At 41.2% G+C, this 144,179-nt stretch overlaps 5 protein-coding genes across 6 annotated transcripts in view; 2 read left to right on the top strand and 3 right to left on the bottom strand.

The window, feature by feature from the left end:
* The first annotated feature begins 2,716 nt into the window (after nucleotides 1-2,716).
* capn5a (calpain 5a) lies at nucleotides 2,717-17,654 on the top strand. Its single transcript, XM_030766195.1, has 12 exons — nucleotides 2,717-2,881; nucleotides 5,988-6,119; nucleotides 11,623-11,831; nucleotides 13,116-13,308; nucleotides 13,728-13,921; nucleotides 15,204-15,281; nucleotides 15,390-15,585; nucleotides 15,837-15,959; nucleotides 16,316-16,512; nucleotides 16,910-17,031; nucleotides 17,200-17,330; nucleotides 17,472-17,654. The coding sequence occupies exons 1-12, from the start codon at nucleotides 2,717-2,719 to the stop codon at nucleotides 17,652-17,654; spliced, it is 1,923 nt and encodes a 640-aa protein (XP_030622055.1).
* On the bottom strand, nucleotides 10,351-14,086 carry ompa (olfactory marker protein a). Its single transcript, XM_030792924.1, has 2 exons — nucleotides 14,063-14,086; nucleotides 10,351-10,842 (listed from the first exon to the last, which is right to left on the bottom strand). The coding sequence occupies exon 2, from the start codon at nucleotides 10,834-10,836 to the stop codon at nucleotides 10,351-10,353; it is 486 nt and encodes a 161-aa protein (XP_030648784.1). The 5' UTR covers nucleotides 10,837-10,842; nucleotides 14,063-14,086.
* Nucleotides 17,655-32,164: 14,510 nt separating the features above from the next.
* On the top strand, nucleotides 32,165-68,946 carry myo7aa (myosin VIIAa). The gene is made up of 48 exons (XM_030764614.1): nucleotides 32,165-32,269; nucleotides 32,529-32,642; nucleotides 33,163-33,315; nucleotides 34,744-34,761; nucleotides 36,919-37,103; nucleotides 37,357-37,478; nucleotides 37,805-37,947; nucleotides 38,349-38,462; nucleotides 38,625-38,778; nucleotides 39,047-39,123; nucleotides 40,040-40,159; nucleotides 41,290-41,432; nucleotides 41,523-41,733; nucleotides 42,210-42,345; nucleotides 42,496-42,602; nucleotides 44,595-44,732; nucleotides 44,904-45,062; nucleotides 45,639-45,731; nucleotides 46,797-46,891; nucleotides 47,036-47,120; nucleotides 47,343-47,561; nucleotides 48,151-48,468; nucleotides 48,890-49,093; nucleotides 49,463-49,639; nucleotides 50,549-50,638; nucleotides 51,937-52,064; nucleotides 52,371-52,497; nucleotides 52,810-52,929; nucleotides 53,329-53,502; nucleotides 54,229-54,456; nucleotides 55,048-55,215; nucleotides 55,792-55,909; nucleotides 56,547-56,673; nucleotides 58,863-59,032; nucleotides 59,264-59,454; nucleotides 59,904-60,028; nucleotides 61,912-62,069; nucleotides 62,829-62,982; nucleotides 63,301-63,456; nucleotides 64,264-64,369; nucleotides 65,413-65,526; nucleotides 66,451-66,538; nucleotides 66,785-66,891; nucleotides 67,162-67,347; nucleotides 67,596-67,712; nucleotides 68,163-68,246; nucleotides 68,408-68,527; nucleotides 68,848-68,946. The coding sequence occupies exons 1-48, from the start codon at nucleotides 32,165-32,167 to the stop codon at nucleotides 68,944-68,946; spliced, it is 6,645 nt and encodes a 2,214-aa protein (XP_030620474.1).
* A 5,041-nt stretch (nucleotides 68,947-73,987) lies between these two features.
* Nucleotides 73,988-87,474, bottom strand: gdpd4a (glycerophosphodiester phosphodiesterase domain containing 4a). Its single transcript, XM_030764693.1, has 15 exons — nucleotides 87,292-87,474; nucleotides 86,346-86,449; nucleotides 85,590-85,683; nucleotides 85,411-85,470; nucleotides 84,746-84,844; nucleotides 84,404-84,497; nucleotides 82,104-82,249; nucleotides 81,616-81,698; nucleotides 79,795-79,945; nucleotides 78,662-78,886; nucleotides 78,107-78,264; nucleotides 76,364-76,511; nucleotides 75,420-75,502; nucleotides 75,124-75,203; nucleotides 73,988-74,560 (listed from the first exon to the last, which is right to left on the bottom strand). Exons 1-15 carry the CDS (start codon nucleotides 87,472-87,474, stop codon nucleotides 74,454-74,456), a joined length of 1,815 nt encoding a protein of 604 aa, XP_030620553.1. The 3' UTR covers nucleotides 73,988-74,453.
* A 49,956-nt stretch (nucleotides 87,475-137,430) lies between these two features.
* veph1 (ventricular zone expressed PH domain-containing 1) overlaps nucleotides 137,431-144,179 on the bottom strand; it is a 59,522-nt gene continuing 52,773 nt past the window's right edge. For both annotated transcript variants that reach the window (XM_030766519.1, XM_030766517.1), the window contains 2 exons: nucleotides 139,520-139,656; nucleotides 137,431-137,667 (listed from right to left, as the gene is read on the bottom strand). In XM_030766519.1, the coding sequence (XP_030622379.1) occupies nucleotides 137,431-137,667; nucleotides 139,520-139,656 (374 nt within the window). The remainder of the gene's footprint in view (nucleotides 137,668-139,519; nucleotides 139,657-144,179) is intronic.

Raw genomic sequence — 144,179 nt, forward strand, 5'->3', positions numbered from 1 at the left:
AATTTGACTTTTCTTTAAGTGTATCGGCGTTGCTCGGTATGTAAATAATAGAGCACCGAGGATGATTCGTTTTGCCGACGTGTTTCTGATGTTTTCGTTCTCGAGTGTACTCTCATTCTCTGAGCAAGAAATATGCGTTGCCTGTGTCCATGTGTGTCAACAATATGTTTAAATGGCACACCCTTTTTCCTGGTATATAGGTGGGGCTTTCTTAATTAAAGCTCTCTTGCAGCAAGTATTTTTCAGAAAATTATGCTTTCTCTCATATGGTATGACGAAGTCATGATTATAAATTGTCAGCGAAGCAGGACAATTTAGCAGCTCAATTCTCCCTTATTTATAATGAATTTTTAATCCAATCCACAAAGGAGACACATGTAGACATCTGACAAACAGACATGGATGTATCGTCGCTAAACTAGATTTGGGAAATCCTGCATGACTTATTATAACTCAATATCACTGTGACAACTAAAATAGACCACTTGTTTGTTAATACAATATTCAATGTGGTACTCTCCTCCTCGAAAGACTCCGAGGCTCCAGAGTTCCGCTTCTCCACACTCAGCCTTAAAAAGAGTTTGAAGTTTGCTTGATCTGCAGCTTAGATCCGACCACCGACCCACAACTAAGGCTGACTTTGTTCTCATGCTAGTTTACCCTGAGAGAAACACGCCGTCAGTGAATCCATGATGCAAATCGCCTGATGCTTTTTTTTCCTGTACTGCTTGGTTTTCCTTAATCCCAGCGGTGTAGTCTTCTTCCATGACTGATCACTGTCTCTTTCATTATGTTCACTCACACCATTGCTCAGCTAAAAAAAGAATGCCGTACTGCAGGGACACCCAGTGGAATAAATACAGCAAAAGAGAACGGGGAACCTGTGCTTTTGTGTCTGATTGTTCTCATTTAATTGTCACCAAAGTTTCCGATCACTGTAAGAAGAAAGGTCACGTAGCAAGACGCAAAACAATGCAACAGAATCCATTGTCCTGCTTCTCACAGGAAACAAGCCTTAGGCAGAAAAAAAGAAGAAAAAACTCTCTGAGGTGGCTTTAAGGGGAACCCTGCCCTGAGAGAAAACCTTAATAACACACACTTAGTTTGAGAAATGTCAGTATAAGGGGTGGAGTCCCACTCATTGGTCAAATATAAATATATAGACAGAATAAAGAGTAGGACATTCAGAGTCAAGAACCTGTGTAGTAACTGTAAGTACATGCCTGCCATAACATGCTTTTTACCCAGTTTACACTGAAGAGTCACATCTGTTATGTCTCTCTGGGCCTACTGCTGATCAAACCAGCTCTCTTAGAAAAGGGAGTTAACCTGCTACCTGACTCGTTCAAGTGTATGTAGGCTTTTGGCATGATCCCTGGTCAGACACACCTGTTTCTTTGAATCAAAGCCATGAGGAGGGCTTGAATAGTAGAGTCAAGTATGCACGATTAGGGCTGAAGTGAATGCCTACATACATACACTTCAGCTGTGCATGAGGGAGTTAAAACACACACACAGCGCATCCCTGTTCCTGACTTTGTCCTGATGGTCTGAGTCTGTTTTATCCATGACAACGTTTCTTATTGTGTCATCTGTCTCAGTCAGCATTGCTGTGTGTTTTCTAATGAGATTACTGAGTTTGTTGTTTTCATGCAGCCAGTCCTTAAGGAGGTCTCCCTGACAACAGCACACACGTTAGCCTCAGGTTAAGTGGGAACAGACAGTCCTGTCTCTTTTGCCCCTGTGGCCACCCCTTTCTTCCACAGGCTTTATCTTCATCCTGTCCTGACATTGTTTCAAAATAATATTAAAAAAAACAAAACAAAAAAAGCAGAACTTTTGATCACACTTGGGTCACTGAACTTGTGGATGGCTGTCTGAGAACCGTCAAGAGAAGAAGGATATTTTGGTTCCCAGTAAAGAGGAAACGGCTGTGTGAGTGTGGGTCATGTGATTGTGAACTCCTCTCTCTGTGTGGAAACAAACTGATCAATGGATTTGAAATAGAGTCCATGCAAACCTATATATAACATATTGCAATTACAGATAAGCCTCAGACACACAGGGCCTGTTTGGTTCCTGAATATGTTTTTTTTTTCTCTAAAATGTGTCATCAGTAGGATTCATAATTGCTACATCTGGTTTGTGTTTACATCACGTTAACATAGTAAAGCATCCCATTCATGTTAAAGTAACAAAGCAAGTTGTTTACATTTAAAACAGTTCAGACAGAACTTAATATGGAAAATGTACTTTCTCCTGTTTTATTAATCACTCTGGCCTGTTTGGCAGTGTCAGCATCACAGTGCCTAAGAAATGTCTCCATGTTGTTGTTTAATATCTTTGTTCTACGGTTTTTTCTTACATTTGATATATTCCCAGATAGTTTTTTTCCATGTGGAGAATTTACTAGAACTGGAACACATTTGGAGAAAGAATGTTTATTAGTATTAATTTACGGTTAAAATCTGGAAGCAACAAGTTACAGTACTACCAAACTGGCCAGAGGACAGCTCGGACAAAGAGGTGAAAAGTGCCCAGTGGCCTACAGAAAAAAAACATACTAACCATTGAAAATCAGCTATTCACAACTGTATGTTTTCCAAGCCCATCAGCGGGCCAGAGAAACAGTGTTATGCTAAGCATGGGCCAATTTTCCTGCTGACACCTACGTTCTCCTGTCTGTAAAGTGAACCCTGTTGTTCCAGACTCAGAGATGTTTTCCTCTGTGACGGCTCATGAGGGCCAGAACTACTCAGCCCTGAAGAAGAAATGCCGGCAGAGTGGCTCTCTGTTCGAGGACCCTGTCTTCCCTGCCACTGACAAGTCTATGTTCTACCAGAACAACAACATTGGCAGAGTCCAGTGGAAGAGACCAAAGGTAAGGACATATAGTTTTTCTGTCTCTGGGCAAATGGTTATGATTAAGTCACAAAGTGGTGTCGTTTTTGTATTTACTGTGAGAAGTGTTGATTTGTAATAACACTCTATAATAACACTGTGTTAATTGTAGTAGCGTTAACCTACACTCACCTCCACACTGCTCAGAGTTAATTTTACACTGGGGGATAGGCGATGTTGGATAGGACGATGAGTTATGCTTCGGCCCTAACCTTCACCCCAAAACAAACCCCAAAACAAACCCCAAAACCATAAACATCTATTTTTGGCATGACCCCCAGTATTCATATCTGTTACTGACAGATGTTTATGACAGGGTGTAGATTTGGTTTGTTCACTGATAGCCTGAGTGTTTAATATCTGTAGATTAGATAAGATAAAAGCGGACACACACCATAATCACAGTGCGGGAACACCGGATTCTAATCAGCTTTGATACTGCTTATCACAGGCCATTCTCCCATCTGCTGCATTGCTTTATGAGAGAAATTCACGAGATTCATGAGTCTCATGTAGCATTCTGAACTGTCCCTGCAGGTTTCACACATGCACATAGCCCTGCAGTCAGGTAGAGTGTGTTTGCAGTGTTTATTGATCAAGCATGGTGCAAGATCTTTGTGAGTGTGTGTGTGTGTGTCTGTGTGTATGTGTCTCGGTGTGTATGTGTGTGAGTTTGGGTGTGTGTGTATGTGTGTTTGGGTGTGTGTCTGTGTGTTCCTGTGTGTGTGAGGAGATTGGAACCTGTTTGATATCAGTGTGACATAAAGGACCAGGATCCCTCTGCAACAACACTAAATACAAAATAATGACCTGGTAATATCCACATGTTGCATGTTAATGACAGAAAAATATTTTCTGTTATAACAGGAAGGAATATCTATGCTGCATTTAGCAAACCATGGTGGACCACATCAGTTCTCTGTGTCTGAATGTGTCTGATGTGTGAGCACATACTGTATGTGGTCAGATGTCAGTCTGGAATGGACCCTTCTGTGATACACACACACACTGTGCCGTTCCAGTCTTCTCTTAGTGAAACTAATTTGTTGCTCCTTGGAAAAACAAGTTTGAAAATTCTGGATCCAATGGTGCTCCAGCACGGCCCTGCCTGTCTAAGAAGGCAGGGAACGTGGTGATTTTTCTGGCTCTTTTTGGGCTTGTGGTCTCCATAAAGCCGAAGCTACAGCTCAGATTCAAGGGACCAGCGGCTGATTGTTTCTTCTCTCCTCCCATTATACTCAGAATGAGTTTACACAGTCATTAAAAAAAGTGCCAGTAAGTGCTTATGGGAAGTAAGACGTTTGAAAGACAATCTCTGAGCCGTGATGTGCTTTGAGAACTCCAATGGAAACAGTTATGCACAGAAAGTGCTTGTCATCTTTTTGAGTTCAGATTACTACAGACTATGAAATATTCATGACATCTGTCCACACATTGCCAGCTTTAATTTCTATACCATCTACACCTTTACAGTTAGAATCACTGCACCATTTTACCATTAGACAGAGTATAGCTAAGCACTGCTTTGGTTACTGTTGAAGTTGGTTACTGTTGAAATCAAAAATGAATGCACTTTTTGCCTCAGGTGTGTAGCAGACTGCTGTACACAGTTAGCTATTGTTCTGTGGTTTTTGTATAGTTATGTAGAGAGAGCTTGTTTATCAGAACCTGATTTAATCAACAAAATTCCAACAGCTATTGACATAGTTGGTCTGAAGTCTGTTCTGCTGAAAGTGTCAGTAACAGTCTTTTTGTTTACATATGAGCCTGCAGATTGTGTTAATGAAAATAAAATTGAATTGAATTGAATTATGGTACTCTTTCAGTTCTCTCAGGTTACGCCTCTGTAGTGTGTGAAGTCAATGAGTAGTTCAGGCCATAACACTGTTTGCACCACAGAACTTTGACACCCAAATAGCAAGGCCGTCGTACTAACAGTTTACAGAGTCACTGAAAAGGCAGCTGAGCCAGTCAGAGACAACAAGTTAAGTAGGTGTGAGTGTGTGTTTGGGTTGGTGAGAAGACAGTGTGTGCTGGTTGGTCTTAATGGTGCTGCTCTGCAGTAGGGGTTTTGTCTCAGGCTGAGGTCATTGGCCCGTACTGCTGACTCTCAGCTTACGGATGTCCACAGGCAATGCCGTGTGTGTGTGTGTGTGTGTGTGTGTGTGTGCTTTTCCATGACATGTATCAGTGAACTGATAGTAACAAAAAGAACAGGTATATTAAGTGAGAGAGAGAGAGGGAGAGAGAGAGAAGGAGTGAGTGTGTTTGTGTTTGTGTGTGTGTGTGTGTGTGTGTGAGTGTGTGTGTGCATGCGTGTTTGTGAGAGAGCGAGAGAGAGAATATAAGAGTGAGAGAGAGCAAAGGCGTGTATCAGAGAGTGGAGGGCTGATGTGTTGATGGGAGTGAAAAGGTTTCATTTTAGTCATATTGACATTTTCTGACACGATTCAGCCAGCGCTCATGGAGAAAGACACAGGAACACAGGGGCATCCAGTGAGGAGAGACAGACACAACAAACAACGACAAATTTTTCCATCTGCCTTGTTGGACACAGTAAAAGTCTTGGTGGTTGGGAGGATCCTCTGAATTGTTCCATTCATATGTAATTGACAGTGGAGTGTGTGGACCTTGTGCTGTGTGTAGTGATATGGAATGGCTCAGTAAGACTGGAGTGGATCATGGCACATCATCTGAGGATTAGATTAGACAGAGGAAGGGTGTGTGTGCTGCTCAGGGAGTGGTATTGTGCAGGGTTCTTAGAAGAAACTAGTGTTTGTGTGGCCAATGACCCGCTGTGTCCATAGGAGTTGTTTGGAATCGGGAACCTGTTTCCTTGTGTATGTACGTGTGTGTGTGTGTGTGTTTTTGTGTGTGTGTGTGTGCGCGCGCGCGCGTGTGTGAGAGCGAGAGAGAGAGAGAGAGAGAGAGAGAGAGAGAGAGAAAGATATTTATCCAAGAAAATCAAAATGACAAGGTTTCCAAACTTTAAGGTTTTCACTCCACTTTTAGGGTTGTGTAAGTCCACCAGGTTCTAGAGTACACATTCACCCTTCTCCCTCCTCTCTCTCTATGTCCTGTAACAGGAACTGTGTAGTGACCCTCACCTGTTTGTCCATGGAATCAGTGCCCACGACCTGCGACAGGGGCAGCTGGGAAACTGTTGGTTTGTGGCAGCATGCTCCAGTCTGGCCTCCAGGGAATCTCTGTGGCAGAAAGTAAGTTTGTGTGTGTTTATGTAAGTGTGTGTGTGTGTGTGTGTGTGTGTGTGTGAGAGAGAGAGAGAGAGACGGAGAATTTACAAAAATCATTAAATGTGGATGTGAGGGGTGCGGTTGTGATTCCCTCCTCTGGCCCCAAGAGGGCGACATACCTGAGGTACAGTGTGTCTGAGATGAGTATAAGATACTGAACCTGCTACAGTACAACCATAGACTACTTTTCACTGGTCTAGTTTGTTAGACCGCTCACAAAAGGCTGCTGGTTTACAAGTATCACTGTTAACTTATTTAGCATCCTGTCCAAGATATTAGGCCATACTTTTGATGTCAGATTAGAATTTATTGAACATTTGTTGAGAAGTTTCTTGAGTCTAAACACGCTTGAGAAAGTTACGTAATTTACTGATAACACATATCATATTTTTCCATCCTCAGTCATATTAGCTAATGTGTTTGTGTTTGGATTGTGAGTATAGGTCGAAGGGAACGCCTGGGTGGCCTCACCCCTGTCAGATATCTCTCATTTGCGTTGGCAAAGAAGAATGAGATACACAAATGTCAATAAAAGTTAATATTAGTCCAAGGGGAACAGAGCACACACCACATCAGGATCTCCAAGTTAGAGGATCTGTGAGTCTGTGTGTGTGTCAGAAAGACAGAGAGAGAGTGAGGGAGAGGTGTCCTGGAGAGGGGTTGAATTAACCGGAATGCAAAAAGCAAGAAGCAAATGAAATTACAGGATAGGAGAGAGAGAAAGAGAGAAGCAGAGAAAGGCTAAAATTAAAGGAGGAAACGGAAGAGGGAGAGATAGAAGGATGGGGAGATATCAGTGGTCCAAGGGTGGATGAGTAATGCTGTGGAAAATCTCTTTGCCATCACTATCTCTCCCAGTATTCCCTGTACATCCTTAGCTCTGTTTCTGCTCACACCCTGGGAGACACTGTTTCCCATTGCAGGATGGTCTATTCTGAGAGCTGTGTACGTTAAGTGTGGTTATCTTAGCTGCACACACTAGTTGCCCCAGTCTCACAGTTGCCCTTCCAGGGAAAAAAAGCCTTGTTAAAATTAATGTAGACAAGATGCTTCCATGAAGTTCTTAAAAACATGTACCTGGTAACACTGTTTTATTATGTGAGCCAAAGACATGACTAGTATTTGGTGCATTACTAATATAAAGGCAAGTCAGTGACTTACTGGTTTTGCAGAAACTAGAAAAAAAAGATATATGCAAAAAGATTTGCATAAAAACAGACAGTGAATCAGTGATCACATGGTATTAGATCTTGTGGACGTGGATTTTAATTGGTCTGTCAGTTGATGCAGAGCTCTTGGTGTGTCCTCATTGTCCAGATGTCTGACGGTTAATTTGCATTCCACTTTTTTTTTTTGCCTTTTTTACATTAGATAAATGGAATTGGTCAAAAAGGAAAAAAAAGCTCACTGCTTGTGTTCTGAAATTATTGTCAGTGTGGAGCTATTTGTAGAGAACAGGGCCAGTGACCTGTGCAGTTCCATTTCCTGCTGTACAAGAGGAAAAATTTTAAAGAGGAGGCAGGTTTTACCCTTAGCTTGCATGGATTTAGTATATGAGGGGGTCTGAAACCAGGGCTACGGTAGAACAGGGATTTTAGGATGTGAAGGGGACTGAAGCCAGGCCTGCACTAGAACAGATCTCCCTGGTTTTCATGTTTCTTGTTGTGCTATTGTGTCTCTTCATGTGTCATTGTAAAGTGGTTTCGGGAAGTGCGCAAGCTGGTGAAGAGTTAAAGGACTCAAAGCAGTGTGAGATGGCACCAGGTGACCTGTTTTTGTTTTCTTGTTATGATCGGTGTGTTCTCATTGCGTTGTGTGTTCCAGTAAAGCCAAGGGATGTGTCTGCAATGAGTTTACTGATGAGGTACAGGGTCGTGTCTCTGGACACACACGCATAGAAATGAGAGGGAGGGGGGGGCGGTGTTTGTGGCTAATTAAACGCTCTGGTCTGAACACTGTGGACCTGCCTCACCTGTACCTGTGGACACAGTCACTGGTGAACATGACTGGGTTCATTAAACACAGTGGGCGGAGTTCTGAAGCTTGTTTAAGCTGATTGCTCTTTGTTACTGAGCAGTGCAGCAGTGGGTGGGTGGTTTGAGTGACAGCTGAGGGTGAGACTTTCTTGAACTTGAATGAACTGTGTGTTCTGACGTCATCTCTGTGACAGGCACGGAGCTCACCGGAACTGCTCTCATTAAAGGCTCCCCTATGACTTCTCATTACCTTAATTTATGACTCCTTCCCTCTCTCTCTCTCTCTCCCTCTCCATCCCTGTCTGTCTCTCTCTCCTCTCTCTCTCTCTCCCTCTTTATCTCTCCTGAGGTATCATTAGCATGCCTCTCTTTCGGACACGTCTGTATGCTTTCATCCCCCCCCCCCCCCCCCCCCCAAAGACTCTCTGTCTTCAGAGTGTTCACACCGTGCTCATTAGTGTGAACACGTCCAAATCATTACAAAACGAGTGCGTTAGTTTCTCAGAAAGGCAAGCAATGTCATTTTAAACTTATTTACATTAAATTTGTCAGAAATCTGGCCTTTGATATTCAGACATTTGCAAGTTAATTAATTGATGTTCCTGCAGAGGCGAGGAGAAAGGATTGTTGTGGTATAGTTGGGTAATTTTTCATTGGCTTAACCAACCAAAGTCATACTATAAATAGTCCATCAGGGACCACTGGAACGTGAGAAAATACTCATTTGTTAACATTTTCAGGACAGTCATATCACACCGTTATATACGTAACATGCCAGTATATTGTAATAACATGTCAGTATATTCTAAAAACATGGCAGTGTTTTCTAATAACATGCCAATATATTTTAATAACATGCCAATATATTCTAATAACATGTCAGTATATTCTAATAACATGCCAATATATTATAATAACATGTCAGTATATTCTAATAACGTTACAGTGTACTCTAATCACATGTCAGTATATTCTAATATGTGCCAGTATATTTTATTAACATGTCAGTGTATTCTAACAATACACTGGTGGAGTCGCAGTGGCTTGCAGGAAGTGCCCATAGAATGGTAATGTATGCTTGCCTGTTGTATATTTTGTTATAGGAAAATAAGGGATAGGAAAAACATACATACTATGCATCACTGTTGAATACAGTGTCCACCCAAAGCATTCATTTCTCTTCTTTGGCTTTATGAATGTGTGTCACGCAGACAGACACATTTGCTGTGCTGTGGTGTTCTGCCTTGGGCTCTGTCAATACAACAAGCGTTGGTATTGATCTGAGTCTTCATTGGCTGGACCAGGCACTGCCATCCTGTGATTGGCTGTCTGTCAAAGACTGATATGGACCAAAGCACCCCCCCCCCACAGCCTGTCTACTACCTCAGTGCAAAATGCACATACACACACACACACACACACATATAAAGAATACACTGGACCCTGGTGGCTTATTGACAGCATATTTTAATTACTTATGTGCATTATTTTACGATTTTTTTTTCACATAGACTTTTCAGAGTTTTCAGAGGCCTCACTGACCTTTAAACAGGAGAGTAGTTTTGCTAGTGTCTTCCGTGCATAAGGATGTATCAACAGTCATGAAATATGAAAATGGCATATGTTGTTACTTCTATTACATATTTTTACAAATTATATTTAAATATTACTTTTCTCCTGCTACAAAATATTTTATACTCTTATCTGTGTCACATTCTTTGTATCATGTTACCCCCCCAACCCACCCACCCCCAAAAAACAAACAAACAAACAAAAAAACAGAGACAGAAAATCCAAGTTAAACTTCAGACACATGAGTAAAACTATTCCTCTACTGCACATTTTGTAATGCTAAGTAATATTACATTTGACATAACTAAGGTGGGTGCAAAAATATCTCTCCTAAAACTGTATACACTTAAATTTCTTTTGGCAACCAGATTAACCATTTTAAGCAAGTGTGGTTGATGTAACAATTTTTAGCTAAACTGGAAATCATGGAAACTATATTCATGTGAAATCATTGGTCCAACCTGCTGACAGATGAAGAGGAGGGGAGACAGAGACTTTTCTAGATCTTCTGAAGTGAGATGAGGAAAGAAGCGAAGCTTATTCTTCTAGCTGAGCAGAGCAGTGGGTAAATGTTGTGGTCGTGGAAGAGTTTCTAGGCTGGACTGTGCGCCTGTGGTGGGTTTTGGTAAACAGCCTCTTTGTTGTGGCTAACCTGAGTTGTTCTTGAAGACCACAGAGCAAGTGATGTTGTCTTTCTCCGCACCCTCCTTGAACGCAAACAAGAAGTACATCACTTTGCGCACCTTGGCCAGTTCGGCTATCCTCTCCCCAAACTCCTGGATGTCCGCCTCCAGGCACTTGATGGGGGCATCTTCAGGGTCTCCGGCTGTCCTCCAGAACTGGCCCGTGGGCTCCAGAAGTTGCCTGGTCATCAGGTTGGTGAGGTCTGGTGTCCAGAGCTGGGAGATGCCAGTGACGGAGAGTCGACCGGGTCCTTTGATGGTGACTTTCCAGTTGCAGAAGGCAAGGTCTTGCTGGGTGAAGTTGAGTCTGTAGACGGCTTCATGTGGTAGGAGTAGGCGTTCGCCGTCCTGCCTCTTCTGGCCTTTCTGTTGGAGTGACTGTACCCGCAGGCGCATCACCTCTGTCAGCTGGACGTCCTCGATGAAAGGCAGTTCCATTTCCTCACCCATTGCTGTCTCAAGTTCCCTCTCTTCTCTACTCAGCCTGACTGTGGTTGGTGTACTTGGCGAGTCTGAATCTGCTACTGGTCTGACTGGTCTCTCTTTTCACTCTCCTCTCTCTCTCTCTCTCTCTCTCTCTCTCTCGCCCTCTCCCCTGTCTCTTTCCAGCCCCCAGAGGGTAAAAAGCCGCATTTTGTTTGGGACTGTATTGATTCTGTTGCTCCAGCTCTGTGAGGAGGGGTGGTATGGGAGAGGAGCAGTGAACAGGGAGGTGGAAGAAGGGGGGATTTACGGTTGGTGTGTGATGTGTTTCAGCACTAGGCAACCAATACTAATGACGTACAAAAGCAGCATCTTGGGGATTTTCCTTCAAGTATTTCTGGTGCCTGTCAGTTTGATTTTTCTGTAGAAGTTTATGTCTGCAGTTGTGTGTGTGTCTGTATGTGTGAGTGTGGGTATATGTGTGTGTCTGATCGGGATCCTATGTAATATCTCAGCTCATTTCTGTGTCATGTCTTTCTGTCTGTCCTAAAAAGATGGCATGAGGTTTTACTTGTTTTTTTGTCTTCATATCTGTTAAGTGTACTATGTTCTGGATACAGTGTTGCCTTTATAACATCTCCACTCAAAAGCTTTTGTCATGTGCTTTACGGTTGATTATGTCTGACATCATCAGTCTGGTATTGACCAGAGTCAATAGAGTAAAAGAGGCAAACAGGACAGTGGCCCGCCCAAAATACTCATCTCATGGCCTTCTCTCTCTCTCTCTCTCTCTCTCTCTCTCTCTGCTCTCAGGTCATTCCTGATTGGAAGGAACAGGAGTGGAACCCGGAAAAGCCAGAATCCTACGCTGGGATCTTCCATTTTCGTTTCTGGCGTTTCGGGGAGTGGGCTGACATCGTCATAGATGACAGGTTGCCAACAGTGAATGGTCAGCTCGTGTACTGCCACTCTAATGACAGCAATGAGTTCTGGAGTGCTCTGGTGGAGAAAGCCTATGCCAAGCAAGTACACCCGCCTATAGCTGACAGTGGTGGTAGCCAATCAGAACACTTGCTCTCTGCATTACATTAATGTATTTCTTATGTTCATGCATTAATTGAGTGTCCGTATATGAGAAGTAAAGTGAAGTTTATATATATCAGGGTTTCCGTTAGCCAGTAATTACCGGTTTTTGCCCGGTAAAACTGATAAAAAAATGCTGAATTAAAAACTTGCTGGTCAAAATGTCCGGTAATAATGTTCATACAAACGTAGCTACAAGGAAGGCTATCCCTAAACAGGACATTGGACACATTGTATGTGTTTGATTTCAAGTTAGCAGACTTTGCCACAATGAAAAAAGGAGAAAACAAAATGTTACCTGGTAGTCTATAAGCTACATTTGATGCCATATAGGCCTAGCCTTTTTTTCTACACAGGTTAAAGGTATTTCGTAATAGCCAACATTTTAGCAGCTAATGTTGACGTTTTGCTCAATCGTTGCTGATCATTTTGCTTAATCGTTACTGTTCATTAAATAGTCAAACTGATTTTAGGTCGTTATCATTCCTTATAATATAATATAATAATATAATAATATATCCAATATATTTACATTTGTAACACAGACTGTTACTGAAACATGACCGGTAAGTTTCAAATTTGTCCGATAAAATAAATTCTGTCCAGACACCGCAAGAAAAAACCCTAGCGGATTTACAGCAGATATACAATACAGTATATATATATATATATGTGTGTGTGTGTGTGTGTTTGTATATATATGTATGTATATATGTATGTGTGTGTGTGTATATACATACACACACACACACACACACATATATAAACTGTATACACACAGTGCATCACATTGCACTTGTATATTTTATCACATTGCACTTGTGTAACATTTTCTAGCTATTGCATTGTATTCACACAATGCATAGTATAATTCCTTCACGATCAGCAAAGTATAAGCATTGCAGCATAAAAGTTTACACCGAAAGTTTTTCTTTCATTAAACGGAACACAGATTTTAAGGCTACTAAATTCTTCTACACAGGAATTAAAAGACAGATATTTGACACTTGTTTCATTTCATTTGCTCAAACACATCGTTATGGTTTAATCTGTGTCTGGATTCTCATTTAAAACTGATTTGGATACAGGTTAAGCTGCAGATAAAGCAAAGTTGTACTGAACAAGCCCTTCCCCAGACCCGCCTCCTAACACTGACTCTGCCCTCATCTTAACATTGACTCCGCCCCAATCCCAACACTGATCCCCGCCCTCTATCTCTTCAGGCTGAACGGCTGTTATGAGGCCCTGGATGGAGGCAACACGGCTGATGCTCTGATGGACTTCACCGGGGGAGTGTCTGAGCCCATGGACCTCCTGGAGGGAGGTTACGCCCAGGATGAGGAGGCTCGGAACCAGCTCTTTGAGCGGGTACTCAAGGTCCACAACCGAGACGGGCTCATCAGCTGCTCCATCAGGGTAAATGTGGAGAGGAGAAGAGATGAGGTCAGGTCAGGACATGTTCAGGATCAGACAGACATGGATTTGGTCCTGTCTACACTGTTGATTATTTCACAGATGTATCAAAGCTAGAAAAGATGCATATGGTTGACAAAATATGTGACCAAAGATTCATGGAATCCTTTTTACGTGTAGATGCTAATCCAGTCATTGAGTTTCAAGCACAGAATGTGTGCCAAAACATTTCAGAGGAAATTCAGATCTGTAGACCAGTAGGTCTGGTGAAATCATCAAATTAAATCATAAATATCCCAAAGCATGTAGATATGAAAGTATAGCAGGTGTATTGTTTATTCATTCTTGAGTGTGCTCTCTGTGAATTCAAGTGTCTTTGTGAAGCAGGCTGTTTTAAGGCATGTCATACTCCTGTTTCCCAGGCAAACTCCCAGGCAGAGATGGAGGCCAAACTGGACTGCGGCCTGGTTAAAGGTCACGCATATGCAGTGACTGATGTGAGGAGGGTCCGTCTCGGCCATGGGCTGCTGGCATATTTCAAATCAGAGAAACTCACAATGATCCGCATGAGGAACCCATGGGGGGAGAAAGAATGGACTGGCCCCTGGAGTGACAGGTAACACTGCCCCCTGTAGGCTTGGTGGTGCTGTGTCTTTCCTCTTTCAAAATACAAAAGGCCATGTCTCTGTTTTTTGTTTTTAATGGGATGTGGAGTGTTTCATGTGTGAATCAGTAGAAGCAGGATTAATGATAAGACTGGGGATGAGGTCAGGGATTTGTACATTTGCTAATCTTGGTTTCATAGGAAGTTGTTTTCAAGGCTGAAAAATCCTTTGAGTCTGGTATACACCAGACTGAATACAGGACTCCCTCTCTTTTTAGTCCCACATTGCCACCTAGTGGTGGACACACAAAGTACATATTATCTAAAGTCAGCAGTAACATATTTATTTGGTGGGAATGATAGCGCATTGGCTATGGCAGGTTTTCATAGAGATTTTATTTTACCAACTCAGTGTAGGAGAGTGTGTTCCACTTCTCCTTTTGACATGGTATTCCATAGAATGGATTGGTGTATCTTAGAAGAGGATCCGTACACAGTGTCTACATGCAGTTGCAATAGATCGTGAATCAAGAGCCGCTGCTTTTGGTACTGATTCTGAGCGTTCAGTCAGTTGGTCGGTCACCCAGCTCAAGTCAAGTCAATACGGAGTGGGGAGTAGCAAACCTCACAGATATGACGTTTCGTACATAGACACACTCCAAACGTGAAGGGAGATGAATGTGTAGCTGTGCTTTTCACTATTCTCCTCTCTCTCATCATCACCAGCTCATATTCTCTGTGGAGCGTGATATAGAAATGATGAGTCGGCCTTTTTCACAGATGTTTAGACACAGTGACTCCCTCCATCTCTCCCTCTGCTCTGAAGATTTAAACTTCAATAACAAAGTGAAGCTGCTATTCACAGCAGACACAGTACATAATTTATTACTCATTTAACTGAATTATTCATTTATGCTTTCACAAATGTTACTAGTTGCTCAGTGAATCAGCTGGTATGTTTTTTTGGCATGGCAAAATAGCCTGTTCTTCTTTTTTTGTCTTAGCTTGCAGAATTAGTGAAAACATTTTTACAGGTATTCTTGCATTTCTGTGTGCAGTTTGATATTATATGACTAAGTTGTAACAATGAATTTTCCTAAATGGTCTCTGTAACATACACTGGGGTGATTCACTCTGTTATTTAAGCATAGACTGAATGACCTCTGCCTCTCTCTCTGCCCCCCTCCCTCTGTCCCACTCTCTCTCTCTCTCTCTCTCTCTCTCTTTCTCTCTCTCTCTCTCTCTCTCTACCTCTCTCCCTCTCTCTCCCTTTCTCTCTCTTTCTCTGTCACAGTTCAGAGGAGTGGAAGAAGGTCAGTAAGAGTGAGAGAGAGAGGCTGGGTGTGACAGTGCAGGATGATGGAGAATTCTGGTGAGTTACACTTACGCACAGGGAGCTGTTTGTGCTCATTGTCTTCAGACCAGAGCTCCATCTCTCTGTCTCTCATGCTGTTCTCTCCTGCTGGTTCTGTCTATGCAGGATGACGTTTGAGGATTTCTGTAAGTACTTTACTGACCTGATTCTGTGTCGACTGATAAACACGTCCTATCTGAGCATCCATAAGACGTGGGAGGAGGCCGTGATGAAGGGCTCCTGGTCCCAGCATGATGACCCTCTAAAGAACCGCTCTGGAGGATGCATCAACCACAAAGCCACATTCATACAGAACCCACAGGTATGGAAATGTAAACATGTATGTGTGTGTCAGCAGGGTTCATGTGTGGGTATGTTCATGAGAGAGAAAGTGTGCACTTGTATGTGTGTGTGTGTCTGCATGCATGTGTGCGTGTGTGTGTGAATGTGCTTGTGTGTGAGTGTGTGTGTGTGTGCGCGTGTGTGCTGGTACACACATGATTATGCATATGTGGTTTTGTGTGCTCTTTTTTTTAAAAGCAGCTGTGTGTGTTTGTGTGTGTGTGTTTTCAGTATGTGTTTGATGTGAAGAAGGTGGAGGACGAGGTTCTGATCTGTCTGCAGCAGGAGGATAAGAGATCTCAGTCTAAAGAGGGCAGAGGAGAGAACCTGGCCATTGGCTTTGACATCCAGAGAGTATGAGAAACACATAATACTTTCATTATGACATACACACCTGTTTACACACACACTCATATGCACATAAACACACACACACACACACACATGCACTTACACACAGACGCAGACACAGACACACACACACACACACAAAGAGAAACTTTGCTCTGCTTAATGGTATGTTAGGGCATTAGAGGAACACATGAACACAAGTCAGCAGGTGTAACAGACCACACACACAAACTGAATATATGTGACAGACATACATATGTGGCAGTTCACTGCTCATGACACTTTTCTCATAAATAAAAAGATTTGTTGGACTGACCTTAACCCATATGTAAGCGTGTAAATCATTTTTCCACCACTAGGTGGAGCTGAACAGGAGCTTCCGTATGCATACCACCCAGGACAAAGTGGCCAGTTCCATTTATATCAACTCCCGCTGTGTTTTCCTGCGTAAGGACCTTAAAGAGGGCCGTTACGTCATCGTCCCCACCACCTTTGACCCCGGCCTGCAGGGAAAGTTCCTGCTGAGAATCTTCACCGATGTGCCATCTGACTGCAAGTAAATAACAGCAGACATACAGTGTGTGTGTGTGTGTTTGTGTGTGTGTGTGCGTGTGCGTATGTGCGTGCGTGCGTGCATGCTTGCGTTCGTGCATGCGTGTGTGTGTGTGTGTGTGTGTGTGTGTGGTGTCTGTGAGTGGTCAGAGAACTTGTGAATTTACCAGTCCCTTAGAAGCTCATGTTGATGTCTAATTACTGTTCAGGGTTACATTGTGGGAATTCATTAAAATTGTATATATGAAAAAAAAATTGTAAACAATTTCTTGGTGTCCTTTGTGCATAAACTGTTGTGTGTGTGTTTCTCTCTCTCTCTGTGTGTGTGTGCGCGCGCGTTTGTCTGTCTGTCTGTTTGTGTGTCTCTGTGTATCTGTGTGTGTATGTGTGTGTGTTCTCAGGGAGCTGACCCAGGATGAGCCTCCACACACATGTTGGTCAAATATGTGTGGTTATGCACAGCTGGTCTCTCAGGTGCACGTTCTCCAGGCTCGGGGTCTGCAGGCCCAGGACTCAGATGGAGGTACGACTCTCATGCCTGTTTTATTCCCTGCCTCATGTATAATTTGAGGTTGAGAAGGCACAATATGAAACTGTGGATATTTGAGTGGCTGTCAGACAGAGGAGACATGTCTGTGTGGTGTCAGCACACCATGATGATTGACAGATATCTGTCTGATTTCAGCGTCAGACCCGTATGTCATAATCAGCTGTGAGGGAGAAAAGGTGCGCTCTCCGGTGCATAAGGACACACGGGACCCAGAGTTTGACATCAAGGGACTTTTCTACAGAAAGAAACCCAAGGAGAGAATCCATATTGAGGTAGATGAGAGGATCCAGAATGCCTCTTTTCACTGTGCCTTTTATTACCTATTTAGTAACAAAAGTATTCTTCCACATTTTTTTTTCATTTCTCTCTTTCTTTCACTCTCCCTGTCTCTGTCTTTCTTCCTCGCCAATCAGATCTACAATAAGAATGTGTTGATGGACAGCTTCCTGGGTCAGGTGACCCTAAACGGTGACCCCAACGACCTACAGGAGCAGCACACTCTCCAGCTGCGTGATAAAGGCAGTCGCCAGAGCAACGACCTCCCGGGCACGCTTGTTGTACGACTTACCACCAGCAGCGTCCTCACCAAGATCTGAAACATGCTGGCACAGCTCCCTCGTTACCTGGCTGAGGCCAACCTCCAGCAGTTGGCCTCAGTCACACCCATAGTAGCCCAGCACGCTATCAACAGGAAAAGCTTTGTATCACTAATTTACTTTGAAATATTCGTGAAGTGCCTATTTTTTTTTTTTTTTTTAGTTTCTTTTTTAATTCAGTCTGATGTTGAAAGACATCATGTTGATGTCTTTCAGCTTTTTTATATATATTTTGTGTTTGCCAAAGATCTGAAAACTTTATCCTGAAAGATTTGTTTACAGGTTCTCTGGGACCAAATTTGATCTGTAAAATACTTGTTCATGGCCATAACTTCATCTCTCTGTCTTTTACCAAAGGCAGAAAACTATCATTATACCACTCAGACTGTTCCCAGTGCTTTGTCACATGGTGTGGCTTTGACATTGTTTATAGACAGTAAGAAACTGCTCACAACTATGAAGATAATTATAGCTGGTGTCATGTGAGGGACATGTCGACACACGTAACAGATGTATTTCTTTGACCATAATTTCTCTGCCTTCAGAGAGTTTTCATTATTATGGGTATAAGACCACTCCAGTGTTAGGGGCTTTTATTCTGAAGTGACACTGTTTTCATCAGTGTAAACCCAGGTACAATCACATGAGGGTTAGGAAACCAAATTTAGACTGAGTAACAGGAAGCAAAATTAGCGAATCAGTCAGTCCTCAGGAAAGATGTCAATGCCACATTTAATTTACCTCTATTTATTTATCCAATGTAAGCTGTCCTGAGTGTTCAAAAGTGCCACACAAAATACTCGCATTTTTCTGTATTTTATTCTTATTGTCCTAGTGCCACAAGTTGAACTGTCTGAAGTACTGACATACAGATTAGCCTTGATACTACTTGTTTTTCATGCTAGAAGTCCTGTATTAGCAGATCCTGTAAACTCCAGCTCAGATCATGAGTCTATGAATGATGAAGTTTTTTTTTAACCTACAGGACTGAAATTGTTTTGCACTTTTTTTTTTTTTTACCCCAAATAACATCTGTCCAAGTTTTATCACTGTTTACCTGTTTTGTTTACTTAAACTCGTAATGTGGCTGCAGTATTTAGTGGTGACAGATTTGTCAGAGTGCTGAGACATATTCAGAACCCTTAGAGGGAAATGTTTAATTAAAATTTTTTTTTACATCATTTTAGTACTTTACTGTTTTAACAGCGCATTATACTCCTGTTGGTTTTAAATGTTGAACAGAAGACTATGCCTACTTGTGCTTTAGATACATACTTTTAAAAGTGAATTTTTTTGCTTTAGATACATGCTTTTAAAAGTGAAATCTTTTGCTTTAGATACATGCTTTTAAAAGTGAAATCTTGCACTGAAATTCTACATTGTGGTTTGAGGATGTGGATGAGAAAACTGTCTTCCTTTGGCAGACAGACACAAAATATCTCCATTCAAACTCACTGAAGGGTGATCACCTTAAGCTGTCAGTTTGTTTACTTTTTAACCTTGTGAAATGAGTGAAGTGCCTTGTTTTACTTTTGTCTTTTCTCTCTCCTTACGCTTCTCTCTTCACTCTGACAGGATGTTTATGCCACTGCATGCCACTGTGTTTGATCAAATTCTTTAAAATTTCACTGCAGTACCTTTACATAGATGTACATTCATCCAGCTACAACAACATGTATAAGCATTATGCTCTGATTATTCCTGTTAATCTTTTTTAAATGAAGAAACTCTGTACAGGGAATACCATGGAAACACGGTGCCATGGTAACAGACTCTTTGTGAATGCTTGTTCCCTTGGATGCATGTATGACCTTTATCTATGTAACAGTGGGGGGGGGGGGGGGGTGTTGTAATGTCTCTTAGTAATATTGTAACAGGAGCAAATGAAATCCTAACTGTTTTTTTTTTCATATTAATGGAACCATCTGCTTCCAGGAAAACAGAAATTTGTGGAGTGTTCATATAACACTTATATAGCAATGAGCTTGACAGATATTATGTGTTTATTGAAAATATGACAAATGTATTACAGACGATTTGTTCATTTGCTGCAGGTTTATAATATGCATTTTGGGTAATACAGCATTCCTGGCATTTGGAAATATTGTGGTCATTTTACGCACTGCCTTAGTCTTCTGTTCCACACCAAACTCGAGCCCAGTGTCTGGGTGGAACCCAATTACTGGGTGTTTACATAACTTTTTGTATTGTGAGGTGCCTTTCTTCCTCACAGTTTGTATTTCTCTCTTTTCCACTTTTCTCTGTCTTCCATCGCAAGAGTTAATTATGAAACCACTGCCATAAATAAAGATAATTTCAGTGAAGCTTCTCTGTTTGCGTTTCTCTTTTTTCCCCTCCTCTCAGCTAATACTCATGACACAAGTGAGATATTTAATCAAATATTTCTTTCAGAAGAGGATTTTATCCATTTTGGCATATGTTTTCATCCAGTGACTTGCAGATTTTAGGAGGCATTTTGAATCACTGTCACTTCTAAATGCTGGGATATATTTTGTACAACATCTACTGTATCACTGTGATACAAAATGTATCAAAAATCTACAAGTCACTGTGATACAAAATGTATCAAAAATCTACAAGTAACCTCTTGATACATTTTGTATCACAGTGGCTCATAGATATTTGATACAGTTTGTATCACAGTGACTTGTAGATTTTTGATACATTCTGTATTACAGTAACATGTAGATTTGTATCATAGTGATTTTTAGATTTTAGAATATATTTGTGTAACAGTGACTTGTGGATTTTAGGATATATTTATATCACAATGGCTTGTAGATTTTTGAGTATATCAGCATATGTCAAGATATGTTTTGGATATGTTTTGGGTAGTGAGGGATAGGGTATAACATACTGCACTCATGCAGTAAAAAAACGTCGCCAAGACAAGAAACTTGCATGCTCTCTGTTTATTATTCTCCTGGCCCCCTTTTTACAACTCAAACCAGTATCTCTCTGGTTATTAAACATACATCAACATTCTCTGAATCATCTGCTAAACTACAAATATTGTACATTATTTAGCATAACCTGTCACCATAAGGCACAATTTCAACCCATCCAAGACAATGAAGTTCCTTAATCAAATGCATCTCAGAAATGCATTAGCACAAACTTAAGTTATACAGAAATTATGTCATAGGACTTTAGACAGTGTCCAGCTTTAAGACAGGGAGACAGACTACATTTGAAGCATTTGAACTTCATATCCCTTTTTTTTGTGTGTGTGTGTGTGGATATGCGGGTTTATCACAGTACTTGGCTTTGTGTTTCTTAAACCCTGACATGAATCTACATTATGTGAGAGCTGGGCTCCTGCTATGGGGTGTAGTGATAGTGAGGCTCTTTAACAGAAACAGAAACGAGAGACTCAATCAGCTTGAATGGTATAAACTGCTCTAAGAGTTAGTCAGGCATGAACAAGTCTTAATTCTCACACTATCCGCTGCAGAACAGAAGGCATGACCTTTTCCATAACAGCTTCGTCAGAACTGAAAAATGATCTCTTTAGAGGTGCGTGCTTGTGTATATGCATGTGTGAGTTTGTGTGTGTCTGACAGGGAGCTGGTGAAGGGGGGGGTGTTAATGTGGCTGACCTCCTGTACAGCTTTAGCACCCCCCACTGAGATACCATCCTCCCTCCCCTCTGTGCTTGTCCTGACCCCTCCCTCTCTTAAGAGGGATCAGTGGCAATGAATGAGAAGAGTGGTGTGGCAGTCCTAATACATCTACACAGAGAGAGCAGCAGGTGCCTCAGGGAAACAGGGGGAGTCTCCTCTATGATTACTGGGAATATATTCCTCTGTCCTTAAACACTCCCAATACCAAACTCAGCTGAGTGGAGGTCTACCTTCTCCAGGACACACCTGTGGACCAGGCAGGAAGGGAGGGAAAAAACACAGTCTGTGCATCTCTGAGAGGTAAGCAGCCAGAGCAGTCAGATGGCCTAGCTTAACAGCAGTGCTTTCTTAAGGTTGAAATCTCCTTACTGACGGGAACACCCTCACACCCATCCACCCCCCACTTCACACTCTTGTAGAGATAAGACCTTTCACTCAGGCTGTGTCTTGAATACAGATTATTTTGATACATAAACTAGATGGACAGTTGTGCTTCAAGCTCATTCTGGGAAAGTTTGTTGAAACTGCTTTGGTGGTATATCTGACCACGTTTGCTTGTCACTACCTATGCGCATGTACTTGTGTATGTTTACGTGTGAAGAGTACGTGTAGGATATGTGGCTTTTGTCCTGCTCTGTAGAAGCTTCCAGAAAGTTCCAGTGGTGGTTGTGCTGTATGTGTTAGCCTGTCAGTTTCAGTTGTTTTATATTGGTCTCATTCTGTACTGACTTGGTCTCAATAATGAGAATGACTGGAGATATAAAACATGCTGTGATCTCTGGCTTGTTAAGCTGTAGGGATGGGATTCTCCGCTTAACACACCATCACACAGCCACACAGCAGTACAGTCATCTTCCACACAGACTAGTTCTACTCCAGCTTTACTCAAACGCCGTCCATGTGGTTCACAAATGCCTCAGCATGCATGTTTGAATCCAAAACTCTATTCCCTGTGCCCTTAGAGGTCAGATTTTTCTCACCGTCAGTGTGATCAGGCTCATCCCAAATGTCACGCCAAGTTCGCAGCACAGCAGTGAGCAGGATTATGATGATGGAAAGACTTTGTTTTCATTAATGATTAATAATAGTCATTAGGTATTAAATATGAAGGAGCAGGTTAAGTGATAATGCTCTCTCACACGCTGAGCCAACAATGTAAGGTAGCTTTTTGTGTCAAGGAAAAAAAACATTTAATTTCTTTAAAAGTATGCATTCGCTGTATTGGAATAAGGATACATACATGTGAAAAACAGTTTGGCTAGTTATGCTACTTAATGATGTTACCTCAGAGCAAACATCACAATAATTTCATGGTAAATGTGAGGCAGAGCAGTATAATTTATGCTTTTATAATTCAGGCATTTTCATAGTGAACACTTGTTTGGTATGCTGTATGTAATAAGCTGATGAACAAAAAAAAAAGCAGGAAATTGCTACACCAACATTCTGAAGCTATACCGCCTTCTGAGACATGTTTATACTGAATTTTCTTTGTAAAACCAATTTAGAGTTTGTTTTTTGATAGACTCTAAAGTTCATCATTTCAGTATGATTCACATGCGTGAATATATTAATGTTCACATGCATGGTTATGATGTGGTGTAGTGGTGTCCATTTTAGCTGAATTTCCACTGTAAAACATTAGACTGATCTGTGACCCTCTGACAGGCAGTCAGCAGTACAGGGGAGAGTAGAGTCAAAGCTTCGCATATTCTGCTCAGTAAGGTCTATTCGTGGAGTGGTCATAATCATTAACCAGTGGGAAAAATGGACCTTACAGTTTTGGTCAGTAAAAGGACTTACCGCTTACAGTCTGGTTTCACCTCATCTCATACGGTTGGTCTGAATTGCTCTTTTTTTTGTCCAGAGATTTCATGGTCATCCTTTCTACTCATATTACAATAAGCACGCGTCTTTTCCAGTGATCAAACTCTGTGCTCTCATGGTAAACTCTGTTATATCCCTGAAACGATGAACTTACTGCATGTTCTGCACTGCAGAAGGCTTTCACTGCGTTCAAACACAGGTTGTTCTTCTCTCACGCTTTTAAAATTGTGCATTAAGTGAAAGCTAAGCAGGTATGTGACCAGAGACAGAATTAAAAGTGAATCATAATGGCACTGAAAACTAAGTCTTTAAGGAAGGAAAGGAAACTTTAAGGAAACTTAACTCTCTCTTCTCATTCTCTGTGCTGATATCAATATGTTGAGCTAAGTGCTGTATGGTGCCACAATGAACTCCCAGCCTTCTCTTCAGGAACCGCTGGGGTTTAGTATTTAAGTGTCTGGACTGGTTTTGGGCCAGTGATGGTCCCTTATTACAGTAAGGGTCAAAACTGGGTCTAATCATTTCTGAGTATCCACACAATGCATTTAGAGATACTTGGGTTTTGGCTGGAGAACTCCCCCTATGACTGATTGGCTCTGGGAGCTGACTGTACCCTTTGTGGGATAACAGACGCTGCCGGATCCATGGAGATTCACACACATTTTAGCCTTTTGTCTCACATTTCTGTCAGTTATTGTCGAAACAAGAGCATAATGATGTTGTGACATTTTTGGAGCAGAAATGAGCGAGCGGCTGAATGGGGTAGATTTGTTTTCTGTGGACTAACAGCTAAAAACTGAATAAGCCAGTGCGTACTTTTAATTCAAAAGAGCTTTGATAATAATATGAGTGTTCGCATGATTTTTTTTTTGTTTTGTTTTGATTTTTTTAAACAGAGCTGCATCTCATAAACTGGCAGGCTGAACATGTTTATGTAATGGTTTAAATGACCCCATCTGACCAATGAGACGGCACCCAGCCTGAGGTCCCTATGGGTGATGGAATTACAGTCGACAGACTCTCAAATGATCCGAAACAATGATGGGGGAAGTGAGGGTGAAATTAAGAACTGGGAGGTTTACCGACCCCCCGTCCCTTCTTCCACCCAAGAACTAAAATGTTGTCTGCATGTGTACATCCAAGCAAACAAAAATACTGAGTGACAAGAGAGGAATATTGTGCCCTGTTCTTACAGGAGGATATGTTTTATGCACCTGAGTGCACTGCAGATAGACTAAGATCCTGCCTGTCCCATGCTCCTCACAATGACAGCACTCAGAGGGTTACCATGGCAGCAACCTGTTCATTCTATTTACTAACATTAACATCTGTACTCAAACCTGTTGAAAACTCATGCCGTTTAAAGTGCGTGCATATCTTTGAATACAGTTTGAATACAGTTTGTTATGTTTCCATTTGGCTTGCAATGTGGGGCCCAGCCTTTCCAGCCTCCCCTGTTTGAACTTAAGCCTTCTGTATGGACTGCCGAATCTCTTACCATCTTCCGCAGGAAACTGAAAACCCACCTCTTTAGAATCTACCTGTCCCCTACTGTCCCTTTCCTTACATAAAAAAAACAAAAAAAAAACAAAAAAAAAACCCTTGTCTTGTATCTGTGTTTGTCAAAGTATTCCAGGGGCGCAATACGAAGGGGTAAATTGACGCTCAGTCTTATTGTGATCTCTGCTCATGAGGTATTAGAAATCCGACTGATGCACTGATTGTAAGTCGCTTTGGCTAAAAGCATCTGCCAAATAACAAATTGTAAATTGTATGTGATCATGTTTGGGGATCTAAGGTGTCTAGAACATGTTTAGTATCTGATGTTTCATTTAGAACATGTCTGAGTGTCTGAAGTTGTGTCTAGAACATGTTTTGGTATCTGATAATGTATCTAAAGCATGTTTGGGCATCTGAGGCAATGTCTAGAACATGATTGGGTATCTGATGTTGTGTCTAGAACATGTTTTGGTATCTGATGTTGTGTCTAGAACATGTTTTGGTATCTGATGCTATGTCTAGAACATGTTTTGGTATCTGATGTTTCGTCTAGAGCATGTTTTGGTATCTGATGTTGTGTCTAGAACATGCTCTGGAATATGTAAAAAATGTCTCTGAAAGACTTACTTAAATCTCACAGCTGAGCAAATGTATAAACGCTATTTCAGCTCAAAAATTTAGATACATTTGATCTTGGATTCAATATTGCCAGCATGTGGAAATACTCTGTTGTTACCAGCACCTGTCCACAAATTCTCAACCCCATCTTCAGACACTCTCTCACTCCAGGAGTAGTTCATCTGGACTCCTGGTCTCTGGCAGCCCTTTTATGCCCAGGTCTGTGCCTGGTTTAATTAGCTGCTGAAATATTGATGGCGTTGTGTGTGGCAGTCAGTGGCGTGTGGTTATCTCATTCAGTCTGGCTGCCGCTGCGTGTCCTGGAGAGATTAACTGTCAGGACTTTACCTGGAAAGAAAGGAAGAAGGCAGGTCGTTTTCTGGCGTTACAGTAGTGACTCTTTGTTTAAATCCCCAGAGGGAGTGAGAAAGACAGAGAGAGAGAAAGGACAGGATTGTTGGACGATCAATTTTGGGTTATATTTATGTCTGTATGGTGAAAGTAGATCATACACTCTGTTTATAATTATAGCAGAACAAACAAAGCAATAAAAAATTAACAGAGGCTATAGGTGGTATGTAGTCTGGGAGTGAATGATTCGGAATGAGGGTAGAGTTCACAGGCAAATGAACAATTTAGTACTCCTGTTATCATAACATTTTGCCTTTTCCCACACCCCCAGTAATGAAATGAAGTGCATGAGAACAGTGAAGGCTAATTAGATTCTGCCGTTTGCTGAAGTCACTGTGGGACCCTGTGTCATGGGCTTGACTATATCATGGAGGATTAATGTGGCAGACCTCAGGGCCAGTGTGTGTGTGTGTGTGTGTGTGTGTGTGTGTGTATGTGTCTCTCTCTCTCTCTCTCTTTCTCTCTCTCTCTCTCTCTCTCTCTCTCTGTGTAAGTGTGAGTATGAGTCAAATGGAAATACAAGCAAAATTTGTTTTGAACTTGGCAATACTTGACTGCAGACATAGCTTGGCCATTAATGTAGAACACTGTTTCTCAAACTATGGGGGACGAGGAAACTGCCAGGTTCCCGCTCCCTTGACTGAACTTCTTGCTTTGAAAATAGACATTTTTTTTCAAGATTGTAGAATGCTAAGCGTTCCTGCCTGCGAAAACTTGCTTAACATTCTAGGGTCTTGAATAAAATGTCACTATTTTCACCTGGTGAGTGACAGAAGCACTGAGCATAATTTGACTGCCGCAGCGGCTGGGCCCATAGTTTGAGAAACGCTGATGTAGAATACATGTGGAAGATGAAAAGGCCCTTCTTCTTCACTGATACGCCCAAAACATCTTCAATTTGTGATTGATGGGTTGTGTTGTTTTGTAGAACTTGGTGTGTGTGATTTCAAAGCTAAACTCAGTAATGTAATCATTTATTCAGCATTTTCTCTGCCAATGCCATTGTGTCCACCGCTACTGTGTCACTCAGTCTCTCTCTTTCCCTCTCCTATCTATCTATCTATCTATCTATCTATCTATCTATCTATCTATCTATCTATCTATCTATCTATCTATCTATCTATCTATCTATCTATCTATCTATCTATCTATCTATCTATCTATTTTATTTTCTGTCACTCCTACACAACCAGTAATCTCCCTTTCTGTCTTTCTCTCTCTCTCTCTTTCTCTTTCTTTTCCAGTGGCCTCACATGTTGACATCTGATGTCCAGGATTGAACTCAAACGCCTGAGCCATGGTCATTCTACAGCAGGTAACACAACTCAGTGCAAGATCTTATATCATTTCTGTGTATTTTCAGATGGGAGCGAGGTTGAGACCTATTCATGTGGACATAATTGATCTGTAAGGCCTATGTGATGATGATGATGCACGCATAAGACAGAGATACAGAATACATGCCGGTCTGCCTTTACTGTATCTCTGACTGTGCCCTGGCACTTACACCATACAGTATATTTGTAGCAGCTACGTTGACACCTAGAGATGACAGAAGAGAAAAACGCATGGGGTGTAACAGCAGGTTAGAAGGTCAAGGTGACTGAAAGGACACAAGTAATACACTGTCACAATATACATTCAGATGGCTTGAATGCATTTGTCTGTGTCTGTGTGTGTTTGTGCGTGTGTGTGAAAGAGTTTGTTTTGTCTCTAGTTATGTTAGTTAGCAAAGACATTTCCTGTATTGGCAGTGTGACTCTGTTCCCTCCACACAGAAACACGCTGATCCAGAAATAGAACAGCCTCTGCACAGAAGCAGAACCTAAACACAGTTAAGCAATTATCACTAAGCTGATCAGAGTCTTCCTAGTCGCATCAAGTCACACTCATGGGTTCACCTCACTTCTGCTCTCTCTGTCTCTCTCTTCTTCTGTCAGTCTTTCTTTTTTTTCTTTTCCTCTCTCTCTCTCCAACTCTGTCTGTCTCTCTATTTTCCTTGTAATGTTTCTTTTCACGTATCTTGTGCATTCATTTAAATAAAACAACTGAATTTTGTACACAGTGGGATAAAGTCCCCCTCTTTTCTGTAAAGCTTCAAGTACCATACTCATCTGTACACTGTAAGACAGTTTGTACATGTCCCTACCTAATTCTGCCATGACAGTTCCTGTTTTCACTATGACCAGATGACTCAAGCAGATCTTTATGTTTTTGGAGGTACATTTGTATTGCATGCTTGTATCATACAGAGTAGGTCCCAGTCACCGTGGGCAGTGCCCGTATGTGTAGGGGCAGTGCCACGGTCCACTGGTGAGAACTCACAGGCACCTTCGCAGAATGGGCTTCATACTCTCACCCATTAAAAACATGGAGTGTAACCTGCTTCATGGGCCAATCAGTCTCATCTTTTCTGTTTCTCTGGCTCCCATTTATGTCACATCTCAGACTGGAAGTGTGTTTCATCACATTACTCATTACGCTTTGTCATTGACTACATGACTACTGTATCAGTTGTCAGTAACACTAATAGGTTTCATGGGGAGTTTTCTACTGTATTTACACGTTGGCATAGGATGCATCTCTTTTAAGCCCACACACAAAATAAGCCCCCCCCCTCACTTTGCACACACACCTGCAAAGAGGCATGAAGTGAATCTTTGACTCACAGCCATAGTTTGTTTTTGCGGCTGAAACAAACAGACAACGTTTTTCCAGGCTGCTAGCCCCTGTACTGCCTTGCTCATCTCCACAGAATGCGGAGTTCGGCTGATCACCCTTTCACTGGGTCTAATTGTCTTTGACAACAGCCTCTGTTTCAGAGCGGGGGGCACAAGACGGCCAAAAGCAGGCACTTTTTTGGGATGTCCGCATTTACACAGACAGATGGCTGTGTGAACTATCCGTTCCTCCCCCATCCTAATGAACTTCATGTTCTCTGCCAGGGACCAGGCAGACAGGAGAACCCAGTCTAAGGCTGTGTGTAGGGGATAAGACACTGGGAGAAGGAGTCAAATGCTAACAGGCGTTAAGGAAAAAAAGGAGATTGGTCTCAGACTTGTAAGGTCACGCAGAGTGCTCTTGTGAACTTGGCATGTGGTTGTTATGGCGATGAGCAGACCTATGAGAGACCGTAGGATTCTGGAGGGCGGGGACAGAGACAAACGCAGACTAAGCTACAGGTGTCCCTCTCTCATACAGGTAAGCAAAACCTGTTGGTATAGGACGACATCTACTGCATAAATATCATCATATATTGCACCATGCATGATTTTCCTGGTATGAAGTTTGGTCTATATGTGAAATAGGAGGAAGTGGAAAGCATCATACACTGCAAAGTATTTTTTCAGATGAGACACTGCCCCTTAGCCCTGTTGGTAGTGTTGCATAGTGTGACTGTGTGGTTTAAGGGTTCTGTTATACTAAAGTTAGCTTTGATTACTTATCATGTTGTGACTGAAGCTCGAACTGATCAGTATACAGAAAATCATCATTTTTTTTATGTCTGGCCGTATTATGCATTAAAGCTTTTTCTCCTGAACACTGTGGCCTGTTCACATCTCTGCGGGCTTAACTTTCTGTCCTTCCTCACAAACGTGGGATGTGGCGGGATGAAAACAGCCCTGCCCAGAATGAAGGCTAGTCACGCAAGGCAATGTGAGGCACAAGAACAAACTGACAACATAAACAAGCTCTTCATGGTCTATGGTCATTCTGTGGAAAGAATGATGGGGTGATGGGATTTCATCATTCTGTCCCCAACACAGTAGAGAGAGAGAGAGAGAGAGAGAGAGAGAGAGAGGGAGAGGGAGAGAGAGAACGAGAGTCTCCTGGAAGAAAGAACAACAAAGCCTGGAGGGAAAATAGCATTTAATTACTCATTTTGCAGGGGGAAACAGGAGGTTAGTTTGGTCTGTTTGGATTGTTGTCCAGCAGTGTTGTTTTGAAAACAGGTCTATTATAATTTTAGATTATATCATTGAGCTGCTTTGTTCTGGTGAGAAGCACAGAAGCTGAATTCACTGTCATTCATAGGTTTTTATAGGTTTACTTAAGAAGGAGTCAGCTGTCACCTTAATCAGACAAACTGGTCTCTTTTTCTGACTGACCTTCAAATGTATTCTCATCTAAATGCTAATCAGCTCCAGTGCAGTTAATGTAGACAAGATGTCTGAAATGTCACCTTCTCCTACAACAGTATTTCTTTTTTTGTAAAGAGAAAGTGTCCACCCATCCCCCATCCACCCCCTTCCATTCCTTTCCTGGCTGAATGTCAAGCCTTCGCCAACTGAATTGTTCATAAGAACGTCAGTGTAATTTATGAATGTAACAGCAACATAAAATTACTTTCTATTTGCAGCCACAAACAAGACTGATATGATGTGTGCTGCCTTACCACCAGGAGGGGGCAGTCTGTCACCTCGTACATACTACCTTTCCCCAAAGGTTTGCAGGCTGCCGACAAGACGTGTTAGGATGGAGGGGGCCAGTGTGCAGTCTTAAGGCAAATAACTGACCAGTTCTAACAATCTCTCTGTATTTGTGTGATGGTTGATAATATGGTAAAGTTGTACAGCACAGAACATCACAACTACAATTTATAATTTTCTTAGTTTCTCATAGACCCTTCAAAGGTAGCCTACCATGTGAAAGAGCAATATGTCACCAGAGTACATGACCGTTACGACAAAAGAGTCAACAATATTGACTAAAAAGAAGGCTACCCCCCTCCTTTTTTCAATTCAAGTGTTTTATACTTTGGGACAGAATTATTTTAAGACTAATGGCGTTTTGAGATCAGAGGCAATGTTATATTTATATAAGTATAATACGCCGTATATTAAAAATGGTTTAAAGAGTCACAACTGGTATTCCGTGTGCTTAAATTTGTAATTGGTTGTGAGAAAATGAAGTGATAAAACCAGCGAACTTTTGTGTTCACAGGTCAGCGCCTGTATGTAGTCAGTCAGGGCGTAACACTGATAACGCAGTTATATTATTTGCAACAGATCAGTGACAGGATTAAATGAATCAAAACAAATGCGTGAGATCCTGCGTTGAATAACTAAACAACTCAAAGGCCTTATTCGTTTTACTCCACCTTATCTGATGCTTAAAGGACAGGGTGTGGCTTCAGATGGTCTGAATAGACAGGAAGCATTTTAAAATGAAATTAAAATGAATAAAGAAAGTATCTGTGACAACAACTGTATTCTTTACTATAACCGTAAGCTGATCTCAAATCATTCCAAACCATTTCATTGTTTTTTCCCTGTTCTGTTTGTGTCAGCTTCATTTGAAAGGCTTTTCATTTGCTTGTAGTTAATGAGCAGATATAGAGTGAGGAGAGGGCGGAGAGGAAAGGAAAGCAAACCCACATGTTGCTGTGGGATAAATAATTTAGACTGGTTACTAGGGCAGTGTCCATAACGCTGCTTGGCCACACCGATATCGGATGCGACAGCTGTGGCTGAGCGGTGTAGGGTTCACTCTTACCCAGGATTGACTAGCCTATGAGGATGTCTAATTAATTGAAAAGCTCTATATTTTCATGGGATCCACCATCACCACACCCACACCTTTCTCCACCTTCCCTACTTCCAAGCCTCTCTCAGACCTGTGATAGGTAACTGGCCCTGACCCACGGCTGGTGAACACATGTGCTGAGGAATGATATGAGGACAGAGTGAGACAGAGAGAGAGAGAGACAGAGAGAAAGAGAGAGAGAGAGAGAGAGAGAGAGAGGGAGAGAGAGAGAGAGAGAGAGAGAGAGAGAGAGAGAGAGACTAGTATAACAATAAATTGAGGCAGACAAGTGCAAGGAGCTATGTACCTTGGATAAATAGGGATTAGTATTAGTAAGAGAAAGAGAAAAGATATTATAGAGAAAAAGAGTCACCTCAGGATAGGCAGATTCATACTAGCTTAGACATATTACAAACATATCAGGACCAGGAAACAGAAGATAAAAGGAAAATTGAAACAGAGATTAAGAGAAGACAGAGAAGGACAGTGCACAGATATGGATGGTTGGAGAAATACCCATAGAGAACTAAAGGAGACATTGTGGGATGATGAGGGGCCAGGAACCCAAGTCTAGACAGTGGGACAAGCCCTGAGTCTCAGATTCAGTTTCGTCAGAACATTAGTGGAGTGCTGGGCCACAGGTCTGATTACATCACGTAACAAGACGTGTGTCTAAGGAGCTCGGCCAGACAGACAGGGATAAAGCAAAGACTGGGGTCTGTTCGTTTTTTTGTTTGTCGTTTTTATTTTTAACTTTGCCGTTGGGACCCTGGGGAGAGTGACTGTGTTTTGATAATATCCTATGTCTTTTTTGTCTGCTGGAGGCAGAGCTTGTGTTTAAATGACCAGACACAGCTGCAACACAACACACACCTGCTGAGGAAGTGAGTGTGTGAGTGTGTACTGGTTACTGTGGGTGACAGGGCTCCTCTGGTTCCCAGTGTTTTTGGGTGAATGAATGGATGAGAGTTTGCTTTTTGGAGAATGTATAAGCGACGGGATTACGTTGAGCTGTATGAGAAAGACCAGGCAAAATGGGCACTGCTGCGCAACGTCAACACCGTGTTCAAACACACAACGCTTTTACCGGTACGTGTGTGTGTCTGAACTGTGCTAACACTTTATGTGAAAATGGGAACCTGTGAAGCTCAAGTTTTTGTTCACTTAAGATGTCATTTAAAATGATTCAAGCTTTTCCCAGCAGTCATGTGGTGTAGTCATTCGCCAATGATGCCACTTTTTTCTCTTTTGCCCTTCTTTCTTTCTTTCTTTCTTTCTTTCTTTCTTTCTTTCTTTCTTTCTTTCTCCCTAAAAGCATTCACCATCTCAAAATTCTTTTGTGTTACAGGGCGACTATGTCTGGTTGGACCTCAAGACTGGACGGGAGTTTGAGGTTCCGATCGGTGCCGTGGTCAAACTCTGCGATTCGGGTCAGATCCAGGTTGTGGATGATGAAGGCAATGTAAGTTACTTATCTGGACAATGCCTGAACGTGTCTATAATGTCTACAGTGTGGCTGAAGATTTGGTGTTCTGGTACTCTGTGGTTTAATTTGTAGAATATAATTCTTTGGGGTAAATCTGTTACCTCTTAGCAGCAGAGATTCTTAGACACTGGATGGAGCTGGATGGATAATGACCTCTCTATTTCCTTCAACAAAATTAAAAAGAACTTTTCAAAATGATGATGTGTCATCTGATGTCTGTGAGAAAGTAACGATTATTTAGGGTCAAATTTTAAACCCATACAATTCATGTGCAGTATGCTGAGAATAGGCACATAGGCACAACAGTGCTTTGTCCTAGAGTATATTCTGACACAATTTAACAATTTTTTAATTTCTCCTGATAAGAGTATGTAGATATGACTGTATTGCTTTCATTTTCTCCACCTCTTATGGTGCATAACATATCAAGCTCTTAATTTTTGCATCTGCTTTCCTTTCTCGTCGAACATCATATGATCTTGGTTCTCTCCACCAGGAACACTGGATCTCTCCCCAAAATGCCACTAACATTAAACCCATGCACCCCACCTCTATCCATGGGGTGGAGGACATGATTCGTCTGGGGGATCTGAACGAGGCGGGAATCCTCCGAAACCTGCTCATACGCTACAGGGAGCATCTTATCTATGTAAGTCTGCTTCCATTTTCACTTCCATCTATAGACAGAAAGTGACAGGCCTTATACCTGTGTGCAAGAGGGACATTACCTGGATTTCTGTTTTGTGTCTGTTTTAGAGAAGTGTTTTAGTTTGTGGTTTTGTGTTAAAAGAGCACTGAAACTTTTGATTGATACACAGACTGTAATATAGTTAATAACCATGGCCATAGCAATAGTTTTAAACACCAGTGTTGTGTGGCACCAATACCTTGCACCAGAGACCTATCTTTCATAAGCAGCCACTCAGCCTGTTCACTGCTGTTCTGTGTCACCCAAGAAGAAGTGTGTCGTCTTATGTTTGGTCGTCTAAGACTCGCTGGAATCTCACCCCATGCCTCTTTTCTGAGAACAAGACACCTGTAGTTTGTTTTAAGCACATTTGTCAAATCAGAGACAAATAATAGGCTTGTTATTCAGTATCTAATGATGTAATAAGGATGTTTGTTTGACAGTATTCATTTTCTGTCATTGCCAAGATCATATTTGAGTGCTTTGGCATTTTTGTCTAAGTAGCATGTTTTGAAAGTTTAAGTATGGTAATCAAATGCTGTAGCTTTTCACAAACTGTGTGTGTGGATTTTATCCAACATGCTTTGGAGCGTCACCCCTCCCTCCACACTCAATACAGTATCACCATAAAGGGACATGCTCTGGTCAGACTTTGATCACACTGTTTGACTGCTGTTCTTCCTTTATGGATGAGTCACATCAGGAGTTCTAATTCTGTTAACGTGAGTTTTCTGAGATGAACTGTGAAAATCATTACTTGGTATTTGTTGTAAATTTGCAACATGTGTTGCTGTTGCTTGACTTTTTCAAGAAAATAAGCTTTGGTTGCATTTTTTTTCTGATTGTGTGAAATATTTGGTTTATTTTATCTATACTTTGAGCAGGAGATACTGTTTCTGCTAGTTACTGGTTGAAATTGTATTTTTTTAAAGGCAATTTTTCAGAAATTTTGTTCTAATTGTCAAACTTCAGAGGAGTTGATATTCATGAAGTGATTTGTACTTTTTGATGAATCCATACCTTGATTGTGTTGATTCATATTTGAGAAGCCTGTGGAGTACTGTGTCACTGAGATTTTTGTACAGGCTAAAAAACTTCAGGTCAGGGGCTCAGTTCTTTGCAGTAGTATTAAATATGGCTAGTTCTAATGTTCTGTTTTGTTTTGATTGAATTTTTTTACTGATTCTGAGGATGTTCTCATAAACTATGGACCGCTAATTCTGAGTTTCCAACTTTTAGAAGGGACAACTGAGGGACCTATTAGCGTAGGATTGGTTTTCTGGGTTTTAGCTTATCTCTCTCCCAATCTGTCGCCCCTTATCTCCTGTCCTTGATCAACCCTTCTTGCTGTGTTCATTTCTCTCTGCCTCTGACTCTGGCTTTGTGAAGACTAACTGTGGAGGGAGGGTAAGTACGGAGACCTCACGCATGGTTGGTCACTGTACATACTCACCCTCATTGTATGAGAGCAAACACATTTACATCAGCCTCTTCATTTCAGCACCGCCCCATCACCCGCGGTAACAGGACACTGATGCCACTGCCGTTTGTCACACCGCCATCTGAAAGATGAGATGTGCATCCGCTCTTCTCCCATCTCCAACCACCCCCCCCCCGCCCCCTTCTACCTGCCTTATTATCCCCTGCCTCCCAGTTTCATTTCATCACTGATCAGCTCAACAGGCTGAACTTGGCTCACTGCATGAACATCATCTGTGACATCTGAATGATTTCAGCAAGAGTGTGCTCACTATTCACTTGGCTTCAGAAAGTTCTACATCTGCCACCCTTGGTGATGGATGCAATTACAGGTTAACAGAACGTGGTTTTGACAGAACGTGGTTTTGACAGAGTTGTGAACCCACATGTTTTTGCTGTTGCATGGCTAAATGGATGCATGCATGCTCAGATCCAGTTACCTAAACATTCATGTATGTAGTGAGTCCCCTCATATCTTTGTAAAAATAGACGATCCCATTTCACATCATACGTGTCTTGTTTCACAATAATGACACGTCTACATTAGTTACACTGGAGGGTGTAGCTGTGACATTGAACTCGCATTTGCATTTATAAGTCAAAGCAGAGTACCTTTTCTCTCACCATACAAAGCAGTTCTAGTGTTACTTTTGGAATCTAAGATTAAATTCACACAGAAAAATGAGAAATGTCTACTTTTTTGTGAGCCTAATTATCGAAATGAGAACAGCTTGATATTTTTCATCTTCTTGACAGCCTCTTCTACATTATTTTATGAAAACTGCACACTTCGGATGACTTTTCGACTTTCGTTAGCTTTGCCACACGAGCCACATATTGGAACTCCAGCATTAACCTCTTAACAATGCTTAGCCTTCCTCACTTAGCTATGCCAGTGCATAAGTGTGTCTGTGGTAGCTAAGACGTGTAATTTTGTATCTTTGTGCTTCTAGTTCTCTTGTCCAGTTTCGCTTGTAGTTGATAGGACTTGTCGCACACAATAGCATACATTTTTAAATTCACATTGAGAGAGTGAGAAGCACAGACGGCAGATGGGAAAGCATATGTGGACACCACCTTAACTGCTCCGTGTGATCAGAGGAAGGTACACATCAAGCAAGTTGTACTTTGTGAACTTTAAAAGCCATAAAGTTGTAAAGTTTGAAACGATGCAGCCAAGGAACTGAAAGTGGACAATATGGGTGAGAACATTGTCCCACCTGTATTCTGATATCCTCCTGAGTATACCGAGATAAAACATTCACTAACAGTTCGCTGAGTTACCAAGAAAAGAAAAAAACACAGGCAGAATGTCCTCTGCAGTTAAAACATATGACCTCCTAACAACCTCCCCGTTACTCTGACAATTTAAAAGTTTAGTAGTCCCTCTAAGACTTATGGGAAATTGCTGTGTGTAACAAATTGGTACCTTTATCATGATGTCTTCGTGCATGTAATATACAAACAGCTTTTGCAGAGCTAAACTCATCTGGATTTTCTGCTAGATATTTTACTGCAATAAGGAAACATGAGAAAGTGGCTGTGACAGCAGGGGTTTCTCTCATGTCAATCTCTATCAAACAGACAATCACACATGTACACATGTACACATGTACACATGTCTGTCGATGACCAGTACATACTGTATGTGAGGTAAGAGGACCTGCCTTTGCAGGTCAGGTTGGGGCTTTTCAGTATTTAGGATTCATACAAAGACATTCTCTATGAGACTGAAACAACTCATTCAACCGTGGGAATGCACGGAAACAGTGATTATTTCCACAGACTCACACTGTAACATCATTAGATAATTACACAGGCAATGGAGACAAATGAGCCTAAACTGGGACTTGATCATTTTCATTGTAAATTTCATTGAATGAATATTCGGACAGATCCTGCCACAGAATTAATGCACAACTGGATCCAGCTTTTCAAACAATATTAAATACAAACAAGTATTAGATGAGATGTGTTTTTAATTGCATGAGTATGTGGGGTCACTGTGAAACTCTACATATAAAAAGCATTTTGTGTTCATCACACTCTGTCTGTGTTTAACCTTTGAGCTCTGACTTTTTGTAGACATACACGGGGTCGATCTTGGTGGCAGTGAACCCTTACCAGCTTCTGCCCATCTACACCGCAGACCAGATCCGCCTCTACACCAACAAGAAGATCGGAGAAATGCCCCCGCATATTTTTGCCATCGCAGACAACTGTTACTTCAACATGCAGCGCAATAACAAGGACCAGTGCTGTATTATTAGGTGCACAGACTGTGTTTGTTGTTGTTGTTTCTTTGTTTGTTGTTGTTTCTTTGTTTGTTGTTGTTTGTTGAATTATTCTGTTACAGAACATACTGATTTCCTTGACATGCATTAAGAGCAGGTTGTGTATTTATATGTGTCTTTATGAATGTAAGAGTGTGAGTCTCTGTAACTGAGAGAAAAAAACATTGCTGTGTGGTTGTTATATCTGCACCTTTACGCTTTACCTGTGTTCATGTCTGTGTGTCCTCAGTGGTGAATCTGGAGCGGGGAAGACAGAGAGCACAAAGCTCATCCTGCAGTTCCTGGCTGCTATCAGTGGGCAGCACTCCTGGATAGAGCAGCAGGTGCTGGAAGCCAACCCCATCCTGGAGGGTATGTGCTCTGCGGTTGACTAATTCCTCTGGTTATGTTTGTCCGTAACAGCGAGACCTTTAAAGGCATCTGATCTATTATACTGGATGTGTTTGTGCCACATATGAGAACAAACTGGAGGTACTGTAACATGAATGCAAAAACACCTTTTACTCATAGAAAGTCTTTATAAGCACTGTGCGTGTTGTGGATGCTGTGGATGCTTTCCTACATGTGTATAAAAATAAGAAGTCTCATAATTGCCTCTTTGGCTAAGGGATATGATGTCCTGGCAGGACTGTGAGGAAACACTGAAATGTAACAACACAAGCATTTTTGTCCAACAGCTTTTGGGAATGCCAAGACCATCCGGAATGACAATTCCAGTCGGTTTGGGAAGTATATTGACATTCACTTTAACAAGAGAGGAGCTATTGAGGGGGCCAAGATTGAACAGTACTTGCTGGAAAAGTCCAGGGTGTGTCGGCAGGTATACGGAATTCTCTGATTGTGAAAATTTGTCCAGAATTTCATTGAATCCAAATATCTCTATAACTGACCTTATGAAATAATTTGTGTTATCTCTCACACAACTTAATCATTTTGTCTTACTACCTTAAATTTGAATAAACATCTTAATTGAAACAAACAAAGAAAAAAGAAATGATGGAGCCTTCAGGTGATGTGATAAAGAGAGGGAGCCATGTGACATGATGACCTAACTCTCAGTCACATGCTCATCTGGACTAGATCTGATGATTTGATCTGTGTTCAGTAAGGTAGCGGGACTTCAGTGTTGTACAAGAAAAAAAAAATCTTTAGACTCTTTCTCTTTCTCTGTGCCTCAGTCTCTCTCACTCTCTCTCTCCCCCTTCCTGTCTCTGTCTGGAGGCTCGAGATGAGCGGAATTACCACATATTCTACTGTATGCTGGAGGGCATGACCACAGAACAGAAGAAAAAACTGGGCCTTGGCAAAGCCAAAGACTACACCTACCTCACTATCGTAAGTGACAGTTTCAGTCTAACACATTAGCAAGTATGACACTGTGTCATTCGTGAAGAAAAAAAAAATGTAACTGTCATTGCAGTGAACTCATTTGGCGTTATGATTGTGTCCTGGCCTTATCTTTTTTTTTCCCAATTGTTTTCCTGTTTGTTTTCCCAGGGTGAGTGTACGGAGTGTGAGGGCAGGAATGATCAGAAGGAATATTCAAACATCTGCTCTGCCATGAAGGTTCTGATGTTCACAGACAAAGAGAACTGGGAGATCTCTAAGCTCCTGGCCTCCATTCTGCACATGGGAAACCTACGCTACGAAAGTGAGAGAGACTGCAGAAATACAGACAGTCTGTTTCAGTGTTTCCACACTCCAGTTCTCAGCATCCACATGCTAGATCCACAGAGTCCATACATCATTAACAACACTGATTCAACTAAACCATCAAGCCTGTACTGGAATAGATAAAATGTCTTGTTGATTCTCTGAACTGGATCTGGAAAACTGATATATCATAAATATATAGCCATGTATTTGTTTTATTAGTATTTTTTTAAAATATTTTTTGCAATGTCATCTTTGTCTCCCAGCTCGTACTTATGACAATTTGGATGCATGTGAGATTGTGCGATGCCCAGATCTGACAATGGCTGCTACACTGTTAGAGGTATGAAACTGGGTTCTTTGAAATTTTGGTTGTTCTGTGATTGTTGTAAAATTTGTTGCTATGGTTACTGAAGAGTTCTACACCACCAGGTTAAGGCTCATTGCAAACACCAGTGCAATAATGTTTGTCAGCCTGCATTATCAAGGAAGATGTCATCATTGTAATTGGCTATTTTCACTGATCAAATACATATGACTAAATAATCAGTTGGGCCACATGTGTAACTCCAATACCTCTTCTTTATGAAATATGGATGCACACTATCACCCAGAGTAATATGATTACAAAAACACACCACATAATATTTATCTTAGAATAGCATTAATATCTTTTACATCTGTTGACATTAACTTCTTGCATGTCATCATCCAGTTTGCTGCTGTAGAGTATAAGCTCCGTCCGGCTGGTGATCACTGGTACTGCTGTTGTGCGTTGGGGCTCAGGGTGGGTTACGTAATCTTGACCGGCTCCTTTAGGTGAAGCGTAGGTCACTGACATGACACAGTGGCATGTGAGGGAAGATTAGCTGTTGCATGAGGGTCTTACAGGAAATCTGATGCTAGGAAGGAGCCAGCTGTGAAGGCAGGGTGGATGTGAGCGCCCCCTAGTGACAGCACAAATCGTGAGATATCATCATGATCACTGGCCTGCATGCAGGACATAGACTCTCTAATTCATGGAAAAACATGGTGTGCATACAAAGTGTTGAATCATGTGAATCATGAGTTAAATTACAACATTCATGAAATGAATGTGTAATTTTAAATGTTACTTACAACAGTTCTAAACAGTTTGTGTTGGCATTGCTTGTTTTTTATTTCACTTGGAGGTCAGTCATTTGTAATTGTTGGCTGAGGTATGTTGGCAGTTGGCATAAGGTGTGTGTAACGGTGTGGGGCGTGTTTTCTCCGTGCAGGTCGATCCAAAGGATTTAATGAACTGTCTGACCAGTCGGACCATCATCACTCGTGGCGAGACGGTCTCCACGCCGCTCAGCATGGAGCAGGCCCTGGACGTGCGAGACGCCTTCGTTAAGGTGAAACTCTGACTTGGTCTCTTTTCCTTCCCTCCACTTACTCACTGTACACTTCCTCGGCCCACTCTCTCATTTCCCGTCTCCTGTCAGATAGCTCTCTCACTCCACATTCAACATGTGGCGCTTTAGGCTCAGCCTCGAGGGTGAGAGAGGGCTCTGCAAGGTTCTACACATCTGTCCTAACAAGGTCTCCGCAGCAGAGCTCTGATGGTGTGGGCTGAGCAGGAGAGATGCAGCTCAGCCACTAACTGTTTCACTTTGTTTTTTATTTCTCATCTGTGAGCAAAGCTGTTGCTGTAAAATCTCAACAGGTCAAACAACAGCGATTACTGTAGAGCCTGGAAACTGCAACAGGCCTCAGATCTGGTAATCTTACATAAACAGGCACAAAACACAATAAAACACAAAGCCAGCTGTGCCACCTGAAAGCACTGCATGAACCTCTGTTTTAGCTCAAGTTTTTTTTAAAAACGCATGTTCATCAAAATATCCAAAAGGAGAAGAGCTAATGGAGTTTCTTGTGTGATATACTTGACTTTTGGCTCAAGTTGTCTGCTTTGTAGAATATCTCCCCTCTGATGGCTGTCTCATCAGCGTTTGTCTGTGGTGCTCTCTTAACGCATGAAAGAAAATGATCAACACATACATATCCTGCAAAGGAGAATGTTGTCATACATGAAACACAGTGGCCTTTTTCATATAGTGAACAATACTAATGCAGAACCTCCAGTTAGAGATCAATAGAGTTATTGTTCTCTATCACATCTAATCCGTTCAACAGCCTCAGTTGTGATGGGTGCTGCAGATGAGTGACTTAATATTTTTTGTCATAACAAAAAGGGCCATATCAGTTCCTTTGCAAGGCCCCACAGAACTTTTGACTTTAACTCAATGCAGCATGTTATGGTTGATTGTTAAATTGGGGCCATAACAGCTCTTATCACCACAAAACAGAGCACCACCCGCTGAGAGTTGGCTATACCACCAAATTTCTCACAAAAACCATTTAAGGTTTTTATGAGTAACTCCTCATGTCATTTTGGTCACTTTATGCCAGTCCGTAGATTTCTATGAATCTGGATGTATGTGAATCATTCCAACATGCAATTGGATGTTTATTTGTGTGGTAGGGGATATACGGCCGGCTGTTTGTGTGGATTGTGGAGAAGATTAATGCAGCCATTTACAAGCCTCCCTCCACGGCGCCCAAGGCTGCCCGGCGCTCCATCGGCCTGCTGGACATCTTCGGATTCGAGAACTTTACCATTAATAGGTGGGACATCCACAGAGTTCATTACATATTCACTGTTTATTCTGAAGTCTTTGGTGAACCCATAACCTCCATTTTCTCACTCTCCTGTAGCTTTGAGCAGCTCTGTATTAACTTTGCCAACGAGAATCTGCAGCAGTTCTTCGTCCGCCATGTTTTCAAACTGGAGCAAGAGGAGTACAACCTGGAGAACATCAACTGGCAGCATATTGAATTCACTGACAACCAGGACGCTCTGGACATGATTGCCATCAAACCCATGAACATCATCTCCCTCATCGACGAGGAGAGCAAGTTCCCTAAAGTGAGTGTCAGAGAAGGAGAGGAAAGAGACTGGTGGGAATGAAGAGTTATAGTGGTGTTTGAGATAGCCCAGTAAATAGAGGTATACTGGTGATGGATACAGCCCAGTAAGCCAAGGTATACTGGTGAGGGAGACATCACGGTAATCCAAGCATTGTAGATTTGGTTTCTCAGTCTAATCTTTGCATGTGCTTAATGAAAAGACATGATTGGGTCCACTGATGACTGTGACTCCAGCTCCTGTGTCTATTCACATCATGACCCATTGTGTCAAATGATACAATAACGAAACCATAACAGTCTTGCAGAGTTCTGTTCACTTAGCCATCCTCTGAGTTCTCAGGATTCCCAAATGACAATGTGCCACTGGAAGACTAGAAGGAGACCCATAACATCTCTCTAATCTTTAATCTCTCTCTCTCTCTCTCTCTTTCTCTCTCTCTCTCTCCCTCTCTCTCGCTTTCTTTCTGTTGGCAGGGCACAGATACCACCATGCTTAACAAGCTGAACTACCAACACAAACTCAACACAAACTACATCCCGCCAAAAAACACATACGAGACCCAGTTTGGCATCCAACACTTTGCTGGCATCGTCTACTATGAGACAAGAGGTCAGTGAGGGATGAAATACCATTTTTTCTTTACAAAAAGCTCTGAATATGAATATGAGTGAGAGTGTTAGAGCTAAAACATTCCAAAGATGTGCCGTGTAAACAGGCTATAGTTGACAATCCATAATGTTGGCTCTAATAAACCCACAGGCTTTCTGGAGAAGAACAGAGACACGCTGCACGGTGACATTATCCAGCTGGTTCACTCCTCCAAGAACAAGTTCATCAAGCAGATCTTTCAGGCTGATGTCGCCATGGTAATGCGATACCACTAATACTAATGCTTAAGTTCCTCGTGAATTTCAATATTCTCTCCTCTTGATGCATTGGGGGCTTTAGCCGTGTTTCATCTGGTTGTATCTAATTATATTAAATTTAAGTCTAATTATCAACATTTTTTCCCACTGAGTGATATCTCTCAATGTAAATATATCACTAAAATCTTTGAAAACCTACCTTGTGAGTTTAAGAAAAGTTAAAATTGCTTCAGAATTTGAATTTGAAATGTCATTTGCCGGAAAAACATACTTTTAGATCAGAAGTGAATGCAGTGTTTGGTTAGCAGTCTGTCTCTGATATTACCAGGAATTTATTGTTGTGGCCAACACTGAATATCAATGCTTTCAACAGTTTTCCATAGTGGTAGTGAGACATGTGTCTGGCTGTGACTATGTCTGTGTGTTTCTCTCTTATCTCTCTTTCATAACAACAATGAGAACATCAATAACAAAATAATAATAAATTCATGTTTGCCTTTCAAAATAGCAGATGGGTACGCCATGAGTACAAAGAGTAACATAAAATCTGATTGTACCTTCATGGACAGGAAAGGACAGAGGGTTAAAAGAGAACATTCAGAATGAAATGATAAAGAAAACAGTGTCATTTGGGAAAACCAAAACATGCAAAGTGAGATGGACAGTGGAATAAACGTACAAGTCATGCGGTAGTTAAAGGCTGTAGTAGTCACAAAATGTATACTCTCTCTCTTATTCTCCGTATCTCTCTCTTTCTCTTTCTCTTTGTTTCCTGTGAACCATGATCTCAGTATCTGTGTGGCTATGTGCCGGATGGTTCTATAGGCCATCCAGGCACCCCTCCTCTTAAGGTAAAACTAAGAAGCAAAACGTGAAATGTCTTCTATCTCTTGTAGCCTGCTACCCATCATGCATCTGCACCATCGTGTTTGTTTGAGCCAGTGTCTGTGTTGTGTTTCACATAGCTGAACTTATCTCTGTTTTCCACCAGATAGCAATTCATGCTGTGCCCATACAATGTCAACGTTTCCTCTTTCCTGTCATCTTTTCACTTAGCCCCCCCGCCTGTCATCTGTGCTGTAATGGACTGTATTACATTGATCTTGTCCCAGATCCAATACTCCACAAATGCTTCCTCTCCTTTCAACCTTTTCAGTCCGCGTAGCCTTTCAAATGATTTTCAAAAGCACTGGGCGGTTTAGGGGCCTGATAGAGCAGTATTTACTCAGAGAGGAGATTAGAGGAGTTATGGAATGGGACTATTAGTCTTACAGTCTTTTAGGAATAATGTTTCATTTTTTCATTTTTAAGAGTGACGTTTCATGCATTTGTCCACAGAGACATGATCTTAATTTGTCTTTCAGAGTCATCTGATTCAGTCTAACATCCAGCATTGTGGCACTGACTTTCCATTTTGTCGTTTTTTAAAGATCCATCCATTCTGACTCTATGAGTATATCTGTTATTGATTCCCTCAGTAGCACCTGAGAGAATGAGCAAATGGCTACTGTCTTTAGTTCACTTGCACATGCAATTTTTTTTCTCATTTTTTGTCTATGGATAAAAATGGTCTGTTCTTCAGTTATTTTATATGCCGCATGTTAATTTGATTTTCTTTTCCCTCAACTCAGCAACGTTTGGATCTCGTCTGAGAATAAAACTTAATCTGGCAGTACATTTCTATTTTTGATCCACACCAAAATGGAAAGAAATAACCTGACCTCCATTCTGTTCTGCTGTCAGTCACTAACTGCTTAAATAGAACCATTTCCTGTTGGAGAAAAAAGGACATTAACTTTTAAAAAACCAAACAGACAATTGTCTTCAGACTGAGAGATGGGCAAGTGGGAGAGAGTGTGAGAAAAGTACGGAAGGAGTAAAACGAATTCTGTTGACCTCTGTTTCCTCCTGTTCCTGACTTTGTGTATGCATTTGTATGTGTGTGTGTGTGTGTGTGTGTGTGTGTGTGTGTGCTGGTTTCCCGGAGCTCAGGGGGCGGAGACGAGGAAACGCTCTCCGACACTCAGCAGTCAGTTTAAACGTTCTCTGGAACTGCTGATGAGGACATTGAGTGTGTGTCAGCCCTTCTTCGTACGCTGCATCAAACCCAATGAGTACAAGAAACCCATGGTGAGTCTCTCCCTCTCTCTCTCATGCTCTCATGCTCTGTCTCTCACTCAATCACACATACACACACATGCACACACACAGAAACCTTGTGATTATGTCTACAATCTACCTTTAATCTTTTGTATATGTCTTATGTCTGTTTGTTGAATGGTGTTTCTCCCTCCGTTGTAGCTGTTTGACAGGGAGCTGTGTGTCAGACAGCTCAGATACTCCGGTATGATGGAGACCATTCGGATCCGCCGGGCCGGCTACCCCATCCGCTACACTTTTGTGGAGTTTGTGGATCGGTACCGTGTGCTAATGCCTGGAGTCAAGCCTGCATACAAACAGGTAAGAGGACTCAAGTCTAACCTGTTCATTCACTGGAGTGTAGCTTGTATTTCAGCTTACCTGTTTTCCCTGTCTTCTTCTTTCAAGATTTTAAAACTTTTGGCAAAGTTATATGTAAAATTTAGTTTTGCAGGGTCAGGAGGATATTAGTTATTTATTGGTTGCATCAAACCAATAGCATCAAAGTGAAATTTACAAAAAAACATTTCTCGGACAACAAATAAATCTTTTTGATGAGCTATACTGCAATCAAAAATTGCAACAGATGTATTTGATATATTTAAATTCAGACCACAGAAGAAACAGCTAACTTGGGATTCATTTCAGTACCAAATGGAACTTATTCATTTTCATATTTTAACAAATGATAAAAAATTGCAGGTGCGTTCTCTGGAAACAGCAAAGCTAAATATGAATGTCTCATACTTATTTGACACAATGACTGATGGTTGTATATTAGCCCTTTGTTTGGATGAATTAACTGGTTCCAGTCCTGTTTGGATGGTTTCACTGGTCCACTTACCCAGGCAGTGTGTTTTTATCTGTACTCTTCTTTCTCTGACTTTGCTCCTCCAGGAGGACCTGAGAGGGACCTGCCAGCGGATTGCAGAGGCCGTCCTGGGAAGAGATGATGATTGGCAGATGGGAAAGACCAAGATCTTCCTGAAGGTTGTTCACCACATTAATCATCAGACTATTAACTACACTGTACACCGTTCACCAGACCATTAATTGCACTGGTCACCATTCGCCAGACCATTACCTACACTAGACATCGTTCGCCACACCATTAACTGTACTGGTCACCATTCACCACACCATTAACTACACTGGTCGCCACACAGCTCATTCACACTGTATCACTTCTTTATGAAAATCACAGTATCACCGCAATGTTAAACAAAACCATCAACTATTTGTAAGAACAAAGGAAACAGATGTTCGCTTTGGAGACATAATTTTCACTAATTTATGCTAAAGGCTGAAACATGAGCTATACAGGAAAAAGATGCTTATATTACAATACTATGAAAAATCATAACAAGAGTGAATTTGAAACTTGAACATATACAAGGACATTTGATCATGTAACCTTGATAGGTCATTTTTGTGGATTTGCAGCTGTCTCGTGGGATTCAGAGTTTAAGTTATATGGACAGGCTGTTTAAATAACACAGACTCTTTTGGTTCTTTTGGGTGTCGGAAGGCCAGGTCAGAGGTCTTGCGGCAAGCATGTCCGTGACATGGTTGCCAAGGATACTTTTCCAGTTACCAGGGCTTTATCAGACCTCCCAGCCTTTAAAACAGGAAGTTCCACTCCATAGGGATGAGAGAAAGGCAGTGTCAATACTTCCTAACAGGAAATGACAACATAATAGCAGATGAAGTGCCACAGTTTCATAAAAATCAATTACTGACAGTTCAAAATTAATTGTATAACACAAGACTGATCTTATTCATGTATGATGTCGTTCGGAAGATGGAAATTAGTCAAGCTGTATCTTAAACCGCTTAAACTTTGTTGGACACAAGGCTGTGTCAGCTGCAACATGGCAGTTATTCTCTGACTGTGACATCCAAGCTTTTTCAAACATTAGCACTGTTACATTCTTCTTAAGGTTCTTTTTCTGCTCTGCGAAATGTGGCTCTTTGGGTCTAATAGCTTCCCTCAGTCGGAAAATGGCTCTGACTTGACCAGTGACTGACATGGTTCTCTGACTGTGCATTGTCCAGGACCACCATGACATGCTGCTGGAGATAGAGAGAGACAAGGCCATCACTGACAAAGTTATCCTCATTCAGAAAGTGGTTCGGGGCTTCAAAGACAGGTATGAGGCGTGGGAATGAGAGGGGTATGCCAACATTCTGAGAAAAAAGTTGAGGCTCCAGCATTACTAAATTGACTTGTCTTTAGAGAACCATTGGTTTCGTGTAATGCTGAGCCTAAAATTGCTGGTAAACTCCCCCCTTAGGTCAAACTTCCTGAAGATGAGAAAATCAGCCGTGTTGATCCAGAAGACGTGGCGAGGTTACAACTGTAGGAAGAACTATGGCGCAGTGAGTTCCTCCAGCTCAGTGCTTATAGACAAATAGACAGTGATATGTACTGATATGTATATGTATATGTATACAGTATATATATATATATATATATATATATATATATATATGTTCAGGATAAGCGTTTTTAATAGGCTATGTCTGTATGTCAAGTATGGAGATGGCTCCTGAGGGGGGAGAGCTCATGGGTCCTGTGTGTCTATGTCTCGCTCTATATAGATGCGTGCTGGTTTCTCAAGGCTGCAGGCTCTGTACCGATCTCGGAAACTTTACCAGACGTATCACGTGGCACGGCAACGGATCACGCGCTTCCAGGGTCGCTGTCGGGGTTTCCTGGTCCGCAAAGCCTTCCGTCATCGTCTCTGGGCGGTAATCACCATCCAGGCCTACACCCGTGGCATGATTGCACGACGCCTCTACAAAAGACTCAAAGGCGAGGTGAGTAGAGTCACCACGAGCTACCTGATGAAAATCTTCTCATCTCAGATCACTCCTGTTCCTTCATTTCAGATTTTTTTACTGTAATGTTCACACTTCCAAAGAGGTTGTGTAGAATCTTAGAGCCTTCAGAATTTTTCTCTTGCTTGGAGAGGTAGCATTTGATTCCTTTATTTGGTATGTTTCCATGTTTATTAATATGTTTATGAATATATAAACACCAATCCAAAAAGAACACAAGAGCTCAGTAGACCGCAAATCTCAGCTGGTCCAATGTCTCAGTTGTCATTTGATCCTTCTCACCACATCACTGGAGCTCCCAGATCACGTTGTATCATCCAACACAGCATAAAGAGGGCCAGCAGGTCTCAGTGCATAAATCACCTTTGCAATTGCTCATAAATATTCCTCAATTCATGACCAATTCTAATTTTTTTATTAATTATTTTTATTATTAATTAGTTAATCCAAAAACAATCTATGGCCATAAAAGCATTATTCTTACAACTTTTACCATGTAATGCACTTTGCTGTTCTCTCTCTCTATCTCTCCTGCTCCGTCCTCATCCGCTCTTCTCTGTGTCCTCAGTACCGGCGACGTTTGGAGGCTGAGAAGATGCGCCTAGCCGAGGAGGAGAAGCTGAGGAACCAGATGAGTGCCAAGAAGGCCAAAGCAGAGGCCGAACGCAAACACCAGGAGAGGCTCGCACAACTGGCAAAGGAGGACGCTGAACGAGAGAAAAAAGAGAAGGAGGAAGCACGACGGAAGAAAGAAATGGTGGAGCAGATGGAACGCGCTCGCCACGAGCCTGTGAATGATTCTGACATGGTGGACAAAATGTTTGGCTTCCTGGGCACCACCAACTCCTTCCCAGGCCAGGAGGGCCAGGCCCCAGCAGGGTTTGAGGTAAGAGGGGGTAAAGGTTGAGCAGGAAGGGGTGGGGAGTGTAAGGTGGAGAGTGGGAACAGGTTTGCCGTTTGCTGTAATGACTTTGACAGTTATGTACTGGTGATTGACACCTTGTGGTATGACAGTTATTTCAATTTCAAGGATCAGATGATCAGATTTTAACTTAGGTTTAAACAAGGTGACAAAGTTCGGATAATATGAGGATTAGGCTGAGGTTGGGTGAAGTTAAGGATTAGGATCAGGATTAGAATAATGGCAAGACGTCGCTTTATGCCTTCAAATTACAGAACCTTGTTTGCATTTTTTATATTTTTCTCCATTTCCTACTGGATGAGGCTGTGTAGTGATTGAATATTCATATTTGTTAACATGTTTATTTATAAGTCATTGTGTTCGTGTGTGTGTGTGTGTTAAACAGGACTTAGAGCAGACACAGAAGGAACTGGAGGAAGAGGATCTGGATGAGGCTCTTCCCCTGCCTGATGATGAAGAGGAGGATCTGTCTGAATATAAGTTTGCCAAGTTCGCTGCTACATACTTTCAGGGCACCACCACTCACTCCTATGTCCGCCGCCCCCTCAAACAGCCCCTGCTCTTCCACGAGGACGAGGGTGATCAGCTGGTGGGTCACTTTGACTTCCCTAATTCTGTGAAAGTGTCTCTTCTCTTCTCTTCTCTTCTCTTCTCTTCTCTTCTCTTCTCTTCTCTTCTCTTCTCTTCTCTTCTCTTCTCTTCTCTTCTCTTCTCTTCTCTTCATAGTAGAGTTAGCTCACAAAAAATGACCCTCGTGCTTGTTTGAAAACTTTGTTTTATGATAAAATAAGCTGATTATATAGAATTATTCATTAATTCTTGAAACCAGTATCCTTGTGTTTACGTATTATCTCAGACTGTCTACTTTTAAAATCTTTTTAGACTGACTTTTTTAAACATTCATTTCTCACTTCCTTGGTATCTTTCATTGCTCTCTCTCCCCTTCTCTCTCCTCCAGGCTGCGTTGGCTGTGTGGATCACAGTGCTGAGGTTCATGGGAGATCTGCCAGAGCCTAAGTACCACACGGCCATCAGTGACGGCAGCGAGAAGATCCCAGTGATGACCAAGATCTATGAGACTCTGGGCAAGAAGACGTACAAGAGAGAGCTGCAGGCACTGCAGGGCGAGGCAGAGGTGAGCAGAGAGAACGGCAGTGGGCAGTGATGGGTGGCACAGCAGGTTTATGAACGAAAAATAAAGGGATAAGAGAAGATGACGACAGAAATGGGAAAAGGGGGAAGAGAAGAAAGGAGTGTAGAATTAATTTGCAATAGGATTAAGAAAGTGTGGCAAAAGACAGAAAAGTAATTTTAACGAACAAACATTTTTATACATTTAATGGGTTTATTAGTACAGTAGCATATCCATTTACTCTTCTGTGTTTGTGTTTAAACTGTAGCTTTTGATTAGAACACCAGTTTGTCTCTTAGACCTGCTTTTAGGCATAGAGAAGAAAGCTCCTGGTAAACTTTAGACTGCGTAGCCTCAGTGATGAGCTAAGCTTCATACATCTTGGTTTTGTAGATAGAGGATGGGTTATCACTTGATCACACTAGAGCAAGTGAACAGAACGCAGATGCGAACCATCCAAACATTCACACCTGAGAAACCAAGCATGTATGAAGTGGGTTTTATAAATCATGATTTGACTGCTTTAAACAAACCACTCCAGCTAACTTTTCATCAGTAAAGTTTAGTGGCTACAGAATGACCACAACCCCAGAGCTTTCACTCTGTTGTTTGTGGGTTATAATTCTTCAATTACACAAATGACATCTGTGGTTTCACTGTGAATTAATTTCACTATGGGGAATGCCACAGATGAATGAATCAACATTTTGTGTAGAGTTCGCACTATATTTAGTAAAAGCATGGACACCCTCACATAAACACTCTCACTATCTTCCTCTCTCACATTACGCTGTGCTGTACAGTAAAACAACATTGTGGCAATGTTGAAAGAACATTGCTGGAGGACAGATGAAACTTGACTTCCATGATTTATAAGGTTTCCATAATGTGCACCACCCTCCGCCTTTGCAGAACTCTCACTCTGACAGTCATAAGAAGAGCAGTGTCCGTCACAAACTAGTCTCCCTCACCCTTAAGAAGAAGTCAAAGATTACGGAAGAGGTGAGTGATGGCATTGCCATGGCGATGGTGGAATGTGGGCGTGATTTTCACTTGAGTGTCTTTTCCTCCATAATTTTTTTTTTGTAGCATTCCTTACTGGCCAATAAACTTACCTAAACAGGTCTACACATGAATATAGTTGTTAAATTGGTTAAAGGATGTAGTTAACATAAATTAAGTAAGCAAGTAATTTAACTGCCACTTTTTTTAATATTTTAGTAATCATATGTTAGTGCATATGCCTTTTAGATATGTGAATGAATTATTTGTACCTATTTCAGTGAACTACTACAGAAGTAGAGTTAGGGTTAGTGTTAAATTTGATGTCTTAACTTCTATGTTTAAAATGAATGTTACTTGTCTTGACGGAGTAAATGAGTTGTGTTGGGAAACATCACTGGGGAGAATATGAATGTCAATATTATTACTCTAGACTTTTACTTTATTGCTCTGTTATCCCAATACATAATGCATAGCAGTCTAGTGTTCTGTGCAACTGCCCTAACCATTTCCTTAGTTTGATCTTTTACAGCCTCCTCTAATGGTGTTTTCTCAGAGTGCACTCATATTAAACAGTTATGCAATCTATTAGCATCTTCTGACATGGAAATGGAAAAGACATACTGTTCAGTAGAAAGTGGCATTTTAATGAAGCTGACAGATTTTCTCCTATTGTCTAGCCACATTTAATTTTCACTGAAACAGGCTCCCTCAGGTTTTAAGCACCACTCACAAGTCAAATGTTTGAATGATGGTAGAAAAAAGATGGCCAGTATTTCATGAGGCAGCGTTCCTCATTTAGCAGGATTATTTTTGGTTTAGCTGAAAGTTAAGACTACTGTTTTCTGGGTAACTTAGACGTCTTGCTTTGTTGAAGACCCCCTGCTGGAATTTTAATTATGAAGTTTGCTGTGGGGAGTGAGCTGTGGTTTAAGAAAACATATTAAAGGAAGATTTGTCTTTTCTTTTTCCTTTTAATTAAAATGCATGAATGTACAACCCAATGCAGAGTTTATTAAATGGAAACATATTACTGCTGTATTTGATCAGTCTTAATTACAGCAAAGCCTGCAGATAACTTGTTTATCAGTAGTTTGACACCCGCATTATTTATGTTAATTTATTGTACATTGTTGCTGTCTTAGTCTGATAAAGACAAATAACTTGTTTTAGTTGGAAAACTGCTAACACCATTTAACATGAGGATCTATGATAATATATGACATTTGTAGTCATAACATCAGTGTCAAATACAGCCGTGTGCCTGTGCATTGTGAAGAGGGTTTGTTTGCTGTCAGGTGACCAAGCGACTGAATGACGGTGAATACTCCCTGCATGGTAACAGCATGCTGGAAGATCGACCCACCTCCAACCTGGAGAAACTCCACTTCATCATCGGCAATGGCATTCTCCGCCCTGCTCTTAGGTCAGACCACCAGAATAAATATCCAATGAACTCTCCTGTTCTACAAACTCCACACACCACACATATTCTATTGAATGGCTACACCTGTAGGACACACAGCTTCTACCTCGACCAAAGAGAATCACCACAGAGATCACCGAATGTCCGTTACAATTTCACAGCACTTGTTCCAGAGCCTTCATTTGATCTACCATAGCACTTAGAGTCCCAAATGTCCCTTCCAAACAGCTGCTGATGGCCTACAGTCTTTAAGTCAGGGCGTATTTAGATGGATGTTGTACTGTGACCATTGTCCTCTGTCTGTAGGGATGAGATCTACTGTCAGATCTGTAAGCAGCTGACTCAGAACCCGTCCAAAAGTAGCCACGCCCGTGGATGGATCCTCATGTCCCTGTGTGTGGGCTGCTTTGCTCCCTCTGAGAAGTTTGTCAAAGTGAGATACATGTTCTTGGTTTTCAAACAAACAAACAAACAAACAAACAAACAAACAAACAACAAAAAACAAAACTGCTTTCGATTTTTCAGTGACCTTTATCGTTTGCACTGTTATGTATAGTGCAACCTTCACTGTAGATTGTGATGTTTAACAGCTTATGAAAAAGTGAAAAAAAATCAACGATTCCTTGCTTCCTTAATGTGTAATGAGAGAGGAGAACTGTGGAGGTGGGTCTTACACTGGATGAGTAGTCTCCAGTGTGAAAAGCATCATATGTTCTCACTGGCTGAACTCTCTCCCGTCTCACAGTACCTGAGAAACTTCATCAGTGGAGGACCTCCAGGGTATGCCCCTTACTGTGAGGAGAGACTCAGAAGAACCTTTGTCAATGGGACAAGGACGCAGCCCCCGTCTTGGCTTGAGCTTCAGGTACCATTTTGTATAACGAGAATTCCTGTCTGCACTAGACAATAATCAGATATTAACAGGGTCTTCATAGCTAGGCCTTTGGCTTTTGCAGTTAGCCCCCTGAAAATGCCTCAGTGTAGAGAATCCCCCCCCAGTCTATTCCCTGGGTATCTCCAAATATCTCACATATCTATTTTGTCCGAACAGTACTACAAAGTAACTGTCAAGGACTTAAAAGGTTAAGGGGAAGTTAGGGAAAAATTGGCTTGTTAATTTGCCGTGGTTTTTACCTGATGAAGCATGCCTGTGCTTGACACAGTGTTAAAAATAATGTCTTACAGAGATTTTTGTCACTTTGAGTGTGTTATAGGAGAAGTGGAGCCCATAATTACTTTGTTAACTGTGTTGTCAATGTTCTAGGCCACCAAATCGAAGAAGCCCATCATGCTTCCTGTGACCTTCATGGACGGGACAACGAAAACTCTGTTGACTGACTCAGCGACCACGGCCAGGGAGCTGTGTAATGCCTTGTCAGACAAGATCAACCTCATAGACCGATTTGGGTTCTCCCTCTACATTGCACTGTTCGATAAGGTACACACTAATCTTACAAAACACACACACCTGTGTATGACACACACACACACACACACACACACACACACACACACACTTGTGACTTGTGAATCATCTTGTTCTTAAGCAAAACTACATTTAGAAACAAATATGTAAGTTGCTTTTCAACAGTTCACCTGTAGATTAAGCTCTCAGACATTCATAAAACCACAGCAGACAACTCATCGCTCCATCACCTAAGGCCTCTTGTCTCCACTCTGCTTCTCCACTGTGTCTCCCTCTCCACTGTGTCTGTGTAATTTAGGTGTTCTATTTGGGCTGTGGTAGTGACCATGTGACACTGTGTCTGTGTGTTTTAGGTGTCCTCTCTGGGCAGTGGTAGTGACCATGTGACAATGTGTCTGTGTGTTTCAGGTGTCCTCTCTGGTCAGTGGTAGTGACCATGTGACACTGTGTCTGTGTGTTTTAGGTGTCCTCTCTGGGCAGCGGTAGTGACCATGTGACACTGTGTCTGTGTGTTTTAGGTGTCCTCTCTGGGCAGTGGTAGTGACCATGTGACACTGTGTCTGTGTGTTTTAGGTGTCCTCTCTGGTCAGTGGTAGTGACCATGTGACACTGTGTCTGTGTGTTTTAGGTGTCCTCTCTGGGCAGCGGTAGTGACCATGTGACACTGTGTCTGTGTGTTTTAGGTGTCCTCTCTGGTCAGTGGTAGTGACCATGTGACACTGTGTCTGTGTGTTTCAGGTGTCCTCTCTGGGCAGCGGTAGTGACCATGTGATGGACGCTGTGTCCCAGTGTGAGCAGTATGCTAAAGAACAGGGCGCTCAGGAGCGCAATGCCCCCTGGAGGCTGTTCTTCCGTAAAGAGATCTTCACACCCTGGCACAACCCAACAGACGATGCCGTAGCCACCAACCTCATTTACCAACAAATAGTGCGCGGGGTGAAGTTTGGAGAGTACCGCTGTGATAGGGTAAGGTGCCAGCTCTCCCAGGATGAATGAATAATTGGATGGATGGATGGATGGATGGATGGATTGTTGGATTGTTGGATGGATTGTTGGATGGATACTCACGTATGCAAACATATACGCACGTCCACTGGAATCACTTTGTTTTATTCTGAGGAAAAATCTTGATCGTTGTAATTCTTGTGTGTCAACCTCAGTCATAGTAATAGCTGCATATATAGCGATGCAAAAAATATATACAGACATGGAAGAAATTGTTTTCTGAGCAAGTCATCTTAAGCAAAGTTCTAAACAGTATGGTTCAGTCAGATGGTTTGTCTGGGTTCCTCTGGGTGTTCTAAGGAGGGAATGTCCTTCTTTCTCTCTGCATCTGTCCTTTTGACTGTCTGTCATCTTTTCTTATTTCCTCTTCTCCCCCTGCATTTTTCCATTGTTTGAATATCTCCAACTTTTGAATCTCCCTTTTCTCTGGTTGTTCTTTCTGTTTAATCTTTTCCTCTTGTCCTCTCCACTCTTTCCTTCTCTCTCTCTCTTGTCTTCTTTGTACTCTTTTCCCCCATGTTTTTCCTCCTCCCTTTTCTCTTCCTGGAGGAGGAGGACCTGGCAGAGCTGGCCTCCCAGCAATACTATGTGGACTACGGTTCGGAGATCCTCCTGGAGCGCCTGCTCAGCCTAATCCCCTCGTACATCCCCGACAGAGAGATCAGCTCTGCCAAGACTGTAGAGAAATGGGCCCAGTTTATCATGGCCGCACACAAAAAGGTCCGTACGCCCCCCACGTGAACTGTCGTATGTCTCTTTTTTAACTGGTGCGATGAGCAGACCTCAGGTTTCAGTTCAGTGCATCTAACAACATACAGTACAAATCAGATTTTTACAAATGAGATTGTTTTCATATATCTCTATGTGAAGAATGACATCTTAAATCTTTCCCTAGATTTATGAGACTGGCTGCTTTTTAGTCAGTAACCATTCAGATAGTATATACAATGTTGTAACAGCTATTTGAGAGTAGTGCTCTTTTGTTTATTCTTATTAAGAGCAGCTGTACCTGGCTTGGTGTAGCAGTCTAAACATTAAGTCAGCATTGAATTATCATCACATAAGTACATTCTCACAGTGTTATTAACTAAGAGGACTTTACTTACTCATAGTTATAATATTGTGGTCAGATCTGGTCCCAAGTTTAGTTTTTCCGTCATAAGCCCAAACATTTGAACCATGTGTGGTTGCTTGTAGCTCTGTTTGTGGTCTGCTGGAGTGTGAAATGTGGTTTGAATGTCATTATTTGACATGTTACACAGGTACTCAATGTTACTGTAACTGCTCTCTCTGTAGGGCATTTATGCACAGAAGAGGTTTGACCCACAGAAAGTCAAAGAGGAGGTGGTTGATTTCGCTCGATACAAGTGGCCTTTGTTATTTTCGAGATTTTATGAAGCCTTCAAATTTTCGGGTATGTTCATATCACACCTTCTTTCAGTGGGTTTGAAATGCCTTTTAAAAAATTTTCTCAAGGTTTGGAGAGGATCATGTTTCAGCCTTCCAAAGAAAGACAGTAGAGATAATCTCACAGGAGTACTGGACTTAATACACAGTTAAATTTTGTGCCGTGTTTCTCAAAAACACGAGTTAAAGCTGCCAAGGGAGTAAAACATGATGGCCATAAAAACTCATCATCCTGAAATGTGACCAGTTTCCCTTCAACACCTTCTACCCTCCTCCCTACAGCACTATGAATTCAAAGACCAATAGAATGCTGCACCCAGAGCAGAAGTTCCTGTCCCTGGTGCACCATGTCAAACCCCTGACTGTTACACTCATACAGTAATTGTCGTTTGATTGGTTGTCAAGCATGCCCATCAGGATCAAATGTGTATGTGTCAGGGGTATTTCAGAAAGCAGGTTTAGTGAAAACTCAGAGTTAGCTAACTCAGAGAAAGTAGTAAACTTTTAGCAAAACAAAGCCATAGGGCTCCTCTATTAGGAGGTTTACTACTTTCTCTGAGTTTTCACTAAACCCGCTCTCTGAAATACCCCCCTGATCCCAGATCCATTGTCAAATGTTGTATCTGTTTGTGAACCTTTGTCAGGCCCCAGCCTGCCAAAGAATGACGTCATTGTGGCAGTGAACTGGACAGGTGTTTACTTTGTGGATGAGCAAGAGCAGGTGCTTCTGGAACTTTCTTTCCCAGAAATCACTGCAGTCTCCAGTAGCAGGTAAGGACAACAACAACACTAACAACAACTCCAAAGTGCACATGCTTTATAACAGCCCTTGGAAAAAAAGAATATTTTAGACTTGAATACAGGTGAATTCGTTTGTTTCCTGTTGTAACTCAAAGACTGAAAGCTTCATGTTGGTTCAACAACAACACTCCAATAAGTCTGAGTCTCTGATCAGCAGATATAAGACTCTACATAACACAACATGGATCAACTGGATTCACTGGATTCACTGATTAAGCTGAAGTAGCACAGATATGGAGCTGAATTGAGCTAAAATATTCTGATGGAGGTCACTAGACAGATTAAAGAATTTGGAAAGATGAAAGCTTTCCTGGATGATTCTATCTGTAGGAATTCTTTCAGCACAAGTGTGGTGTCTTTTTTTTTTTTAAGTAGATCTTTAAGTGGACCTCTGAGGTATTTTTTTCTTCTATTGGACTTTGAAACAGAACATGTTCTATTCTGCACTGTTTTGTATAATCCAGAATATTTCTCAGTCAGAACCCAGAGCACTGCCCAGCCGGCATTTCAACGTTTACTCAATGTTGAGTCAACGTCATGGAACTGAATTTTATTTCGATTTTGAAAATCGAACCAACGTTGATATCGCGATGTTGTTTCAACGTCATACTTTTAAACATTGATGAATACAAGGTCTTGCGTCGACGTTGAATTAACGTTGAATCAAGTATTGATTTTGAAAATTGAATCAACGTTGATGTCGCAACATTTTTTCAAGGCCTTACTTTTCAACATGTGTGAAAGTGTTGCATCAACAATAAATTAAGTCATGATATTGAAAATAGAATCAACATTGATATCGCGATGTTGTTCCAAAGTCTTTCTTCAAAGAACCCGTTATACTACAGATAAAGATTTGATGTTGTTCTGTATTAAATTTATTTGTATGTTTATCTGCATCGTAGTATAATGCTGCGCAGTGATTATTACAGTATCAGCGAAAACATATAACAATGTAAATTTCATATTATGGTCTTTAAATAAAAGTCAATTTAAATATTGAGGAACAGAACAACCATCCTGATACCTCTGGCTACACTTCACCAAAATGGTGACATCCCAAATTACTATCTGTAACATAAAAACTTAAAACATAGACACAGATATCCCAAAAACACCAGTAATCATCTCCCAACACACATCTACTTCAAACACGTTGTCTGACAACAAACAAACAGTGAAACTTGCTCAACAGAGCAAAAGGGGCGGGGCCAACGACCACTCTCCGACGTTACAATATTATAACCTAGTTTGCCATTGGATCAACAATGCAATTGTTATATGTAATGCAACTTGCTGTGCATAACTTGCAATACTACCATCCCTATACTATAAACACAAAAATAACATGGGTAAACATGGGAATGAGCAGACCACACAGGTCTTAAACTGTTTCATCATGTTTACAAAGTTCTAAAGATTTTATAGCATTATAACAAAAGGCTGCTTTTGGTTTCGCTGTTTTTAAAGTCTGTCCTGAAACCACTGCACTTTTATTTCAGAAGCGGCTGAGCTAATAAATATTCATTCCCATTTTTTGGACGTGCTCTCATGCATATAGATATCCATTTCAAGGCAGACTCTTCATTAATATTCAAGAGTGTTATGAAAGCAGTGAAAACCACTGCTAATTTCACAGCGATGGACATTGGCACAGAGGGGTTGAGCAGATTGTTCAAACTCAGGCGATAGTAAGGGAGCGTTACTGTCTCTCCATTTGATTATTTCTATTTGTCTGTTGACTCGAATCATCATAAGCTATTTCCTTAGTCTCAGTTTTTAGCGTATTGGGCTGGACCCTCATACAAGTGTTTGATAGTGGTGTTGGATTACCACAGTAGATTTGCTACCTTGGAAATATGTAGGGGCTTCTTGCTGATGTATACGGTATTTGTCACATGTTATGTAAACATGCCAGCATTCAACAGAGTTGGGGACTAAATTTCTCATTTTTGTGCAGTTGCACTGCATTCATACCAACCTGTTTGCTCATCCTTGGCTCTTTGATTAGTTTAATTTGGTGAGAGTCAGCACTGATCTGGATCAAGGCTCTCTGGTCCAGGTGCTGAGGGTCATCACAAAATTATTTGGTGCCTGCGTTGGTTCTGGTAAAGAATTACGGTTATATTGCCTTTCTCTTTTCTCTGTCTGTTTCGCAGAGGGGGTAAGCTTCAGGGCCAAAGCTTCACCCTGGCCACCATTAAAGGAGATGAGTACACGTTCACCTCCAACAATGCCGAGGACATCCGTGACCTGGTGGTCACCTTTCTGGAGGGTCTGAGGAACAGGTCCAAATTTGTAGTGGCCCTACAGGATAACCCCAACCCTGGTGAGCTTAGTTTATTCTCCCTGTGACACTGAAAACATCACTATAAAAATGTATACAACTTTGAATAAAGATTTGAAATCTCAGAGGTCCCGTTCTATAACTACCCTGCGTTAGAGATATGCTCCGAAGTCAGAAGACTGTAATAATACCTTACAAAAATGCTTGAACAAAGGAAAGGTGTTGTACAAAGGAAAATTTCCCGCTCATCTCTCTCTCTCTTTCTCCTCTCAGTTGGTGATGAGTCTACCTTCCTGAGTTTCCTGAAAGGTGATCTCATTGTGCTGGACCAGGACACGGGTGAACAGGTCATGACCTCGGGCTGGGCTCATGGAGTGAATGACCGGACCAAACAGAAAGGCGACTTCCCGGCCGACTGTGTTTACGTCCTACCCACTGTTACCAGGCCTCCGCCAGACATTGTGGTCAGGCTGTGATGTCATCTTCTCTCTCTCTCTCTCTCTCTCTCTCCCTCTCTCTCTCTCTCTCTTTCTCTGTCTCTCTCCTTCTCTCTCTCTCTCTGTTTCCCTCTGTCTCTCTCTCTTACTCTGTCCATCTATCCGTCTGTCTGCCTGTCTGTCTCTCTCAGTCCATCTTACTGCAATTTTTATATTCTGTTGTTTTTTGGCTTTGTTAGATTAATTACAGAGTGGATGATCCATGTGGCTGAAATTTCTGTCTAGACTTATTATAATGGGAAATGATGGAGTATAAACTCTCCGTAGTTTATTGTCAGTGTAATTCTCACAGGAGTCTAAAGTATTTGTTTTCCTCCAAATCTCACGGATCTTTCATTTTTTCTCTCTGTTTCAATCCCCCCACCTTTCTTTGCTCTCTCTCTCTCTCTCTCCCTCTCTCTTGCTCTATGACTCAGGCATTGGTAACCATGACGCCAGACCAGCGTCAGGAGTCCATCAGGTTGTCTGAGGTTGTCATGCAGGAGACCGAGGAGAGAGCGAAGCCATACACACTAGAAGAGTTTTCCTATGACTACTTCAGGTACACAGAGCAAACCTCTCCATCCTTTGCTAAAACATAAAAAAGATTCTTGTAAACATTATTTGTCAACACTATAATATCTTTAAATGCTGGAGTGAGTGAGTGAGTGAGTGAGTGAATGTGTGAGTGAGTGAGTGAGTGTGTTCGTGCGTGAGTGAGTGAGTGAGTGAGTGAGTGAGTGAGTGAGTGAGTGAGTGTGTGAGTAAATGAGTGAGTGACTGAGTTGGTGAGTAAGTGAGTGAGTGAGTGAGTGAGTGAATGGGTGAGTGAATGAATGAGTGAGTTGGTGAATGAATGAGTGAATGAGGGAGTGAGTGAGTGAGTGTGTGTGTGAGTGTATGAGTGAGTGAGTGAGTGAGTGAGTGAGTGAGTGAGTGAGTGTGTGCATGAGTGAGTGAGTTGGTGAGTGAATGAGTGAGTTGGTGAGTGAATGAGTGAGTAAGTGAGTGAGTGCGTGAGTGAGTGAGTGAGTGAGTGAGTGTGTGAGTGTGTGAGTGAGTGAATGAGTGAATTGGTGAATGAATGAGTGAATGAGTGAATGAGTGAGTGAGTGAGTGAGTGAGTGAGTGAGTGTGTGAGTGAGTGAATGAGTGAGTGAGTGAGTGAGTGTGTGAGTGAGTGAGTGAGTTGGTGAGTGATTGAATGAGTGAGTGAATGAGTGAATGAGTGAATGAGTGAGTGAGTGAGTGAATGAGTGAGTGTGTGAGTGTGAGTGAGTGAGTGAAGGAGTTGGTGAGTGAATGAGTGAGTGAGTGAGTTGGTGAGTGTGTGAGTGGGTGAATGAGTGAGTGAATGAGTGAGTGAGTGAGTGAGTGCGTGAGTGAGTGAGTTGGTGAGTGCGTGAGTGAGTGAGTTGGTGAGTGAGTTGGTGAGTGAGTGAGTGAGTGCGAGAGTGAGTGAGTTGGTGAGTGAGTGAGTGAGTTGGTGAGTGTGGAGTGAGGACATCTCAGGTGCAGTGAATCACCACTGACAAACACAAGAACGCTGCATAATCAGCACTAACTAATGATCATCAGAGGAGCGGCAGACTCTCACAGAGCGGGAGGCTTGTCTCTCATTTATAGTTTAAAAATGCTCCGTCCCTTATACAAAGTGCCTCACAGTGTTTTAAAACCATACATTTTGACTTTCAGTCCTCTCAAGATTTGACACTTAATGTAAATTATACACAGTAGCCCAATGGGACCTGTTGTTAGGCACAGTGGATTATACAGAGTTTTTCAGTGTTTTTTTTTTTAATGTAATGGGCTTAGAGTTGTGAAGTGACAGACTCATTTTGTATTGTACATGAATGAGTCGGCGCACATGCTCAGTCTGTTGTAGAACAGACTACACTAATTTTGAGCATAAATTGTTAAGAAAAAAAATATTTTAATCATGAAATGTGGTTGATATGAATTTTGTTATTGAACATTTGAGACATTTGCTATTGAGCAATTGGGACTGTAATAAGTACTGTATGTTAAAAAGTATATGTTATTTAACATTATGTTGATATTTTTCTTTTTTGGTGGTGAATGCACAAAAGGGGAGGAGGGGTATTTATTACCCTACAGTCTGTATAACTCCACGATCAGTACACAGCTGACAATGTACACTGTAACAGAGCACATTTTTGGGCACTTTGTGTGCCTTACAGGCTTAAAAAACCTGAACCTGAACCTGAACTATGCTGTGTATGACAGATTTTGTGGAGAGGCCTTTTGCTGTTTACTGACACAAAATAAGTCTTTTTCTTAAAAAACCAAACACTGATATATGGCAGTGGAAAAGGTGTGGTTCACTTTTAAGACTCATTTTCCCAAAAGCAAAATTGCTGACGTTACCCTCAGTCTCCACAGTAACCTTCCACAATGTCTCACACACGTCTTTTTCCCGCGCAGGCCTCCGCCCAAACACACGTTGAGTCGAGTGATGATCACTAAAAACAGGGGGAAGGACAAGCTGTGGTGCTGCACACGGGAGCCACTCAAACAGCCCCTGCTCAAGAAAGTCCTCGCCCATGAGGAACTCTCCCAGGAAGCCTGCATGGCTTTCATCGATATCCTTTCTCTCAGGGCTAGAAAAAAAGAAACAGATACAAAAAAGAAGTAAAAATTAAAAAAAAAAACTCAGGAGTTTAGGTCAATGGGTTGAGCGTAACTCATGAATGTTCCTGTTTTGCTGTTCTGTGTTGTCCAGTAAGAATTGTTTTATTACTCTTCCATTGTGTAGCACGAGGAGGTTTTGCACACGTTGGCCACGAATCGCCAGGAGTCTTAGGGAACACTGCTAGCTGTGTTGGCACTGTGTCAGTTGGTCATTACTGTTGCTAGGTGACATTCATGTCATTCAGGTTGCATTTAAATTTGTTGGTATAATTTAGTGAACAGGGCCCTTGTACAAGCACATCTTGTCATTTGGTGTAACCACATGGCTTGTCATGAGTACAGCTGGTTGGCCTTACCCCTGTCTGAAGAACCTTGTCATATTCTTCAGTGTATTTGACTGAAGACAGAACTTACAGAATCTTGCCTGGAGCGTACAGAAGGGCGTTCAACACATTATCTAATGTTGAGAGTTACAGACTAATGTTTCTCTGACCTTTCCTCGTGGCACTTGGAAATAGATTGTTTAGTCAACAGTGACCAGTCAGATCTTACAGCTGATCATATTCTAATGATCAGGGTGAAAGGTCAGCGTAAAAGGTGAAGCTCATGTTAGTTCCTCCAGGGATCTGCATCATATCTAAGAAGTCCCTGGCTCTGTAAGTACAGCTCTGTTTCAGTGAGGGAAATCTCCTTGACTGCCTGCTCTGTACCCGTGATGAAGTATATGGGGGATTACCCGTCGAAGAGGACCCGCTCTGTAAATGAACTCACTGATCAGATCTTCGAAGGAGCATTGAAGGCGGAGCCTCTCAAAGACGAGATCTTCTGTCAGATCCTCAAACAGCTCACAGAGAACCACGTCAAGTAAGTCACCTGCTCACTAACTTATTCATCAGTCCATCCATCCGTCCATCCATCCATCCATCCATCCATCCATCCATCCATCCATCCATCCTCCTGTTCCTATATCCATACATACATTCACCTATTAATTTATCTATCCATCCATTTTAGTTTATCCACCCCATGTGAATCTTTATTGTTTTATAGTCCTCACAGTTGTATGCTGTGAATTTGGCCACAACCTTGAAAATACCTGTCTGTTTATATGCATTGTGTGTGTATACATGAACTGAATGTGTCTGTGTGTCTTTTCATGTGTGTCTTTTTATGTGTGTGTAGGTACAGTGAAGAGAAAGGCTGGGAACTGCTCTGGCTGTGCACTGGTCTCTTCCCTCCCAGTAACGTCCTCCTGCCTCACGTTCAGAGGTTCCTTCAGTCCAAGAAACACCACCCACTGGCTGCAGACTGCATGCAGAGACTACAGAAAGCCTTACGGTAGAGCCAAGCCACACACATGCATGCTTTAATATAAATCACACTCCAGTCCTTACTTTTCTCATGTGTTCCTCTACAAAGTATGCAGCCTGACTTGCCTTAATGGTCTGAAATAGGTCTGCAGTGGTCTGAAAATAAGAAAAAAAAAAACCTTCTTTGGCCTTGGTGTAAATTGATGTCCTGATTTCCTCACTATGGAGCGCAGACTCAAAGGAGTTAGGCAGTTTATGATGTGAGATAATCACGTAAAGCAAAGGAATGTTTGTCTGCAGTTGCTCCACTTTACAGAGGCAGAGTTATGCTGAGTTTACACTCTCTCCAAATGTGTGGACACTCCAGAGACTTGTTAAAAAGTTTCTCTTTCTCCTCCCCCTCCTCCTCTCTTCATGTCTTTGTTTCTCTTGATTTGTTTTAGACAGTTTACTCAGCACATTTTAGGTTTATTCAAAACCTCAAATATCTGTTGAAACACGCCTTTTATTTTCTTTGGTGCTTTTTGTACTACGGGAACTCTGGCTTGTTGTTTTCCCAGTTGTCTTCTCCAAGACATTTCCTCTTTCCCTTCAGCCTTGATCACAGTACTTGTATATTACATATGATTAAACTGTTTAACCTCAGTGTTGACGCATCACAACGAGGTCTCTGGAATACCGATCAAACAGAGGCTCCTTCCTATCACTTTAATTTATTCCCTCCTATTGGACTGTACAGTAAGCAAGAAAGGGACATCTGTAGGTGTCCTGTGTTGCTGAAACATGTGCATTCATCAGGTGTTGGGTGTCTGATGTTTTTTTTTTGTCACAATAGGAACGGCTCCAGGAAGTACCCTCCTCACCTGGTAGAGGTTGAGGCCATCCAGCACAAGACCACACAAATCTTTCACAAAGTCTACTTCCCAGACGACACTGATGAGGTAAGATATTAGTCAGCTTTACTTACAGTCCAGTATTCGTTTTTCTGTAAAGTGAATGGGAGGCAAGATAACAGGACTGACAGGGACTGATCCCAGAATAGGTGTAGAACGCAGTACTGTAGTAACCCAGGAGTGATTGACAAGCCTTCAATTTTCCTAACTCAGTTGTCTGCTGTGATTTTTAATGATGGGTTTAGAACACCGGGCACACAGTGTGATACACCTCATGAAGACTGCATGGTTTTATTTAGACACATTTATTCATAATTAGAGATAATTTCTTCCTGATCAACTCATTTTATGCATGTTCTGATGCATCTGATTTTAATTGCCCTTATTACTTAATTGAAACAGCAAAATTAAAGGGACATTTACTTTTTTGGCAAATTGTTGTTTAATAGGTAAGTAAAAAGGCAAAAATGTAGTATTTGTGACATGAGGTTAGATAAAGTTAATCATACACATGGAACTAATGATGAGTGAAGAGCCCCGCCATTACTCAGGGCTGTTTGACATCCACTGGAGAATTACTGTACACTCTTGAACCTGACAGATCTACTATCTGTCTTCCCTCCAAGACAGAGCAAAGGAAAATTTATGACCCCCCCCCCCCCCACACACACACACATCCCCCTTCAAACTGAGACACTGTCTAATTCTTATCCTTGTGAAGAGCCTAAAATGTATTTTTGCATAGTATTGAAGATTGTGCCCTCCAGTAGAATCGATTATATTCAGACCGCCATGGCTTCCTCTGCAGGATTAGAAAGTAAGAGACAGAAATCCTCCCTCATGTCTTATAAAATAATTATTTCTCCTGTGAGAAAAACAGTTTTTAATCTCATTGTTCTGTTAAAAATGAAAGGTAATTTCCTGCTGTGAGATTATGTAACAGAACGTGGTCAGGTCACCCCAAGTTTCATCATCTCTGAGGGACACAGGGTGTTCCGTGACATCTGACTCTAACACTACTGTGTTTGAACAAACAGAGACAATGGAATTTATGAGGAGTTAATTGTAGGAACGTAATCTATTCCTGTCAGGCTTTTGAGGTGGAGTCCAGTACCAAGGCCAAGGACTTCTGTCTGAACATCTCCGGACGGCTCCTGCTCAAATCCTCAGAGGGTTTCAGTTTGTTTGTGAAGATCTCTGACAAGGTATGCAAACTCTCCAGAATTACATCAGTCTCATCAGTTACATCACTGAACAGTTTTAAAATGATTCTGCCGACATTATTTGAATGGGTCAAATACTGGATGTGTTTGTATGTGGACAATTTGTTACAACAATAATAAAACAATAACATTTATATAGTGCTTGTCAAGCATGAAGGTATAAAGTGCTTTAGAAGAGGACAAATATATATAAGGTGTGAATAGCAAAGAGAAAAAAACAACGTGAACCATAAAGAAATAAATAAACCCTATACTGAAAACTTGTCAGCTTGTGAAAATATGTTTTTTAAGAAAGTGTTATAAAGATGAATCAGAAGTCTGACTGTGATGGCGTGGCCCATTTTAGATCATATCTCTGACCGTGAAATATATGGCGGGTCCATATTAGACATACTGAGTGTGTGGTTTGGAGAGGATGGGGTAAATTAACAGCTGATGTACTCTGGAGCCAGACTACACCTTATTTTAACAGTAATTATTATGATTTTAGATTAAGAAATATAAAAACTGACTGGGAGCCAGTGAAGGAAAGAAGAGAGTGGGAGACCTGTGACTCCACCTTGTTGGGGTCACGTTTCATACAAACAAGTAAAACATGGAGCTACAGTGGTTTTAGCCTTGTGAAGTTAACCTTCTCTGAATCAGAAGAGGTCTGTACTGCTGTGGTCAAAGTTACGGTTAAGGCTAAGGTTAGGGATGGGTAAAGACTTTGGTTTTGGTCAATCTGCCCTCACAACAGTGCTCATAACTTCACAGACCCAGTATGTTCCATTGTTTGTGATAACATTTGAACAGTTTTCGTGATTTAATGAGAATTACAGTGTAGTTATGCACTGGGCTCAGCTTTCAGCTCTGTCTGAGTGTTTTCTAACTGTTTGTCTTGAACGAGAGTTTTGTGTTTTTCAGGTGATCAGTGTCCCAGAGGGGGATTTCTTCTTCGACTTCGTCAGACATCTCACCGACTGGATCAAGAAAGCAAGACCTGCCAAAGATGGTGCTGTATCATCGAAGGCTAAAAAACTGCCTGTGATAGAAATGATTTTCACATGTGAACACAGAACTTGAACAAAGATAACAAAGATCCATTGGATCCAAGTTTCAAAACTGATCTGTTGTAAACAGAAATCCTCTTTAAAATTGGCTCAGTCACACAGCTGTGCACATGAGTGTAACTTATAGAAAGCTAATATTCCTAAAATTCCTAATATTCCTAACATTCCCGACTTGCTTTTTCATACAGGTATAGTGCCTTCATTGACCTATCAGGTGTTCTTCATGAAGAAGCTGTGGACAAACACAGTTCCAGGGAAGGACTCTTTTGCCGACTCCATCTTCCACTACTATCAGGTGAGTAAAATGATTCAAAGGACTTTATTCCCCCCGAGAATCTCAAAATCACATGAAAATATATTCATTGGTCTTTTTTGGAATGGTTTTCATATGGGTATATAACCATAATGTTAGAAAACACCTGATAATTGTAGGTAATCTTACACTCCCTCTTAGCTTTTGTTGTTGTGGTTGTGGTGTATCTGAGTGGGATTTGTCAAAAACAGGTTTCATCACTTATATTTACACACAATGTATCTTTTTATTTCTGACCATATGCTTGTGTAGGAGCTTCCAAAGTATCTCCGTGGTTACCATAAGTGTTCACGAGAAGAGGTCTTCCAGCTGGCGGCACTGATTTACCGTGTCAAATTTGAGGATGACAAATCCCATTTTCCCAACATTCCCAAGATGCTAAAAGAACTGGTTCCTCAGGACTTGATTCGGCAGCTCTCCCCGGATGACTGGAAAAGGGTTTGTTTTGTTTCAGTGATTTATATGGGTTTAATATGGGAGGTGCGTTTTTTTTCTGACTGCCTTCTTTGCATAACCCTCCTGTCATGGTTAATTCCTCTGTATTTGGGTGTGGGAAATAGGCCCCCAGTTCACACTATTACAGTCTTCTGTGATGCTGTATTCTGCCTCATCTATCATTCCTGTGCCTTGGTTACTATTCTGTCATAATTACTAGCCTGTCTTGTCTGGCCCCTTTATTTTTGCAGTCAGTTGTGGCGTATTTCAACAAGCATGCAGGAAAATCGAGAGAGGAAGCCAAACTGATGTTCCTCAAGATCATTTTCAAGTGGCCCACATTTGGGTCAGCTTTCTTTGAAGTGAAGGTAAAACCATGTCCACACCATTACCTATAGAATCATTCCCATGTAATTATGTAAAGAACCAACAGTATTACACTGCATGTTTGGAGGGCATATATGTAAATCTTGAAAAAAGGGAACAGGCTAGTGACATAGGACACGCAGGTACGCACTCCACCCTAACTCTTCACATATGAGCAAGACTGAATTGGAATGAAAGTGGGTCTCTGTGGAACCAGAGGGGATATTTTATTCCATACAATAGCAGAGGAGTAAATTGAGTTACTCTCGATTTCTCACCTACGTTTCTTTGGCTAGAAGGGAGAGGCAGGCAGCTGGCACTGGGAAAAACGTCCAGTGAAAGAATGCAAACACAGATCTCTTGCTCTGAGATCGGCCAAAAGAGTTTGGCACTGCCATACAACTGCATGTCCATTTCATTTCATCTCTCTCTCATTTTTTCCCACAATGCAGCAAACCACTGAGCCAAATTTCCCAGAGATCCTTCTAATAGCCATCAACAAGCACGGGGTTAGTCTCATCGACCCAAAGACCAAGGTTTGTATGCAGTCCGTATGTGGGTATACAGCCGTGACTGTTCATCTGTAGTCTCAATAAATTGAGGGATTTAGCCAAAAATAAATCATGACTGTTTTGAGTCAGTGTCTCATCCTTTTGAATGTTTCAATCATGCTCTTTTTTTAAAATGTTCCCCTCAGGATATTTTAACAACACATTCCTTCACAAAGATCTCTAACTGGAGCAGCGGTAACACATATTTTCACATCACCATTGGCAACCTGGTGCGAGGGAGCAAGCTTCTGTGTGAGACTTCATTGGTATGTCGAGCAAAGACCTTTCACCTTTACCACACATCCCTGTTTATAAATATTTGTAAAATTCAAAGGTAGCCTGTGTGAGGAAACCTTTATGCTGTTATGGGCTTTGCTCTTTGCTGTTTTAACTTAAGTTGACAGAAGCATCCTGCTGTGAGGAACACAAACTGTGGGTCCCTAATTCCAAAAATACAGTGCAAAATGTCCGTGTTCTTTGTTTTGCAACAGTAAAAAGCTCTGAGGTTTCTCAGCCAGTCCTTACTTGTAACTGAATGATATTTTGTGTTTTTTAGTGTGCCTTTACTTTTGGTGTTTGTATGCAGGGCTATAAGATGGATGACCTCCTGACTTCTTACATCAGCCAGATGCTAACCACTATGAGTAGGCAGCGCGGCTCGCGGGGTGGAGGACACAACAAGTGAATGTCTTACTGGCGAGAGGCGGCAGAGCTGGTGCGTTTGCTCCGGCCAGTAGGCCAGCCCTGCAGCTGGTCTCGAAGCTTCGCCACACAGCTCTGGAGGATGAGCCGCACCCCGTCCGCCAGCTCCCAGGGGTCGGTGTACCCTGGAGACGAAGACGATGACGCCATATCCTCTTCGCCCTCCAGCGAGGATGACTACCTCTGACCGACACTGTTCTCCTCTGCCTCATGTCGTCCGCCACATTACACACTGTTCTCGTTTGCTAGGCGCCTATTTGATGTTTTTGTTTGGCCGTGCGACAAGGTGAAGAACGCTGTGTGCCAAGAAACACGTTTGTCGATGTTTCTTTAGGCAACCAGTGGAGAGACTAGTTTTGTGTGTGCGTGTGTGTTTTTTTTTACATGGTATTTACAGATGTTTTTAAACTCAAGTGCCGTTACGGTGGGAGATAGACCTCTGAAAATGACCCTTTGGGATTTGCGCCTTTACAGAGGATTTGTTCTGACAACACTAACATTCTCTTATAGCCTGAGGAACAGCGTTTGGGAGGAGCATTTGTTACTTTTTCTTTTGTTACTTAATGGTTACTGAATAGAACTGTAAAAAGCTTTAATATATTGTTTTTATGCTCTTTCTGTCCTCTCTATGCTTGCTACAGAGAGGATTTTTTGTGTGTGTTGTGTTGAAAGCCTTGAAATGTTTAACTGTCTCTAGAGAAAAAATGGCCTTAATTCAAAATGGCAACTACTCTTCAGACAACCGTGAAGTTAATACAGTGACATAATGAAGACTCATGATGACTACAGTTTAAGTAAACATGTTTTGTCAATAGGATTTAAAATGTTTTTTGTTTTTTGTGACTGTGTTTTTTCTAATGGAGAGGAAGATGTTGGTTTGGAGGATTCTGTTGTCTTGAGTGGTGAATGATAAAAGTTTACTGTATAGATGACTCAGTATGCAAGGTTACTTTGTCAGGTTAGACTGGATCAGCACCATGTTCATTTAACCTTATGGCCTTTGTTTTAGCCAGAGTCATGTCTCCCTTAATTCAGTTTAGCTAACAAACCTGATATAATTATACTTCTGACATAAACACACACATTCTTTTTCTATTACTGTTTATTTTTTTGTGAGGAGCAAAAGCCTTTGTGTTAGGATCTGCTGTGTTTGCCTCTTTCTTGTATAAAGCAAACAGCTTCCCTTACGACCTGGTTCAGAAAAGGCCTAAGCCTCTGTGCAGGGAAGTTTTTTTTTAAATGTTGGGCTGTGCAGATGTGTTGGAGAGCAGGTTACTCAGACATCTCCAGTAACTGTGTTAGACAATTCTTACCACATATCACAAACACTGGAAGCCTATTAAAACACATGTGTGAATCATAGGAATACGTTCACCATAGACTCTGTACAAAACTAAGCCACTTTCCTTGTAACAAGTGAAAAACACTGGATTTTTTCACAAGATGAAAGGGTAATAATCTAGGCGTTGACCGACAGTCAAATAAAGGATTCACAAAGCTGCACTTGTCCCAGAGAACTAACCAAGACATGAAAAAATGATATTAACAGAACAGTGTCATGCCAATGGTATAGGGAAATTCTGGTTAATGATATACTGTGAATATTAGACTTAATACTAATATCACTTAGCTGTAACCATAACCTTATTTCAGAACCTGAACCCAGTGAAATTACAGTTATTCTGAAAAACTCTATTTACAGCTCAGCGCTCTGAACACTGAACCTAGAATACTTCTGTAGCTAACTAAGTTCCTGGATCACCACATTCAGTTACTTGGAAACAATTTATCACATACTCAAAGAGTGGGAATACGAACGTACACGTTTATTACAATGATCAAATTCAACGGTACAGAATGAATCTAATGTTGAACAATTTTTGATTCAGGTGGAATTAAGGCAATCCGCCATTCACACACATACAACAGCATCTAAATTACTCACAACAGGACAAACAACTAACGGTAGACAATAACAATATCCTTGTTACCTAGTATGTATACATGAACAACTACATGCGTATGAGACATTACTCACGAAGAGGCACGCTTAACCAAAAGAACTTTCTGAGTGATGTTCTAGTGGAGTTACTTACACACAAAAAGGTAGTGAGGGAAGGAGAGAAAAAGGGGGAAGAACAAAAGCAGGCCCAGCCACATTCAAGTATAAGAGCCCAGAGTACCTGAGGTTAGCAATAGGAGACCTTGAGTAAGACTTCATGTCGGTGCCGGGAGAGTCTTTCAGCATCGCAGATCTTCCGAAGTGGTGAGGCTGGGCTGATTCTTCGCAGAGATGAGCGGGTCAGAACGGACGGACTACATTACGGTTGGGAGCTCAACTGGAGCTGAAGCTGAACCGCAGCTTAACTGAACCGATAGCTGAACCGCAGCTTAGCTGAAAGCTGAACTGAACGATAGCAGGAGGTCTGGCATTTTATCTGATTTGCAGATGGGGATGCTGCTATCCTTTTGGGGGTGTCTCTGCCTGAAGGGAGGAGACACTCCTTGGAATTTGCCGAGGGATAGAAAGGGTCATGGAAGGGTGAAAAGAGCTAGGAAGGGTCAAGGAATGGTGACAAGTGATAAAAAGGTCAGGGAGGGGTGAATAGACATAGAAAGGGTCAGAAAGAGAGAGAGAGAGAGAACAGGGGGACATGGGGAGAGTCTGTGCAATGTTTAACCTCAGAATCATTTTGTGCAACGTTTAACCTCAGAATCATTGAAACATTTATTAGCCCACACATTGCAAAGTAAAAAGTCTCTCCTCCAGTTGCCGCTTGACAACAGAATGATTCGCAAGTTCAATATTCCCAGACTTTTAGCGCAACATAATGGTCTATAGAGGAAACTGTGGTTGGTACCAACACTAACGGCATTTACTTCATCACATGTAGGCCTTTTCCGGCTCTGGGATGCTTCATCATTCACACATTTCCCATTGCTGGGTGCAACATGTGTGTCCAGGTTTAGCAGCCTCCTCCACAGCCTCACAGAAGTGCTGATGTTTACTTAAGTGTCAGTGATCTGGGAGATATCTAAATCCTCTAGAAAACAAGGAGCATCTCACTCTTCTCCCATCACATGTTTATACACAAGCATACCTGTCCGTCATTGCATCAGTGAGTGTGTTTTAGCTTGTGGATGAGTCTGTGATGGATACACTGATAAAACAGGCTATTAAGTTTGCCTTAATATTAAACATGATAAAGCTGCAATGGTTTCAAAGAGCACTTAAAGGATCTAAACTTAACGTAGCCCAAAGCTGGCATGATCCGTCTGCACAGCAATTTTGACATCTTGAGATCAAACCGATACAGATATGCTCAAGATTGAAATTTTGTGCACACTGACCCATTGGTGGTGCTAGACAGGGTGAAGACATGTTACCCACATGGTTAATAACCAATGTCTAGGAGGATTGTTGGATGAAGTGATAAATTGGTGCAAAATGGCCCATGGCCCCTAGATGGTGCTAGGGATGTGGACAAAATGCTACCTGTATAGTCAGGGCCAATGTGTAATCTTGAGACAGTAGAAGAACTGATAGCATTTGATGTTTTGTTAGGATTAGCATCTTATGACAAGAAGATCTTTGTGTGTTTTTGTCATTCTGAAATCACCCTAGGTTGCTGGGTTGCTACGCAGGTAGATGCAAATCAGTTCCAACGACAGAAGGTAATACATTGCTACTATGACAACACGGACAGGTCATTTTGTTCTGCCAGGAGAGAGAGAGAGAGAGAGGAGAAACACCACACAAATGGTGACAAATCATAATAGCTTTTTTTAATAACAGTTCATAATATTTACAGTCATAAAAGTCTACTTGCAGTAAAACAGAACAGATCAAATAAATAGAAATCAAATTGGCCATTACAATAAATGCAGGCAGCAATGCAACATCACCTCTACCAATACTACTGTAACGGACCTTTTCCGAAACTTTACAGTTCTACAAACAAGTTTTATTGATTTTAACTGTGTTAAAATGCTGCAGGAGGAAAGCGCCGCAGGTGCAGGGTCTGTCGGATTCCTTCAGTCTCACAGGTACTCTATCGGTACATGGTCACATTCGTTTTCCTCTCGTTTAATCTCTTGCAAAGTACCCATCCTTTCAGATGACCCTTGATCTCAGCTACCTCTAACTGTACGTTTCCATTGGTGTTTGTTATGAAACCAGAAACTATTATGATTGGATCCTGAAGGCTGAATATCTATTCGCAAAGACACAGAAACTGTTTCAGACAGAGACCACACTTGCCTTGAGTCTTCTGTCAGATTGAGAGATAACAGGAGAATATTTCAATGAGTGGCCTGTCTGAGACCACAACTTTCAGTGACTATCAGTTCAGATTGTCATTGAAAAACAGATGTCAATCAAAGCGTAATACTGCAGCAAAAGGTTGACATCGAGACTTGACAAGGTTGTAGTGTTTGGCTGTTGTCTAAACAAAGCGTTTGGACCTTCAGAATTTGTCTGGGTAAATATGAAATTTAGGGGCGACACACTAAAGTACCATGGCTTACAGATTGTCTCTGAGAAGCTCTAGAACTAACTCGCCCTACGTTGTGACAGTTGTGATTTTCCATCTCTCTCATTGGCACTTAAAACTCCGTACTTTCATCTCCAACAATGTCCACCATGTAAACCTGATATTTCTACTGAAAAGGTATATATTGTCACGTCAGTTTCTATCAAGAGACATAACTGCCTAGAAGCAACAAAAGCAGGCTTTAGCTCACATGCTAAAAGATAGCACTCAATAGTACAACACATTGGTCGATAAATTATGATTCAATGTAATACAAATTTTAACAGAGCAAGTCCTTACAATTCCTCACATTAAGATGCCCATTTGTATATGTCTGCTTATGTTTTTTCTGATGTAGGAGGAAATGTTTTATGTATTTATTTATCTGTTATTGTATTTCCCCAATGCTCATTGTTTCCTGGCATTACATGATAAGACCCACTGACTCCACTCTGAAGCCAAGTTTTTTTCAGGGGTGGGAAAAGTACAAGTAGAAGTACTGTTACTTAAAAAAGGTACTCCAAGTAGAGTTAAACTGACAACTATTTTTGTAAATTTCAAATGAGTGACTATTTTACTGTTACTTAAGTATTTCTCAGGAAGCATACTTTATCTCTACTAGAGTATATATTTTTTTTAGTAGCAGTACTTCTACTTGTACTTTTTCCACCCCTGTACAGCACAGATGCCAAAAACAGCTGTGACATTCCTCATACACACCTTCTGCTCTTCAACAGATTAGTTCTGATCGTTTGCTGGGCAGCATAGATCATGTCTCCTTGTGTGTGTGTGTGTGTGTGTGTGTGTGAGAGTCAGGGTGGCCATCCATTTGTCATGTCTTCAGGTTGTGGCAGACAGGGTTGAAAGAGCTTTGATGGAACCAGGTCTGTGGGATGGATGGTTACGACTGAACCACGGTTAGATGTGCCAGCAGGCCCTGCTGTGTGTCTCTAAAACCTCAGACTGGGGGTTCCTCTGAGATGGTAGGCAGATTGGGCGAAGTGGGCACACTCCGTGCCTCTCCCCGCACACTGAGGCTGGAGATCGACCAGACGTCACTCAGCTCTGCCCAAGAAGAGTTTCACAAAATACGACAGTGAGAGGTCAGACTGGGGTGCAATGAGGGGAACCATGAAGATGAAGGTGGGTGTGGGGGTGTGAGGTTGTGGGTTAGGGTTAGGGTCTGATGATGTCATACAAGCACAGGGTAGGCATGCATGGAGGGAACATGCAGGGAGTGAGCAGGGTCCAAGGGGAGGGGAACTATAGTCCAGGTGAGCCCATCATTGAAGAGGGGGTTCCAGCGTACCCCTCGGATTTCTGAGGAATCTACAGCAGAGAAACAACACATTTTTTTCTTTCTCTTTTACAGAAGAACTGTGATGCACACAGGACGGTGGATTATACACAGCTATTTTAACCTGGGTTTGCAATGTGAAAAAATGAAGGAAAAAACAAAAGGGATGTATATGCTCTGAGGGGACTGTTTATATATATATATATATATATATATATATATACAGGGATATGGGAATGTGTGTAGTTGGCACATGCTGGTGTGAGGCAGGGAGGGGCAGCGGAACCTGACAGCTCATGCAGACAGAGAGACTGCACAGAGATGTTCTTACCTGTCCTGAACTTGCTGTAAGATCCATTTTCATGCACCTGTCTACTGCCTGACCAGAAAGGCAAACCTCTCTCTCGCCACCTGCAAGTGCACAAGTCAGTAGGTGAATCTACCTTCTGCTTTTGTCACGGTGTCCATAGGAGCACCATCAAAAGTCTTTAAAAAAACAGCACACTGAGAGAGCAGGACAAAAAGAAAAACTCACAAACAGATCCCAGATTTGATCCACACCTTCATATGGTGGTATATGAGTGTATGGTGCATAAATACAGACTGTTTGATAGGTCCTGTACTCACCAGTGGAAAATAAAGACTAGAGTGATGAGGATGGCAGAGACCACATCTGTCAGGGTCCACATCAGACTGTACTCATCTGGAGTCTGAGAAACAGAGACAGACTGATGTGTGGTGCTGTGATTTTCAAACATCTGTTTGAAGCTTTGAACTTCCTGCAGCTCATGATTCAGTGTCTTAATCAAGCTAAACAACTTCATTTTATTAGGTAAGTCATACTGTGATTGATAAACTTTAGGTTAGATTTAATAAATGTGATTTTAGGTCCCAGGTAAGTTTAATAACAACAATTCTGATGTGATGTGTGCACACAGACATCACACCTCCGGGAGAGTGTTCCCATTACCATAACAGACCCGACCCTTACAGCCCAATTGCAAAAACAGAGATGACTCTGGGATGATGTCAGTAACAATCAACAGTGAGGCAGGAAACTGGAACTGACTAAATCCCAACAAATCAAGGTGTTTATAGTGGATACAGGTTTAAATGTATCTGTACGGATGAATCCCTCCCCCCTCATTCCTCAGTATTTGATGGGCTCAGACAGCTAAAAACCCTCACTGTTTCTCTATCCTCGCTCTTTCAAATGCCTGTGAAAGACCCCACATTCATTTCTGAGTATGCTGAATCTTCATACTGTACCAACATACTAGGAGAGGAAATCAACATAGCAGATCAACAGACTGAAGAGGACACTACTAGCCATGGGGTGCTGCACATTACAACACTACAGTTTAATATTGTTGTTCCGTATGGAATATATGAAATTGTCAACAATTAACATTTTTAACACCCTGTAGTGTACATATGAACGTGGTTCAGACGGAAACAGGGAAATTTCAAAAGGAAATCTCCAAAATCCCTGATTTTACATTGCATGTGGAATTGCAAACTCTGACCCACTCTGACTGTTTTTATGTGAATTGCTCGTGTAATTCACTCACCATGAGGAACAGGGGGCGCTGTAGGTTTCTGAGGAGATGTAGGGCGTTGGTGGTGACGGACTGGACTCCGGCACACCAGGCCAAAGAATACAGCCATGGCTGGCTCACCACATACAGGTTAGTGCTGATATTCACCGAGGCATATTTTCTGACATGAAAAGCAAAAAGAAACAATAAAACAGGTCAGTCATCCGAAAATAACAAATGTAAAACCATGCAAAAAACAAACAAACAAACAGACAAAAACAAAAACACCACTGAGCTGTTTGAGTGGATGCTTATGTCACCCATCCCTTACTGCAATATTCCCAGCTGTCCCCAAACACGTCGCTACTCTCCACAGCAAAGTAAGAGTAACATATTGCATTTGGAGGAAATTTCATATTATTAGTGTAAATATGTGAGCTCAGGAGGAAAGGGGGCAGAATTTGTATCTGCCTCAGGAAAGGAAAGGAAAAAAAAACAAAGGAAGAGGAAAAGCCATGACTGTCAGTGCTATTTCGCCATTTTCTAGCCTCTTCTCATGCCTGATGAGTCTGATTGTATCTATTCCCAATACACTGGAGGGGAAGAATGGGAAAAGAATGATTATTCCAGAGGATTTTCATTGAACAGAGTTGGCCCTCTAATCATACATGGTGGGGGGGGGGAATCGAATTGGCTCAGAATTGGAAAGAAAAGCTCCGAGCCGGTGCAATTCCCACAGGGAGCATTTTGTAACACCTCCCTGCTCTCCCACTCCCCCACCCTCGTGAACTCCACACAACAGGAACATAATTAAGCGTCACATTTTGTCCAGCGTATAAGCGTGTTGGCTGTGATGGACCGTCGTTAGGCATGATTGCCAAGATAATTACAATTATGTAACTCTGCTGTGTTTGACTGCCTCTGTGCATTCTGTTCCCTTTTTCATTCTCTCCATTTCCAGTTCTTTCTACTGCTCTCTCTCTTTCTCTCTCTATCTTTCTCACACACACACACACACACACACACACACACACACACACACACACACACTCTCTCTCTCTCTCACACAGCGATTGTGCTGTCTACTCTATGAATATCCTCCATTGCTCTTTGTATTTAACTCTCCCATTCTTATTGGTTTCTTCTTTTCTATTTGCCAACACAGTTCTGTTTCCTTCCTTTAACTCTGTCTCATCCTAGGATTACAGTCTTTCTCCACTGTGCTTCCTCTCTAAAGGTTGCCACCGTTACCAGGGGTACCCTGCCATCTGTGTCCAGGGTTGCATAAGAGAGAAAGAAAGAGAGCAAGAAAGAGAGAGGGCTCTCCAAATCAACTCTTTGTGATCCTGTTTCCTAATCCTCACAAACACACTGTCTGGGAGTGGGAGCAATTAAAAACTATCTGGGCCAGTGGAAGCTTGGTGCCTGTGATTAATAAAAGGCCTCTGTGGTTTTTATAAAGAAAGAGAGAGAGGCAGAGGAAAAGGAGGCTGATTCGTTCAGTTCAGTAGATTTGGGTGATTTTTATCTTTTACAGATGCACAATGTCTTTGAGCAGGCTATATTAACTGACCTAACACTGTGCAGCTAATAAAAAATGTAAAAAAATTTTAATGCTGAAATGCTGAAATATTAGAAAGTTTACTGCAGTTGGTGGAGAAGCAGGGCTCCCGGTGGAAGAGACACAGGCCTGGACTGACTGACCAGTGCAAATTGCTCTTTGAGTCTGAAAGTCCCTACCCTTGACTGTTGTGTGTGACTCAAAGGCTGGTTTACCTGATCTGCTCCTGAGACATGGAGCTGTAGTGGAGGTTAAGCCGTACAATGTTCTCCTCCTGCAGCTCCTCAATGGAGGCGCGGTCCCCTGAGGTCTGCTGCAGCTCTGGGTCCAGCTCCTGAACATGGTCCCTCTGCTCTGATGGCAACCACAGGACCTGGGCAAAGAACAGGACCACAGCCGGTAACATATTCACTACCCATTACACACACACACACTGGCAAACATACAGACACACACACACACACACTGAGCATACAAACATGTCAAAATCCCATTTTAAGGTGAGTAAGGCCTCATTAAATGAAATTACTATTAAAAAAAAGACAGAAAAACACGTGTGCATATGCACACAAGCAAAAAAAACTGCATCTTGGTCTTTTTTTGTTCATTTCCTTTTTTAAGCCACAAGCTCCATATATGGGCTTTGTCACATCTCAGGCCCTCACTTCATGACCATATGAATTTTCTGGACACAACACTACATAAGGAAGAGCTGCTCAGGTAGAGCTTGGCTGGGTGGAGTGTGTGTGGGTACATGTGTTAGTGTGTACCTGGCTGGAGTTGATGTAGGACTCGTTGTGGAGGACCTCCAGCGTGCGGGTGATCCATGTGTCCCTGTAGGGGTGGCCACGGGGAGGCCTCCTCAGGTCAAAGATCACCAGCCTGCCGTGCTGAGCCGCCAGGTCCAGAAACTCTCTCAGAGAGGGCACGGTCTGGTTCCATACCAGAGCCCGCTCCTCTGGGCTGAGAGACAGAACAGTGCCAAAAGGGTCCCGCTGAGGGAGGAGGAGAGAGGGATGAGGAAAAGGAGGAGGAAGGAAAAAAAGGAGTACAGATTACTGGGTGTCTATTTAAACATCCATACAAAGAGAGGTGAGAAACAAAATATGAAGTCTGTTTACTTCACTCTCCACGAAAACCACAGTTCACAAAACACTGTCTCAAGAGCCATTTCAACTCTGTGAGTTAAACAAGGATAAAGGGCTAAATTCAACTGGGATTGATTAATTTAAGAGCATGTTCTGTGCTCTTCCAGTCAACGCTCATTTAAGTGTGGAGGGTAGTCTATCTGTCTTTATACTCCTCTCACAGACTTGGCAGTGGTGCCTGCTGGGTAACTCCTGGCACAGAATAATTCCAAGCTAAATCTCTTAATCCCTATTGATTTCCACCCAGGGACTGAGTGGGGATTACTGACGTTAATTAGATATGTAATGTGCATTGGTCAGACACTGTGCGGTGCTTAACTATCAATGCTAATTTGTAGTGAAAAACGATTGGAAGCAACTGAAGTGCCTCTTTTGACAGCCACGCATCCTGAGAAGCCAAATGCCGTCATAAATGGCTTTTGCTGTCAAAGCAGAACAACAGGGTTTTTTCTGTAATATTAATGGGTTGGTGCTGGGATTGTAAGGTGAAAGGTGAAAAACTGTGTCATCCTCATCACTCCAAGGCTCTGGTAGAAGTTTACACTTCTCTGGGGCTTTTTAAAAAACATTTTTAATCATACATACATTAAAACACACCACAATAACGCAGAAAATGTACCATAAAACATGTTGGGCTTTTCACGCCCTGGTACTGGTTCCTCCTAGGAATAATTTTACAGATAAAGGTCTGATGTTTTCTAATTTATTTTGAACGTCATAAGAACAGGGACGCATGGAAGGTTCTGGAAACTCACCCGCAAGAACCAGGCCCCTGCACTGAGCCTCTCCAGCTCCGCCCAGGTGAACATGGCGGCGGGTGTACCCGTGCGGTTGGGGAAGACGTCGTGAACGTTGGTTGTCCTTTGTAGGGTCATGTCATGCATGAGGAAGGGAACTCCATCATAGCTGTGTGTGGCGGGAAGTAAAAAAGAAAACACCGGTGATGAAACAGGGAACATTCTTTAATGCAGTCAGTTGTCACTCACAGAGCCTCACGTTCACTGACATGTGTTTGTGTGTGTGTTTTTGCGCATGCATGCGTGTGTGTGTGTGTGTCTTTGGCCATTTGTTAATCATTACATGGGTAAGATGGTAAAAGATAAGAAAATAATCGTGAAACAGAAGCTGTTCAGTTACAAGCTACAGCAGACTGATCCAACAGACTTCAGGGAGCCACTGAGGTGAAGCAAAGGAAGAAACTGTAGCCTGGATCAATCAGGATTATGTCTGAAATGAGTCAAATCACTGTCACAGGACCCAAACCTGGCGTGGACATAAAGGTGGAGTTCTGTGATTCTAAAGACTGGAAACTTCCACATGTTTACTGGATGTTTGTGTACTGGCCTAAGCTGACTAGCTCCCCTGATTTCAGTCTTAATCTGTTTGTTACCTAAGTCCCATTGCAGCATGATTTTACAACACAAAGCTTTTACCACTGGACACCAGGGCTATAAAACCATAGGACCTGCCCGACCTCATTCGACTTTAGATTGACTTCACTGTCAGTTTGAACCAGGCACCACAGAGATGCATGACGAAAAGCTTAATCAATTTAAATAGCTCTGAGAACAAACACAAAGAGGATGGGGTTTCCTACTGTAAACAAAGACACATCCAGTCCTATTTGGTTAATGCACATCCCGTTTCACAGAATACTGTGTCACAGCATAAAACGTCACGAGTGTGTGTGTGTGTGTGTTTGTCTATATGTGTGTGTGTGTGCGCGTCTGTGTGTGTGTGTGAGTGTGTGTGTGTATATGAGGTGTATCATCATGGGTCACTGTGCTGAGTCATGCTTCCTATGCATCACCATGGTACCATATATAGACCAAACCCTTGTGCATAGGCTTTGACCTGCTCCATGGGACTGCTGCTTGCGACAAGAGATGCTAACAGGATTAGCATGTAGCTAATCATCTTAACGGGAAGAAGTGAAGTGTCAAAGGGGCAGGAGAGGCTAGCGTCTGATCCCCATTTAAATGGGCTACTTGTTCCTCCATGCCTGCTCTGCCCTACGGACTGGATCTTATGAATGAGTGGCCACTAAGCATTGTGTATGTGACAGAGAGAGAGAGAGAGAGAGAGAGAGAAAGAATGTTTGTGTGTCTGTCTGTGTGTATGTGTATGTCTGCGTGTGTGTGTTCTTGACTCATAGGATAAGTTGTGGATTGCAATCAGTCTCATGGCTGCTGTATGTTCCTAACATTGACTTTTGTGTGTTTGTGTTTTGCTCTCTTACAGCAATGCTGGACTATACACTGACTCTAAGGAGAATGGGCTAAGTTGTAATACAGGATTTCAAAGAGGCTTAGAACTTACATGTAAAATGGAAATATTGTATCTATAACAAAATTCATACATTTCTGCTTTGTAAGGAGTTAGACTTCGGGATTAGTTGGACAAAGTAAATTAGTTCTGGACAAAAATATCTAAACAAACATGTGGCTCCTACACAGCAAAGGGAAAGGACACTTCAAGTGCATTTTGAAGAATAAACTTTAAAAGAATGCTGAGAGGATAGAAAAAGCAGGATTCGGAGACCTAGCGAGGACAGAGAGAGACAGACAGATAGTCACCTGATAGAGACATCAGTCTCCAGTCCCTCTCCTCCAACCTCCACAGCCTTCTCAAAGGACAACTGAGTATTCTCTGGTGCCAACTGTTCTCGCACAAAGACACACACACACACAGAGACACCCACACACACATGAAACAACAACAACACACACACACACACACACACACACAAAGATGCAAAACAACAACGCACAAGTTTGAACAATTCTTCCACACTCAGTTTTAAAAAATTTACAGTTTTAAGCTCTTGGACAGTGATTACACCATTAGAAGGGTCTGTCTGAATTTAAGTTTGAATTTCAGTTTGAATTTAATCACTAAATTAAATTCCTGGGTGCATGCCACGAAACTGGGTATGCATGTGCGCACACACACACACACACACACACACACACAGACTGATGCATATGATGTATATGATGTCGAATGATGTATAAGGAGTGAATGTATAATGTAAGGGTGAGTATATAAGGAGACAGAGACATACCATGGGTGCCCCTCTGTGTCCAATGAGCATGGGCGCTGAGCCCAGTGTGCCCTCCTCCTTAATGCAAGGGGAATACATGCCCAATGGCACCAGGTACAGAGCAAAGAGAACAGCCAGGTACAGCCCGAGAATAGCCACCTGCCTCACTGCAACCAACACACAGACACAGACAGACACAGGCGCACACGCACACGCGCACACACACACACACACACACACACACACACACACACAGACACAGGCACACACACTCAATACAGGCTTTTATCAAATTGATACAACACTGTAACACATCAAGTCATAGTTCAGTCACTTTTCCCACTCATTTGTCCTTTTCTTTTGTTTTCCTCTTGTTGTTTTCTCTCTGTCCATTTTGTCACAAACATTGACAATACAAAAAGAATTCATGGCAGAGTTCTTTCCTCTATATCTAATGTGCTAGCTAATTAAATAATTAAATAATTAAATAATTGCACTGACCCAGGTTAAGAGCTGATCTGAAATGCAGCTTACGTAACTCAAATTTATGAAACTTGGCACCTGATCTCGACCAGGCCAAACCAGTCCAGCCCCCCGGTGGACTTCCTAAGCTTTATGGTTTTATTCAGCATGGGAGAGCACAAAACAAAACAGCAAATGAAAAACATAAATAAAGAGAAACATTAAACTCTATGCAGAGTGTGGGAGACCTTACTGAGATAAGGTATTACACAACCGTGTCAGGAAAACGTCTCTAGAGAGGCCCCTCTTCAAAGGAGGCCAGATTATCAATTACACAACACTGCTGGTTGAGGATATTAGAACAGGGTAAGTAAAGTCAGATGAATGAGACGATTGATGGGTGAAGAAATCATGGCAGTACTAGTATAGTCTAGCTTTGTTTGCAGTTTAGAGAACAAATTTAAGTATTTAATCAGGGTTTTTCTTAGTCACAACAATCTCTGGATTAATAAAAGGCATGCAGAAGATTAAGGGCAGAAACTGGGTTTTGGGGACTGCTCTTGACAAACAGGTAGGGAGAGGGAGTGAGGTGCTGAGCTGTTTGCAGAGAAGCAAAGCCTCAAAAAAGTGCCCTCAATTCATGCACGCACTGTGCTCAAAGGGAAAAATACATAACTTTACAAAAAAGAAAAAAAGAAATACTTTTTCCAGTGTATGTGTGCATGTGTGTGTCTTTGTGTGTGTGCATGTGTGTGTGTGTGTGATGTCAGCACTAGATCTAGACAACAGGGTAGGTGTCTGCATAGAGACGGACGTCAGACACAGCTGGTACTGGGAGGGGGGTGGCGCTTTAACCCGCACATTGTTTTTGTCTTTCTCACCCTCTTCCTCATTTTCCTGTTCGTCATCCCCTCATCAAGAGCCCTATGAGAGCTTCAGACATGATTCATCCACTTACACACCCCTTTCAGAACAGTGACCATGGCGACCAGAGTGGGAGGGAGGGAGGGAGAGGGAGAGAGAGAGAGAGAGAGAGAGTCTGAAAGAGGCAAATGGAGGGGTTCAAAAGAGAAAAGAGATATTGGGAGAGGAGAGAGAAAGAATGAGACAGAAAGGACAGAGAAAGGGAACACAAACCAGCTGATTTTCATGCCAGGAAAATGGTGCTCTGGTCTCTGGAGTTGACTGATGTGACCAGTCTAAACCTTCTTTACACACTCATACAACTCTGGTCTCAGTGACAGTAAAGATCAAGACAATCATACTCTCTATTATTTCATAAACTAACATCAACTAGTTCAGTCTAAAGCAGAGTTACAAACCCACACACACATTCAGTTCCCCAAATGACTAGTTGTTTCATAAAGATAATATGGCAAAGATGGCCAAAGAACAGCATGTTAAAAGAGAGGTTACAAAGTCTGTGGACTGTGAATTCCAAAGTTGTAAATTGCAGATAAGGGCAAATTAAAAGACCATTGCAACACCGAAGGTTAAACAGTAGACCTGCAAGGTGAAAATACGAAAACAACAATGCAATTAAAATAAAGAAACCGTAATTCCTACAACTGGAGAGAATCTCCCTATCTCTCATAATCCTCTCAGACTACCACCTCATGTAGGGTCATCCAATCAGGGCACAGCACGTGGATGGTGTGGATCTCCTGACTGCAAATTACTCCCACATGAAAAAATAACGACCTGCCTAATGACAGGGGTAACAATGACTGCGAAACATTTCTAATACAAATGGTCTAATGGGAACACAACAACTTATACAAAGTAAAAACAAACTTCCTTTGGAGAGAGAATGTCAAATCATCAAAGGCCTCATCATATTAGATACAGACTGCACTCACCTCTCTTGTTCATGCGAAAGAAGTGTAAGGCTATTGGCCAGGACAGGAGTGTCATGAGCAAGACTCCGCCCACATGTAGAAAAGGTGCTGTCACCTAGACATTAGGGAAAGACAGTGAAAGAGACTGTTGTTAAAACAGGATGTTTTCAACTGCTTGGCATTTTGTTAACTGTTGACCACTTAGTCAGGTTGTTTTGACTAAGTAGAACAGTCTAACAAAGTCTTAATGAACTTGAATAAATAAAAATTACAGATAAATAACTGAGGTACACACAGCAGACAGAACACAGTCCGTTCAAAGGGAAACATACACATCACTGAATGAATGATGAGAGGACCAACCTGGAAGGAGAGGAGGAGTGTCTTCCACTCTTTGCTCCATAGATCTGAGAGAACAGCAGTGGCACTGATGGAGAAGGTAAGGGTCATCAGGATACCAATCTACATTGGGCAAAATAACACAAAAAAATAATGCGCTTACTATACACCGTTTTAAACAACACAAACTCAAGTTTCTAAAGCAGTGCCCCCCTCTGATGTGACTGCCCTTAACCAGGATTCAACCATCAACCATCAATCTCAGGGCAGGGAATGAGACACCTAGCTGAGAGCTAAACACTGAGCAACTAGAAGTTTAACTACAGTGTCGCTGTAACAAAACTGACGAGCTACCAAAGAAGAGCTAAAAGGAAGGTGTGTACAGTCAAGGGTGAACTGATCAGTCACTGAACACTGAAATACTGTAATCATGCATACCATTTCTGCCCTACAATGTTACCACGTTCTCAACACGTTTTTGTAAAATTCCATGACATCTTGTGAATAAGCTAAACCAATATATTGTATGAAGGTGCAGTGATACTCTGCTTAACCAGTAACTACACAATATAAGGTAAACTAACTTAATTTCCCAGAGTCCTTACCATCAGTTAAGAATTCAAATGACAATGTGATGTAGGCATTAACCACATCTGTGCAGTGGAAAATAATTACATGAGGACCGTTACCTTGTGGCTCCAATGTAAGTAGAGTCTCTGCCCCTCTGAGAGAAGACATACTGCCAGTAACTAAACACACAGGTGTACACAAACACACACACACACACACAAAGGTTAGGAATACCCCAAACAGAATTAAAAAAAAACAACAACGAAGTTTTAATTTGCATGCAGTTCCTTGCTCTCACCAGCAGGAGGGCGATGTAGGTGAAGAGCACTGCAGCAACGACCAGCAGCACCACTGACCAGGGGAACCAGAAGCCCAGGTTCCCAAAGTTAAACCTGAGACAACAGGACAGAACATCACTTAGCAGCCTCACAAAATATTCCATACTTAAGACCACTATTAAAATCTTCACATGATCCTTCTAACAAACTGCAGACCTCAAAATTCGTGGTTGGTTTGTTTTACTGAAAGCGTTTCAGAGAACAGACATTGTCTTATCAGAGAACTTTAATAATATCTCTTATATGCAGTATAGATAAGAAACTGACCTAGTCCTGTTGTGATGCTTTCGTAAACGTAATTTGATATGTGTTGAGAAATGATGTTTCCAAAAAACCTGACAAGGCTCTTCTCTGAACCCTCACACAGAGGGATGAGACAGTTTGTGAGACAGTCTGTGAGACAGTCAAAGATAAAACTATGTGAGATAGTCGTGAGACAGTCTTTGAGACAGTCTGTGAGATAGCGTGTGAGATATTTTGGTGTGCCGCACAGTTTGGCTGTTCATCACAGTTGTGGGGGGTATATTATGATGAGTTTCTCAGATATGGTTATGATTGGTTTGTTACTTTGTCATGAGCATTCAGCTGTAGCTGTAAACAACCACATCATTAAGTGATATTATGAGTTCTCTCTGGTCTTATACTCACAGTCTTGTGTGTGTGTGTGTGTGTGTGTGTGTGTGTGTGTGTGTGTGTGTGTGAGAGAGAGAGCATACCAATCAAAATCATTGAAGTCATTCTGTGCTGCACTCCAAAAGTACAGAAACACCAGCGTCAGGAAAAATGTCACGATGAGGAGCCCGAAACTGCTGCACTCCAACTGAAACAACCACAACATCACTCCCATTAGGATACAGAACTTGTACAGCACAGTGAAACAGTAAAAAAAGGTTCATAACCCAAAAAGGATCTCGTCAACGTTGTGGGGAAAAAGACGTGGGCTGAGCTGAGTGGCGTCCCTCCACTCAGCCCTTAATCATCAGAACGTCTCTGACTCTCTTGACAAAAGAGATGACTCACCACCCATAACTGACAGGTAATGTTACTGATGTCATAGCAAAAGTGCACTCTGAATCAAGGAGCGTCTCCATGTCTCTGCAGAGGAAACTGTTCCCTGCAGAACAAGTTGAATGACTCGTATAAATTTTCTCTCAGGTAAGTACTGTTAGAGAGCACCCGAGGAAAACAACTTGATCCTATATTTGTTGTTTTGGCTTTTTTTTTTTTTATCAAACAGTTTGCGTCAGCAGAGAGCAGTGAGTTTTTGCACAGTTTGAACAGTTTGTGTCAGCAGAGAGCAGGGAGTTTTTGCACAGTTTGAACAGTTTGTGTCAGCAGAGAGCAGGGAGTTTTTGCTGCTGTGCTCAGCTGCCTAGTTTAGTCCAATCAGCAAATCAAGGCAAAGTGAACAAACACACCGTTTCTAATGAGACCCCAATGGCTGAGGGGAGGGGGAAGACAAAGGGTATGTGGTGTGTGTATAAGTGGGGATAGGGCTTTGAGAATATAGAGCCATTAAACAAATTCCCCAGTGTTAAATCAACTCTGAAGAGTGTTAATGTTGGACCACATCATGAACACTGGACCACAATAAAGGACAACATGTGTTTGCGTGTGTGTGTGTGTGTGTGTGTGTGTGTATGTGTGTGAGTTTGTACACACCTTGCTACAGCAGCACTCCCCTGGCTGGGCTCGTGCCCGCTGATAGCGCCTCCACTGGCAGCCATACAGACCTGCCAGGCAGGAGACGAAGGGCTGGTGTTCGTATCGCTGCAGCAGCTGCCGCCGTACCACCTTTAGCCTCCCCAGCTTCAGTCTGGACAAGGTGACCGGGGAGCGGCCCATGGATCAGCCACTCCACACCATGGAGCAGCTCGCAACCTCCCAACAACAGATGAGGAGACCAGAGGGGAGAGCGAGAGGGAGGGACCAGTCTGTCCAACCCACCAGGAGAGAGCTGTTGAGAGAAACAGTTGATGTTGATATTTTAGATCTATGCATTTCTCAGTACTATCAGTGAGTTTGTCAGTACATCTGCCAGGATTGAGGTACTTGGCCGCCCTGCTGGCCATTCTGTGTATTGTCATGCCTTGTGCTTTTGTTTGTTTTGGTATTGCAATGTGCTTCTGTTTTCGTCCCTGTGTACGCCTGTCCCCGCCACCCACCTGATCCCTATTATTACCTGGTTTGTTTCCTCCAATAGTCTGTCTCTGCCGTTAACTGTTCTGTGCATTTAAGTCCTGTGTTTGTACCTGTTCCTTGTCAGATTGTGACCTTTTGTTCTTTCTGTCTGTCTGTGTGAGTTTTGCCTTTTGTGATTTGTAAGTTTGATTGTGGTTTCCTGGACCTGTTTTTGCCTAATGTTTTGGACTTGGTTGCCCTGTGGATCTCTGGCTTTGACCTTGTTTGTTCCCTGTTTTTGACCGATCTTTTGCCTAACGATTTGGATTTGTTTGTTTTCTGGATTAGACCTTGGACTGGACACTGTTTTGAGAATGCCTTCTGATTTTTTGAATAAACCTAATTCTACCCAGTGAGTCTGCGATTGGGTCTTGGTCTGTCAAAACCTCACAGAGTTTCGATATTTTTGATATTTGTGCTGCTCCTGATTTTCAGCTCTTGATTTCCCTAATGTACTACTTTGATGTTTTTGTCAATAGTGTTAACACTAATGAGTTGAACTGAAATGAGGAGGAGGAAAAGTGTGAAACAGAGAGAGAAGATAGGGAGAGTACGTTCCAGAGAGAGAGAGAGAGAGAGAGATGGTTCCTACTGAAACAGATTTTCCTGTAAATTTTGCTCTGCACAAACAAGGGCCATGAAAAACAACTGGAAAAAAACAGCACCTCAAATTGGTGTTATGATGTTTCATAGGCTTATGAAGCATAATGATAAAATAATTTTAAAAGTATCTCTGACCCCAAAAGCCATTTAGTATGAACGTGAAGAATGTCGATTCTGAGATGGACTGCTCTGACTTCCACATCATTTCTCAGCCAGTGGCAGTGCTCAGAGTGCTTTAGTGCTCCCATAGGCTTCTACTGACTGCTGTTTCGAATGGAACACCTCTCCCTCCTCCTGCTAACTCTGACAGAATAGGAACAGGATACAAATTGCTCTCATTCTGTTGTAAATTACACACACACATGCTTCCTAGGAGCTAAACCTGCATATCCAAACACCTGTGAGCAGACTCATGCAGTTGGTTCCCATTAGAGTTTCTGTTCACATACACCCACACACACACGCACGCACACATTCATAGACACACATCATAGGTGTGTGTTTATGGTAGCATCAACTGACACACACTTAAACCTGGATTGAGATACCGCTATAATCACTGTCTTTAACCTGAGTGTTTCTACAAGGCCCTTGCTAAAGCGGACAGGTCTTAAAAAAAATGGTAGTTATCTAAAATCATACTCATCAAGCACCTCAGGACCAGCTAAGTAAACATGCTTTTCTCCCCAAGATCTGGAAATATCTCCAGACATGGGCAAAGGATCCCAGGTAAACCATTTCCATACCAAAACTGGCCACCAGCACTTAGACGATCATTAACACAGGCATTACCCATAATGCACTGAGGGCTTTATCTTTACTGAACTGCTGGGTGATGATGAAATGTACACAGTAACAAGCACCTCAGAGCAAAAGGTGAAAGATCACCTACTAGCAATTCATACACACCCATAATAAAGAGACCCCTGATCCATCATTCATTCCTGAGCTGATAGCCTTTGTGACCGCAGTAGTAATAATTAAAAAACATGACCCTAACCCCACAGCCTAACCCTAGCCTTCACCATACACACAAGTGTGCCTGTGGGCTGTAACTCCAGGAAAGACTATTTGATGATTGGGGCACACTGTCCAAACACCAGAACCCTCTCACTGTTGGTAAGGCCATGATTAGTGACAGTGGCTGTTATTAGCATCAACAACTGAACAGATTGTGAAGTCTGTGACTTCCAACCCTTTGATTAATTTATTAATTAGCTGTCTGCTAGGTGCAGATCTGAAAGGCCCCTGGGAAATGAGGTCTTGTGAGGCAGAGGGAAAGGTAACACTGCATAGCAGCAGATGTTGAATGCAGTGACAGTTCTCTTCTCCAAGAAAACAGAAATTCTCCAAGACTCAGAGAGAAGGGTCTGTGCTGAGGACTACATGTCTGTAATATACAATAGAACTATAATGGCAGGGAATCACAGTGCAACAGAGGGGCATGTCAATGAGCCAAGATGTTATGGCAACCCATTTGACTAAACAATCACCATGGATACCAAACCATCACAGGAGTTATCACATCGTAAAAGTCAAGATATCACACTGATACTTATCGTAATCACTCACATAGAGACACACCCGCACACTCACACACACGTGCGCATGCGCACACACACACACACACACACACACACACACACACACATACATAACAGGCGCAGACTCCAAAGTTTCAGATCAACATTATATCCACAAACTTCAATCTGCCACAACAAAACCCCTCTGAGCAGAGATTCTGAGCCACGGGAGCACAGAGGGTAATGAATACCACTCACAACTGCTGCATAATGAGCTCAATAATAACATTACTATAGATCAGTTTATTCAGTAATGGAAACACAGAGTTTAGCTTCAGTACTCAAAGCTTCTAAGGGCTTCTCAAGAGTCAGAATTGTGTGTTCTCTGATTATGAATGACTGAAATAAAATGAAAATTAGTCCACTAAGAATACATTTGTGAAGAGCTAAAAGATAAAATCTGTGAACACAAATATGATAAACATTTTCATAAATTAAAAAATATCAATATTAATATTATCTAAACCATGCAGAACAACTGGAAAACTATCCAATCTAACCGTCCAATCTCGTTGGTCTCTTAGAAGCTGATTTAAAACCAGACACCACACACCACACACCAGATTCACAGACGAGATATCATACCCTTAGTCTGTGGTGGATGAGTTCATGGGGGTTCACAGGTACAACTGGGCTAAGGGAGGAGGAACTGTTGAGGGTCGGCGTGTGGGTACACCACCTGGTCCCAGCACCACCCTCCCAGACATACTGTCTGTTTGAGTCTGAGCAGACAAAGACTCAGATCAAGTTCCTGTTTACCCGCAAGCTAAACTCATTAAAGGATATTAAGGCAAGCGATTAAGGTAAAAATAGGAAGGTTCTTCTTTATCCCCCAACAGGGCAGTGGTAACCAACCTTCCACTGAGGAGGACATAGAGACAAGATGTTCCAGAGATATGAAGTACTAAAATGGAGCGCAAGCAGTGCACATAACACATTTAAGTAACAGTCGACAATTAAGACTATCTGAGTGCCTCTCGAGCAAGGAGGCCATAACAGGGTGGGGAAAGCCTCTGTAGATGCGCTGCCATTTTGAGTCATTTCTCCAAACAGACAGCACTTACAGAGGTAAACAACTCCTCAGGTGTTGAGGACGAGGGAAGGATTATAAAAGTGACAAAGCACAGGGACAGAGAGATAGACCTGTCTGTACTCTTAAGGCAGATCCTGTGAGTTAGACTGTCCAAGTCACAGTGGAGACCCTTAAATATTTCTGAGTGTCTGTCAAAGCCCAGTCACGCATGGTGAGAGTACCTTTAGTGATACACGACGGCCTTCAGTTTAACAGTGAGCATCCTTGAGCCTCCCCATCCACATTTTAATCTGAGTGACTGACAGATCACTCTAATAAAAAAAAAAAAAGAAAAAAAAAAAGGCTACAAAAAAATCCTCTCTCTGGTAGGCTGTTGTCATGGTGACCATTGTCCTTAGCAGCTTAAGGATGAGTTTTTCAGCTTTTCCTATCAGAAGCTGTACGTGCAAGACTCTCAGTAATGGTATTCTGTTTGTTTTACCCAAGGCCTCTCCTGTTAACATCACCACATTAGTTCCACATACCACCTCATGTTTCTGTCAACTAGACACATTTCTTATCATGATAACAAATGACACTGATGAAGATTCACGATTTAATGTCGAAAACAAATGGCTTGTTACAAAGCCAAACTGTAGTTGAACTTTGTAAACAGCAAACTGGGGGTAACAGAATACAGATCAGACTATGACGCTGTGCAGCACCATTTTATAATCACAGACCCAAAGAGGAGCTCAATCAGCCCCCAGTAAACAACTGAACAATACAGTCTCCCTCTGGAACCTTCTCCACACACAATGTCAACAGTTCCCAGAAATGGGTTTAGAAAAACAGAGATTCAGTTACAGTTTGGAGAAAGCAAGATTTATATAATGCCGCATTACAAAATAATAGTGGAAACCACGGTACTCCACTGTTGACTGAATTAAAAAGGAGGCCACAAACAAGCTTCCCTCAATACCTTTTCTTAATCAATGTCTTTTTTTTCCCAAAACAACCTCAGAGAGCAATTCTCCCTGCTCTCAATAGCTTTCTGGGTTCTGTTAAGAAGAATTAAAGAGTGCCTTCAGGTTAAAGACAGCATTAAGGCCAATACCTCCTGATTCTTCATTAGCTAATTAAACACTGCAGTGACATTACCATACCTCCTTCCGTTCCTGCCTTCCCTCTTGGCAAATCCAGAGTAACTACTAATTCTTCACAGAAGGTAAACATATTTTGGGGGAAAAAAAACAAAAAAACAAAAAAACCCCAAATATTTATGCTTGTCTAGCCTATTAACTGACTAAAGTCCCTTAATATTGAACTTTGTTGCAAGCTTCAGCAAAAAGAGGCCAATCTTGAAACTTATTTGTGTAGTTAAATGTAGATGATTTGTAATAACAGGTAAAGGTGGCTGTGGCATGCTGACCCTAGAGAAATGCAATAAAGCAAATGCCTGAGGACTTATTGATTGATGAAGCATAATACATATCTGTAAACTAAAGTGATGAATGATCAGAGGGACAGGGAGATGTAAACTCCAGACGGCTGAAAGACTGGCACAAGACCATTACAGCGGTGAGTTCTTACTTATACAAGTGAAACCAAAGACAGAAGAGACATGCATTTTCACCGTGACCAGTTTGCTGTTGCTGGGGCCAACAAAAGAGCTGTAAACCTGCTCTGATAAAGAAAAAAAGAGAACAGGAACTCCGCCATCTGGATCACATTCAATAAAGTCATAATCAAAAGTCAGGGGTCACATCCTTCCCAAGAACTAGCACAGCACCACTGCTATGACAATTAACCTAACCACAGTGTAACTAGTGTAACAGTGCACACAATCCACATACGGATCACAAGTGCTCCACCTGTTGCATCACCTCTCTCACCCCAAAATAAGAGTCATGTAGGATTCTCAAGCAGCCATATTACTGGATGAGGGTGTTATTTGTCTAACTCTCCTTGGGTAACTGCCAAAGTAAAGGAAACACTTGCATGAGTGAGGAATATGAAGTATACGTAGAGTGTGTGTCCTGAGTCAATTAAAAAAATGACTGTCCTATCATACCAGGGGTCATGTGTTCTGATTATGAAAGAGGGTTGATTGTTTAAGGATGTTTTGAATGGTGCTCCAGCGTAGAAGACTGTTCCACTTGCTGATGTTTAACAAGAAACAGTGGACAAGGTGATGTTGGCCTGAATAACTGTTAATTAGACAAGGTCAGAAAAGATCATAAGGTCAAACGTGTCTCAACAAGCAGCAGATGATGCAGTGCAAGTCAGATGTGTAGAATGAGTAAAAAGAAACAGGCCTGAGTGCATGCTTCCCCACCGTTAATGGTTTTGACAGCTTTGTTATGGTGTGAGGCACATGCCCTTGAAATGCTTTCAGTCCACTGCAAGTAAATACAAAGACATTCTAAGTGAGCACATTTATCATATTCACATCTTAATGTAAGAGGTTTCCTCTAGAATGACAATATCCCCTTCTACAGCGCAACTGAACACTTTGACGTTCCAAAGAATTTAGCTACTTCTAGACTACTGGGAAAAACACGATGAATCTATATGTGTGGCTAACGGTGGCCCACTCTTGAAGCACTTTATTGTTGCTGTTTCCTTCCTTTTGGCATTTACTCTTACACAGGCAGCCGACCATCAGTACTCGCCACTGGGAGAGGGAGTTAATTGTCTGTCTGTGGATTCCTAGGAAGTGTAACACAGCTGGAATTTGAACTGTTAATCCCAGATACAGGACCTACTGCCGCACTGTGAGACTGTGCACCTCTCAGGAACCTGCTTTTCTCCACTGCGCACTGTTGTGGGACAGGGAGAGAATGCTCAGATGACTCGCAAATGCCAATTCAGCAGCTTTTTAATCGAGCTTTCCTACGATGCACTTCAGCCTTTTATGTCCAATTTGCAGGCAGTTTCCACAACATTAACTCATGCTCATCAAATAGGTAACTGACCTCTCGGGGAAAAGACACACACACACACAGGCGAGCTTTAAAGGTACCCACTTCACACAAAGTTAATTTCACGTATGGCCTCAATCTGCAGTTACTGCAGAGACAAAATCCGGGCTGTAGAGGCTCGAGGGGCATAGGATCTACCATACAGCGTAAGGAGAGTTAGAATGAGGCTGTGTAGAGAAATAAATAAACAATTGCAGGGACAATACATCACTCTGTTGGCAGCAGCTCTGTTGTTCATTCATTCTCCCTCTGCCTACATCACCCCATACACCCCACACACAAACCAAGTTAAGACACACACACACACACACACACACACACCCACACACACACCACCAAGTCAAGGCACACACACACACACACACACACACATACACACACACTACAACATAACAACATTACAACAACTCAAAAGAGAGAGGGAAACCATTCCCCCTTAATAAAAATATCTCTTCATGAAGCACTGGGTCACCACTGGCAACTGTATGCATTAGTCAAACGGCCGACTCACCTTCAGTGAGAGGGAGGGGAGAGAGAGAGAGAGAGAGAGAGAGCGCAAACGGCTATGTGATACAATACCCCGTATAACAACAAGATAACAGTATTTATGTCTTTCAAAAACAGAGCATAACGGAGCAAAACATCATACAGGATGGCGAGTGTCCTATAGCGTGCACTCTCCGAGTTGTTCACTCATGCTTTGATTCGTCGCCTCATCGATTTATCACTGAGCTACTTGACTGCCGACAGCGTGCATGACCCCTTCAGTGAGGAATGATGCTGAAACAGTACTACTTACCGATGAGGGGATTGTAGCCTATTGACTTTATGGGAAATCGGTTTGACATAAATGTTATTTTCAAACTTCATTAATATATAATGGGCGCAACGCAATCAAACTCAGTTTTTTTTAAAACTCATCAAACAAACCAAATACAGGTATTATAACTCGGACACACAATATCAGACACTGCTGTGCATAAAACAAATGATTTAAATACCACACCTACAAATGGCCAGGTAAATAAAAATCCTAAAATCATTTTCCCTTCTTGTTCTTGCTCTTCCCTTCTTGTTGTTCCCGAACCACAAGCGCTTGTTAATTAGAACTAACCCCGTATCACTGAAACATGCCTTGTTTAGATACGCTGGCGTTGCGATGTAGTCTACACGCATTCACTTTTTGTAGCTACCTTTAGGTAAAGAAACGGTGCAAACAAAATGAGACAAACCCCTTTTTGTTTCACTGTAATTCGAGAAGTCTCTGAACATGCGTCCCACTGCCAAAAGAACCGATTCAATGACACAGCGCCCACTGTAATAGAGCACACAGCATTGTAGCCTGCACTAAGTCGCCTAAACGCGACGTAAACATAGTCGTAACATTTGCTCTGTTTGACTGCATAGGTTATTACGTGTTAAAGACAACATTTATATGGCGTTTAATGGCGATTTCAACAATCCAAGATATTCTTCTAGCCTATATGCTTTCCGCTAATATTCAAAATCAAAACAACAAAAGGCACTGGAAGATTATTTAATGATTGCTTGACTTACAAATTATTATCTTGCGGGTCTTTTCTTCACGCGATCCACTTCCGAGTTCCAAAGACGTGTGATTTTAAAGTTTAAGTGTAGCTTTCGGGTTACTGCAGCAGACCTGACGGAGTACTGATGCAGTCAACCGTGTCACGCTCTGACAACCTCACTAGAGCGACGAGCAGTGAGCAGGACGTTCGGCAGCTCACATTCTGTATACTCCCACCTGTTGCGCATAAGGCAAACGCGCAAACTGTGATCAAAGTAAGCTCCCCTTATCTCCTCATTCGTTCTCACCCCCCTCCTCCTCCACAGCTACACAGACATACCGCAGGAAGATCAGTAGGCAAGTGTAATAACCCTTCTACAATATTAGGCCTATGAGCATTCACTTTTTGTGTATTCCACACACAGTGCAACTACAACGTCGGTATATAATTAGCAAGTCATGGTATTTGTGTAAAGTAAATGAAATAATCAAATTTCTTCCAATACAATGATTCCATATATTTTTACGGGATGCAAGTCATGGCAGGCTGGTTGAGGTAGTGACTGGCAGTGAGGGTTGTTCGTCTGTCATGGAATTCCCCAAACACATAGCGCTAGAAAATATATACCTATGTAAACATGAAAAATTATGAGTAGCACGAGCGGTTTTTGCTCTATTCCCACGACACGTTCTCACGTATCTCTATCATTGACTCAGCAAAGCCACAACTCTGCCAACAGCAGATTCCAGCAGCAGGCCTGAACCCCTGGAAATACAATGAAGTACCGAGGAAAAAAAAATCACGAGGCAGCAGACAGGTTAAAAGACTTCAGCCAATGCCAAAAACAGAACCTCATCTTTCTGATAAAAAGATAATCTGTGAGTGTTTACAGCCTAGTTTAGCAGACATAGTTACCGCTTTATTATTATCATCATTATTACTATTATTATTATTATCATCATCATCATTATTACTATTATTATTATTATCATCATCATTATTACTATTATTATTATTATTTTTATTATTATTATTATTATTATTATTATTATTATTATTATTACTAGTAGTAGTAGTAGTAGGCCTAGTCGTAGTTGTAGATTGCTGCTTGAGGGGACCAAAACCCCAATCAGACCAGGGCTTATTAACTAGCTTGAAAAACCCTCAGATCCCTGGAAACACAGTTAAAAGTGTTAATCTGAAAGAAATATTCTCCCTGAAAGACTCTGAAGCGGGAACAACGGAAGGTTTTAGACGTCATTCGCTCGCGGAGTAAACGACGTTTATAGTCTAACCAACACCTCCAGTCTCTTCAAAGGCGATGCCAATTTCCTCTTTTCACCTGTCACTAAGAATAGGAACCGATAGCAGACACTATAAAACGTCGTTGGAACCTCCCAAATTGGATTCTGCGCCTCGGATGATTGCAAAATTTGCCAAATATTTCTGTCCAAGTCCTTTCAGACGAGAACTCTGCGCCAGAGCGCTATAAAATATAATCTTAAGAAGATAACCAGGTAGAGAAAAGAAAAATAGATTAAGAGGATTTACGTTCTGTTTCTTAAACTGAATTTGCAGATATACATCACTGCCTTGAGTGCAGTTATGGTCATGTAGTTGAATACAGTTTTTCACTGTCTACCGGGACATAAAGTAATAACAACAACAACAACAACAACAACAACAACAAAAATGGAAATGCCAGGTTCAAAACAGTTAACTAAACCACACAGCGTAAAAGTACTTCATTACACTAATTATTTAAATACACTATAACTTTATATACCATGTGAGTCAGCAAATTGATGATCCGAGGGGGAAAAAAAGTCTGCAAGTACAGTGCATTGTTCATGGGCGCTCCCTACAGGTGGATGGATCCAATTACATATTATGCGGCGAGCGTGACTATCAACTGAGTGCTGAGGTTTATAACCAATGTGATGACACTTAAGTTATCAAAGGCTCCCTTTAATTAAACCAGTGGATCAGATTGATTCTTTTAATGTTTTGAAATGGCCTACCAGGGGAAAACTAGGAACTGCCTCCATTTGGGTTAAATATCCTTGCTTGGACCTAAAGGACAGCCTGAATGGTGAGGGCCTGTTTAGTCAGGCATTATCTTCCGTCTCCACAGTTACAGGTGATTGATCAAAACTGCTCAGAGGAGTGCCTGTCCATCGGTTCACGGACCAAATCAATCAATCACAGAGGGAAAAAATGATCTAAGCATTGAGCAGCTGTGATAGTGGTAAGAGGAGCTGCATCCACCTCTGAAACTAATGCTCACAGAACAATTTAATGAAAACACAGACCCACACAAACACCATGCATGCATGCTGCCCCCACACGAACATATTCTCTCTCTCTCTCTCTCTCTCTCTCTCTCTCTCTCACACACACATACACACACACAAAACTGTTGCATTTTGTTACTCTTGTTGACATCATTGGGAAGGCCATAAAAGTTACATCAGCCCTTTAAGGAAGGGGATCTGTTAGAGCTGTCCTGTTCTGTTAGAGCTCTCCTATTTAGGATAAGACAGATGTTCAGTCTCTCAGTCTATGAGACCTACACCAGTGGTTGACACTCTACTAATGTTTCCAACTACAATGTGAAGACACAAGAAACGGGGAAATGCAGCCTCCAGTCAATGTCTCACTGACATAAGACAGTTAGTTGTAGTACAGTGTCTGTATGTCAGAGTGCATAACACTTCAGTAGCCTGCATTTGATAGTAAATGGCCAAATCTAATAACAAATGTGGCTTAGACAGTTGGATTTGTACTAGCTTTTATTGTGACCTTCAAACTTAGTGGTTTTCTCGTCTTGTACATTTTATTTTTATTTTTTATTTTTTTGTAATCAGGGTCGCGGGGGTGCTGGAACCTATCCCAAGCGCTCATTGGGCAAAAGGTGGGTAAACACCCTGGACAGGTCGCCAGTGCATCACAGATGTAGCAAATTATGTACTAGAAAATAAAAGTGATGAAAACTATTATCCTTTAACTGTATAACTTGAACAAGAGGACTGCACTGGGTACATGTTTGGTGTTTTCTTGGAATCCCTGTGTTCCATTGTTCACTGATTGGTGGTTGGAAGTGCTCAAAGGCTACTGCAGTATCTTCACAGGAGAGGGCCATTTAGGATACCACTTCGGGAACCCGACAGCCGCTCCTCCCGACCACGCCTCTTCTCCGCCATTGCCCCGCGGTGGTGGAACGACCTCCCTCATACAGTTAGGACTGCGGAATCCCTTACCATCTTCTGCAAGAAACTGAAAACCCACCTCTTCTGAACCCACCTGTCCCCCAATGCCTAACCTCCCTTCCTTACAAGAAAAAAAACCCTTGTCTTGTATGTATGTTCGTCAAAGTATTCCATGGGCGCAATACGAAGGGGTATATTGATGCTGAGTCTTATTGTGATGTCTGCTTATGAGGTATTAGGAATCCAACTGATGCACTGATTGTAAGTTGCTTTGGCTAAAAGCGTCTGCCAAATGCTAAATTGTAAATTGTAAAAATTTTATCAAAATATTTCACTTGTTTTCAATATCCAGGACCTTACCAGCGACATGATTCTCATCTCAGATGCCCCCCAATGAGCATACTGAAAACATGTTTAACCGTTATTTCTTACAATTCCTATGACACAGGAATTCAATATTCATGGAGGCAAAAAAATGTAATCCTGAAATGGACGTTTTTCTGCCATAGGTAAAATATCTCTCAAATCTTTATCTTTTTTGTATGAAGGAAAAACAAAAGGACATTGGCACTTTGTACCCTTTATAGCCACACATCAAGCAATTTCCATGTACATTTTTATGTTCCTGCCAGCTACTCCACATACCATTGTGGCCTTATGAAAATGGCCAAAATATGCTACCAGTCCATGTTTTATTCATTATATCTTCATGTCCATTGGTGGAAGAGACCTTAAATATTGGCACAAAATTAATAAAAGATTGTATTTGCAGAAAAAATGATTGATATGGGTGCAAAAATGTCGGTTTCTAGTACCCTCAATATTACTCTCGTTTAGGAATTTTGCACATTTTTTCCAAATCTAGGGCCCTATAAAAATAAAATCGTACGCAGCACAGGTTTTTAACGGGTTCCGCAAACAGAAAACATGTTTGTCTTCCATTCTACAAACTTTGGTGAGGGTAGGAACAACACTTGTCAAGATATTAATGCCCAAACATGGCCTCTCAGATAAGGAGTTTTTGAGGCAATAAAAATGAAATAATATCAAGGGCTGAAAAAATATGAAAAAATAGGATTTGAACAGAAATATTTTACAAGACTTGGTTTTGGGACCCATTCATGATATAGACAAAGTTTGAACAAAATCTGAGACGCAGCTGCAACAACCTTATCTGATTTGACACGGAATGACCCTAATGTAAAAAATAAATAAACAGAAAACAAGCGAACAACTGAAAAAACCCTAAATATATTAACCTAATATTAGCCACACAGCTATCATGAATGATGAATTTCCACATAGGAATAGGAATAACAACTATGTAGGGATAAAATGATATTTTGAAAGAATGGCATTTCCCTGGCTTGCAAAGGATAAATGCATCTACACTTTTGAATTAGGCGACTTAAACTGAGGAGATAAATTGAAAAAAAAGCCATCACAAGAACTCAAACTCAGTCAGGGCTGTATTCTGTATTCTTTTCGTCCATGTCCTTGATAAGTTAAGAATACAGAACAAGTATACAGATCTGCGCGGTACTGAATAGCAGAGTTGTCTACGTCATCCTGGGTGAGAGCTCAATAGATTGGCGTCAAGCGGTACAGCTATTCGTTTCGGCAGCATCCTTGAAAAGTAATTACCTAAATCCAACGGAACACTCTTCAATGTTCGAGTCATGCATTTTTCCCTTGTCAAGTTCCTCCCACGCGCACAGTAAGCTGTACATAAGAGGCGGAAAGTCACATAAAAGAGTCGCATACAGAGAAAGTTTGATTAGAAACAAGGACACAGGAAATAGCCAAATAAGAGAGTGCATCCGCTGGTTCTTCGAGGGCTGCCCTTTTTGAAAACAAAACTACGCAGATATCCTAATAGTCGACAGTCATTGTAAAGGCTTACCTTAACTTGGACTACTTTAAACGATGCGACTGCGATGTTACTTGTCATACAGGCTGTGTTGCAGGTGTGCCGACTACCATATTCCATTCAACAAAAAGCAGCGCTGAAATACTGGTGCAAGTGAGTAAACATCTAGGTGGACGTTATTTGAGGAGATAGGGGTGTCCATACACGTGAGGGTCGGTTCTCTGTAAAACACGGTAGGGAGGGGATGGTCGTGATCATTGGGTGGTGGGAGGGTTTCCGCATACTTACCGCAGTACTAGAGGTGCATTTGCTCTCCAAGCCGAGGCGCTACATGGATGTCCGGACGCGCTTGTGAGCGTATGTTAGACGTTAAACACATCTTTTGATGGAGAGTGTCACATGTCCTAGCCTGTACAGTGTATCGATGAACCTGACGTAATGCAGCACTAACCTGAATCGAAGAAAGAAATTCTCTTAAGAGAGAGCTGATTTGATATGAAACGGATGAAGTGTTTGGCGCAACGCCAGACCGTGCATTTGATCCAGTTGTAAGAATTTTTATTTTTTCGTTTTGCTCTTTCATTTTCCCACTTACGCTGTTGTACAAAAATGTTATGTAAATTATATAATAATGACACTTAGGTCAAGGGCCTTCTGCTGCACCATTCTGATTTTTTTTAATGTAACTGTTTTTCCTTCATACAGCCAGGCACGTGTTTATCTCTCTTGTTCCAAAGCCCCATGAAAAGATATCTGCTGATCTTCTGGTACATGATAATATAGTTGTAGAAAAGTTGGTTCATGCATTTAGTTGATAAGCATCCACAGACAAGCAAATGGCCCTTCGTTGAGTTTATTTCCTCCACCACAGCCATGAGGTTTCTCTAGGTGCATTTTGCTATATGTTAACACCTGGTAAGGATAGTTAAGCTCGTAGAAAAGCTGCACCCCTTCAGGTGCGAAGGCCATCATAATATATCTCACTGGAATGGGTGTTTCCCTGGCTGTAAGCCTTTGCTTTGATTGAGCAAATTAATAAATAGATAAACAGATAGATAAATAAGTAAACAACATTAAATCCCACTGTAACTTTTCTTTGTACTTATCTCACTTTGACTGTGCTGCTCTGAAGGAGAGGAGGGGGTGTTGCAATAGCCTCCAGCTAGAAAACAGCCTGGTTTTCCTTCAGGGAATCTGCTGTCAACAAATGAGCTTGGATGAATGATTCCTTTGGCTTTTTCAGGTGAACATGGACACTGTAACCATTGGTCGAAAAGCAAAGATCAAAGACAGCCAGAGCTTATCAAAGAGAAGAACTGTCTGGAGTGGCCACATTCAAGTCTGAATCAGCAGTGAAATTAATCTTCATAAGATGAACTTATCACCCCAATTAGTGTGGATATGAAAGTGTGGATCAAACTACCAAAAGCTTGATTAGGGTCAAGCTGTTAGGACAGAGAGAGAGAGAGAGAGAGACTGACTAATATAAAACCCCATAGTGTGTTTTAGCAGTGTGATGTGAACTGACTTCAGATTTGAGAATACGAGGAATCGCTGTATCCTGAATCCTGACAGTTTGATTGCTTAGAGAGAGAGAGAGAGAGAGAGGGAGAGAGATAGTGAGAGAGAGAAGATAGGAGTGGGTGAAACAGGCATCTCTTTATGCGCGCACTACATCAGGTTTGTGTTGAACACACTATATACTTTAACACAGTACATACCACTTGGCATGCTGAACTGCAGTCGACACCATGAAGAATGCACAGGTGACAGAGATGACATTAGACAGAACACTGTCAGCCCTATCTATGCGTGCATGACACATGCCGCTATATATACACACCACGTCATTACCTTTTTGGCATTCCATTTTCAGCATGCTTAGATTACTAAATTAATACCACATTCTGAGACTATGATTAGCTTAATTAGATGTGCTGCAGAGGAAGAGATTACATATTTTAAATGCCTGGGATTTATTGTGACTTTGATGTTAGTCCTTTGTGATAAATCAGAGATCAAATTAAAGTGTTCATAGTTTTGGTGTAACCTACATCACCTAATTACTATAGCTAAGACAATGCTTCCATACGTGGATATACAGGTCTGAAACACTGGGAGGACTGGGGCTTAATGTTGAAAATAATACCCCTCCTGCCAGAGAAATCCCACTTTTCCACACATGCACTGAGTGGGGACTGAACTCATATTGCTTACTATGCATTCGTACTTTTTAAATACGTGTATCTTTGTGAATTCATATTCTATTTTTCCTGTAAATGAAAATGTTGTGCTCAGGACACTTGTGTGTATCCAGAGGTTTCTGCTTCATATAAGAATAGCCTTTTTCTATTTAATGTAAATCTCTGGATTATTATTATTTCATAATGGCTTTTTATGTAAGATTTGGCAAATGGCCACAGTGTTCTGTTTGATGTTTAAAACTGCTGAGTGTTCCCAGGTCATATTTGACTAGATTTACACAACAGTAATTTAAAAATTAATTAAAAACATTACACTCAGTTTCCATTGTTCATTTAAGAGTCAATTAAAATCATTATTCTCAGGATTGGGTGAGATCTATGCACTAAATGAATGGCTAAGCCTTTTTTTGCCTCAGGAGACAGAACTTAATTAATGACTTAGAGCAGTAAGTGTTTGCTTAGAGTATGTGGTGCGGTGCTGCTAATACAAGGTCTTCATCTATGGGAATATTCTACAGCCCAGATCATTACTGAGTGCCTGAGTGTGCAGGCTGTATGTCTGCAGCAGAGTGTGTGTGTGTGTGTGTGTGTGTGTGTGTGTGCAGAATCTCTGCAGGAAGGCTCTGCTGCAGACTCTTACATAAGCTTTGACACTATACACTGTATGTTTGCTGATAGGAGGCAAGTGCTGTCAACAGAAGCATCAGGAGGTGGGAATAAAGCACAAAATCGATCAACACTCTGAGGGAAATAAAGGATTTTTTTTTTTTGCTGCCCTTGTCCGTCTCACTCCACACCCATGTGAACTGAACCAAAGAATCAAGTACAAGATGTTCATGCAAGAGCTGTACAGATATCCAAGGGCAACGGTGACATCACAGTTCCCTTTAACTTCAAGTCACAAATGATCTCTCAGGATTCTCACAGAGCAGGTTCATATAACTCAAAATGTGAGGCCAACCCACCATCGCTCTCACTCACTCACTCATTATCTAGGCCACTTATCCTAATTAGGGTTGCGGGGGGTACTGGGGCCTATCCCAGCATTCATTGAGCGAAAGGCAGGGAAACACTCTCGAAAGGTTGCCAGTCCATCGCAGACCCCACCATCATTGACAGCAAAACATATCTCTGACAACAGGTTTTTATTAATGTCTTTTATGAGTTAATTTACTAAGGAGTCCAGATGCAGGCTTGAGGAGATTATGAATGCTGCTTACCATTTCACAGTTTAGGACAAACTTAGAATTTAAAAGCAATCATATTGTCAGGATAGATAGGTTTCTTGTATTCTCAAATCTAAAGTCAGTACACATCACACTGCTAAAACACTCTATGCGGTTATATATTGCTCTCTCTCTCTTACTCTCTCTCCCTCTCTCTCCCTCTCTCTCTTTGCCTGCATCTCTCTCTTTCTTGCTCTGTCTCTCTCTCTGCCTCTATCTCTCTCACTCTCTCCTTCCATCTCCCTTCCTTGCTTGCTCTCTCCTGTTTCACGGCTGTCCTTTCTCTTAGTCACTTGTTGGCGTCTTTCCACCACACCGACAAACCTCTTTAATGCTGACTCAGCAGGATCTCTCAGTTGCCTCAGAATTCACCGTCTCAAAACAGAAAGGCACAAACCCCCACATCCTCTGTATGCTTCCTGCTTCTTTCATCAACAACAAGCATACTAACACAACCAAACACTGCACGGCTGCAGTATGCACCTGTCATATTGCCAATAACATTTTTTTTCTGTTTAGTTTTGTTTTGTTTTGCTTTGTTTTGACTGAGTGTCATTTAAGATGATCTGAGTCAGGCAGCATATGCATTAATATATGTACAAACTGACAAACTGCCCAGTAGGATGTAGCCTGTACAGTGGTTTTAACCAAAGGAAGGTCAAACTGATCTGGAAGGGCAGAGCATGAGTCTACTGTGAGTAGCACTGAACAGGGCAATCTTTATGGAAAATGTAATCGAGTCTGATTCCATTTTGAGAAATTTTACATTATTACAAACTCACTCTCTCTCTCTCTCTTTCTCTCTCTCATTCAGTAGATGAGCACATCCTAGTTGGTTTAGTAAAATGGCTTCTTGGCAGTTAGTTTCACATGTTAAATTGGTAACCTTGATGGTTTGTAGATTTGTTTGTTTTAGGAGTGAGGGGTGCTGTAAAGAGAGACTAATTTGATTCATGCTGATGTACCAAGGCAAGCAAATAAACAAACTGTGCTCTTACATTATTGAAGCATTCACACATACACAGAGCCATTTTTGGACTTTTATTCTGTTCCTGTTTAACCTTCAAATCCCCTTCAAAAGACCGAGGATGAAGGAAAGGCTAAGCAACATAAGAGGATTAATAAACCTAATTAGAGTTGAGAGAACTCTTTTTGTTGTTCTTTGGAGAGATAGCAATGGACCGAAGACATAAAACAGTGAAGTGTAGACCAACTGACCTGGGTTATTATAAAACAGAGAAGTTAAATCAACCAATAACAAGCAAGGAATGCAAGACCACTGGCTTACACAATAATGCTATGAGAAAGGAGACCACAGAGCTATTATACCTAACAAAAATCTGTCACAACCTGCACCGCCATTTTGGACTTTTGGTTTGACATGTCTTTGTGCTCCTGTTCTCTGTCTGTCTCCGCCCCTCACCTGTACCTGTTTGTCTAATTATTACCTTGTTAATTTTATCCAATCCTGTTTTGCCCTGTTTAGTTCTCCCTTGTATTTAAGTCCTAGTGTTTGCCTTGTCTTTGTCTATCGTTGTTTGTGTTTTGTGCACACTGTCATGCTGCACCTTTTTGTTATTGGTTTTTTGTTCCTTTTCTGCACATGTATTTTGGTCTTCATTTTAAGTAAAGCCTTCCGTTTTTTCACTATCGTCATCGTGTCTTTGCACTTGGGTCCTGCACCACACCACCAGCGTGACAAAATCATTGAGACTTTAGTCTAATCCTCACCCCACCAGATCAACAAACACCATACGTAATCAACACTTCAAACCGACAAACAAATTATTAAATGATGTTTCAGCCAAATCACACAGCAGGTATTTTCACAGCTGTTTTTAGATGACCTATGCTGGACATCTTGAGGTGAGGATTTGTAAGTAAGTAAATGTTTTTGGCTTTTTTGTTATATTACCTGAAACTGTGGGCAGGGGTGGGATCTGGAGAATTTATGACTTCAGAACAAATCTGCAAACCTGCACAGGCCCATTACAGTGGCACATTCGTTTGTAGTACCAAAATTTTACTCCACCCACTGCTATTTTAAATTCTCTGCGGTGCTGCTTGAAGAAATGCAATGGCACATATATTCAGAAACTATAAATTTAAGAGTTAAGTAAATTAATAATCAGTTATAGTATGTTAAGTAACTCACTAATACAGTGCGTTAAAAGTGAAAGGCCAGTTTCAGAGATCTTAAAATATTTAACTGTGAAAACTGAAGTCTTGAACATAAGTTCTCAACCCGGATCAGTTAAAACACAGCAAAGCTCCTGTAAGAGCCGGATTTTGTGAAAACAATGTCATAGTGTTTTTGCTTTTGAATGGTGCCATTTTTGTTGTGCTGCCTTGCGCATGTCAAGGTGGGTGTCAATTGTGGAGTCGGGGTTGGTGTGGCATGCTGATTGGTTCATTGTGGATCCCCTGGTGTGCATGTGTGGGGATTGGACCGGTCAGAAAGTAAGGACGATGCTGCAGAGTGGATGTTTTTTGGACACGTGCGAGCTTGGAGGCAAACAGTCTTTTGACCGCCATCCGTAAATTTATCATGATCCTGTGATGTAAATATGATCCACAGCTGCAAGAACTGTAAAGGAAGAGTGATGTAACTGTTGAACATGATTCTGTTGCTTAATGAACCTGAAAATAAACGACGCTGACATACACCCGGACCTGGTCGTGAGTAGCCTGCATCACAGCTGTGGTGAATGATAAAAGTTATAGTTGGATACGGATGCGAGTCAAACTGTACCTTTTAGCGTGCCCACGTGAAAGGAGTGGCTTAATTATAACAAAACAACTGAAATTTTGCCACCATAGCTCCTAAACAACATCAGCAACAAAGTTAAATGACCCACATGTACAGTGATGGTGGTTCAAAAGCTTGTCAAAACAATGTTATTTTTTTTCTGTGGAGTGATACTGAAGAATACGAGTTTTTCAGGGATACTGTGGAATCTTAGGAAAGCTATATTAAAATGTTAATGCTCTTGAATATTCCTCTGGACGCTGTCAGATCCATCATTTAGATTGCTTTAAGAGATGTACAGAGGCCTAGAGTGAGAGAAATGGTCTTGGTTTGGTGAAAACCAAGTGAAACCTTTTGGACTAAATGTAAAGCAACATGTCTGCTGTAAACCAAACATGACACATCAGTCTGCTAACAGTATCTCTACGGTACAAGACAGTAGCTCTGACTGTGTTTTATTGAAGCTGTGAGGCAGTGACCACAAAGTGGTGCAAAATACAGACTGATCCCTGAAGAGAGTCTGTTCCAGTGTGGCCTTGGGCAGGGGAGAATGAAAGAATTCAAACAGATTACTTCTGAGTTTCAACAGTGACATACCTTCCCACTACACTCACTCTGTTCCCCTCCATTTTTTGTTTCTCTTGCATTAGTGTGGCATTTGAAAAGGAATCAAGAGATTGCTGATTGGTCAATCAGAAACAGCCACACCAAATAACTCACATTCAGTTCCCTGCTCTGTTCCTGCTTGGCAGTGACATAAATATTATGTTAAAACAATTATTAACTTACAACTTTCTTAGGTAAGAAGTGTTTTAAATCTTTAAAAAAAATGTGCATATCTGCCAATCTGGCCATTTCAGAACATTGTACATAGCTCTGTGGAGTTACTTTTGACCATGCAGTCTCCGTCTTGCTCTAGTAGTGAATGAATGAGCATCAAAACTGTTGCTAATTTGCGGAAAGTAGAACAAGTTTGTTAATACAACTACAAGCACAGATCCGAAAAAGGACACATAAAACATTGACAAAAAGTAACACAAAACATTTCTGAAGCTGTTCCATAATGCTCAGACACGTTCTGTGTTCAATCTAGCACAGTTAGCACAGTTTGCATTACATATTTCATGTTAGAATGAACTTTAACAGTAATAATATCTGTAACCATCTTTTTTTAACTACTTAAACGTTTTATGGTAATTCCACCTCTGGCAAAACTGTTAACGATATAACTCAACGCGTATCGGTTGATTAGTGTTTCGCCATGGACCGCGGCGTAGGCTAGACGCCTCTGTGGCAATAAGAGACCTTAAGTTCAGTGAGTGTGAATCATTAAAGGCACGTTAATAACATACAGCCATATAAAGGATGTGGGTTAAATAAAAAAAATATATAATTCAAGAAGAGGTTTTAGAACTATGAGCTCGGAACATTTAACGCTCACGAAAGCTGAATGTTATTTCTGTAATACAAAGCTCTAACACTGGACTGCATGCATTATATAAACGACTCAGAGATTATAACGGAATTTATAGCAACTGAGAGAATAGACAGACATTTCCGTGGAAAACGAGAATGTCCAAGTCCACTAGAGGGCATAACAACCATAATAACGTGCAGAATCTTTCCCCCATAAGACTCCAAAAGGGTTAATAAACACTCGCCAGTGCAACCTCAGCACCAGAAGGAATACATACACTGATTTAAAACAAGCACAGCGAAACAACTGATTAACGAGGCAAGTAATTTCAAAGTTCATTGAAGTTTAGAATCTGCAGTTTCACCGGGTTCTGTAGCATGTTCTGCAGTTAGTACTGCAGGTTCTATAACAATGTAAGCATTCCAAAAATAAACCTGGCAAGAATAAAATATATTTTGTATTCGCAACGACAGTAAAACATATATATGTAAAAGACTTTAAATATGTCCTTATTAACAGTGGAGGCGTCAACGCGTCAGTGTTGTCAGACTGAGCCCTGTTGAGCTGCTTTGGTTACATTTGGAGACAAAACAAGTAGCCCATAAATTTATTTTTTAAATATTGTTTTTACTGCCCACAAATAAAAATGTGTAATATATAGAGCATATTCGTAAGCACTTATTGTGCATCATCCGCCATTTATCTGATGTCGGCTCAGTGAGTGTGTGTGTAATTGGGCAAGAAATGAAGCAAGGGGTTTCGACAAATAGCCAGCTGACATAGAAGAGGCGAGTCACTGCATCCACAAGTGTTTGGACTCAAATGCCTGCGGTTGAAATTTTACACTATTTTGTCCAGTTTTATTTGTCCACTTTTGTCCGATTGCAAGTGTTCTGTAGCGTTAGATGTTGGTATAAAATCAGGTTTTAAAGTGTTGTATAGTATTTTCTTAGGCACTTTCGTTTCCTAAGAGTACCGTTGAACTTTTTATTAACTGCGTTTCTGCCGCGTGGTGTTTTCAGCTGTTAAGGTATATAAGTACATCCAACAGTGTTTGAACGAGAGTAATAGCGAACCTTCGGTAACTGACACGAAGATTGACTGAGCGTCTCTATTAGTTCCATCAAGCGGCCGAGCTGTCATTATGACGTCACACCTGTTTGGGCTCAGATAGAAAGATACATAAGGACATTTTAGTGCATATCGAACGGGGTGGTCGTGCTAGGTTGAACGACAGGGCGTTGGACTCCCGACCCAAAGGTTGCGGGTTCGAAGCCCATGTCTGCTGGGCGGCCGAGAGACCGCAAGGTCCAAAGGCTGGCCCACACGGTGTTACTCCTGTAGCGCCAACCGCCAATGCAGAGAACCGTGCGGTTGTATCAGCAGCGCCGTGGCGATCACCCCCCTTTTCTTTTCCACAAACCTTTTCCAAATTTATTGCTATTTCCTCACAAGAGGCGGGATTCATTTTGAAAATATGCCAGAGCCCTTGTTTACCAGTACTTACCCTTGGGAAATCACTAAGAAAAAACTATATTGGTAGGCTATGTACTAGAAGTGTGTCTCTGATTCATTAGGTTTGTATATATGGGTTGCTGCACATGGAAAGCGTTGAAGGGAGCACAACCACAGACACTCCTTCAAATGGGCCTGCTGCAGCAACATGCATGTGTGAAAGAAGAAAAGAATAAAAAGTCATAATATTATGAGACTAAAGTTGTAAAATTTCAAGAGGAAAAAAACATAATTTTTTGGGAAAATATATTACCAACAACCAACAGAACAGTTGAGAGGACAGTCAATTTCAGCCTGAGCCTGCTTCTGGTGACTGCTGTTTGAAACCCCATGTTTTACTATCCAGGATCAGGTAATCCATCTTAATTTTGTGCTGTTTTTTCAAAGCAACAGTTGATTGGATCACCCTGATTCAGTTACAAATTTTTTTAAGATTACCAAATCCAGATTACCAGTGCTCTAAATGGGACTACATATCACAATGTCAGCTCCTAACTATGTAAAGAACAACAGGTAGAATAGCCTGTGTGGGGTCACCTTATTTGAAGAGACAGAAAACAGCACAATAAAACAATACAAACATCCTCTTCCATTTTCAATATCTTTTAAACAGATAAATAAAAACAAACAAATATACATTATTCACAAATACATTGTGGACATTTTGAATATGTGTTTTAAAATTATAAAAAGGCTAAATGTCCAATAGTTAAGAAAATGTAGAATGAAGGACAGACTGGATGTGTAATAAGGGATGCAATTGTTAGAAACTACGTTTGACTGGTTCATCTCTGATGATTGTGTCATTGTAATTAATATACAGTGATAAATGACAGTTAAAATTAAATCTATTATTTTTGCTTGATATTGACAGCGGTTTGGGAGATTATTTTATGGGTACAACCCCCCCCCCTTTTTTTTAAACTTTGTTGTGCTTAGGTAGTTAGCCTAATAGGTAGCCTAATGTCTACTTTATCTACTTTATCAATGCAACGGTTAAACAAGTCAAGTGCAAAATATAAATAAATGTACATATACTACGTGATACAAATGTTGTATTATTTGACCAATTTTAAAGTTTTTTACATTTTGTTCCTGAAATCCACCCTGAATCCACCCTCCTGCTGGGATCAGGAATAATCCTGATTTTTTGGATCAAATGTATCCCAATCCTACGAAAAGGTTTTGAACAACACATTCTGAAGGTTTGATCCAGATCAAAACCAAGATTTAATTACGTGATTTCCTTTTTTTCTTTTGAACAATCCATTTTCAGGATTTGATCCAATCCAATAGCCGAAATCCGATCAGATTACTTCTTGACTTTTTCTCATAAAATTACGACCTTACACTCCTAATATTAGCCTATGACTTTATTCTAGTAATATTACGACCTTATTCTCAAAATCTCAGATTTTTCCTCCCCCAATGTGGACCTACATACTCATGTCATAAGAACAACAATCAACTAAAATCAAATAACTTAGATAAACAGAAGGATGTGTCCTTTTTGCAGCAGTACTTTTTTGTTGCGTTTTCCATCGACGCAGAGGAGAGAACTGTAACCTAATGTTAGTCTGACTGTTAGTCTGCATCAAAACGAAGCTACAGTGTGCATGTGCATGAACGTGACGCCAACCCTGATAGAGGCAGCGGGAATTAATTAAACCAGTAGCCTTAGCTAGCCAGCACGTTAACATAATACTGTGTTTTTGTATGATTACCACTGGAAAAAAAAAATCAAGTTCTCTTATGGTGGGACATTTCAAGTGCTCTTGGGGGCCCTAAGCAGCTGCTTATTTCGCTTATGCAACAGGCATGTGTTCTGACGAGTTACTACTTTGTCAATAAATGCTACCATAGCGCGAATCGATAGCAGAGTCTAACCCCGCCTCCAACCCGACAGAACACTGGCTCCGTATAGGTTGAAAAAGAAAGAAAACAATCTCCTCTCGGGCAACATATATGGTGACATAATATGGAATGACATGTGATCTGGCCGGTCCAGTGCTTGAAACTAAAATACACCGCAGACTATCGGCAGTTTATTGTGTAATGTGTACCCCTCTTGGGCAACAAATAAGGTGGCGTCACTGCGTGAAAAGTGGTGTATTCGGAAATATCCGGACAAAGTAAACTTCCACCAAACCTGCTGTTTGCCGAAGGTATTCGGATGCCCGCAGAACTTTGTTATGCGGACCTGAAAACTCCCGCAAATGTCCAAATACAGCTGTTAGACGGAGGTTATCAGGCATCCGCGTGACCAGAGTCGTTAGCTGATGGCTTGGCCTTTAATGGTAATAACAGTCAGTGGTCTGGGTGGGACTGGGTACAGAAGCCTGCCCTCCTTCCTCGCTGTAACTTTCCATCAGTTAGCCTATATGTAATATTTAGGCTATATTTTGATAACCACAAAAACTTGTTAGGTGTTGCATGTTGTATAATACAGAAATGGTAGGCCCATATAGCCTTTAATGTCATTGCACTGTCATGCAGCTAAATTAAGATGGACTCTTCAAATGGAGCATACAAAAACACACTGAAACATTATAGGTATAGGGTGACCAGATGCAAACAGACCAAATGGGGAACAAGTAGTAAGTTTGTGTGGGACAATGTGGGACATGTTACCAACACTGAGAGATAATGTAAAACTTAGATATAATGTCAGTCTAACTGAATAAGAAACACTTGTATATACTTGTATTGATAGACGTCCAACATGCATTGGCCATTACAGGCCCATCAAAGGCAACTGCACTTAGGCAAAGCAGCAGGCATCATACAGCTCAAGTCTTTCAAGTTAAACCCCTGACCAAATCCAACTATAAGAATAAATAAGGCTCAGAATAAAATATTACATAAAATAAAACAATTTCAATGCAAATCTTTATATCAAGCCAAAATCTCTATGGGATGAGTAGCATGGTCAGAAGGGATAAAAGATCTTTTTCCTTTCTTTTTGACCATGATGTCGGCTGACAGCGTTTACCTTCATATCTGTAAAGTTTTACTAAGTTTGGTTTTTGTGAAGTAGCAAATAAATTCATCGGCCCCACAACTGCACAGTTTGATTGATGGCCACCACAGCCTCTTGATGAATGCTCTCCTCTCAGCCAATGGGTGAAAGCAAGGCTTTTAAAAAAACTCAGCTATGTTGCATTTTTACTGCTTTTGACATAGCGCTATTAAATAGATTAGAAACTATGCCGCAACGGCATAAGCGGCTCATGTACCGGGCGGGTAAAAGAATGGATCCATTTATTTTTTATTTCTGACAGTTAAAAACCAAACGACCAGCAAAAATGCGGGACATTATCTCAATATGAGGGATGTGGGACGAAGGGTACAGGAGTTTTTTTTAAAGTTTACAGGGTACAGGAGTTTTTGTTGTTGGTGGTGTTGTTGTTGTTGTTGTTCCTCGCTTGTATGTTTGGAATGTTTCTCCTCAGTACGAGGACGCGCCCCATTTTCAAACCACCCACTCAGAATCTAAGGTTGAGTCCTGTCCAGTCAGTTTTCTGTGCGTGCATGGCGTAGAGTGACAGTAACCAATAGCATTGTGTGCAACTGCAGTGTGAAATGGATGGAGTCCCATCAAAGAGGCTTTGTACCACGGTGCAGAGCATGCAGAGAGGTACATTACCAGGCATTGATGGGATCCCTCCTGAATTTTATGTAACTTCTTGGGAGCAACTGAGTCCTTTTCTTCATGATATGATTAATTTTTCTATTGAAAAGGGTGGGTTCCCAAGGGATGTTAACACTACCTTGCTCTTGAAAAAGGATAAGAACCCCACTGAATGTTCTAGCTATCGTCCTCTTAGACTTTTAAATTCTGACTGAAAGATTTTCGCGAAGCTCCTTGCCCTTCGTCGTGAGCCCCACATGCCAACATTAATTCCGTTGTATTAGCTATTACTGTCCCATGTGCTATGGATTGGTCTTCCTATGTCTATTCATGGCTGTATTTCTATCACAAAAATGAATATTTTGCCTAGGATAAATTTTGTCAGTTCCATGCTCCTTCTCCCACATGTTAAAAAATACAGAGCAAACCATACGTTAACTAGCCTATATGATAATGAACACTCAGTGAATGATAATAGGCACCTTCTAAAAGCTACAGTCTGCAGTTTCTAAATTTGTATCGTCTTTGCCCTATCATTTCTCATCTAATACGAACATGGAGAATGGTTGAGGCACACTGTCATCTCTCATATGATTGGCATACCTTCTCTCCAATATTCAATAATAAGGCACTTTTGATTGGCAGGAGGCCTGTCTCTGCTGAACAGTGGGAACAGAGGGGTGTTTACTATCTAAAAGATATTTATAATGATTAAGGACTGTTTTTCTTTTTCTGATATGTAAAACGCTTTCAGTCTGGCATGGTTCCTCCTTTTTCTTTTACCTACACTTGAGATCGGCACTCAAGGCATACGTTGTCCCTTGGCAAAGCCCTTTACCAACTCACCCAATTCAGAAATTATTTACCGTGCAGGTTAAAACCAAAGGTTTGTTGTCCAAACTCTGTCAGTTTTTGGTGGTACCTGACCGCTCCGCACTTCCTGTGGAGGGGGTCTGGGAACGGGATTGCCTGGAGTTAGACCAAGGATCTGACTGGCATGAGGTGTGGTCGAACATATTGCAAGTATGCAACCCGGACCATCAACAAATTCATTACAATTTCATGCATAGGACATATCTTACTCCTGTCAAACTCCATAATATGAGAATCACCAGTGACCCTCTTTGTATCCTCTGTTCGCTGAAGGCTCAGGGCACATATCTTTATATGATATAGGATTGCCCTCCTGTCAGCCAGTTCTTGAGCAATATTGCATCCAAATGATCTGACTTGATTCATGATATAGTACCCGTAATTGTGAGGGCACTGATTTTAATTGACCTATCAACCTTTAGTCTTTCCAAACTCAAAAAGCGTGCAGTTATTGCTGGTCTGACAGCTGCCAAGAAAATGATTGCAACCTGCAGGAAGCGACCTCACTCTCTTTCGATTAAGTCCTGGACACTTTCCTTTTTGGATGTCATATATATGGAGCTTTCAACTGCTCAAATTAATGGTGCTTCAGAGAAAACATTGAATACTTGGTGCAGTATTGCTCAATCTTAGAAAGATATGCCATAGGCTTAAGTCCCTAGTCTTTCCACTTTAGCCTATTAAGATGTTTAGTCCCTTCTGTTTTGTCTACGTCCCTCTGTCTGTATGTCATGTCTGTATGTATGTGTATATGTCGTGTGTTCTTTTTGTTCTTTATGTATGTACTGGTGAGTGTTTGTTTTTATTCTCATGTTCATTTATGTTGCTATTTGGCCCCCTTTTTTATACTGTATCCTAGGACACGTTCCTATGTCTTAGGCATATTGTGTGTTTGTAAAAAGAATGCCATGTGTTTTGTGTGGCTTTATTGAATTAAAATAAAAACTTGACCGCAAAAAAAAGACAAAAAACAGTTTCAATTGCGGCCCGTGTTCAAATTTCCACCGGCCCCCGTCGGCACTGTTTTATATTTCACCAGAAGATGGCAGCAGACCAGTGGCAGCACTCTCGCTGCATGACCCTTTCCAGCCCATTTCTAAAATGGGGACTGTAACTAAGACAAGGAAAGTTGACAGAGAGGGCCGTCGCTTCCAGGACAAGTGGAAATTGGCATATTTTTTCACTAAAATACGAAACAACTGTGTCTGCCTAATTTGCCAAGAGACTGTGGCTGTTTTCAAGGAATTCAATATCAAGAGGTACTACCAGACGAAACATGCTAACTACGACAAGCTAACTGGGAACGAACGCCGTGAAAAATTAAAGCAACTGGAAGCTGTTTTAACGGCACAGCAGTGTTTTTTTACAAGAGCCCATGAGTCAAATGAAAATGCCACAAAGGCGAGCTATGAGGTGGCAACGCTGATTGCCAAGCACTGCAAACCTTTTACTGAGGGCGAATTTATTAAAGACTGCGTGATGAAAATGGTGGAGAACATTTGTCCTGAGAAGAAGCAAGAGTTTGCCAATGTTTGCCTGGCTCGTAACACAGTGGTACGGAGAATTGAAGACGTTTCATCGGATATTAAGAGACAATTAGAGGCAAAAGCAGTGGAGTTTGACTTTTTTTCGTTAGCCTGCGACGAAAGCACGGACGCATCTGACACTGCCCAGTTACTGATTTTTTTGAGAGGAGTGGACAATGAAATGATCGTGAGTGAAGAGCTACTTGACCTCCGGAGCCTAAAGGACCAAACAAGAAGAACAGATTTATTTGCTTCTGTTTGTTCTGCCGTAGATGACATGAAACTATCGTGGAATAAAGTCACTGGGATTATTATGGATGGTGCACCTGCCATGGCTGGCGAGCAAAGTGGATTATCTACCCTAGTCTGTAACAAAGTCAACAAAGAAGGGGGTAAAGCTATAAAACTCCACTGTATTATTCACCAAACAAGTTCTCTGTGCTAAACATCTGAAATATGATCATGTTATGAAACCAGTGATAAAGACTATTAATTACATTCGCTCCAAAGCCCTGTGCCACCGCCAGTTTCAACAGTTTCTACTCGACATCCAGGCTGAATACGGAGATGTTGTGTATCACAATGACGTAAGATGGCTCAGTCGGGGGTCTGCACTGCAGCACTTCTACTGTCTTAGGGAGGAAATCGGATAATTCTTGGCAAAAAAGGGACAACCGATGCCAGAACTATCTGATCCTGTTTGGCTGGCTGATTTTGGATTTTTAGTTGATATAATACGACATCTGAACGCACTAAACACGAGCCTTCAGGGGCAAAATGCAGTGGTAAGCCCACTGTATTCACACATCAAAGCCTTTGGGACCAAGCTGCAACTTTTCCAAAGGCACCTGTCACAAACGCAGCCCAATACCACACATTTCCCAGCGCTGCAGGAAATAATGACCAGTTTTCCACAGAACAACATCAGTGCGCAAATGAGGAGGTATGCAGCAGACATCTCATCTCTGGCTGAGGAGTTCCGACAGCGCTTTCAGGACTTTGCAGCAACTGAAAAGGAGATCACGCTTTTTTCCTCTCCTTTCTCCGTGGACCCTGATGACGCTACAGAACACCTGCAGCTGGAGCTCATTGAGCTGCAGTGTGATGCCGCGTGTCGGAGTCGGCACCAACAGCTCCCTCTCGTTGACTTTTACCGCCAGCTGGATAAAGGCAGGTTCCAAGAGATTCGAACATTTGCTCAGAAAATGCTGAGCTTGTTTGGCTCGACATACTTGTGCGAGAAAACATTCTCGGTTATGAACTTTAACAAGAACCGTGCGAGGACAAGACTAAGTGACTCTCACCTGCGTGACATCTTGCGCATCAAAACCACTGTCTTTGAGCCAGACCTGGCCTATTTACTACAGTCGAGATCTCAGTATCACCCTTCACATTAGTGCAGGCAAAAATTTGTTTAGCCATCTGAGGTGAATAAATTCTAAAATCTCAGTGAATTTATTTTTTTGTGATGATAAAAACCACAGTTTTGAATATGCAGTTTCTCATCTTTATAATCTGTGTATCATTCATTTTGTTTTTGAAAAGTGAAAGCCATTTGCAATAAAAAAATCTTTAAATAGTTCATTCGCATTTAATATTAATGGTTCAAAGAATGTCAGGCTGAATGGTCGGCCCCACACATTTTCAACTCACCAAATCTGGCCCTCTTTGCAAAAAGTTTGGACACCCCTGTATTAATGTATTAATAGGGTGAGTTATTTTTATCAGTTCATTGTAATAGTTTATTATATATTTATTATTTATTTATTCATGCATTGTTGTAACTAATGAGTCTTCTTAGCATTAAAACTTTTATTTTACACATCTGCTGCTCTCCTCTGTGCTACCTCAGTGTTATCTTCAGCGCAAACGGCATCACCTGCAGGGTCAGCACTCACATCAGCTGTTGGGTCAACATTATCTGCATCTCCCTCATTGATCAGAATAAAGTTGTGTAGGAAGCATGTACTGGCTATGACTTTTGGAATAGGTTTCAGTGGTGCCATATCAAGGAAGTGCAGTTGTCTCCACTTGCATTTTAAGATGCAAGCTCAATGTGGACTCTTGCTGAGCTATGTACATAGTTAAATCTCTTTTGGCGCTCTGTCAGATGACCATTGTCCCTGTAAGGGACAAGCAGTTGGTCTCTAGAGGGTAGGCTGAATCACCTAATAAGATGGTACTGGGCAGGGAGAGGGTAGGCATTCAGCATTGCCTTTAGGTCAGTGTTTCTGTACACACGCAAGTCATGCACTGATCCAGCATTGCCAGTATGAATGTGTGTGAGGTGCTACTGGCTGTCGCACACTGCCTGCAGCTGAATACTTGCATGTCCCTTTCTGTTAATAACAGAATTCCTGTGTGCTGATGGACCTTTGATGGGCGTATGAGTGACACCAATACATCCAGTGACACCTGGGAAGCCTCCTTTTCTTTCAAACCGCTCTGCAACAACTTGGCACTGCTCAGGTGATGGTCAGCAGATGTATTTTGGGATCAATGCAGTAAGGTTTTCAACTATCTAAATGAAACAGTGGTGCAAACCACCTTTGCGGACCCCAAACCGATCAGCCACCCTTCGAAAGGACTCTTGGTTTGCCCGCAACCAGAATGTTGAAAGTATTCGCACTTCAGCGGTGGGTTCAGTGTGTTGGTTGATATGTGGTCCTATCTCTTGATAAAGTTTCTGAAATAAATCAAAGGCTGTAGCTAGCATAATGCGTTTTATGCATCCTTGCATTATACTGCACCGAAGTAAAGTAACTCTTTTCATAAAAAGAATAACAGTATTTTCAACTACCAGTCATCTGTTCTAAACCTCAGCATCTACAATTAGGCGTAAAGATTTTAAACATTTTAATATAGGCCTACGTCTAAATCCTTACCTCAACTGTAGTCCTATGCATCCGAAAGTGCGACCTGAATGTAAAATCGGTCCCGGATAAGCGGCAGAAAATGGATGGGTGGGTGGATGGAACCTTTAAGTCGTTTGGAAAACGATGACGACACGGCTCCACCTTGCGTATGGGTATTTACGTTTACGTGGTGTTCTTCTGTGGTGTTTGCATATTTGAGTGGCAAAGTTACACCGCACCTACTGGCCTGGCATACACACTGTAGCGTTTTCACTCGTTCTTGCGAATCCGTGTGGGCGAGGGTGAGTTCTCAAAACGTTGTTGTATGGACAGGTGCGGTGGCATTTTTCGACAAAGCAGCACAACTCGTCAGAACGCCGGCGATGGACAGCACGAGCTAGAAGGTCCTGATGCACGCTCAGGATGCTAATACACTTGTGGTTTGACAACGGGAACAGGTTGTTGAAGCAAAGAGCACACTTGTTTAACAGTTAATCTAGATAGTGTGTTGCATTAAAATACATAATGGCTTTTGAGTGTATGTGTATACCCTGTTCACGCCTAAGGATGATGTAAGTATGGATATGCTTATGAATGTGACATTATGTCGCCCACGATATAATATTACATCTGTACAAATTCACCACTGCATGAGTCTGGGATTGAACTGGTAAGGCACGGCTAATTTTCTTGGTATTGACAGCAGGGCTCTGTTTTGGCACAGGCGACGTCTTGGTGTCCGACCTCTGGAGTGCTCATCTTTGTCCAAAGACCAGCTAACAGCAGTTATCAGACAAATTTTGCAGAATACACCGAATGCTGGTGAAAGATACATTTTTGGTAGTTTAAGATCTCGTGATTTGCGCGTTCAGCCCTGGCGGGTACGTCAAATCTTTCAGGTGATTGACCCCATCAGCCGATCCCTAAGGCAAACTCATGCAATTCGTTGGAGGATTTACAATGTGGAAACTCCGAATCAGTTATGGTAAGTTGCTATAAAATGAATTAACGGCAACAGAGCTTCATTGTTCGGTGCAAGCACGGGAGTTTACTGCGGTCAAGTGAGAAGATGTTTGCAAAACCGTGGTCACGCCAGCTGCCTTTTCAATTCGGTTTTGCAAATAGCGGCTCACTTGACCGCAGTGTGGGAGCCGGCCAACTCAACTCCAGTGTGCAGACTATTCTTTTCACGTTTCATGGGTTGGGTTGGTGACCATTTTGTTACATTTTAACACGCTTTATGATCGATTTTGAATCACTGCAAAAAATGTAAAAAGTCTGGCACATTTGATCAGTTATTTAAAATGTAGGCCTACAAGCAAAATAATCCACACAATTTTGTTTAACATCTGTCATCTTCTTGACAGGCACATTGACAGTAATCACAAGCTTGTGAGATGGAGAATGGTGTTCCGTGGCTGCATTGATGGCTACAGTTGCACCATTGTGTATCTGGAATGTCTCAATAACAACAGAGCCTCCAGTGTAGTGTTTCTTTTCTAGCAAGGTGTGCAGAACTTTGGCCTGCCCTCTAGAGTGAGGTGTGACCATGGCATGGAAAACATAGAGGTTGCCAGATTTATGCTGGACAGAAGAGGACTGAACAGAAGGAGCATCATCACTGGTCGCAGTGTACACAATCAGAGAATTGAAAGGTTGTGGGCAGAACTAAATAGGGTTGTGGCATACTACTATAGTTGATTTGTTCAGCTTCATGGAAGAAGAAGGCATACTCAACTCCCTTTGTGAACTTCATTTATTTTGTTAACATTTACTTACCACGTGTTGAAAGATCAGTCCAAGAATTCAGAAACCAGTGGAATAACCATGGGTTATCTACCCAAGGAGGTTGCAGTCCTTTGCAGTTGTGGCACAGGGGTATTGTTAGTCACACTGGATTGAACATGGCTGTACAAAGCATATTTCAAGTTGATGAAAACTTAGAGCAGATGATGATGGACCTCTGCCTGAACTACAGACTAATAATAAGGTTGTTGTTCCTGAAAATGCTTTCAGTGTAAATGACACAACCACAGAAGCGATTCAACACTTTGTTGATCCATTAAATGGATGATGGAAATCATAGGATTGAGTTATTTTTGGCCCTTGTAAATTTTGTACAAAGTAGACACATTTTAGTTTGAGAAATAAAAGAGAAGTGGGTCATAATGGTGTAACCTGAAGGGGAGATGGGAACTGACTCAATAACACAAGAGATGGTCAAACAGATAACATTTAATAACACTGCTTCAGGTTTCAATTCAATGCATTGAGCTAAATGAAGGCTGTCAGTTCAGATGAGACACATTTATGTAGAAACAGAGCAAATGTGCCCTTGCATCTGCCTCACACCAGAAAAGTCAATTACCAAAAAAGCTGAACAGTGCTGTACTTGAGGGAAATATACATGTAAATGTATATACAATGGAGTACAAGTTCAATTTTTTTTAAATATATTCCATTTTAAAGTTATAGGAACATTAATACAATAACATTGCTGATTAACTGAACAGCTAAAAGTGCATTTTAAAATACAACCTATAACTAGAACTGGGCCTCTGCCACTGGAGCCCCACTGGTTTGGTGCATGTTGGAAATGTTTAAGGTTGGCCATTTAGGCCCTACCAGCAGCCCAAAAATGACTTGTGGAACTATTAGGAATTGCAGTGTCACTTTGAGTAGCAGCATTTTTCTTTTTTTGCATTCCCTGTATCAAATGAACTCCCAAATGAACTTTTATTTTGTAGTCACAAATAAAAGTTTTGATGTTTGTGATGTAAAAGCTTTGTGATGGTGCAAATCTGTCTTAATCAGACTAACACTGTATGACTGTTAACCTTCTGCTTCTTCTAGGTATGAAAAAATTGTCTTCTCAATGACAATATTCTGTATGGCCAAATAAGAGTAATGGCAAGAGTATGCTTTGATAGTGTGTATCAGGTAGCCTACAATCAATATTTTCAGTTCATTCCAGCTACTCCAGTTTATACTATCTGTCAGATCGTTCAAAGACCCTTGTTGATCATCGAGAGAGGTAAGGGCAGCAGGAAGTAAGTTAGCGAGTGCGGCAGTGGTGGAAGCATTAATGCGGCGGCAGCGTCGAACCACGGTAGAGACTACAGGAGGAGAGGGGAGTGTGACCTGGAAGGTAACAAGAAATGGTCAGATAAGGCAGTGGAATAGGGAGAAACAACCACATGAGAGACGGTTAGGCTGCGAGTTAGAATAAGATCTAAGGTGTTACCATTGGAATGAGTGGGCTCGCAGACGTATTGAAACCACTATATGAGTTGTAGATGGGGAGTTGGAGGCAATTAATGCAAGTATTAGCTATCGGGAGCCTCCCATCTGTGTCACTGTCATGTAGAAACTCGATGGCGGGACAGGGAGAGAATCCGACTGGGGGCACATTGTTTGAACCTGTGGCAAATGCTAAGATGTCTCCCAGCTTCTTTCATCCTTCCTCTAGAGGCATAGAAATAAGATAAGAAAATAGCTTAATGTTCAGTTATGCACTGAGTATATCATTAAAGATACTCTTCTTTTTTTAATATTGTAAGTACAATATTAAATGCAAATACATACTATATATATGGAAATAATCACTTCCAAATAAACTGTCAATAGACATTAGCATTAGAGTGACATTAAATAACCATGATTTACATCTCAACTCTTGCATTTTGCATAACACTGCACATGTTAGCAAATATCTGGACATTTTGTGCATTTGTTGCTTGTTGAAAGCCAAATCCTATCTCCAATTTTCATGTTGATGGTATTACAAATATTTAGCCACAAAAAACTCATTAATGGCAATAATTAGCCCCTGAAGTAGCACAGAGCCAGCACACTCCATATTAGAAGGTGTTTACAAATATTATATAATAAATTCAAACTGGGCCAAATACTTCAGATCAACCTCGATAATCACTGGCTGTTGTATGGGTTAAACGGTAATCCACTTAACAAGCCTGATAGGTATAAGGGAAAATCAGCTCCTTATGACTGCTTGGCTGTGTTTGGGGCTCTTTGTCTAACTTAGCGCTGAGTCCATATATGTGTGTTCAGTAAAACTCTTCAAGACAACTGCTCCTTGTGAATCCACTTTATTTCAGAAATTCCACTACAATTGGCAATAACAATGCTTACCTTGAGTGATTCTGAAGGCCTCAAATATAAAGGTTTTAGTTTCGAAGACCTTGTGTATCATGTTGGCATCCATTTCCTTGCCTTCACATATAGTTGGCAAAACAAGATTGCTACCACATCCCATCAGTATTTCTAAGCTGTGCAAACAAACAAGAGGTGAGATTTTAATCATCATATCTTTTTTATTATTATTATTATTTTTTAATCCACGATGACCCAGTTAAGCATTTTTAAGTGCCACTTGAGCTGGTGTTCTTCTAGTAGTATGTTATTGTTTTGAGCTTTCCAGGGCTCATTAATGGGCATGATTTGAGAGACAACAGGAAAGATGTAGCACTGGAGGAGCTTACCTCACATCTGTTGGAACTTTGAAAGCCTCTCTGATCTTGTTTAACACAGTGTTGAAGTCCCAAGACTTATCAAATTCAAAGGCACTTAATATTTCCCTCTTCATAGAGGTGCTGCTTCTGGCGATGTTTAAGAACTGTGTTGGCTGCTGGGCTTTGTAAAGTATTACATCTTTGTTGAATGTCTGATGATATCCTTTTTGGGGTCTGAAAACAAAAGCATAAAGGAAAGGCAATTCAAAAAACCTGGGCAAACTCCAACTGACCTGAGGCTAGCGCTTTCACCCCAGTGAAAAAGAAACATTAGACACATTCCTCTTGTGTTAACTTACCATTTTTAAAACATACAAATTAACTAATTTTCATCTAAAAACTGAAGTGGCCATGGGTCTTATAGTGAGGGCTGATTTGCAAACTTGACCAATCATGCTGAATGACCGGCTGTCTGCATGCTTATGTCTATAACTTAGTAGCCTACATTCAATCAATTAAATGTTCCATAAGATTTTATTTATCAAGTTAGCAGCAATAATAATGATGATTATTATTACTATTCTAGGTTTAACGTTCATGTTTTGGGAGCACCTCAATAAACTCTGCACAGGTCTGATCTAGATTCATTTTGTTAAGCATTGCCTAAAGTATGTGGAGAACTCTGTATGGTTTCTCTCATCTTTCCAAGAAGGCTATTGTTCATGATGTTGAAAAGCTGTTCAAACGGGGCACTGGTGCTAGTAAAATTGGTAAAATGAGGGTATCGTTGGGGGTTTGCTGTTATTGCAAGTGTATGAATTGGCTTGCGGCCTTTTTTCTAAGAATGTAAGAGCTAAACCGGGCCATATTATGTACACAATTTGCAAAACGCTCGGGATCGGGCCAGCCCCTAATCCTTGTCTGGTCACCGCACTGTTAAGTAGCCAAAATTAGCGAACCAATGCTCTCCTCGAGTTATCTTTAACTTGCATTTTGTAGGCACTTGATCAGCTAACTTACCCGTGTTAACCCCATGATTAACTCGTGCTTTAACGTTACTGCAATTAATGTAACCTAAAGACATCTATTTATTTACCTACTTACTTATTCATTCAGCTATTTGCTTCTTTATATTTAGTTCCGACAGTAAGGCGGTCTTCCCGGGAAGCTAACGTTTGGTTTTTAGCAGGCTAATGTAGGCTATATTATAATTCCTTGGCTATTTTATAATTCCTTAGCTATTTTAATACTAAAAAGGAGTGAATGGGGACACTTTTCTGAAGCATTAAACTAACATAACCTTTGGATATCGTAGAAAAACTCACCTTTGTCTTCTTCTGGATCTCCATGCCCCGAAATACTGGCGCGTGTTGTGTCGAGCAGACTGGGTGACAGAACTTGAGAACTGTTGTTGGGAGCTGCTGGGTTGCATGGTGCTCCGTGATCCTGATGGTCGAAATAATGCAGTTAGCTCCCTTTCCATATTTGGATAAATAGCGCTTGATACTTGACTGCTATTGTTCTCCACAGCTGTTGCAATGGCATTGATGTAAGCAGATTCTAGAGCAAAGAGACAGCTTCAGCGTGGGCTGCACTATTGACCGCCATAATGCATTTTGGTCCCACCTGTGTCTCAACTCCTTCTTTTATCATGTTTATTGGCGGCACGTTGTGATAGCAACTTACGGTTAAAGTATGTATGTATGTGCGAGTGAATATTCAATTTTGGAGGTATATATGTATGTGCGAGTGAAGTATGTATGTGCAAGTGAAATATTCAATTTTGGAAGTATATATGTATGTGCGAGTGAAGTATATATGTATGTGCGAGTGAAATATTCAATTTTGGCCTAAACGGCTTCTCATAAGATGTGGACGCGGAGGAAGACCATATTTGTCTGTGCAGATCTCCAGGTGTGCTGATATAAGAGAAAGGCGAAATGAAGGAAACACTGAATTCTTTGTTTTTGTGATGTAAATGAGCAGGTTCTTGATCATGCCTCTGTTTTGAGTTTTTATTGTTATATTTACACTTTGACTTTGATTGACAGCTGTTTTTCTTTCTTAATCATGCAGGGCACAGGGTTTTGCCACACATTTTACCACAGTCTCTCCATACATTCAGAAAACTCCTGAGAGACTCAGCTGACCCTACTACCATGCATTTTATTGTAAAGGTTGTGGAGCATATCTAAGCAGAATACACATTTGTCTGTGATGAAGACTATGACACAGATGGAACGTTGAGGGAAGGCAACTTTTTCATCAGCATGTCATTTTCCAGTCAGATTGCAGACATCCCACAAAAGGACGACTGCCCCCTTTAGGGCTTAGAGACATGTGTCAAAGTGAGATACTAAAAAGAGTCACAGAATTTAGTTATGGTGATGTATCTTTGCTGTGGAACTGTGATGGTATCCCTGAGTTCAGGCAGGTGCACATCTGAAAATAAAAAAATGGAGCCCTCTGTATACTTGTAATTATGCGTGGATTCTCACAATTTAATCTGATGTGTCAGTTTTTCCACATTTCCTTGGCCTTTCTCTGAAGTTCTTTTATCTCCTAAGCATAAATCTCTTTGTATTTAGAGTAATATTTAACATAGTGTATGTATAAATTTTCATGTCCCCAGCAGTTATTTCAAGAAAGTCCTCATTCTTTAGTTTTTAGAGCGTTTTGCTGTCATGTTCAATGAATATTATATATAAGTGTGAACAGGGAATGTCTTCATGTTATAGAAATATTCCTCATTTTTGATTGTACGAATTTTATTTCAGAAGGTCTTCATAATGTTATTTTTTGTCTAACTGGTGACCATCAAGCAACATTCTAAAAACATTGTGAAGAAAAATGTTCTTATATCACACATTTTCACAGCATATGAGGAATGTTAGTTTTGTAATATTACAGCCCAACTTTCTTAGAACCAGTTAAAAGAACTACTAAATGTTCTGATAACATCCTCTCTTAGTTGGGAACTAATCCATATATTTTACCTTGGATATTATTCTGCAGGCTGGATACTAAGGGAGTAGCAAGATGTTTCGGTAGAAAAGTACAGCTATGGATTGCACGATAGGAAATATTCGTTTTGCAAGGTACACCACCACTAGAGGGCAGTACAACCGCAAGACGATGATGAATTTCTCCTCACCAAAATCACTTGTGAATATTTGCTCTTCAGGATTCCTAGTCTTTTTCTCACTTTGTACTCTTTTTACGGTTACACTTAATCCCTACATGGAAAATGATCACATTGTAATCAAATGAACATTTTATCATGTAACAATATGTTTTCTCACATTTTAGAGTAAACAAGTTCCTTTTGGACTTTTTTATACACAGATCATTAAATGTCACTCACTTGCATCTCATGAGACACAACTGAAATACTCCATTTAACTGATTATTTTTAGCACTAGACCAGGCACAGATGTTTTGAAGCCTGAAGGCGAAACACTCACCTCTTGAAAATGCTTAATGTAACCTCCCTCAATCAGTTTTTAAGTCAATATTCCATATTTTGTATGTTGTTTTCTGTGCAGAGGTAAGCAATCCTACCGCCTGCAGCAATATTCCTGAATTGTGAAGGAACAGTTGTTAAGGCCTGACACAGACAGGCAATATTCTGTTGGTAAAGTACTCACCAGTTCAATGATTATGAATTTGCACAAACAGAGCTTCTGTTTACATTGTTTGTATTTTATTTTTGCTAACACAAACTAGTGAAAAGACTGATACAAAAATCATTCAACCTCCTCTTTCTTTGACATGAGCTCCACCTACACATCATTCACTTTCGTCATCTCATCTTCCACTGCGTTCTTCTGCTTTTTCTCTGTCATCCTCTAAAACCTTTAGTATCTCATCAGTTATATTTTTTAAATTTCTTTCTCTATCCTGTCCTTTACATGTTCTCCCCCTCTCCCTTCTGCATTATCATTTCCCTTTTCACCTTCACTTTCTTTCCTCTTCACTCTCTCATTCTTATCTCCATCTATACAACCTCCACCTTTTCACTTTTGCTTTCTGCCCGTCCTCCTTTTAATTTTTTTTCTTGTGTTCTTGCTGCTTCTTAACTCTAGTCAACAAGTTTCTTTCTTTTTCCTTTGTCTTTCTGGAGTAACTTATTGGTTTTTTGATGCATTTGGCATGGTAAAATGACATATGTACCATGGTTCTAGCAGTGGGCATGTTGTCTCTATGGCAATAAAAAATTTCAAGATTAGAGAGGATGAGCTGATAAAATTCAGGCATATATAGGCTAAATGAACAAACACATTTCTGACAAAAAGAAACCAAAAATTGAATGAGTGAACAATTGCATTTTGAAACAAATTATACCCCCGAAAACAAGTTCTTTAATTTCTGATATATGGAAAAAGCTTGTTATATCTTACAAAGTATCCTAAGCTTTAAAAAATCACTTTCCAAAGGCACTTGAAGCCATTCTACTTTAAGTAACACTAACTTTACCCGTGTCACTAATGTAGTAAGTATTACCCCATGCCTTTGGACAGTAAACAGTGTGCCAGGGTTGTTTCTCCTATCTGCCGCAAAAACAGAACTTTTTGAGTCAGTGTGCTATATATAAAATATCTGAGTGTCATATAGTAGAATGAACATTGATATTTTACTAGTGGATAATAACTGGTACAATATTTAAATGTTTCTGTAAAAATGTACAGTTATGTAGGTTAGCCCCAGTCATATGCTCTAAAAGGACACAGGCTACATTTTGTAGCCTTGCATTTTGTTTTACCTCAGCAACAATTTTTTTTTTCTCAGGTACAACTGCAAGATCCATTAATTTTGTGAGAATATTTTTGGTGATTTAAATATTAAACACTATTAAAAACCACTCACATTCATCACACAGAAATAATTGTTCCAATTTTTTCACCAATATATTTATTTCTAGCACTAGATAAATCACATAATTCTTCAACACTTGTGACTGACACGTGCATTCCTAACTTTTGTGTTTCTGATCAAAATTTATGTATCCAATCCAGTTCAAATGAAGCAAACTTATATAACACACAGTTTCTAGGGACAAAAAATCTGGAATGAAATGTATACCTTAAGAAGTGTGCTTGCATAAGCCATGTGGAATATTGTAATATTTCTTAGTGCAACAAACAAATTACAATTTAAGATAATTTCTTTGTGTTAAGCAAAACATTTATCCATCGATATACACCCAGACTTCCTGGGTGCATGGTAACATTTACAGTTTGTTGGTATTCACACAATATATAATGCTAACTCCCGAATCTAACAAGAAAAGTACAATTTTGTCCACAGGAGGGCAGTATCAGCCCAGAAAGGCTCAAGCTCACATTGTAACCACCAGGAGGCGCTATTTTACTTTTTCTCTCATTCATTTGTTTTTTGCTTCAGGAGCAGTGAAACAGCAAGAGTAGAGGAAAGGTGGATGAACTGACCATGAAAGCATTATTGATTCATTATTGTTGTTTTGCTTGCAATTTCACCATAGTCAGATTAAGCCATTTGGGACGACTGAACAGGCTGTGTTGACCCAGATACATTTTGGGCATGTTAATGGCTAAGGTTTTCAGTGCTTGCTTTGTTTTCCCATTCGTGACAATGACTGCAGTGACTGGCATATTGAGTGTGACGACAAAATAACAAAATTAATAACACTGTTGAAATTAATTTTAAGTCGCCAAAAGTAAACTGAAGAATTGTGTTATTGTAAAAAAAAGTTTGTGCTACCTATCTCTGACTCCAGTGACTGGCTTATAAGATACCAAATGTGCCCATCAATCTGATAACCTCAGTGAATGCAACACATCCTAAAATATACCAGGCAGATTTTAAGGGAATCATTCTAAATGTAAAACAAGCCCACAACAACGTCCACCACTGTTCATCAGAGTCCTTATGTAGAAACAAGAATAGCAGGCGAGTCATATCGGATGCAGATGTTTTGTCTCAGCTTTTGAATAAATGCGATGATGCAAATTAAGAACCATGTTTGAACTGAAACCATCAGAATTACTGAGCAGGGGAAGAACTATGTAATTTCTGAATACCCAGACACACACGCACACACACACGTACACACAGACACAACCACACACATAGACTCGTACAAACCCACATACACTGGCCATTCTTTATTAGTTGATCTTTACTTGACTCCAGGATTTGTGTCAGAGTTCACTATCTATACATAAAGAGGCAACTCTCGAAAATTCCCTGGTCAGTGATTATGACGTTATCTGAGCCAAGTTGAAAGGACATCAGCCAAGTCATTGAGCAAGACTCTCCCCGCAGCCCAGTGGTTTAATGTATGTGCAAAACGAAACCTTCAATTCTGTCAAACTGGTTCATAAAACATTCATGAAATAAGCAGGAGTCCTTATTCTCCAAGGGGTTTCTCGGACAGATTCTGCCAGAAATTTTACAATGCCTGACTTTTAGTTTTACTTTTTTTTTTTTAGTAGTAGTATTTTAGTTAAACTCACATGCCTCCCCATCCCCCTATGTGCTGAAACAGGACTGCCTGACAGAGGTGTAGCAGACATGGTGCTAGCAGTGGGCCCACTGGTGGTTTCACTAAACACCTAAATCAGTGAGGACCTGAGAGAACTGAGACAGCTCAGTGTCCTCAGAGGACATATATGAGATGTATGTTTAAGCAAAGCAAATATATGCTACTTTCACATAAATCAAAGCATGAACATACTGTGCCTGAAATCATAACACATGTTTACATTATACTGTGAGCTGGACGTGCAATGCATTACTCCACATGTTCAGGACCTGGGCACCACAGGACTTGTGAAGTATTGTGACAGTGGTCACCTGTGTGAAAGATGATGTTTTATAGGGTGAGTTCACTATGATGAAAGACACACCTATCTGTCAGAACACACACTGATAAAAATGATGCAGGGGGTTAGAAAATTCAACAAAGAAAACCCAGTGATTTGAAAAAAAAAAAAAAATCTATATTTCCTACTCTACATTATTATTGTATTACCACTGATCGATTTCATTTGTTTACCTCACATGATTTAAAAATATATTTCTGAACAAACGAAGCTACATACATTCAACATGATTATATTGTTGTATTCTTCCACTCATATCCATTATGTTGCATTTACTTAAATATTACTGTGATGTTCAGAGCACTCAACAGAACAGCCACCTTTTTGAGGAGGACTGAAGTTTAATCTTCAGTGCATTCAATGGTGCTCATGCATGTAGCTGACTTTTCTGTCTAGCTGGTAAATTTTGGTAAACCACATCGTTTTACTGTTTGTACATATCGGTAAACATAATCCAATGCAGTGTTTCTCTGTGTTTTGTTATTAATATGCCTTGCAAACTTCGATTTAGCGACAGCTAAGTTTTATATTGTCATGCTTGCTAGCCCTAACAGTTAGACAGGTAACCTGTAGCTAACTAGTTAAACTGGTGTTGAGCTCCACTGGTAAAGATGATAGAGGTGTGCTGACCATGTTTTTAATATAACGTTAATGTTAGAAGTTTAACTGTTAAAGTCCTAAGCAGTTATTTGAGGCATGCTTCCGACGATGGACTGTTGTTTAGCCCCTGTTCTTTGTTGTTCAGTTTGTGTTTTCCATTGTGTTTTGCAGAAGTGTATGTGTATTGTTCGTCATATAGTCTTCATGTTGTGTTAATTCTTGTTTCATGTTTTCTGTTTATCGTAAATGTAATTGTCTTCATGAATGAGCTACTCCCCTCCTGTCGAATCAGTAAGTTAAGTGTGTTACTTCCTGGTAGCTAAATGAAAGGGTTATTGCCAAAGAGCACAAAATCAGTGCCATTACTGCAAAAGAAAGCGTACTAAATACAAGTTAGGCAACTATTTGCATTCTGCTTTTATTTAAGTAGGCTTTAACTAAATAAATCATTTTATAAACTTAAAAAACATGTTTAAAGCGAACTTGTATAGAATATGTCACTGACAATTAGAATTAGGTAAATCACACTTAAAAGTTAAATTCCTGGAGTAGGAAAATCAAGTAGTTCCAGCTCAAATTTGGCTAACTGATAAGAGATAAAATCAAGTTGGCTCTACTGATTTGGTTAAATGTTGAACAGAAAAATTTGAGCATATCACAAACAGAAAAAAAAATTGTTAGGATTACTTACAAAGCTGATGCAAATAGTTGCCTCAATTTATTTTAGTAGAGCAAGCTCAAATTTTTTTTCAGTGCAGTGACATGTTTCCACAGAGACATCAGAACACAGGGAGAGGATGCCTGCACTCTGATTGCTCTGTTACTCTGCAATAAGATGCTGTGCTTGTACTAAAGCGAAACCTCTCTTTACTTTATGTATCTGCACCTTCAAAGACGCAGGTTGAGACAGCGTTTGTGGATGGACAAAAGCTGACTAAAGGTAAAGTTTGGGATAATTAAGACAAATGTTTGGAGCCTTGTGTGAAACACCAGTCTACGGGCAGGATTGAAAACATATGTGTAGAGGGGATTTTGCAGAGGGGTACGGTTTACTCTCCCACACCAATATTGGTTTCTTTTACACACTCTTTTTCTCTTCAGGTCCTTTTATCAAGAACCCGCTGTTTCTGTTCCTTTTTCGCTCAACATTTTTGGAGGCTTGCATTCTTATCTTTAAATCGTTACTATTATTTTTAGAAATGTTCTCAGGTATCAGTCTGGTGTATGTGAGTGCCATCATGTCTGTCTTTTCAATATAGCCAATCCTTTTTTCTTCTAACTCACATGTCCTTCGTTCCAAATCACTGTAGCATTTGAAAGTCCAGAGAGGGATGACCCTGCATTTATGCATGCCTGAAAACTGTGTGCACAGGCACAAACCCACACAAGGAGGACGAGACAGGAGATCATGACTAACAGCAGTATGGCAATCTGTTCATTACAAATTTCAGGGTGTCACTGCAAGAGGAACATCAGCCACGCAAAGGCATTTCAACAGACTCGCATTCCTATCAAGCCAAAGTTCATTGCTGGGAATTCTGAGTTTTTTTTTGATGAAATTATCATAAAGACCCAGCCAGTATTAAAAACACAACGAAGTGCTATTTCTGAGAACACTGCTCACCCTACATCATCATATTTCAGGAAAATCGGTGTTGTGAAAAAAAAGCTCATAAAACTGACTTTTTCGTCAGTGTTACATTAAATACTCTCACATGTAGTTTCCTGAGGCTGTCAGCATGTCAGGGTTTTTTTTTTTGAAAATCATTCAAACATAGTTTTATTCGTCAAGACAGACTATCACACAACAGGCTGCTGCTAATAATAATAATAATAATAATAATAATAATAATAATAATAATCAATAATAATATCATTATTATTACCTGATCTTAGTTAAGGAGATTGTTTTGCTTGTCATGCTTGTTTTTATAACTACAGTTGTGAAAGGTCACAGTTCTTGGCACTAGTTTTGAGTACTGAGATGTGCTAATTGAGGCCTGTTCTGTATGCTATTGTGTAAGTTGGTTTGCACAAAACCGTGTGCCAGATGACTAAATGTAAATGTGAAAAAGTACCCAAGTGCTGACAAGATCATACACAAATCACATTGTCCTGTCTGTCAGCAACACATACCTCACACGATTCCTTCTGCAATTTCCTCCACTTGTGCTACAGAGAGACTTTCCTGTAATGCTTTCTTTGGCTTCACGTCAATGAAGTTAGCACAAAATATAACCCTAACACCAAACACATGTTCGCTGGGCTTCTGACCCCTGTGAAGACACCTCATCCTACTGCATACATACATGAAACTGGCTCCTTTAATGCTTCCCGGGCCTAACGCTTCTCAGATCAAAGCTTACATGTTAGTAATCATAGCATTTAACCCTGCCAGGTCTTAACTTTGTTGAAAGTGGTTGTACAGTGGTAAAGCAGAAGCTGACACACGATATCCATGATCTTAAAACAGTTTTCCAATTTGCCGTATGTCCTGATGGACTGACTCAGACTCCTAAAATGTACTGAAGTAGAACACGCCAGGGACTTACATAGTGTGATAGTTATGCCCCCACCAGCCTGGCACAAACATCTGTGAGTGTAAGACTCTCATACAAAAGCCCACTTTTGCCTTTATAAATGACGTGGCTGCCAAAACCATCTTTTTTTTTTTACCAAATGCTTGGAATGAAAATCACAAATGCTCCTTGATCTGTTTTTTTCCGTGTTTCAAGGGGGATGGAGACTTCGAAGGTAATTGTGACCAAGTTGCAAAAACATATAATTAGCTAAGGGTGTCAAATACTTTAATCTTTTATTTTCATACACTTTTATCTCATTAGCATCTGTGCTAAGTTATGTGATTCACTTTCATATGGCATGCTTTTCCTTTTGGATGGCCAGTTTATGTGATCTAAGTGTTTGAGAATTGAATTAATGTGGGACAAGCTGACAGCGATAATCTTCAAAAGTCCCACATGACAAGGAAGATTTACTGAGGGTATTCCTCAGTGACAAGATCACAGTCCCCTGTAAAAGAAACAAAAAGGAATGGAGCGAAAAGAACATGGGGAGGCTGCTCAGGCAGCCAAAATAACCCATAAACAGCTGCATCTTTAGGTCAGATTAATAAAGCGGTATTCATGACAGAAGACAAACTGTCAGACAGCATGAACTTTGACTCACTATTGTCCACATGACATTTCCAAATGCTGTTTATTCTGGGAGCATAGTACCTGTCCCTTCCTTAGACCGATATTTGATGGATTTGTTACGTTATTTTGGCTGGATCTAGTCAGGAAACACTATTGTCAGCACTTTAGCAGAAGCACAGGAGGTAGACGCCCTGCAAATTCCAACACTGAAATCCTAATAGATAAATAGAGGAGTCGAATTGAAGTGATATACTGCAAATGTGTGCTCTCCTCTTTTTTTAGCATGCCACTTGGGAGCTATTTCAAAAGGCTTTGAGTAGCATAGTGTGTGTTTAGGACTCACATATGCACATGCAGCAGAAACACGTGCATGGTTTGCTTTGGATTTGGCCCAAAGGTATTTCAGTGCCTGTTCAGTCCGTAGGGGTGGGTCTGAACGTGGATGTATACAAGCCAACCTGCTGTTTGTGACTCGAGGCTAATGAGACCACTCTGGGAGTGTGGACTGTTGGGAACAGGCACTGACTGGTCATTGTACAGAGAAACCATATCACTGTCAAGGCTTTTCTGCTTCACATTACCATTCCTGTTTTATTTCCCCACAAACGTATGCAATGAATAAAATGTCAAATTAACCAAAACAAATACAAATAAATGAAGAGAATTTGAAAAAAGAAGTAATCAAGCCAAGAAATTAGCATTTAAATTATTTTTTTTTCTTCCCTTCTTCAGGGCAGGTATGCTGAGGAGTTGGAGAGACAGGGATGGCATATTACTGAACCACTGGGGCTAATGTGGGGTGATTTCTCCTTCTCAAGAACACAATAGCTTCGGCATCATTACCCATAAACACTCCTAGATTTCTCTAAGATTTCAACCATTAAACCTTTATTTGCCACCTTGAATGTCAGATCTAACTGCATGGTCAAAGTATTCCTCCATAATGAGTTCAGTGGGAATGATGCAGGGTTTAGCTGGAACAACCACTTGGAAAACATGCTGTTCTGGAGGCCTATAATACATGCTGATGCCATTAAAAAATGATTAGAAACCAAACCCACCAAGTGAACAGCTCTTCCACAGTGAGCCAGGAAATGTACAGCTCATCCCAGTGACAGAAGACAGTGGTAGTTTCAGATTTCTTTTGCGATTGATAATAGGATGTGTGTTGGTGAGAAGGGTGGTTGGGTACCAGGCTTTAATTCTCCTGTTTCCTGGGAACAAGTCTGAGACACAGGGAGAAGCGAAGGCTAAGAGAAGAAAGCAGTCCTTCTCCCTCATTTGATTGACATTGCTGAAAGAGAGCGGGTCCCCTGGCAGATGACAAACAATCCCTAATAAAATTCAGGCGTGGCACAGCACAATCTCCATGATGACAGGCATCATGACCTACGGAAGATTCATCATACTACAACGTTCAAAATCAAATCAGCAACAATTTAGCAACAGTAAGTCATTACTTGACAAACTTGTACAGTTAGAATTGTAACACTGGCCTGTTAGATAATTCATGGAGGGCTGAGATCATGATGATATTTCCAAGAAAATTTTACTCATACAAAAAAATATATGTCACTACATTGTCCTTGTTCACATTGCACATGAGAGAACAAAATACAGGACACAATGAAAAGATCAACATGTGTTAACAATACACGAACAATTTACATTAATAGAGAAAGGAATTCCGATTTTCATGTTACAGTTTTAGGAAACAGTTCATTTTGTAACATACTGTGCTCTGGTTATTTTATCAGACTTTGTTAGACTTGTAAGAAACTTACAAATAAATACAGTATTGATCCCCATAACAAAAAGATGCCAGAATGGAACATTGCTATATATTAAAATGTTAATTTAACAAAACACACTAAGTTCTTGATTACAGTTTGTTATGGTTTCTCTACGTGCAAAATCAAATGTACAAAATTCTTAACACTTTTGAAAATTGTCTACAAAGATAGTTATTTTGTGTGACAATCAATTATTCTCTCAGAATACATCTGCTCCAAAAAGAAAAACACGTGTTGGGGGGAAAAAAATAGTAGAATAAAGAATGGCCCCTATAAGCCGTTTTCCTGAAGAAACACAAATAGGTGATGTGCGCTTTCGCATTGCTCTGTTGTTCATGTAATTAAACAAGTATTTACACAGCTGCCTCTGAATGCATTTGGAAAAACAAAAACAAAATGTATCACTTTGACTCAAACATTAAGACGTGAGCCTTGGCAATCGCATAGAAGAAACTGACCTCTGAATGCAGGCTAACATGGTGGCTTCGGGGATGTTAAAGGTTTCTCATTAAGTCAAACAGGACATAACGTGTTGAGCAGATGGGTGAAACACTCTGAGTAAAAGATATGGACTCACTGGAGCTGGTAGGATCTCTCTGTGGCATTGTCTGAAAGCACCTTGTTACTAGGCTGTATCTCCAGATGTGTAAGTGGGTCAAAGAAGGAGTGGGACATAAATGAAATCACACAATGCATAATCTTGCATGTATGTTTTTGGCTAGGCAAATAAACATAGTAATCCAACACTGTAAATCCCTCAGATTGAGTTGGCTTGAGTATCATCCAATAGGGCCAACCAAGAGCATCTGCAGTTTTACATCGAGGTGCTTCTTTGGTAGGTGAAAAGTTCAGTTACTGTGCCTGTGCAAAAACACACAGTAATTCAGATACAGTTCATTGAAGTGAGGTCCCAATGACCTTAAATAGGGGATTTCTGTGAAAACATATCTATATTAAATTTCTAGTGTACAATATTCTATTTAAAGCAATATTTGTTCACAGTTTTTTGCTGTCTTTCCATAATCTGTTCCAAAGGGAGAACAATAAATAAAAGAGGGGTGAAAATGTCCATTCCTTGTGTTGTACTAAAAATTGCTTGCATGTTATGGTAAAGATTCCAGATTCATGAGATCATTGCTGAAAACAATGAGTATAAATGAAGATAAATCCATCCTTTCCATAAACCCTACATCACAGAGAAAGTCTGGCCAAATAAAAAAAAAAAGAAGAAAGGGGAGAGCCATGCTGATATTTTTGACATGTAATAATATCCCAAGAAGGTTTGACTGGGTTTTAAAACAAGGATTGGTGTAACCAATGCCTCCCATTGTGCTGGAAGGCCTATGACACAATGCTTCTATTACAAGAGAGAATTTGATACTATTCAAAGCCACACAACTTCTTGTTTCAATCAAAGAATGAATGTGGATGTACAGCTTATATATTTATAATGCCACTTCATCTCCAGCTCAGTTTTGAGACAGATTATAGTGTTAAGTGCTCAACTGCTGCTGATTACAGGCACTGTTAACTTGTTCTGTATCAAAACACATATAGCATTTTTTCAGTATTGGGTCTTTATAGCATACATAGTATTTCTATTGCTAGATATGTAGCTACGTATGAACACATTTCTGTTGTGATGGTCCTTCCATAGGGTTCTCTGATCTATTTGTGTACTTTCACAATATATGTATGATTAGCTTCATAGTAGTTACTCCATGGTTGAGATTATCCTGACCTCAGATTTCTGTTGGGAAAATCCCAAGGTGTTGACTGAACAATGTTGAAGACTCTCAGTCCTCTAATGCTGATTACTGTCCGTTTGATTGTGCTTATCTTCTCATCAGCTCATGTTCTGGTTGTCTGTGATCAGGCAGGGAAGCACATCTATCGGCATCTCAGAAGGTTTCTCTGGATCTGGATCTGAAGAGCCTGGGGTTGCCAGAGTTCACAGGTATGTCGTAGCCTCTCGGTTCTCTCGTTCTTTGGCTTGGGCCACTGCCACATTGATGCACTGGAGCCATTCCTCAGCATGCTTCTCATCCTGTGCCTTCAGCACGTACGTCTTACTGTCCGTGAAGATCTCAAAGGCTCTGGGCAGACCTCGGTCCCGCCTCTTCTTGGCTACCACCTTAACACTCTGCACCTTGCTCAGTTCAATGGTATTGTCATCCAACTCATCTTTCTTGAGGGGCAGAATTGAAAATAGAGAGAGGAAAAAAAAAGAAGAAGAAGAAGAAGAAGAAGAAGAAAAATAGGATTTAGTAATCAGTGCTTTCCAGACAGTGCTTGGAAGTATTTGAGCAAGGGTAGATTGTTGTTCAAAGCCCTACGTACATCACTTTGGAAAGTTTGACAGCTCAGAACACATGATTTTCAATTTCCACATCATGACTGGGACCACATCACCCGAAGTTAATGGAGCACCCACAAGAAGATAGATATTTCCATCAGATGGCCACCAATGCAGGATATACTAACAGGAAGATTGAATGGGGGGCTGAGAGCATTATGGATCATTGCCATATCCGCTGGGCCTATAGGTCTGAGTCAGAGGTTTACCGCAGATCTCAGCGGACCAGACCACATCCTCACCTCTCTGGCAGGCTTTCTGGTGGATCTGCTTTTTGTTAGCTATTTGCCCATGCTGTTTATGCATACAAAGCAGGTTAAGAGCAGAGAGCAAGGGGGCTCTGGGTGAGATGTTTTCCTCCCTTACTTTTCATCCAAAAAGGCCAGAAAACACTGGGGATGTGCTGGGTTTGTCAAAAACCCCTCAAGGTAATCCGGTGTAGAGCACTATCTGGTCCCAATTACAGGAAAAGAATAAGTCAGAGGAGCTTGGAGAGACCCTGCAGATTGAGCCCTGGCAGCGCTGCTCAGAGCCAAGGATGCAAGCACACCATACAGATGAGAGGAATCTTAGATTCACATGCCGTCGTCTGTTTGACAGTTAGGGGAAAAGAGATAACCATGGAGAACGAGAAGGAAGACTGACCACAAATAAAACTGGGAAAGCAACAAGGAGTGAAGACTCTTAAAAGAAAAAAAGAAAGAAAGAAATTCCATGATGCTTTTCACTGCACTGAACAGGCAATGAAGCATTAAGGATTGTTTGGAAGCTCTGAGGTTAGGCTTGCGCAAGAAAACTCAGATCCACTGTTCCTTTTAAGTGTTTCAAGTGCAAATATTTTTTGACTGTAAATGTGTCTGTTGAAAAGTGCCCAAACCATCAAGTTCCTGTGAACTTCCTGTGAAACAATACAGTTTTAACAAAAAGGTCACTGTTGAGTAATTACTGCAACAACATCATTTCAAAAAGGGATAACAACAATTCCTCTGTATAACAGACTAAGCCCGGCAGATCTTGTACTAAGTGAATCTTTTTTTTTGTTCTTTGCTCCAAGTTAAATCAAGTTGATTTTCAATATGTTTGGCATTTTGTCACACTAACAGACCAGGATCAGTTTTTCTTTTTGCTTTTATATTGTTTTCACTCCATTGCTCTGATTAACATTGTGTTTTTGCACCACTGGTACAGCTTTTGCTCTGAAGTGAAGTCACATGTCCTCCAGTCTTAAAGTTTGCCATAAATAAGGCATGTCATATTGATGAGTGCATTGAAGGTACAGGAGTTGTTCTAAAATCAAAGTTTCTTACTTTTACCTTACTTCCCCAAATGTTAATTTCAGTGTTGATGTGGAAAAGGGAAGGAGTCATGTCATCACTGTGGTCATGCTATGGCTCTAGGCTTTAGACGTACTTTAAGACCCCTTACAGAGTCCTTCCGTGATTATTTTCGGCTTGACTGAATGCCCCTTTGGGAAGTCAGGCTTCATGAACAGATTAGTGTTTTTTTGTTTGTTTCGCAATGTATGATTGTCATGATTCAATAATAAGGAACAAGTGTTGCGTGAAAACTGTGAGGGTGATCAGGAAACAGGATTAATGGGAGACATCAGTGAGATAGGAGAAGAGACAAGTCGAGTAGTGTGGTAATGCCTTGATGCAATGGTCCATATAGGATGAGTACCTACTGATTTGCCTTTTCGGAAGAGGAGCTGGTTGCCTGCCAAGGTGAAGTAGCGTGTCTTCCACCGCTTGATGAACTTCCAGCGCACCTGCTTCTCTTTCAGTTTACCCTCGATCAGAGGCTGCCCATCCTTATTCACAACTGAAAGAGTTCAGAAGGAGAACCATGATAGAAATACAACAAGTATATGGGCACATTGCTAACTGCACATGAGGTATTAACCTACTTCAACACCACATATATCTGTCTAACTCCCACGCACACAGATATACAAATACACAGGGCATGAGTACGTGGGTACATCGAAGACTGTGGGGTGATGGAAGTAAGAAAGAGGGGGGTGAGACCATGAAAGGACTTTCACTGAAAAAAACAGAGAGAACTTTACACTGAAGAGGCAAGGAGAGGGTAGTGTCTTGGTGGACTACAGACAACCCGCCCACTGGTTCTCCCAAGTGTGCTGGGTCTGTCTGGACCGAGCCATGGATCCTTGTTCTTGGACACTTCCAGGAAAATGGGAAGTAAGAACTCCAGGGCAGCACAAAGCAGGCCATTGTCTTCAGACATGGCAGGACAATGAAGAAAGCAGACGAGAATCTGCGTCCTTTTGGTGTGTTAAGATTCGGTAAGATTACCACCACCAAATGAATTGATTCAACTTCTACAGGGCCCCAGAACGGAACGTTCTGGAACACTACAACACCCACCCCAACCTCCATGGCAAAGGGCAAATTACCAGCTTAACGCAGACTGTTATGGAAGGGACACAGCTCTGACATGACTCCTAAAGCTCCTGAGTTCAAACATCACTCCCAGAAAACTGATGTGAGATGACAGCGGAGTGTTTCAACAGCTCTGTTTACGTTTGACTTCTAATAATGGTGTAATAACAGTGTCAACTCTGCTGGGCATTTAAAAAAAAATGTAAACATATTCCAAAACTTTAAGCAGTCACAGATGAAAATCTAAACTCTTGCTAGTGGTTTTTGGCATGGGTTTTATTTTGCATGCGTACATATGTAAGTGAGGTAAGTGAGTATACATGATGCAGGGCAATCCTTGAAGGGCATGAGCTTCAGAGACATCTTTGTCTCATAATAAGTGTTCTAAACAATATGCCACTAATTTTCTTACTTCTTGTGTGTGTGTGTGTGTGTGTGTGTGTGTGTGTGTGTGCGTGTGTGTGTGCATGTGCACGGCCACGGAAAAGGTGATGCATGTACATGTCTTCAGGTATACCATAAACAAAAGAGAATATTGGTAGCATCTGGACCTTACAGCCTGTTTTACAAACAATTCATAACTGATCTTGCTGTGATGGAAGCTCAAAACAGCTTCCCTTTCCTGAGTGTTTCTCTGACTGTGGAGCTCCGTTGGCATTCTCACCACTTGAAATGTCTCACCAGATACAAGAGCCAAACCAGCTACCCCTTGGCTCCGTAATTACTCCTCAGCATGGTACCAACAGGTGGGTCATTGATTAACAGCAATACACAACTGTTTTTCTGGACTTGACAGGTGTCCAGGACTCAAACCTTCAAACAGACAGCAGCCACATTGATGTGGCATTGCCTAAACAGTTTCAAGCTTTATTGATATTGCTTATAACTGATTGAAGGAGAGGTAAAAAAAGAACTTCTCTGCAGCCTCACATATGTTACAAAGCTCTAGGTGTATATCTATGTGACCATCATTTAGTCAAGTTTCTTAGCTCCATTTTAAAAGCCAGCAGTGAGGGTATTGTGCTTTCTGGGGCTGACTGATGGAGTTTGTTATGGATTTGTTTGGGCATCATCCAACCACTGCAAGACAGTTCTGCTTCACTGCTGAGCCAGAGGGAGGAGTTACAAGATTTTGACACCATTCCAGCAAAGGGAAAATTCTCCATCAGCTTCAGACCCGCACTCTGTTCATGAGATGGGACAGCATGAATTCAGTCAAAATGCCATAATCAGAGAGGTGTAGACATATTAGACTGAGGCTTATTATGATAAATTTACTGGGGATAGAAAGCTCCAAATCCAAGTAAGAAAATCAAGTAAGCCAAAAAAAGTTTCAGAGCATGCGTGCATTTCTAGTAGGACTAGTGTCATCATTGAAAAATGTTGAGAATTTCTGAGAAAGGAATTTTCCGGTAAATCTGTGAAAAACATGTATTAATGAAGAGAAAAACCTCTTTGTTACACAACACAAATAAACATGCCAAAATGTAAACAGGCTGTGTCATTGTTATTAAAAAAGAAAAAAAACCCTCTCTGCCTGCTTTTTGCACATTGGTGTGTTTAAACTGACTCATATTCTCCAAGGCAAACAGCCAGTGCACGTGTTCACATTTAAGAGTGTCTTCATGCACTCGTACAGTAAACGTGTGGAGAAATACTGCAGCCTGATCTGGAGTGCTTACAACATCTCTGGACAAAATCTCTGATACTGTGTTGATAAAATGTCCATATATGCAAATGGTTCCACTCTACACTCACGTTAGCAGACCGTCCTTTTGAGACATGCGGAGAGTGATGTTTTGGACAGATCTTTAATGTCAGTGAAAAGTATTTACAGACATTCTGTAAATACCTGGGGATGAGAAAGTAAGACTGCAGCCCGAAAATAACAGAGTCTAAATTTGGGCAATAAGAGCTGCGTTAGATATGCTGATAAAAGGTCTCTGCTCATGGGAGCATGGTTCTTAAAATGGGTTTTCTGAGAAAAACAATTCCACTGCAGAGAGAAATTTAGAGAATTGCAGATGATGTTGTGGGCCTCCTATGTTTTTCCTCCAGTCCCATGATTTGCTGTCATGTCACATTGTGACGTTGATTGAGTTTCTAACTTCTTGCCAGAGACAAATTCCCAGCAAGCTAAACTTACAGGAAGTCCCTCTAAAATGTCCCCAAACACCATACACATGCTAACTACACAACATCCCAGCAAGGGCCTACACTGCTGCCATGCAAAAGCCATCATTCTCTAAGACTGACTTCCAGTCAGTCTGAAAAGCCCTTAGATAGGAGATACAATGTACACTAGCCATTACAGGGCACTACATATTGCCACACTCGTGGAATCTGTCCAACATAACAAACAGAAACAAAAAAATCCCCTGAAATTAGTTTTAAACAGTGCAGGGAAAAATTGTGAGAGAGCACAGTTATTGCTTTAAATAGGTCTTGTCATTCACTTTGGCGACTGTTTAATACTCACCGAGTAAAATTATTTCCTAAATCACAAAAAGATTTCCTTTTACTATCCAGTATTTTTTTTTTTTAGTTTTTCTCTCCCCTTTCTTTTGTCTAGTTTTTTCTCCAGTGTTACATTTGTGGGTATGTGGTGAGGCAGTTATTTGATTATTATTCATTTCCAGCGTAACACAACAACTCAGTTTTCAGCATTAAACAGCTGCTGTAGTATTTTGACAGCTTTGGTTTAGGGATATTAAGCCATGATTTTCCGAGAATGTTTTTCAGTTTATGAGATGAATATTTCATTTGTTCATGTGAAAAGGGGGTCTTTAACAAGTGATGTGACACTTTACTAAACAAGACAACTTTTGTAAACAGGTTGACTCATGCCCATAATAGTACCTACAGGAAAGAACAACATTCCTTTTGGATAACTGACTTCTGAATAGTTATTCTTTTGAGAAATCATCTGCTTCAGCTTCTGTTTGTACTCAAGTCTAAGAACAAACAACAGCATTGCCAATGTCGCTCCAGCTAAACAAACTAAACAAAAACAACAAAAACAAACAAACAAAAAAAACCAAAACATTTTTGATGACGCACTGAGGAGGCTGCGATTAGCAACTCCTCTCTGTGGAGTAGAATGAAGAGTTCCTGTATGGTTCAGTAAAACTGAGGACTCTCACAGAGGTCCTTTAAATCACAATACTGAAGATTCCTCATTCACAAAGATCACCTTAAAGACAGCGTGTTTTTATAAAGTTAGACATGTTTTTTCTCCCATGTCCTCTCTGAACATTTAAACAGTAACTGCAGATTGGCAAGGTCACATGTGTGTTTTTGTATGACCAGTATTGAAAAACTAGGAGTCACATTCCAGGAGCCAAAAGACTTACAACCTGAAGGTGTAGGTAATACCAGAACATTACCAGTGCTGGGATCCAGAGGCATGCGTGCGTGCAGGACAGAGGAAAGAAAACAGAGAAACCCTAGCAGAGACAGTATAGTATAGGACTCACTGGAGACTGTATTCTAGACAGACAGATTTGCATACAAGACTTCAAAGGTACAGATTCCCACTGACCTTTAAATATACACAGCCAGACATACCTGACAAATCACTCATTTAGAAAAAAAAAACATGCAGATTTGATGTTTGACTGCACACAACGGTGGAAGAAAAATTAAGCAATACAAATGCATCATATATTCATGAAAGGAAGTTCATGTGTGTGAATGTGTGTGTGTGTGTATGTTTGCTTTTATTCAAGTGCAAGTTTTTTTATGAGTGTATGTTTGATTTTAATGATAAGGACAGACCTCTGTTCCTGCCTTGGGACTGTGTGCATCATAAGTTGATGAAAAATCTGTCACATAGTGTCAAGAATAGATTAAGAGAGTTTTCAACATGTCCTCTGTGCCCAGATATTCCTACTGGCTGCATCAACAACCAATAATCCAACAGATACAATCATCTGTGATCGC

The sequence above is a fragment of the Chanos chanos genome, chromosome 2 (assembly GCF_902362185.1).
Source record: "Chanos chanos chromosome 2, fChaCha1.1, whole genome shotgun sequence".
Taxonomy (NCBI): Eukaryota; Metazoa; Chordata; class Actinopteri; order Gonorynchiformes; family Chanidae; genus Chanos; species Chanos chanos.

What these genes read in the sequence shown, in the direction of transcription:
- capn5a (XM_030766195.1), top strand. Translation starts at nt 2,717, where the DNA reads ATGTTTTCCTCTGTGACGGCTCATGAGGGCCAGAACTACTCAGCCCTG. An exon ending in GGGAATCTCTGTGGCAGAAA is followed by an intron (nt 6,120 to 11,622) that starts GTAAGTTTGTGT and finishes CTCTGCTCTCAG; the next exon opens with GTCATTCCTGATTGGAAGGA. An exon ending in GATGTGCCATCTGACTGCAA is followed by an intron (nt 16,513 to 16,909) that starts GTAAATAACAGC and finishes GTGTGTTCTCAG; the next exon opens with GGAGCTGACCCAGGATGAGC.
- gdpd4a (XM_030764693.1), bottom strand. Translation starts at nt 87,474, where the DNA reads ATGGGCCGCTCCCCGGTCACCTTGTCCAGACTGAAGCTGGGGAGGCTA. An exon ending in CCTACATCGCCCTCCTGCTG is followed by an intron (nt 85,471 to 85,589) that starts GTGAGAGCAAGG and finishes CTGTGTGTTTAG; the next exon opens with TTACTGGCAGTATGTCTTCT. An exon ending in TTACAGCAAGTTCAGGACAG is followed by an intron (nt 74,561 to 75,123) that starts GTAAGAACATCT and finishes CTTCTTGGGCAG; the next exon opens with AGCTGAGTGACGTCTGGTCG.
- myo7aa (XM_030764614.1), top strand. Translation starts at nt 32,165, where the DNA reads ATGTATAAGCGACGGGATTACGTTGAGCTGTATGAGAAAGACCAGGCA. An exon ending in ACAGGATAACCCCAACCCTG is followed by an intron (nt 59,033 to 59,263) that starts GTGAGCTTAGTT and finishes TTCTCCTCTCAG; the next exon opens with TTGGTGATGAGTCTACCTTC. An exon ending in CCCCGGATGACTGGAAAAGG is followed by an intron (nt 67,348 to 67,595) that starts GTTTGTTTTGTT and finishes TTATTTTTGCAG; the next exon opens with TCAGTTGTGGCGTATTTCAA.
- ompa (XM_030792924.1), bottom strand. Translation starts at nt 10,836, where the DNA reads ATGGGTGAGGAAATGGAACTGCCTTTCATCGAGGACGTCCAGCTGACA.